The sequence below is a fragment of the Hemicordylus capensis genome, chromosome 1, assembly GCF_027244095.1.
Source record: "Hemicordylus capensis ecotype Gifberg chromosome 1, rHemCap1.1.pri, whole genome shotgun sequence".
Taxonomy (NCBI): domain Eukaryota; kingdom Metazoa; phylum Chordata; class Lepidosauria; order Squamata; family Cordylidae; genus Hemicordylus; species Hemicordylus capensis.
The window spans coordinates 208,682,683-208,826,861 of record NC_069657.1 but is presented as its reverse complement, the minus strand read 5'-3'; the positions used below and the strand labels follow the sequence as shown (position 1 = coordinate 208,826,861).

General features: G+C 43.4%; 1 protein-coding gene and 2 long non-coding RNA genes across 4 annotated transcripts; 1 reads left to right on the top strand and 2 right to left on the bottom strand.

Annotated features, from left to right (window-relative positions):
• Positions 1-43,723: 43,723 nt before the first annotated feature.
• Positions 43,724-48,383, bottom strand: LOC128331758 (uncharacterized). Its single transcript, XM_053265624.1, has 5 exons — positions 48,096-48,383; positions 47,666-47,714; positions 47,498-47,552; positions 45,045-45,086; positions 43,724-44,681 (listed from the first exon to the last, which is right to left on the bottom strand). The coding sequence occupies exons 1-5, from the start codon at positions 48,381-48,383 to the stop codon at positions 43,841-43,843; spliced, it is 1,275 nt and encodes a 424-aa protein (XP_053121599.1). The 3' UTR covers positions 43,724-43,840.
• Positions 48,384-59,534: 11,151 nt separating this feature from the next.
• Positions 59,535-87,049, bottom strand: LOC128334892 (uncharacterized). 2 transcript variants are annotated; one of them, XR_008311444.1, is made up of 3 exons: positions 86,698-87,049; positions 80,546-80,644; positions 59,535-59,803 (listed from the first exon to the last, which is right to left on the bottom strand). It is a non-coding gene; the product is annotated as an uncharacterized LOC128334892 (long non-coding RNA). The 2 variants fall into 2 exon arrangements; XR_008311443.1 differs by having other exon boundaries at positions 86,705-87,049.
• On the top strand, positions 87,016-110,669 carry LOC128334896 (uncharacterized). The gene is made up of 4 exons (XR_008311445.1): positions 87,016-87,119; positions 102,416-102,537; positions 102,800-102,935; positions 109,443-110,669. It is a non-coding gene; the product is annotated as an uncharacterized LOC128334896 (long non-coding RNA).
• The last annotated feature ends 33,510 nt before the right edge of the window (positions 110,670-144,179 follow it).

The window sequence follows — 144,179 nt, the reverse complement described above, 5'->3', positions numbered from 1 at the left end:
AATTATTTTTACTGTATTAGGTTAGTCTGCATCAAAGCTCCAGGAGGGACCAGCAATTTAACTCTAGAAGTCTGTTTCTGATTAAACATTTGATAGTTTTCCACTAATGATATTTCCTTCAACTTCAAATAATGATACCTTAATTGCTGGATACTGGCTTTGGGCACTTGTCAGTTTCAATGAAGTTCACACTTACCATATTTCTCTGAAGAAAATATTGGATCTCAAACTAAGCTTATAGGGATGCTGATCTCTTCGAATATATTTTGCTAACATTATATCTACAGCTCTTTAATCAAACATCTATCTGGAAAAAAGAATTTATATTCTCTTTGGCTTTACAACACTATTTGATGTGTGCATTTAAGACATAGTTTGCAAGACCAGCTTGAAATCATGATTAACAGCAATGCAATTTTGCACAAACCCAAAGGGCTGTTCTGTTTTGGGTGCATGGAATTGCTGTTCTCATCAATCAGTAAGTACCATTATAAGCTCCTGAGAGCAACTTCACTTTCTGAAAATCACATGAAAAGTCCTACCACTTATACATATGTGAATGCACTTGTATTGTTGCCGCTGCATATTTCAGTCCTGCTCTTATGAGTGGGTACATTTTAGCGGATCTGAAGTTGAATGGACTCATCCTCCTGTGGATTTTTCCTGGCTGCACAGGGGCTAACTATGTATTACCACAAACCTATGTATTAGAGCCCCACTACATTTTTCCCTATAGAAAAGCAGAATATGAAAGTGGTAGGGAGTGGGTAGCAAGTGGTAGCAGTACTACTGCTACTGCGACAAACATTGATATACCACTTCCCAACAAAAGTGCTTAGAGCAGTTTACATAGATAGATAGATAGATAGGTAGATAGGTAGATAGGTAGATAGGTAGATAGACAGATAGATGATAGGGGTTCTCTCTGGCCCCAAAGGGCTTACGGTATAAAAAGAAATGTAAAGTAGACACCATCAACAGCTACTGGAGGGGTTGGGGTTGAGGTTGGGTTACTCTCCCCCTGCTAAATATAAAAGAGTCACCAATTTGAAAGCTGCCTCTTTGCTCACTTAGCAGAGCTACTTAACCTTCCCTACCTGCCACTTGTCCATGCTCAGTCACTGCCTCTGCAGTAGGGATGTGCGGACCGGTCTGGAGGTTCGGCGGTCCGGTCTGGGGGTTTGGGGGCAAACTGAACCACCACCCCCAGTTCCGTCAGGTCCGGTCCGGCCAGTCCGCGCATTTTTTAAAATTAAAGTAGATGATAAGTACCGTTAGCCCCTTCGGGGGGGCTTGCTGAAGCTGCAGAGGGGTGGCCACATGGGTTCCCTCTCCCTCCGCCAGCCTTCCTCATCACTGCTGCGGCCTTCCGCAACTGGGTAACTGGAGCATTTTCTGCCCTTTTGGGCCTCCGTAAGAGTGTGTGGCCACCATTTTGGTGGCCACCACACATGCGCCAATGCCCTCTGTGAGGCCGCCTCACAGAGGGCATTGGTGCATGCGTGGTGGCCACACGCTCTTACGGAGGCCTGAAAGGGCTGAAAATGCTCCAGTTACCCGGATGCAGCGGGCCATGGGCGGTGGTGATAAGGAAGTCCGGCGGGGGGAGAGGAAACCTGCGCATACCCCCACCACACAGCTTCAGCAAGCCCCTGAAGGGGCTAAAGGTACTTATTATCTACTTTAATTTTAAAAACAAAACACAAAAGATTCACAGACCGGTCTGGGGCCGGAATGGGGGGGGGTTCGATGGGGGGCCGGACCAAACTGGCCCAGTTCCATTCAAGGCTGGTCAGGCCTTGAACCAAACCAGGCCAGACGGTTCCGTGCACACCCCTACTCTGCAGCTCTTTTCCTTTTCCTTTTGAAAAAGCCTCGTGACTCCAATATGTGCTTGCAGGTGCCCCTCAGAACTCTGTGCCTGGTTAGATCTCCGCACCACTTTGTTGGAAGTGAAGGACTTTGTGCTGTCTCTTGTCTCAAAGATAGTGGAGGACAGACTAGTGAGTCAGAGGGCTAGAGGGATCAAGACATTGGTTATCCCTTCTCTACTGCTCTGACACTATCCCTTTGGAATGTAGATTGCTAATCTCAGGGACACTTCCTCCTTCCTCTTCTCCCTTCTCTTCCTGTTCCTTTCTTCTACCTTGCAACATGCAAGCTCCTCTCTCTGCACCATGTGTGCAGAGATGCAGAATCCATCTGCATCCAGCTAGCTAGCTAGAGATCCTAACTCCTCACTTTCCTGTCTAGAATGGAGTTCTCTAATAAATACCATATATATTGATTTGAAACTATGAACTGGCTCCAAGTTACTTTACTCTCAGCATACACGCATGCCTAACTAAATCTGCTGTGTTGTGCCTCTGTGCATTCTGCTATAATGAAAAAGGGATCCTCTTACCAGAGAGAATTCCCAACACACTTGTTGCATTCTCTTTCACAACAACAAAGTTTACCTGGGGAAGAACTAGCAGCCAATGGCTTTCAGATCACCATTGGTCAGTGGGTGAAACTACACATGATGTTAAATGTACCTTTACATTTCTAGTAGTTATATTTCCTTTAATAGATAGTCCTTTGGGACAACAAAATTCAGGGAGGTGGTGATTTTCACTGGGTCCATCACACACACACACACACACACACACACACACACACACACACACACACGCTTTCTTGTGCCATAGTTTAGGTCTGGAGTGAGGCCCCCATAGCGTCTATTTTCGACTTTATAAGAAATGATGGAAAAGTGAAATACCATTAATATCAATTGTAGTATGACCTTAGGAAGAATTATTTTGCTAAACTTTACTCTGTGCCTCAGAAGGATTCTCTGTGTAGCCCAATCCTATGCATCCCTACTTGGAAGTATTCCTATTGAGTCCAATATTGCTTACTCACAAGTAAGTGTGCATAGGATGGCAACCATAAGCACATTTTGATAGTTTGATTTTTCTTCTTGTTACATATTCTTTTTACCAAATATTTACAAGCATTAACAAAGTTTTTGAAGTGAAATTCCATCAGGTTGGGATGCGGGGAATTTGTTTTTATCAACAGAAAAAACTTTTGTCTTGAAATATTTCAGGTATGTCTAACTTGGAGAGGAGCACAGAAAAAGGATTTTAAATAAAGTGGAGAAATATCCACATTTACTAGAAACCAACTCAGATGGCAAATTTCATGGGCTTTACTTAGCTTTTAATTTGCTTATTTTGCTTTTAAATAATAATTAAGTTCACAAGAAAAGCAAATTGCCCTTTTAGCTGAGGATTCATATAGGATATCGGGCCGGCATCACTCAGTTGTGTTATAGACTTTAACTATGCCCTTTGAAGTAATGCTGGTTATTCAAATTTAACGGAAAATCTATTCAGAGATCAGAACAGAATCCTTCCTTTAAAATGAACACATCTTAGTTCCTGAGAAAAAGGAAATTCCTCAGCTCTGGAGAAAAGGAGAAGAATACATGAACAGAGAGCATATAGTGTGTGTGTGCGTGTGTGTGTGTGTGCGTGTGCGTGTGCGTCTGTGTGTGTGTGCTTGCATGCAGCATCTCCCCCACTCACACATGTGCATTCAGTAGGAGCATCCCAGATGGCTGCTCTGGGCTTTTGCCTCTTTTATTTTTCTGGAGTATAATTACTAAAAGAATCTCAGTTGGGTTTGGCAGTTGAAGTGGAAGGAGAATTAAGGTCCCTGGTAACTGGCAGCCACAAGAAAGTGACACCTAGTAAGGGCTATTAGAAAAGTATTTGCCTTACATTAATTTGATAATGTTTAACTTATTCTTTGCCCTCCTCTGAGAGAAGTAATTAGTGAGCCTTCATCTCTACCACTGTGGGACACTCTCTTCTTTGTCATCTGTCTGATTGGGCTGCCTAGAATTAAGGGTTTAATTAAGAACAGCCCTACTGGATCAGGCCCAAGGCCTATCTAGTCCAACATCCTGTTTCACAAAGTGGCCCATCTCTCCTCTGGAGAGCCCACAGGAAAGAGGTGAGGGCATTCCCTCTCTCTTGCTGTTGCTCCCCTGCAACTAGTATTGAGAGGCATCATGCCTCTGAGGCTGGAGCTGGCCCACAGCCACCAGACTAGTAGCCATTGATAGACCTGTCTACCATGAATTTGTCTAAGCCCCTTCTAAAGCAATCCATCACCACATCCCATGGGAAAGAATTCTATAGATTAATTATGCACTGTGTGAAAAAGTACTTCCTCTTGTCAGTCCTAAATTTCCCAACCTTCAGTTTCATGGGGTGGCCCTTGGTCCAAGTGTTGTGAGAGAGGGAGAAAAATTTCTCCCTGTCCACTCTCCACTCCATGCATAATTTTATAGAACTCTATCATGTCTCCCCTTAGTTGCCTCTTTTCCAAAGTAAAGAAACCCAGATGCTGTAGTCTAGCCTCATAAGGAAAGTGCTCCAGGCTTTCTGGTGACCAGAACTGCATGCAGTTCTCCATATATGGCCACACCATAGATTTGTATAAGGGCATTATGATATCACTATTTTTATTTCCAATCCCCTTCCTAATGATCCCTAGCATGAAACTGGTCTTTTTCAATGTGTCATATAACAATAATTGTTTCAAATATGTACCCACATGTTATGTTTGAAAGTGTCTTTAGTCATTTGGCAAATATATCTTGTGGCATATGGCAACATCAATAGCATTTGTATTATGGCCCTCTTTGCTTCTGACAATTCTGCAGGGGTCAACTCTTTGGCACATTATGATATGGAATTGTTTAATTTGAATTGTTTAATCCAGGCCAACAAATAAGTGTATAAGAGTTTGATTCAAAGTTTGGGCCGCTGAAGAGCAAAAAGAGCCACTAGGCTTGAAATGAAGAAAATCGTTTGAGTCAGGAAAAGTGTTAAGACCAGGAATGTGGGGCCCCTCTCAAGAATCTGATATAGGAGGCCAGAAATAACAAATGCCAGAACCGACTGGGAAATAGATAATATAGGTATGCACCAAGTCCATTAGACAAATTCCAAGATACTGATAGGAAGTAGGGTCAGTAGAAAGGTCAAGTATTAACTTATCTTCTGAAGACCCTAAGTGCACCACTGGAATGTTTATGTTTAATTATCTATGACATGTATTAATTGCTTTACTGATATGCCTGTTTGCTTGAAACCTATATAAACTGCCGAACTGCACAGCTTCAATGTGCAGTACCAGCCAGATTCTCTCTGACTGTACTCGTGCCTTTCATGACATGGAATAAAAGCTTATTTTGAGCATGCATCTTTGTTACATTTTGACCTAAATTCAGTCAGGCGACAAATCATATTGTGGGAATTTGGTCTAATCCTATTTGGTCCGGTAAGATGCCCCATTCTCTATTAAATGCGATAGAAGGATGAAAGCAAGGGGCTGGATCAAACAGGAAGGCTAGATTCCAGAGGATTTTCCCTGCAACAATTGTACATTTGTGGGCATCATTCCTTCTGCTCCTTCACAAGTGCTACTTCTTTTGCCTCCATCATCAGTCCTATTCAGACAGTCCAGTTTTGGCTGGTTGTGTGCTACTATGGAAGCTGTGCAGCTACTGGCGGCAAGCCTACTTAAACATCCCCCCCCCCCAAAAAATGAGGTTAGCAGAGTGTGCGCTCAGTTAACCTCATTTCTCTGGTTGGAGCTCCACCTCTTGGCTACAAGAAGTCTCCCTCTGTGGCTACAAGCCTCCCGGCATCAGGGAGGCTCCCCAAAATGCCCTGTGCACTCACATGAGGCATTCTGGAACTTCCGGGGGCCAGGAGGCCCCTGAACCCCACCGCCCCAACCAGCTCTGTGATGGAGCTGGTAATTGTGTGGGCGGCTGATCTGTCCATCCAGAGAGGGCTTCCTGCTCATGTACGGGAAAAGCGGGTCAAGCCCACTCTCCCCACAAACCCCCTTATGGCGCTTCACACTGCTCGTGTGAAGCACCTCATTATGTTGTATGTTCATTCAGGTGTCTGTGTACATGTACTTGTGTTTGTATAGGTGTTTGTGTGAATGTACATGTGTTTGTGTGAATGAATGTACATTCATTCATGTCAAAAGTGAACCTGTATACAGACCCTCTCAAATGCAGGTAAAAATAGGAAGTGTACTGCTGTGCATTCAATATAATGTGTGGATAATTGTACATGAGTGCAGATCTCTATGTGTATACACTGTACACAGATTGTATGTGTGCTGAACATAATGTGTGAATGGGGCTATCTTCTACACTTTATGACACCTGAAATAAAAGAAAATACATTAAAATGTCTTGTACAATTATGAAGCTACATTTCTCATTCTGCAATAAATATTAATTATTACCTATACAGGTCAATGGCTTTAATTTACACTTAGATGAAAATATGGGCACTTATGTATGTATATACTGTTTCAAAAATCTATACGATTTTATGACATCATTTTCTGCTAATTGGCCAAGGTTCCAGACATTTACCCAAGTTTTCTTCAAATTACCTTACCTTTCCTTGAAGACCATGCAGTGTTTTTCCCTGGACATTGACATGCATAGTACGGGAAGGTATTCATTCCCAGGACTGTGAGGCTTATCTCAATAAAAGTGAAAAATAGCAAGACCTGACATATATAATATAATAAAATCACTCAGTTTTATTTCTGTATTGGCTATAGGCTAATATATTGACCATCACAGACATACAAAAATGCCATAACTTACAGATTATTAGAATTGCCAAGGAGTAGGTAAATCATAATTAGTTGTCATTGCAACTGTATTGGTAACAGTTCACTACAACAGACAAGGTTTAGACTAGGGGTAGGCAACCTTGGTTCTCCTGCTGTTGTTGAACTACAGCTCCCATCATCCCCAGCCACAATTTTTTGTGCCTGGGAATGTTGGGAGTTGTAGTTCAACAGTTGGAGAGCCAAGGTCACTTACCCCGGTTTAGACAATGCCAAAGCATAAGCAACTGAGCTCAGTAACACCTCTTGATATCTGTTTTCTAACAAAAAGTCAATCTATTGAAGTTATGACCAATTTTCCTTACCTAACAGCTGCTGAAGAAGAAATTTGTTTCTAACAGACATGTGAATGAGGCATTTGTAAAAGTAATGTAAAAGAACCTCAGTTCCTTCTGAGCCACAAAGAAGCATTTGCCCAACTGAGTTGTATATAGAAGATGGGCAAGCCTCACTTACGAAACAGATGTGGGCATCAAATACTTACTCCAGTAAGAGATGTTCCTAATGGTTAGTAATTGGGCAAGGTAATTTTCTAAACAATGCTGATATTTTAACATGTGGCAGTGCAATTTTATTACTTCCTGCTGTAACCATGTCACATTGGATGGAAGTGTTATAGACCTATGTAATGATCTGACTCAAACCGGTCTTGGCCAGCTAGGTCATGAGGTAAGGATTTATCGCTAAGTCATCTCTCCCTCTGAGCTGAGTAGCTGCCTAGTGGTTTAAATCTTTAACTTTCAAACGCCCAGAAAGAAAAAGAATAAGATTCTGGTAAAACAGAAGTTCTGGTAGTTTTAATTCGCTGCCACCAAGCACTCTAAACTTTCAGAGATCGGACCACTGGACTAGAGTGCTTTAATCCAGGAACTCTCTTGTACTGAATATTGGGCAAATATAACAACCTGCTCCCCAAGGGTTTGCCTGTATGTGGAGCTAATGATAGCTGAACTGAGCTCTTAGAGATGCTGTGCATGAGTGGGTTTTCCCTCCTCTCCCTCTGTTTGAGTTAATAACCAACTCTGAGAGGCTTGTAAAAAGAAAGGAAAAAAATAATTTATTCAGTCCTACAGAATGGTCTGTCTGAGGCTCTAGATTTTTAGATGCACTTGAAAAATGCTTTACTTGGTTACAAGAATGTTTCAAAATGCCCAGATCTTTCTTAGGTGGCATGTATTGAAATCTTAGTTACTCATTTATAAGAAACAGATATTTAGAAATTACCAAGCACAACCAAAATAAATATAATTCCTAACACAAAGTCTGACTAAACATACTTTTCCCTATGCCAGATTCCAAAGTCCCCAAAGCCTGGGCTTCATTCTCCCTTGAAAACTCACCAAAAATCCTGATGTGATCAAGCCCTTGCAAAACCTCTGACCCTCAGAGATTGTCCTGCAGCCTCCACGATGCAAGAGCAGTCACCATGTTGGTCACTGTACCTCAGCACTCTCCTCACAGATTTCCTGCTTCTTCCCGGAAGCCCCAGCAGCTTTCATATCCCACCTACCTGGTGGACTGATTGGTCAGCCCTGGGGGTTACCAGCCTGTCAGTCAGGGATAGAGGTTAGCTTCCTGTTAACCCAATTAGAGCTGGGAGGCTGATTACTACAACCTAAATTACATTTTGGCCAAATCTGTCTTTATGATAGGGCTATTCATGGATTTGGTTTGCTATTTGGATATGAATCGAAGTGGCCCAATTTTATTTGAATTGAGTCACCAATCAATTTGGGTTGAAGCTGGCCAGATTGACCCTGGTTCAACCCATTGCACTGCCCTTTAATTTTATTTATATATATATATATATATATATATATATATATAATACCGGCACAGTTGTGCCACTATCCTCTCTAATAAAACGCTTGGTGTCCGTCCGTGGATGGACACCAAGCATGCGTTCGTGCCTCGCCTGTTCTTGGCATGAGCGAAGCGCATGCCCAGAACAGAGCAAGGGAGACACGAACAACAGGACCCGGCGGCCATCTTGGGCGGCCAGAAGTGGCCGCCCCAAAGAAGCCTGGTAAGTGGCGGCGGGGGACACTGGCCGAGGCGTGGCCAAGGCGGCGGCGGAGCCATGGCCGCGGCCTGGCCACACCACCGAAGCCGGGCGGGGGGAGGAGGCGGCGGGGGAAGCCGGCCGAGGTGGTGGCGGAGCCGCCGCCGAGGCCTGGCGCCGCCGCCAAAGCCGGGTGGCTGGGAGTCCTTGGGGCCCTTGCCCGGCCGGGGAGACCGGCTAGGAATGTGAGGCGGGGGCGGCCCGGACCGGACCGGCAGCGGCGCCCCCAGAGTCCGCCTGGCCGCTGATTTGCCCTTCCCTTCCTAGCGCCCGTTATTCAATGGGCTAAAATTTACTTGTACTTAAATAAGTAGTCTTTTAAACATTTAACCATTATAAGCCTTGAACATTCTATTGCTTATAAAGTCAAATGTATCTGTCTAATCCCTGTGATATCAATCACAGATCAACTAGGGGACAAGAGATAACCCTCCTCCAAATTTGGTGCAAATTTGTAGCAAAATGGCTGAGAGAAAGCAGTTTACGTTTTTAACTCCTAAGAAGAGGTTTCAAAGTGTTGGGCATGTTTGTTTTCACCACAGATAATGAGGCGATTCTCACGAGCAGCAGAAACTGGGCTAAGGAAGCCCAGCCCAGTTTCTACTGCTCATGTGCAGCAACAGGAGCCAAGCTGCTCCTGGTGGCAAGCCCGCCTAAATGCCCTCCATCGATGCCCTCCCTCTTAAACGAGGTTATCAGAGCGAGTGTTCCGTTAACCCAGTTTTTTTGGCTGTTTGTCTGCAGTGATCACACTCAAGGTGGGGGGAGGGGGAGAAGGGAAGGGGCACCCCAGGAATGCACAACGTACTCATGTGGTGCATTACTGGGGCTCTGGGGAGCAGGGCACCACGCGGCGGTGCTTCCCTTTGCCTGAGCCCCAGAGCACCTACCTGTAAGTGAGCTTTGGCTGGGTGCAGGAGTGCTGGAGCACAGCACAGCATACCACCCAGCAACGGGCTAGTGATCGTCCACAGGGAGAGTGGGTCAAGCCCCCTTTTGGCTCTTCACACTAATCATGTGAGAAGAGCCTCAATGTATATTTTTTGAATTTATTTATTTATTTATTTATTTATTTATTTATTTAACATATTTTTATACCACCCAAATCTTACATCTCTTGAAGTCTTGATGAATTTTTGATGGCTTTCTAGCATTCCCCCAAAATTCAGGTCCATACTGGACTGGTGCCTTTGGCTGGTTTGAAAAATAACAGCCTAGTGATTTTTGAGTAACTACTATGCAAAATCCTTATAATAACAGAGAAAATAACTAAGAGAAAGTTAGCTAAGGGCATTACTGAGTCTGCCCACTGAGGATTCTGAAGCCAAAGTTGGGAGGGGCAAGTCCTGGCAATTTCTAGCGAGTAACTTCCTAGTTCTGAGCCTAGGTGCCTGATAAGGACAGTCTATAAGCACTCTGGCACTTGTATAGTTAAACAACCATTCCTTCCCTGCCCTTTCCTTTCATGGGCATCTGTTTTCTCCCTCTGCCCCCTTTCTCTCACTCCCACCAAAGGGAGAAGCAGAGGCCCTCAGCAAAGCTCGGAATAAATTACTAGAAAGTAAACCCATTGATTCCACTGGAGCTTACTTCTGAGTAAACACACATAGGAATCAGGGACAGCAGAGATCCTAAGCAAGAATGTGGGTTCTCTTTTTCCTTGCCTTCCAGCCCCTCAGCAAAGCATAGAAGGGATGAACCCTTCTAAGGGAGAAACCCCATTTATTTCTTTGGGACTTACTTCTGAGTAAAAATATGTAGGATTGGGACTAAGGACCCCATATTAGGCAGTTCCAAAGAAGGAACCTCAACAAAAACCTAAAAACCATTTCTACCCAGTCTCAAGAAACCATCATTCTGGTGTAGACTGCTCTTGAACGTGGAGGTTCTACATCAGAGCCAAACTCCCAGTGACTATGGAAGCTTCACTTGGCCATACTTAAGAAATGAAGTCTCCATATTCAAAGGTGGTTTGGCTCTTATATAGAACCTCCATGTTCAAGAGCAGTCTATGTCCCAATAATAATTTGTTGGCACGGCATGGGGTGAGAATGGTTTCTGGGATTTCCTTGATGCACTTCTTTGGAGCTTTCTGGAAGCATGTAGCTGAGCACAGTGAGAGGATGCTGGGTTGGAGTACACATGCCTTGTCAAGCAGCATTTTGATAACTGAACCTATAATTTTGTGTGCACAACTAGAAGGAAGTAAACTCCATTAAAGGCAGTGGGACTTGCTTCCATATAATGATGAACAAACTGAAAAATGGTGTTGAGGAGGGGAGAATAATGGAAAGGTCCTTTTAAAAATGTGAGTGGAAAACAATGTAAAAATCCATGAAGTAAACTCACCAGCACCTCACCCCACATAGATTTATTTTTCAAAGTATCTGTCAGCCATAGCATCCCACGGGGCATAAGATCTGTTAGTATATTTAAAACAAAAATGCCAGTAATCTCTCCTCTCCTACTTTGTAGAGAATACAGCAAGAAATTGTGACTGACATAATGAGGAACATTACTCAGAGTTATCCTACTTAAATTAAAGGAACATGTGAAGGAATACCTAATGTCCTTTTAATTTCAATGACACTACTTTGAGTAAGCCTTTATCCTCTCAGCCATTAACCATTAAATGGAGGCCTGAGACTTAAAAGGGAGAAATCTATGCTCAGAGGCAATGTCACTTGTGTACAACTTTTAAAATATACTACTAGCCTACCCACACAGAGCATCTGTGTGCTTTTTGGGGCCGGCTGTTCCCTCCTGCCCCACTCTCTCTTGCCCTCCCTTCCCCTCCCTTCTGCCCCACTCTCTCTGCACCACTCTCTCTGCACCACACTCTCTTGCCCTCCCTCCCCCTCCTTCCTGCCCCACTCTCTTGCCCTTCCTTCCCCTCCCTCCTGCCCCCTCCCTCCTGCCACACACTTTCTTGCCTGCCCTCCCCCTCCACTCTCTCTTGCCCGTCCCCCTCCCCCTCCTGCCCCACACTCTCTTTCCCTCCTGCTCCCCTTCCCCCTCCCTCCCTCATGCCCCCTCCCTCCTGCTTCCCTCTCTCTTGCCCCTGCCCTCCCCTTCCATCCTTCTCCCCCTCCCTCCTACCCCTCTCCCCTCCCTCCTGCTTCCCTCTTGCCCCTCCCACCCCACATTCTCTTGCCCTCCCTCCTGCTCCCCTTTCTCTTGTCCTCCCTCCCCTTCCGTTCCTCTCCTCCTCTCCCCCCCTGCACTGTGCATCTTACCTCAGCAGGTGGCGAACAGGGAACCTCCTCTCGGGCAGCAAAGTCCAACCACCCATTTCCCTCCCACCCCGGCATCCAATGGGAGCCCACTCACACCTCTCGCTGGCGCCTCCTTCAGCTGTCCTGCCACCGCCACCACCGCCTTCTGCTCCCACTCCCAGCGGCCAGGCCAGGCAGTGCCGCTGCCTTGTCCTTTCCCGGGACAGCCTGACTTGGCCAGGCCGTCCCCCTGCCTCCCGGTGGCCAGCCGAGCCCGCCTCCTCAGGCTATTTTGCGGCCCGCTGATACCGCCTGCTGCCATTTTTTCTTGCCCGCAACTCTTGCCCTTCGGAAGCGGAACTCTCACAACGTGTCATGAGAATCCTGCTGCCAAATCCAGGACATGCATGCTGGATCCAAAATATTCGGATGTTTCGGACCTCCATATTGTGTCCTTCTCCCCCCCCTCCATTTTGAGCAATGACATCTATTTGAATTTCCCGCCTTTTTGCCTCCCATTGACTTCAATGCAAAAAGGTTTGATGTGAGGTCTGCTTGAATTTCAGGTCCCAGGGGCAAAATAGTGGGGTGGGGTGGTAGTGCCTAATGGGTGAAGGCTACCACCCCAATTGCAGAGGGATTGGGCAAAGGACTGATTTTTGATGAATTTTTGAAGTTTCCATGTCTTTGGGGCAGATCGGGGGCAGAAAGTGGGATCTGGGCCAAAAGAGTGAGGTGAGGTGGTAGTTTCTAATGGCTACTACCCCAATTGCAGAGTGATTGGGCAGAGGGCTGATTTTTGGTGAATTTCTGAAGTTTACGCATCTTTAAGGTTTTTCCTTATAATGGAGCTTTCAGCAGCCCCATAAGTGCACTTGGGGGGTGCTGGGGTGGCCCAGAGCGAGTGGTGGTGTAGTGCACATAGGGTGCCAACCACCCCCTTGGGTTGCTAACCCATGGGGTACAGGGTTCTGTTGTTTCTGAGGTATTCTGAGTGTAGATTCTATGATAGCAAATTAGAGTGGATTCATGGTGTCTCATTGAAAATCTCATTTGCTATCATAGAATCTACACTCAGAATACTTCAGAAACAACAGAACCCTGTACCCCATGGGTTAGCAACCTATGAGGGTGGTTGGCACCCTATGTGCACTACACCACCACTCACTCTGGGCCACCCCAGCACCCCCCAAGTGCACTTATGGGGCTGCTGAAAGCTCCATTATAACTTATGAGGAAAAACCTTAAAGACGCGTAAACTTCAACAATTCACCAAAAATCAGCCCTCTGCCCAAATCCTTTGAAAAAATTCAGGTAGCTTCCTTGCCCCTACCCGGCACTACCATCAACCCCACACCACTCTAGGCCACCCCTTTCCCCCCCGACGTGAAGCGATACACCCTCCATTTTACCTAATGGGGGGGAAACCTTAAAGATGGGTAAACTTCAGAAATTCACCAAATATCAGCCCTCTGCCCAATCACTCTGCAATTGGGGTGGTAGCCTCCACCCATTAGGCACTACCACCCCACCCCACTCTTTTGGCCAGATCACACTTTCTGCCCCCGATCTGCCCCAAAGACACTAAAACTTCAAAAATTCACCAAAAAGCAGCCCTTTGCCCAATCCCCCTGAAATTTGGGTGGTAGCCTCCACCTATTGGGCACTACCACCCCACCCCACTATTTTGCACCTGGGACCTGTTTTTTTGATCCAAATTGATTTGGATTCAGATTCAGATTAATTCGGATCTGAATCGAATCAGGGGTGATTCGGATGGGCCACATTCGGATACAAAACAGAACAGGGGTGTTTCGGTTTGGATCCGAATAGAAACACCAAAAATCCAAATTGCACACCCCAATCAGGACCATGGTGCAGTAGGAAAGGGCAATCCTGATTCCCTTCTCTGAGACTACTATCCATATAATAGTCTGTCATTTAAGTGGGTGGGGTGGGGTGGGGTGGGAGAGAAGCAAGACCAAATGACACATTTAGGGATATATAGAGAGTTTGGCCCTCACTCTCAAATGAACCCTTTTATAATGTCAGACTTGACTATTCCCTCAGGATCTGTCCCTTGCTGAGAATGCAGAACCTTAAGGGTCAATCTTCTGAACTAGGGTCTGACCATGATTTATCACTAGCCACATTGTCTGCCTTTGTGAGCAATCTCAGTGGCGCATGAGGCCTTTGGGGATAAGGATGCTGGTCCCTTGTAGGGATCTGGGCTCAAGGACTGCATTCCCAGTTTGAGGATCTCAGGCTTCTGAATGTCAGGCTCCACTTCAGTGCTGGGGCCTAGGCCCCAAAATACCACAGCAGGCCCTGGCTGGTTCCTCCTGCTCCTCTATGCTGGATTCCTGGCGGTTACTCAAGATTGGAGCCATGATGCTCATGCTCCAACACTACTTCTGTTGCTAGCATGAGATTGTCAGCTGGTTCTCTTTCTTTTGTTTTTTTAACTCACTGCTTTGATTCCCTAGCTTCTTTTTAAAAGGATTTCAGTCTGTTTGAAAATGGTACCTCCTTTGACCCTTTCAGGATGGAGTGGAATAGAAATTACATATTTGGGGAGCACATCACTAATAAGTGAACTGGAATTCTTCATGATGGAGAACCTCATATTTTAAGCGGCCAGGCATAATGTGCATTTTGAGCTTGGATTGCTTTGTGAAGCTTTGCTTCATGAAGAGCAGTTACTTTAAAAGATCTCAGCGACCTTAACAAGGGCAATTTCCGGATTAGCTCCTCAAAAGCAGCAAAATGCCTCTGTTCAGGCAAATCACATTTGAAATGTAAACAGCAAGGGGGAGCAGTCTCACAAAAACTAACAACCTGAAAAAACGGCAACCTTTTTACGCTGGATACACGATGTCATAGCACTATATCACAGCAATTAAATTCAAAACAAGGCATCGGAAATGTGAACAGTACCCTGCTGTCAGCGTAGGGACTGCGGTGTCACGACACAGGAAGTGTGGAAGGACACTTCCGAGATCTGCCGTGACCCCATTGCAGGGTGTAATATGGAAAGCACCATAATGAGTGTTCTCCGTTTCACTGCTTGATTCTAATACCTGTTGTGTTAATCCTGGAATCTGATCTTGAAGCTGATGAATGCAATGTTGCACCCCTCTTTTAATAAAGATATAACATCCTTGTGATCCTTTATACCATTTGACTCTTGAATGCACTCCTGATTATGATTTTATCTGTACTCTCAGGAGTGTAACCTTGGTTCAGACCTTCTGAGTTTCAAGATGTTCCAGCATCTGAGCTCCAACATGTTCCAGAGGTGGGGAAAATCAGACTGGAAGGAATAATAATGTGACTGGATAGAATCATAGTGCTCCTTTTCCTTTGTCCTGTTCACTTCATAGGACAACTTAATATACATCGGGGAAATCATACTGTGCAATAGTATTTTGAACTTTCCTTTGTAATATAGATGCTTACAGGAAAATTGGTTGCACCCAGCTGTGCAGCCTTGGCTTTTGTGTGAGTTTATCGAAAGAAATGGCAGAGTTGAGGGGAATCCCCACCCCCACCCCTGGTAAGTTAGGCAGCAGCAACCTTGTTGCTCGAAGAACAGTAAGAAACCAGAAGGTAAAAGAGAAGCATATGAATAATACATAGTGACACATTGCCTGACAGTAAAAGATTGTGAAATAGTACTTACTGAAGAGTTCAGGGTATGTCATGATTAAAGAGCCCAGAGTATGAAAGACAGTATCTGAAATATATGTTGTGCTGAATTTTAAATATATATTCTCCTTTCTATCTGGGCCATCCCCAGTGTTCATGGTTTTGTTCTTGGATTGCATCGTCCATGCTTAGGGTACCACCCTTGCCGTAGATTTCTCCTACTGCTGTTGGCAGTGTTGAGGCCAGGAGTGCCCAACGTTAGGCTCTCTAGCTGTTGCTGGACGACAACTGCCATCACCCCCTGTCACAATTTATTACAATGTTTTGTGGCTGGGGATGATGGGAGATGTAGTCCAGCAACAGCTGGAGAGTCTAACACCGGCCACCCCTGGTAGCATAAAGATGTGCCTGTGTGCTATTTTAAGGAGTTTTTGCAGCAGCCCGCTTCCACAGCAGCCCCGGGGCTGCTTTTGACAGGTGCAGCAGTTCCAGCAGCTTCTTAATGCCAAGGTTCGGCTGGGCAGAATGTTGGCCACTATTTTTATTCCCGAAATGCTGATTTCCAGCAAAATGTCAGCTCTGAGTGGGAGCAGAGCAAAATGTGATCTTGTGAAGAGGATGGGGCAGAGAGTTGGGAGAGGGAGAGGGTTGCATGGTGAGGGACAAGAAATGTGTTTGAGGTAAATAAGGGGTTTTTTGTGGGAGAAGAACAAAAGGTTACTTTTTGTGGTTACTGACTATGTTGGCAAAAGGAAGTGTGCACTGCACTTAATTTTTACAAAGAGATACGCTGGGGCTTAGGCCTATATGACAATAATATTATGTGCCCATGATTACTACATCTTAATTGCTAATTGTATGTGTAGAAGACAAGGCTACATAAGCTGAAGCTGTCCAGTAGTGAGACAAATGCACTTTCTGCGTACTCAGAGGGACTTCCCCTCATCCCTATAATTAGAACAAGAACCCATGAGTTTTTCCCCCCTTTGTTGAAAGTTTGGGGTTTTTTTTGTTTGTTTGTTTGTTTGTTTGTTTGTTTTTAAAGCGGAGTGGACACCCCTCTGTCAGGGATACTTTAGCTGGGAATATCCTCCTGCATTGAGCCAGGGGTTGGACTAGATGAACTTCACGATCCCTTCTAACTATCAATTTATGTAGGTGATATTGGTTGCCAGTGGATACTTGCACTGGGTAATGCTAGCTTCAGTTCCATAGACTCCATGTATATATTCCAGTGAAGAGACTAATCTAGGACTTGGGTCCACCATTCTGCCATTCAGCTCCAAGGTAGTGGTGAAGCTAGAACTAATCATACGATATAGGAAATCATATTGCTTAATCAATACATCTGTGAAGGCCGCAGGCTTAACACCCATAAATTCCTGACATTTTGGAGCATGAGTAAATGTGCTAAGCCCTTAATGTAACAAGGTAAACCAAAAGGGTTTTTGTCTATTTAATATAAATAAATATGTAATACATTTTTCCACAAATTGACTATGTTTGCAAATGCTGCCTATTTTTTTTTTAAGATGGCCAACATTAAGATTCAGAAAGGGACTTGTTCCATATTAAGCTTTTATATATTGCTAGATATGTCCTTGTGCTTTATGCTTTTGCTAGTGTTTAAAGATGGAGCTGAAGGTATCTAAAATTCCTAAAGTTAAACCTTCATTCTCTACAAAAAAAAGCACCTCAATATTGATTCTGATACAGATAGAATATTATTTGGCCTTCTGCTTCTGACTGTATTATGGAGTCAACTGTCCTCCTTAAAGGTCAACCTGCTTGGTATTGGAAAATGACCTTTATCTTTTGCCAACCCAATATCTAAACTGTCGAGGGTTCCTGTCAATCATCTTTAAACAGTATCCTAAATGTATACTTTATTTTCTTATCATCCAAGTGTGTGCTGATTTTCAAACAAAACACATTTGCTTTTGTTGTTCATTGATCAGCATGGGTACTCAGAAGCAAGCCTTATTTTGTTCAATGGAGCTTATGAGCTTATTCCTGGATACATATGTATAGAATTGCAGCCTAGGTTCTTTTCCAGAAGTATGTATTTTATTATATGTATTATATGTATTTTAATACTGTTTAAAATGAATTCATATGCTGATATTTAGACCTTGATTGTACAAAAAGTATTATGATGGGTACAACCGATTTGAGGCATATATAAAGTATATCTGAGCAGCATGGTATGCATAAATGTGGGAACAGATGGTCCTTCTGCAAAGAAAAGTGTACTAGTTTGAAAGACAACTTACCCCAGTGCAAAGATATGACTAGACATGTCCAAGCTTTTCTATCATTAAAGCATGATACAGGCTCTGCTTGCAGACTTACAATCTGACAGACGTGGTACAAAGTGGGGGTGGGTGGAGAATTGGGAAGGAAGAGGAAAACAAGCCAGTTTTTCAAAATTTATTTTGAGAGTATGCTTGTTTTAGGTTGCAGAAAGTTAGAAATGTTAGGGCAATTCTCACGATCAACAGGAGAGCCTAGCCCGATTTTTGTTGACCATAAGAACCACCGGGCTCGCAGCCGAGCCCGGTGGTTCTTGAGCGGGTAACCCGCTCGAGAACCCCTGCTTTTTAGGATCGTGAGTAGCCGTGGCGCGGCTTTGCGCCATGGCTACTTGCGAGTAGACCCCCGACCGGGAGGTGAAAAGCCACCTCCTGGCTCCAGGGATCTCCCCAATATGCCCTGAGCACTCATGCAGGGCATACTGGGGCTTGCGGGGGCCACACGGCCCCCGCTCCCCCCAGCCCCGCCGGCTTCGTCATGGAGCCAACCAGCGGGCTTAGCCCGCTCTTCCCGCTCACTGCCCCAAACTGGGTCTCACTGATCGTGAGACCCGGTTCCTTGTCTATGCCAAAATAACTTTATTTTGCTTAACAAGGTAATATAGAATAAGTGAGGCATATCAAGGTAGGCAGGAAGAAAGGTTGTTAGCCTCTGTTACAGGCTTCTAAATCCTAGCATTTTTTGTATTTTCCCCATATATAATTTTCTCTTTGATTGTGATGCTAAGGCACCTTGTTTATTCACTGCTTTTATTTTACCATCTTTTTTAGAATCAAATATATGATTGAAATAGTATTATCTATGAATGGTTGTGGTGAGATTTCTGTAAGAGAACGTGTGTTTTTCCGCCCATTTCTTTCCCCCTCCCTTGCTTTCTTCATGATAACATGGGTTCATTATTGCTTGTCACTCAGTCACTAAACTTAACTGGAAAGAAACTCAGATGCCATTCAGACGGCTGTAAATCTTTGATTGTGGTCCACCTCTGGGATTCTTTGGAATCCTATAAATGGAATTGAATACAAGTTCACCAGCAATCATTCCCCAAAGGACAAATACAGAGAGAATACTATGTGCAATTTAGTAGAGAAAATACAGGAAATAATATGGAAACACATCTCTGTATTTTCCAAGGATGATTTCCCATCAGTTTCAAAGGAGTCCTCTGACCCTATATAAACGTAATAACAGCTTCCCAAAAAGTATAATATATCACATTTTCTTGTGCATCACTTAAGTCCCTTAAATGATTAAGATCATGATAGGCCATGTGAATTATATCAGTGTGGTGATTATTTATTAAACATTATTGGTTCTTCTGGTGTTTTTTTCTATAGTTGTTCATATTTTGATATCACTTGCAAATTTTCTCCACTATACACTCAAACACATGCACGCACACTTTCACTGTCCACGCTGTACAGCTGGCAAAGTGGGCTCAAGCCCACAACAGCTTATGCCAAACTAAATGTCAGTTTTTTAAGGTACCACAGGAGCAATGTTCTCTGTTATTGTTGGTCTTTTATACCAATCACATCAAGTTTCATACTAATCACATTAAACGAATGTGTTCATAACTAATATGTAAGCCAAAGTGAAAAAGCAATGAGACTCAATTAGGTGCAAAGAAGTGTGATTAGGGGCGTTTTAAAGGATTCGTTTGGAAGTGACCTCCTGGGCCACTGGCAAATAAATTACTGTCATGGGCAAGGTGGAGTGTTTAACATGAGAAGAATGTAATGGAAAATGGTACACCTAGAGCTTCTGCTAGACTCATTTGGAACCAGGCTTTTGGATTTGAGTGGACAATACGTTCTTCTTTCTTTCAGGGGCTGGTTTATTTTGAAGGAGAAAGATAGTGTCAGAAGTGGCTGTTCCATGAGGTAAACAGAGACAATAGCCTCAGGTGGCAAGTGCACCATGGGGTAGTGAGTGCAGGCACTGAGCCCCACCCCCTGCCACAGGCATCAACCAACCTACCTGCTTCTTGTCTGCTACCTCCACCCTGCCTCCTCTCCACTGTCACAATGCCCTTCCTGCCTTCTCTCCTCCTCTTCCTGGGCACGCTCTGCCTGCACCAACCCCTAGGTCAGAGCCCACTGCCACTCCCCTTTGCCACCTTCTTTAGGGGACCGTTCTACCACTTGCCACCACTATCGCTGCTACTGCTGCAGTTCTGACTTCAGAGCAGCATTCAGCTTCTCCTTCCCGGGGTCTGTCCACTCTGTTGCCCATGAGCAGTGGCACCACTGCTGTTCAAGCACAAGCAATAGGCTCATTTGCTGCCGCCTGTCCATCACCACTGTTATCAACTCCCTCGCCCAACACATGTGACACTCTGGAGATGGCCAAAGACAAAGAAATCCCCCATGACAGACTAATGTAATAAAGTCTAACATAGTCTAATAGACTATGGACCGGGTCTCATGATCAGTGAGACCCAGTTTGGGGCAGTGAGCGGGAAGAGTGGGCTAAGCCTGCTCTCCCCGCTCATGGGCAGGGAGGGATCCCTGGGCAGCTGAATCAGCCGCCCACACGATGGCCGGCTCCGTGATGGAGTCAGAGGGGGGAGGGGGGGAGGGGGGCTCGCGCGGCCCCCGCAAGCCCCAGTATGCCCGGCGCGAGCCTCCCAGTCGGGGGGCTACTCATGATCCTAAAAAGCAGGTTTGCTGGAGCACTCACTCTGCAAACCTGCTTTTTAGCAGAGGTTCTCAAGTGGGTTACCTGCTCAAGAACTTCCGGGCTTGGCTGCGAGCCCAGTGGTTCTTACAGTCAACAAAAATCGGGCTAGGCTCTCCTAGCCCGATTTTTGTTGATCGTGAGAATCACCCCATGTGTATCTTATAGAACCTCTTTATAGGACTCTCTAGAGAGAATGCATGTATAAACCATTATAAAGAAAATTGCTTCCCCTGAAGATGCCAAAAGCATAATATATAAACTAAAAACATTGTAATACAAAAATCAAGACATCCATTGTAAAATGATCACAACACTAAAAACGGTAAAAATAAACAATTGAATGTGTGAAATCCCTAATACTAAATATGCAAACATAACTTATATATCACACAGCTTAAATAATATAACTCAACTATATATTCACATATATGCATACATCAGGGGATAGCAAATGAGATAAACACATAGAATAATAACCACCAATGTCCACAGAGGCGTAACTATAGGGGGGGCAGGGGGGCACGTGCCCCAGGCGCCATCTTTTTTGGTCACATGGGGGGCGCCACCATGAAAAATTTATTTTTATTTTTTAAATTTTTTTTGTTAATACAAATGTTTCCTGCTCAGTTCAGCAGCGCTGCAGCAGTCAAGGGAGCGCGTCGGTGCCCCCTCCCCCACGAGTGGTCCCTTCCGCGCCGCCCGCGACCCCCCCTTGCTTTACTGGCGCCTGGCGGCCAGTCAGTGGCCTGGCTTGGCGGCGGCGGGCGCTTGTGAGGAAAAACCTAAGTATAATGTAGTATGTTGGGGGCGTGGGGGGGCGCCATTTCAATGCTTGCCCCGGGCGCCGTTTTCCCTAGTTACGCCTCTGAATGTCCATGCTTACATATCTTAATAAATGCCAAATGGGTCATAAAGGAACCGAAGGTCCCTCTGATAAAAGACACCAAGGAATCTAGCTGATGTAAATAACTTTGGACTCTGGAGATGGCAGCAATGATGGGTGGGCAAGTGAGTGAGTTGCTTCTGCTTGAGAAGCAGGAATGCTGATTTAGGCTTTCTTTTCTTATTATTAGCACAATAGCATTCCTGTCCTGGAAAAGGCCAGGTCTCTGAAGGACTTTTATAGAACATCCCCTCTGACTTATCCTTGGCTTCTCCTTTCTGTGTAGAACCTCACTGGAAAAAAGGGATATTTAGAGCTGTGGGGATAAGTGACGAGGGAAAATATATCAAGCGTGTTTGGAGTTGGACCACCTGCAGATGAAAAGTAGCCAAGGGCTTTCTTCTTGTCCCCTTGATAAGACTGATCTTCCCAACTTATTTCAGCTACCCTTCAAAAGGAATGGGCATAGATCCAGCCTGACACACTCGTCCCCAAATCTTCCAAAGAACATCTTCTGTAATATACCAATAAGAACTAATTAGTGAGAACAGGACCAGGCTTAATTGTCTGGTCAAGCGTTCAGGTTTCATTGTCCAAGTGATAAAGGTATTTTATGCTGAATTGGCCTTTTGTGACTCATCTTTGTCGCAAATAAGTTTCTTCATCTCTGCTTCCACCAGAGCAAAATGTTTAAAGTTTTAATGCGTTGAACTGTACGACTGTTGAATTGCACATCTGGATTTACCTCAAGTCAAAACACCAATTAGCATAATCAAGACTCAAATAATCCCAGAGGTAAGAGATACCTGCTTCCCCTCTGGATCAGTGGTTGAGATTTGTAGAACAAAGCCCTGGAGACTGCCACAATCAGTTTTCTAATCCAATCTGCTCCTTGAGCCTTCAGCAGAAGCGGGACTTAATCCTATCCATCCAGGAGTCTCCAAGGGCCAAGATTTCATCATTAGATCTTGCAAAAATTGCACTGTATTCTCAACAATTCTAGTAATTGAAACTGTTGCTTCCAGCCTAGTGCAAAACATCAGCTGCAACATTTGACCCATCTTGTAGGTCAGGCTAGTCATGATTTACTTAGTGTTTGTGACAGTCATGGGTCCCAAGTCAGACTCAAAGAAATAGTAGAAGCAGGCTAGGGAGAGCTTGTGCCACTTCGGTGACCAACATGGCCACTTCAGGGCTGGTCTGTATGGTAGCTTTATCATGTGGAGATTACTCGGAGTGACTGATGCAGGTATGGGGAAGTTTTGCAAAAGAACAATGCTTTAGCATTATGGGGTCAGTAGGATAAGGCATTGCAAATGGTCTCCACATTATTTAGGCCTAGAAACTTACTAGTCAAAGAATAACACATTTACTAACAGAATTCCCATTCTCTGGCCTGGTTCATAAGACAGTCATTCAAATCAAGGTTTAATGTGAGTTACTGACATTAGTGTGATGGTGTGAACTCACACCAAGGTGGTTTGTGACCCAAAGTGAATCTAGGATTCCTGCCTTGGAGTGGATTCTCACAGAAGTAAATATTGGTAACCTACATTAAATCTAGATTCCTCTCTGAGCCTGCAGCAGTAGGAACACACATACATACACACACACACAATCCAATCTGTGCAGTTCATCAACTTCAGTCACACTTCAGCTATTACAAAGAGAGTATTTCCAACATTTATTTATTTAAGGATGTATCACCTTTTAAGCACAAAGTTCTCACAAGGTTATTCTGTAATGTTGGGAAAACCTGGTATCCCTAAATTTGGATCACAAGACTTGCTTAAGCAGTCCCCAGGAGAAAAGACAGCCGTAGATTGAGAGCGTGGGGGGAATAAAGATATATTTTTATTGATTATAATGAAGAGGCATGGCATTTAAGAATACACATGCGTATTCTCTCGATACATAGAACACACTAGATGGTAATGGTGTCTAGGCACTAAAACTTAACCTTTGTTGTAAATCTAGAGTGGATTCACTAATATGTATGTAATTAGCTAGGTAATGAATGATTAAAACAGTTAACTAAGCATTCAGCTAACAAACAGGTAAATGTTTCTAAATTACTAACCAAGACTAAGTCCTATATAAGACAGAGGAAGAAGGAAGCAAAGAAATATGATTAAAAGCAGTAACCAGGGCCCAGGGGAAAAGTAGGGGAAATCAGGGGGAAAGTGGGGGAGGTGAACCCTCACTTTGACACAGAAAGCAAGAGACCATCATAACTTTAATGACTGTAAAAGAAACAGTGACCAGGACTAGGTGGAAAACTGTAAGAGAAGAAGGGACAATGACAAAGATTAAGTGGAAAACCGAGTCAGAGGCTAATGAAATTTAGCAGGTTCCTATTTAGGGGATAGGTCTAGGCTTTGTAGATTATTCTGTGTCAGAGAAGAGTCAAGGGAAGTAAGGAGAGAGCTGAAGCTACAACCATGACAAAGGGAGCAGAACAAGCAAGAGAAGCAGATAGATTGGGCCAATTAATGAAGCTGTGAACTATTAGACAAACTAGGAGAGATTGGGGAGAAACTGAACTAGCGTGGAGGACTGGTGAGCTGTTCTAGGGTCAGGGAATTGGCTGAAGAGGTAGCAAAATCTGTGGAGGTGGCTGTCCCTGGGTTGTCAGAGGGTCACCAGCACAGAAATGGGTGACTGGAACAAAGTGACGGGGGTTTAAACTGCTGGGGTCCATTTTAGAGGGGTTCTATTGGGAATGAACCATGAGGTCAGCCTGGTTTTAATGGACCAGAGAGTCTCTATTGCCCTCCCCTGTGAGTGAAATGCATTTGACATGCTTCTTTGTCTTTTGGGCTTCCTACCTAATGGTGCAGCAGAAAAATGCTTGACTAATAAGCAGAAGGGGGACAGTTCGAGTCCTCACTGGTAATATATCAGGCAGCAGTGGTATAGGAAGATGTTGAAAGGCATCATCTCATACTGTGGAGGAGGAGGAAAAGGTAAACCCCTCCTGTAATCTACCAAAAGAAAGCCACAGGGCTGTGGGGGTGCCAGGAGTCGAAATGGACTTGGCTTTAGGTTATTCCAAACTCCAGTGCTAAAACACCGCTTATTCCTGGACTATTTCCTCATAGACACATGTCAACCATGTCAAACATTCCAGTAGGGGTTTAAACCAAATTAAAGGGGTGTGTGTGCATGTACTGTCAGATCCAGATCCTGAAACAATTCTCAAAACTGACAAAAATAAAAAGCTAAAAACACATCAGAACAATACTATAGTATTATTTATTATTTATTTAATTTTTACATCCCGCTCTTCCTCCAAGGAGCCCAGAGTGGTGTACTGCATACTTAGGTTTCTCCTCGCAACAACCCTGTGAAGTAGGTTAGGCTGAGAGAGGAGTGACTGGCCCAGAGTCACCCAGCAAGTATCATGGCTGAATGGGGATTTGAACTCGGGTCTCCCTGGTCCTAGTCCAGCACTCTATCCACTACACCATGCTAGCTCCAAGTAGAACCATAAAAATATAGGATTCAGAATAAATGAAGCAATTGAAACCTACAGTTGTTGTAAAAGGTCCCGTTATGCGTCATGGAAGAGGAGGGTCTTGACAGCCACCTTAACTACTGCCTGTGGGGCAGCCTGCTGAATATCCCCAGGGAGGACATTCCTACAAGTCCTGCCCAGTTACTGCCAATCAAATCTATGACAGCCGTCGTCCTGGAAGCAGTGCTCATGAAATTGGGAAATGTTTATATGAGCATAGAGCAGCTGCTCCTTCAGGTTCCAGATCTTGTAAGACTTTAAAGGTTAATACCAACGCTTTTGAATTTGGTGCAGAAGTGCACTAGTAACCCATGTAGTTTGCTCTCAAATAGGTGTCACATTAACACACAGTGGTGCTCCTATGAGCAGCTGCATTCTGTACCACTAGAAGCTTATGGACCATCTTCAAAGGCAGTCCCACACTGAGAGCGTCACACTAATTTAACCCGGATATATGGCATGTGCCAGTTGTAGCTTTGGAGGAGGATGGAAGTTTATAAAGGGAACCACTTTCTGAGATTTGCTGTACCACCGTAAGCCCTTTCATTAGGCTAGAAACTGCCTGTTATGAAGATGCCTCTTATATTGTACCTCTGCAACAATTCCCCACACAATATACAGCAAAGCTGGTCCGAAATTCAAACCCTTATTATGAGCACACTCCTCAAAGCACAGAAGCTGCAGCTTGTGAATTTGCCGCTGCTCATATGCTAGGCTTGGCTTCTGCCTAGTCTGTCTGCTCTCTCTCCCATTCTCGGCACTTATCTGATTGCTTCAACCGAGTGTGACAGAGCCTGCTGTTAACAACCGCTCTTTGCATCCTGGTCCTGTGTGGAAGCAGTCAGCTAAAACTGACGAAAGCAAAAGCCATTTGAAGACCCATGGGCAAGAGAGAGCTTGTCTCTGGGGGAAAAATAGCTTTGCTGCTGTTATAAATAAAAAAGGGTCAGCAACACACTTTTCATTTGAAACTGGGGAAGGGAAGGGACGGGAAACTGCCACCAGCCAAAGTTGGTCACGTGCTGTGCCTTGGTGTAAAATAAATAAATAATAATCACAAAATCTCCCTGGCACAAAGTATCTTTCTGGTTCCCCAGAGAAAGCGGGTGGTGTTCTGTGAAGCAACTGTGGCCAGCCATAGCTCTTGGACTTCAAGGGCAGATAATGTAGCTAGAACAGCCACAACTGCTTTTCTCAGTATTGCCAGATTATGAACACATTAAACAACACTGCCAATACTATGAAATAGTGAGGCTGTTCACACATGCATGCAAAACTGGGCTAAGGGAGCCCAGCCCTGTTTTGCACATGCATGGGAACCAGTGGGATTGGGCTGGCCTTTCCCCAAACCCCCATAGCATCCTATGGGTGTTTCGGGTTTCCCCATTGTTCCCTATGGCCGGAACACGTTGCAGAGTGCATGCGTGCATGTTGTTGTTTTTTTGCGTTGCAATTTGCAATGCATTTTGTAACCCTGCCCTGAGAAACATTGCAGAGGCATACTGTAAAAAGAAATTTGTCCCTCCCAGTACAGAACACACATTTGAAACACAGTCCAAAAATGGGCAAAAAAGAATCACTGACCCAGAATCCACTATCTGTCATAGTACCTGTGCTGCAGCAACATCACTGGCACAAGTGGCTCTCTCACACACAATTATGACTCCTTACGTTACTTTGCAACAGCTGCCACAGCAGCTCGACTAGAGCAAATTTAGCTGCCTTTTGACTGAGTATACCTTGCAATGCAGATTGCAGAGTGGACCAGAGCAGTGAGAGAAGGACAAGTTAGTCTCAAGGTGCGACATGGAGCTCATCAAAGCAATCATCAAGAAATATTACAGAGAGGGTGGGGGTAGGAGGGAGGGAAATGCACTGTCCATTTCTCGCCACAACGTTATCTCAAAAACATCACATTTCTCGCAACAACTCAAGGAAGGCAGGAACTCAAGTTCTGCCTTTATCAATCTGAGATCCAGCAAGACCAGTTAGTTATAACAGCGATAGCACAGCATTATACTCAGCGCTGAGAAAAGAAAACCACAAAATCAAGTCTTCCTTCCTCTTCTCCTAATGTAACCTCTTCTTCAAGAGAGGCATAATACAAAGGCTCTCTCTGCCTCCCAGTCCCTTGGAGTACATTTTGAAATCCCCTCCTTTTGTGCCCCCCTCCCCCCCAGCCAAAGGGGGCACGGTTGCCCATTACAACACTTGATTTGTATGTTAAAAAGTCAAGAAAGAAACAAAGAGATCACAAGCCAATTGAAAGCAAGTGCCAGAAAACCAACCTGCAAGGGGAAAACTGGCCTCCAAAATGGTGCTCAGAATGTCAAAAACATTTTGATTGAAACTGGGTTGTTTTGCTCCCAGTTTATTTAAAGAGCATTTTGTTTTGGGCTTGAAACAGTCATTTCAGGTCAAAATCTTTCAACGTCTTAAGAACATAAGGGCCTGCTGGATCAGGCCCAAGATCCACCTAGTCCAGCATCCTGTTTCACACAGTGGCAAACCAAATGCCTCTGGGAAGCCCACAGGCAGGAGCTGAGTCCATGCCCTCTCTCTTGCCGTTACTCCCCTGCAAATGGTATCCAGAGGCATCCTGACTCTGAGGAGGCCTATAGCCCTCAGCCTAGTAATTAATGATAGACATCTCCTCCATAAACTTATCCAAACCCCTCTTAAAGCCATTTAGATTGTTGTCTGTCACCACATCTTGTGGCAGATAATTCCACAAGTTGCTTTTCTCTCTGTCAGCTTTCTCCACACCATGCATGATTTTATAGACCTCTATCATGTCTCTCTGCAGTCCTTTTTTCCCCTAAACTAAAAGGCCCCAGGTGTTGTAGCCTTGCCTCATAAGGATGGTGCTCTAGGCCCCTGATCGTCTTGGTTGCCCTCTTCTGCACCTTTCCCAATGTCCTTCTTTAGGTGTGGTGACCAGAATTGTACACAGTACTCCAAGAAGCTCTTCCCATGATCAAGTGGGAAGGGCTACCCTGTTATGCAGGGAGGAAGCCCAAAAGTGCTTACCTCCCTCCAGATGATCGCCACATGGTGCCCCGCCTCTGGAGCACCAGGAATGCACTGCATGAGTGTGCAGTGTATTCCTGGGGTCCCCTCCCCCTTCCCCGAGTGTTTCTGCCATGGCTGTAAGCAGCTGCAGCAGACACATGACCAAATACATGGGGTTAACAAAGCACTCGCTCCATTAACCTCATTTAAGAGGGAGGGCATTTAGGCGGGCTTGCTGCCAAGAGCCACACAGATCCCATTGCTGCACATGAGCAGCAGAAACTGGGCTGGGCTCCATTAGCCCAGCTTATGCTACTTGTGAGAATTGCCTCCAAGTGTGGCTGCACCATGGTTTTGTATGAGGGCATTCTGTACATCTCTAGTCTGAAAGGCTAGATGGTTAAACATTGCATGTGAATTGGGCTTTTGATTCTTGGGAATGAGCAGACAACAGCATGAAACAACTTCTTGAATTCTAGTTTAACTAGGAAAATGTCTGAACATTCATTTCAGAAGTAGAGCATGCACAGTTTGCTGCAGACTTGTCCCCTTAGCTAAGCAGGTCCACCCTGGTTGCATATGAATGGGAGACTTGATGTGTGAGCACTCTAAGATATTCCCCTCAGGGGATGGAGCTACTCTGGGAAGAGCAGAAGGTCCCAAGTTCCCTCCCTGGCTTCTCCAAGATAGGACTGAGAGAGATTCCTGCCTGCAACCTTGGAGAAGCCACTACCAGTCTGTGTAGACAATACTGAGCTAGATGGACCTATGGTCTGACTCAGTGAGCCGGGTCTCACGATCAGTGAGACCTGGTTTGGAAGGGTGAGCGGGGAGAGTGGGCTAAGCCTGTTCTCCCCACACACGAGCAGAGCAAGAGCCTTGGGTGGCCGGATTGGCTGCCAACACGATTGCTGGCTCCGTGACGGATCCGGGAGGGGCTGGGGAGCTCCAGGGGGCACATGGCCCCCAGAAGCTCCAGTATGCCCTGTGCAAGCAAGGACATACTTGGGAGACCCCCGGAGCTGGGAGGCGGCTTTTCGCCTCCCTTCCTGGGGTCTACTCGTGAGTTGCCGTGGCACGGAGCCATGCCATGGCTACTCACGATCTTTAAAACCAGGTTTGTGGAGTGCTTGCTCCGCAAACCTGGTTTTAGGGCAGGGGTAGTTAGGTGGGTTACCCGCCTAGGAACCACTGGGCTCGCAGCAGAGCCTGGTGGTTCACTCGATGGGGCGAAATTGGGCTAGCCTCTGATAGCCCGATTTCACCCCATTGTGTGAATAGCCTTAGTATATGACAGCTTCCTATGTTCCAATTCATTCCCTTCAGTTAATTTGCAAGTTGATTTCTCCTCCCACCTCCCCACATTGCAGATAAGTATCTATGCCTTGATCAAAAGTGGGTGGCGGGGGCAGTCATGATGCGACTGTATGTATGATTGCATCAAGTTCAATTTTGTTCATTGTTTCATTGATACATGTGCGTGCGCACACACACACACACACTTCTGCACATTGGCACAAAGTATAAGAATCTCTTTTTTAAAAATGCAATTCCTCAGTTAACATTTTTGGACTGGAAATGGGCCAGGAATAAATGGGCCAAGAATGTGTTATGGACAGTACCCCAACCTTAGACTTAAAGGTACCAACTCAGAAGTATGTGGAATTGAGGCCTGTGTCTGATTTCATTTTATATTAAGAAATGAATTGATGCCTGGGCTCAGGGTCAACTGACACCCCAGATCTCAACTGGTCTGTGAAGGAAGAGGCGATCCAGCATTGTATTGTGAAATGGATACTCAAGGAAGCACAAAAGCCAGGCTCGAACAATGATAATATGTGACTCACTACCAGATAATGTCAGTGGAAGAGGCCAGAGGCTGATCTCCCCACTCCTGTTGCAAGAAGTCAGGGTTAATCCTTGTCAACGATTAACTCAATTGCTCTCTGTAGAAATTCAACATAGGTAGATGCATACAAAGAAAACACCTATAGACTATAATTCTTACCTTACTAACACTTTAACACCTTTTGGGGACAGGCTGGCAAATCTGGGAAGATGCCCATTTTCAGCACAGAGATGCAGATTCACTTTGGGCAATGTCCCCCCTCCCTTCCTAAGTGCACAGTTTACAGAAGATGAGATTCAGATCTCTCTGGACTGGCCAATATCCTGAATAATTTAAAGACATTGTCCAGAAGGTAACAGAATTGTCACCCCTTTTTGGGGACCCAGGAAAAGATGGGATTTGAATAGATCAAAGGAAAATACAACTATAAAGAATGAGGCTACTGGACAGAGAGTTAGCATCTTGTGCCTACATGCAAGATCTGCTCACAAGCAATCCCAGAGTTTGCTGCTAAGCCGCGGGGCAACAAGCAGGAAAATCTGTCCATGGACAGGAGCTGTCTGTGACTTCTACTGCGCAGTGAGAAGTCAAGACTTCCCCAGCCATGGTGCGCTGACTCTCAGCTGTGATCTGAGCAAACTGCAAAAGCTCCTGTCTCCAGCCAAGAGCCTCGCTCCTTCAGCTGAAGAGATCCACCGCTCTCAAGTCTCTGATCCTGGTAATATGCTGCCCTTACAAGCCTTGAATACCTTCCTCCCTTCCCCTTCTTCTGCTCCCTTCCCCTCGTCCCTCTATTAATTCCTGATCTCCCCAAAACATGCTAGTCCTCAGCCTTCCTTACCCCCCCCCCCTTTTTCTGTCTATATCTGAATTATATTAGGCTTTAGGAAGATTTAATACACAAACATATGTTAGTTAGGAACACAGGTTGAACATTGGTGCTGGCTAGGATGTTCTGTTTACATACTGTTAGTAATACTGATAGAGTGTTCTGCTTTCTGCTCAGCTAGAATTGATGTTGTTATTCTTTTATACTCAATAAAGCCCATTGAATACTTTTAGGAGTAGTTTGATCTCCTTTCTTCCTTGCACCCAGATCCTACATGGTCACTATATAAAAGAACTTGGTCACTTGGTGACACTATGGGACAGGCCTAATTTTGTATGCTAGCTAATGAGCATATTTGTTATATAAATCAGGCCTGGATGGTAACAAATGGCAAAGAAATAAAGTGAGAGAAGATCACTTTGAAAGATGATCTCATACGTATATACCTTTTCCTTTCCTATCAGTTGTGTTGCTATGTGAACGTGTTGAATTAAGGGCTTCCAGCTGTCAGCTGTTTCGAAAGCTACAAATGTCTTTCAGAAAAGGTGGGAGTCAGTAGAGAAGGGAAGCAGCTGAAGAAAGAGAGGCACAGGCAGTTCATTTAGAAAAGGAAGTTTGGGCTGGTGGGATTTATTTTATAAGATACTTGCCTGGAGGATTTTTCTGAGCTCTCCAAGTTCTAGCAGAAAGGCTTATGTCTAAGTTCACCTCAGATCATAAAGGTGACTCTCAAATACTTTATCTCCTCATATTGCCATTTCCTAGCTTGAAGTCTGATGAATAACACCCTCTTATTTTTTTTTTTCCATTGGGCCCACTTCACACTTTCTATCTTGCCAGTGTACAAAGATTATGATTTATCTGCAAAACATTTTAGAATGCCAAACCAATATCCTCAAATGAAAGGAAGGATATAGTTTAAAGAAACAACCTCATTTATTTCTCATTTTATAGATTTGCTTGGGTAGCGCACCTGGCGTATCATTATAAATCACAAGGTTGTATTTTGCCTTTTGGTCACACTGTGTTTTGCACAGTGATAGCATCCCCTGATACACTGTGCTCTAAAGGGCCTGCTTTGTGGCACAATCTTTTGTAATCTGGCATTAAAGTCATAACTTTCAACATGAAATGACTGACATATTTACATGGAACATCACACTACAAAAATCTCAGCACTGCTTTTGCTCTGTACCCTGTGAGTAATCTTGTTAACCTCATTGAGACTATTCATTGTGTGCAAATGTGTGTGTCTGTCTCTGTGTGTGTGTGTGTTGGGGGGCAGGGTACAGATGTATGTATGTACATTTTTCATGGTTTTATATTGAAATATGATTAATGTCATAAAGATACTATGTTCTTTAACAAATCAAGCCCCCGAAACTGAATAGAGAGAAATTTGAGATGATGGACGGGAACCTAAATTACAGCCTTTGTTCCTAAATTACAGCTGTGAAAGTGTTCATGGAAAAGTAAGTTTGGATCCAACCCAATGACAAAAGTGAAATTATTCAAACAAATTATTAAGGGATTTCAGTGATTTACAATATGTTGCAGAGTGTCGGGTGTTCCATTCTCACTCATTTTTGTTGTTGGACTGATGTAACTGCAGAGTCTGTTATCCCAGGTTTGTGAGCTCAGTATAGGGTTGCCAACCCGTGATTTTACAAAATGCCTGGTCAAGGAGCAGTGCCAGGTTAAATTTTGACTCATCAGGCATGAAGCCCGGTGACTTCTTGATAGGTAAGATAAAAGGATGTGGCAGATCGTGGCACAACAGGGGTGGGGCCTTATGAAACACAGTATAGACTAAAAAGAACAAAGTTAATCCTCCTCCAGTTCCAGATTGGTGACTTTTTCAACAAAATACCTGATACTGAACTCCAAGCAAGAAACAGTGTTCAATGTAATTGAGCCACACTTGCCCAAGCTGTGGGAAGTTCTGGGGAGCATCACTAGGTTTAATTTCCTCTGAATTAGACAGCACTGGAGGAGTATGATGTTCTATAATATTTGCTTTATTTGCAAATGTACCAGCAGAGTGTAAGTGAAAACAGACATGCACTCCTGCAGCACAACTGATTCGCTGCCTCACAACAGAACACCAGAGAGAGGCTCTGCACTCTAGGATGCTTCACAGTCAGCCCCTATGCCTTGCCTTTTCTCTCTTTCCCACTCTTCCTGTCTTCAGATCCAAAGTGACCAACTTGCTGTTTTCCACTTATAATCTGCCAAGCAATCATCTTGTCACAGACATCAGCCTTATAAGTGAAATGCTTATTCAGGAATTATCTGTTATTAAGAAAAATTAACATTATTTTGACAAATCCTGGGCTCTTATTGAGAATTAAGAGTGATGGATTTATTCACAGTAATCAGAGGACAGGCTGGCAGGAATGCAAAATGAACAGATTGTATCAATGGGGTTCCAACAACTTGAAAGTTCCAACAACTTGAAAGTTCCAACAACTTGAAACTCGATCTATTTCCTGTGGATCCATTTCCTGTGGATACAGAGGTTCAGAAGAAAGGGGTGGAAAGTGCCAAACAGGTGTACTAGGGCTAGGCCCAAATTAATAATAATAATAATAATCTTTATTACGGTCGTTGACCAGCACAAGTTGTAAAACAGTAATACTATACAGTAAATGCAATATAAGGAAAGTGTTGCAGTATTACGGAGATTAAAATTGATGTAGCATTAAGACTGAGGGGGAGGGAATCTAAAAATACAAAATTTTAAAACATGATATAAAACACAAACAGAATAGATAAAATGCATGTAAGCTAAAAAGGACTCAGCCAAACACTTTGTTTCAGTCAAAAAGCAGTATAAAATCAGAACAAATTTAAAAGAGGGGATGATCAGCATTCTATGGGGTCCTGCTCAGCACAGAGTCACTGAAAATGCTAGTAAAATACTAGTGAAATAGATTAAAAGGCCCAAATTACAGTTCCATAAAGTGTGTCTATTACATTGAATCAACTTGAAACTCCACCTTTTCCAAAGCAGTCCTAAACTCTACCAACAAGCAATCCCCCGCTCCCAGAGTCATAAGCAGTCTGCCATAAAACATGAGAAGCTGGGATGGGAAGGAAACAACCAGATAAATCTTAATGTGTCTATGCAGTCCGTTGGGTATGCTAGGCTTAAAGCAACTCTTTGGACTGCAGCCAGAATCTCCAAATATTATTTCGCTTCTTTCTCTCTCGCTCGCTCTCTCTCTCTCTCTCTCTCTCTCACACACACACACATACTTTGTTTGTCAGCCAGCCAGCCTATTCTGCTAATGCAATGTGGTCATCTCATACGTGCTTAGTTAAAGAAAGGTAATCTCATTCACTGAAGTTTAGCTTTTTAAAAAACCATGTTACCTTCCTCTCATCCAATGCATGTCATGGCTGCATTTCAAGGTCAGGAAAAAGTATGGAATTTAACTTTTGACTGAAATCTCCCCTTAATGTGAAATTACATAGGGCATCTGGCTTCCTTTTTGTATCAAGTGTATATTTTATTATGCTCAGATCTTTCACAAGTGGTTGTTTTCCTTATAGCAAATAGATTTGTAGATTTTTTTAAAAAATGCCTCTGCTTTATGTTTTCATGTGTTTTATTTCATCCCCGAGTGCACTTTTTAAAAAATAAGTTTTGCATTAATGTAAAAGCTGGTTACCTTAAAGGCCTCAAGAAACTAGGCTTTTAAGATAAGAGACTGCACAGTTCATTGAATGCTCTGCATTTCTGTAATTAGGCATTTGAATTTTGAAAGACTGCCTTGCACCTCTGTTTTGTGTCCATAATAATATGTTTCAGACAAATCAAACCTAAAAGTAGGGTTTGCTCAAACCATTTTGCTCATAATGGGCTATTTATTTCTTCAAATTAAGTTTGCCTCCATTCATCAGCCTGACTTGTGCTGAGAAGAATTTTAAAACAGAACATTTGTAGACCCTTCATCAAAATGAGATTGTGGTATTCGCTTCAAAAACTAGCAATTGCACCTGGATTCTAGTAGCTTAGGTATCCAGCTATTTCAGCAGTTGCCGATATCATTCAGAACACAAGAAAGAAGTTAAATCTTCATGGAGCCTTAATACAACAAAGATCTGATGGCCAGTGGCGTAACTATAGGGGGGCAGGGGGGCACGTGCCCCGGGCGCTACCCCGGCGGGTCACTGGGGGGAGCCAAAAAGTGGCCTCCCCGCCACCGCCCCCCCGGATCGCCCCGAGTGGCGGCGGGGCCGGGTGTGCGGTGATGTGGCGGTGGTGAGTGGTGGGCGGCGGCGGGTCGCTCGCCGAGTGCGGTGGTGGCTGGCTGCAGTGATGGGCCACTGTAGCGCTGCCCGAGCCGCGGCGGATCGCCCGCCGAGGAGGAGTTCAATCAGAGCGTGGAGGAGGAGTTCAATCAGAGCCGAGGAGGAGTTCAATCAGAGGAGGAGTTCAATCAGGGCGACGCCGAGCCTGCCTTATGGCCCGGCGTCGCTTCCCAACTGCGCAGGCGCGCCTGGCGTGCCTGTGCAGTTGGGAAGCGATGCCGGGCCAGAAGGCAGGCTTGGCGCCACTCTGATTGAACTCCTCCTCTGATTGAACTCCTCCTCGGCTCTGATTGAACTTCTTCTCGGCTCTGATTGAACTCCTCCTCCACGCTCTGATTGAACTCCTCCTTGGAGGGTGATCCGCCACTGCTTGGGCTGCCCTACAGCAGCCCTCGCTGCAGCCAGCCACCGCCACACTTGGCGGGCGACCCGCCGCAGCCCACACCACCGCCACATCGCCGCGGCGACACGCCAGGCGACCCGCCGCCACATCGCCGCGGCGACCCGCCGCCACCGCAATATGTCGCCTGGGGGGCGCCGCTGTGCCTTCACAGGTATGTGGGGGCCGCCGGGCGGGCGGGGGGGCGTCATTTCAGGGCCAGCCAGAGCTTGCCCTGGGCGCCGTTTCCCCCTGATACGCCTCTGCTGATGGCGGTAATACCAACAGGCTTTTGTTAAAAAAAAAAAATCTCAGATGCTGTTCTTGTTTGTACACCACCCTGAGTCTGTGAATTCGGCGGTATATTAAATATTTTAATAAATAAATGAGTGTATATCAAAATAAACAATAATGGTCAAGTTTCCCATGCTCACGTTGGAACAGCTTGGAAATAGAATTACTCCCCCCACACACCAAAAAAAAGAACAACAACAGGAAGTAACTCAGTTTATTTCTGAGCCAGTATGAATTTGGTCACCTAATGCATACATTCAGCCCCAAACTCTTTGCAGCAGGATCGTGGAGCCGTGCCAGACTTCATTATCCTGGCAGCAAATGACAATTACACAGCCAAGGAGGGACCTGCCAGTGGAACACTCCTCCTCCAGCCTGCTGAAGATCCTTGGGGTAAGAGGGTCTTTGGCAGGAAGTTGCTGTTTGCTTCCCACCAAATGTTTTCAGGACTGCAGCCTTTTACTATATTCCTGCTGAATTCAATGCAGACACCAGTCTTTCCATGGCATTCAACAGGGAAGTTTAATCCAAGCCATAGAATAATTTGGGAGTATTATAATGCTTGCATTAGGCAAGCATTAGCAGTTTATTTGAGGGGAGCATTACTGATCCCTCAAAGCTCATTTCTGGGCTCAAAACCCACAAACGTCTCTGGCATATTTAGTATTGAAACTGTTTGCAAACCAACTGGCTGGGCAAAATTCATTATTATTATTATTATTATTATTACATTTATATCCCGCTGTTCCTCCAAGGAGCCCAGAGCGGTGTACTACATACTTGAGTTTCTCTTTCACAACAACCCTGTGAAGTAGGTTAGGCTGAGAGAGAAGTGACTGGCCCAGAGTCGCCCAGCTAGTTTCATGGCTGAATGGGGATTTGAACTCGGGTCTCCCTGGTCCTAGTCCAGCACTCTAACCACTACACCACGCTGGCTCTCTTCATGGGAGAGCTTTTACACTGAAAGCATACATCCCGGCTTTTACATTGCTTCCACTGTTGTCGGCTCCGGATCTAACTGGAACGTGCAGAATAGAACCATGTGTGCAAGCTAAGCCTAGCTTGCTTTTTTGAAGTACAGTCATCTCTCACCAACCATGAGGGTTCTGTTCTTGGAAAACCAAGTTGGCGAATTTGCAGTTGACAAGGCATTAAAACCAATGGGAAAGGGGGTTAGGGGATTCACGGTCACAAAAAGACTGGGTAAAAAACCAGTTAAAACTATAAAAAGACTGCCCCCTGACCCCCAAAATCACCCACTGATGCCCACAAATGCCCCCCTGACCCCCATAAATCACCCAACCCCTCCACATTTCCAAAAAAATCTCGCCAAACTGCAGATACTTACGTCTCAGTTGGCGAGACATGCCACAATTTCCCAGTCGCGGATACTCAGATCTGTGATTGGGAAACCCGCAGTTGGCAAGGGATGACTGTATACCATCTCAATTTCCATTGCCATAGAAACAATCTGCTTTTAATCTGGACAGTGACTTATTTCCTTAAGGGTGGGGAAAGATGTGGCAAAAATAGCAGCAAAACGCTGGGTTGCAGGGGTGTCACTATAATTGAGTGGATGGGTTCAAAGAACCCGGGGGCCCTGCAGCTCCTGAGGGTCACCCAGCTGCACCCCTCCCTATTTTCTTCATTATCTCCTTCACTCTAAGGGGCCACCAGGCAAAGGAGCAAACACAGGCCCCATCTTCCCTAGGTACACCCCTGCTGGGTTGGCATACTGTTCTCTCCTGGAAAGTAAGGTCCACAAAGGAGGGATGGGAAATCGGGTCTAGTCAAGCCAGGGTCAGAAGCCAGGAGATCAGGTCAACGCAAAAGCAGGGCAAGGAACAGGCTACAAGCTTAGGCAATGATGTTGCTGAAGCAAGCACTGAGCCTTTTTCAAGGGAAGTGAATCCTGGCCATGACCCCTGGTCTGGAGTGTGGCAGTCTTAAAGCGGCCACACCTTATTCCTCTGTCGCTGGCTGCGGCATGGCTGATGCATGGTTGCAGCTTCTCCCTCTGAGCTGGAGGAAGAGGGCAAGAGTGCATCCTCAGGACGCAGGGGAGGTTCCAGAGCTACAGGGTCCACCCCAGTTCTGGAGCAGAGTAGGGATGTGCACAAAACCACGGCGGGGGTCTCCCTTTAAGAGTGGGGGGAGGTTGCACTTACTCCTCCCACCGTTTCCCCCTCCACCAGCATCGTTTTTTCAAGCAGCCCATCAGGGCGGCAGCGTATCTCCCTGCTGCCCCGTTGCCCTCCTTTCCCGGATATGACTGGAAGTTGCTGAAGTGCCTGTGCAGGCGCATGAGCAACTTTTGGTCATATCTGGGAAAGGAGGGCAACAGCACAGCAAGGAGGTATGCTGCCACCCTGATGGGCTGCTTGAAAAACCGACACCGGTGGGGGGAAAGTGGTGGGAGGGGTAAGTGCAACTCCCCTTGCTCTTAAAGGGAGACCCCTGCCGCCTTCAAACCAGCAGAACCACTGGTTCTTTGAACCGGTTTGGAGGCCCATAAAGAGCCTCAGAACCTGTTCCGTGCATATCCCTTGAGCAGAGTACTCCCATGTCCTGCTTCTTCAGCCAGGTCTTCGGAATCTATGTAAGGCTCGAGGTCTGTCTTGGCTGAAGCAGGGTCAAGCTTGGGGTCTGTGTCAGATAAGGTGTGGTCAGGTTCAGGGTCCATCAGGCTCGTGGATCATGACACACAGCTATTGGGAGGATGTGCAAGCATCAGGAGATGGTAGTTCCACTCAGGGTTTCTCCCATGGGTCTTAGTGGAACTACCATCCCCAGACACCCACACATCCTCCCAGGCTGCCCTGCTGCATTACTCTCTGCCCACCCTTCGAAGCTCCCAAGAATCGCTGCACTGCCCATCCACCCCTATGCCACTGCTGGGTGGACAGTTAAAAGGCCCCTACCACCATCACACTACCCGGGGCACTTGCCCTCATTCTGCTGCCTGCTGGCAATGGGGGCAGGGATCTCTGATGTCAGAAATCCGATTTTACTGACATGCACAATCCTAGGTGGGAGCCACACATGACATGACTGTGTAACTCATTTCCATTTATTCCTAGAAGGTAAGATGGACAATTCATCAACTTTACTATGAGGGAAACAGGATTTTGCTGAAGCAAAATAGACCTGGTCAATGATCACTGCCAGCCATGTGATATTTTATTATTTATTTGGATTTTACATCACAATTCAATGACTCAAGGCATGGTTATTTTCTATGGACAATAAATTGTATCCAAGACCAAATGCTCAACAAATAATAAACACTCCTTTTTTAGTATGGCGGATAAATCTGTCATGCCTTGCTAAAAAAAAACCACCAGCCAGTGTCATGCTTCTAGTAGAGATGTATGCCCAGTTAGCTGTAGCTGGTGTATGTGTGGTGGGGAAGCATTTGTGCCTGAAGTCATATTTTATATCAAATGTTATACCTACACTAATTGAGAGTGTTAACCACCCTGACTATAATTCTCTCCTCCTGCTTTTCTGAACATTTTCTGTGCAAGATATTAACTGCCGCTAAGTAGTATTAGCACATCTATTTCGAAGAAGAATGTTCAAAGAGCATGCCTCCAAACATTTCCTCAGTCATTAAAAGGGGTGGATTGATATTTGCTGCTGTAAATTTCCTTCTGGAAAGCCCCCACCCCACCCCATTTCACGATGCAGTGCTGCTTTAGGATGTCTGATAAATCTGTCAAGCCTACCTTTAAAATGTCACCCACTGAGGTGAATCTCACAATCTGTGAGACTCACCGGAGGGGGTTCTGTGGGGAGAGCGGGCTTGGCTTGATCCAGGCTGCAGCCCTGGATGCCCCGCACAAGCACACAGGGCATCCTGGAGAGACCCCCAGGGCCAGGAGGCTTTTTTCAACCCCATAGCCTTAATAAAACAAGATTATAGCTGGTGCATAGGGGAATACACATGTAGACGCTTGTGAATATGGGGATTTGAAGGCATGGCGATGTAGCCAGCAGGCAAGATTGCAGTTCTCCCCGCCACAGGTTCCTTTTTAAACTTCTTAGACAGGGTTCTTCAATGGGACACATTACTGCAGGGCAATTCCATTGTTTAAATAATCTACACCATTTACAGCTGGTGACATTCCATACAAGGAAGTAGTTCGTGCAACATATATGTTTAATTAACTTTGCTGTGCTGTCAGTCACTGTGCTGTCAGTCACTATGCCAGGTCGAACACCATTGAAATATATGTCCAACTTGTGAATAATATAAAACATAAAGTTTACCCTTTGATGTGTGCTTTGTTTAGTTTAAATACCTGCAATGGGGGTGGAGGGGAGGGAATAGGAATCAACATTGCAGGAAGATGTGTGAATAAATCATCTTTTCTTTGCTGCCTCCAATGAAAACCACGAGCTAGAACTCCTTCAAATATAAAACTTCTCTTTCCAATGGTTGGTTTGGGCTTTGTGCATGGGTTGGAACCATAAAAGATTATAAGGCTGACATTATACTGGCACCATACATACCTATTTCTTAGCTGCCCAATTTAGTCTGTTGCTTCTTTTTCTGATCACAGGAAGCTGGTCTGTTACTTCCTATACTGATGCCTTATCAGTAGGATCAGGTTCTCACCTCAGAGACTTTGCCCTGGGAATCATCCCTCCCCCTTCAGCATTTCTCTGGGTTTCACTCTTGGCGACCTCAACCTTTTTTCTCTTTTCAGTTTTTTCTTTCTTCCATGCACCAGCTCTCCCTGGTGAATCCCTAATCCCCAGGCAACCTCCAGCTGTTAACTCCCAACTGTCCCCTTTTTCTTTCTCTTTAACAGTAACTTCACTGGCCTAGTTGAAGCCTCACCTTTAGCAACCCTCTATGGGGGTTTGGGGGAAAGGTAAAAAAAATTGTTAAGTGTTAAAATTAAAAATTGCTGGCTTGCCCATTTCTTTTGTGGGTTGAGTGATAGGTAGCACCCATCATGCCCTACCACCCAACCCACTTTGATGTCCTTTGGAGCTGCTCATGGGGAACAATGGGGTGTTTCAAGTTTCCCCATTGTTCCCTATGGCCATAACACACTCGAAACGTTTCAAGTTTGTTTAGTTGAAACAGCCAGTTTGGCTGCTGTTTCAATGAAACATTTCAGCCCTTTGCGTTTCATTTCAAGCTCAAAACAGAACATAAAACCTGTTTTGTGCACAGCCCTACTAAAAAGCACAACATCCTTATCCCTGCAGATAGTGTGAGGAGCTTTTAAACTGAAGATGGACTGTCCATTACTAAAGCATAATTCACATCTCTCTTCTATGTAATAAAATTACATTTTATTCTCTTTATTCTCTCTTCTATGCAATAAAATTTTGTTTTACCAGGATATGCTCCACTTTAAAAGTACATTCCTGATACCTTCCATGACCACCTCTCCAATATAGTATTTGAATTACACTTTAGGTTTTTCTTTTCAATTAATTGATATGCAGTTAGGAATTACTGTAATTGCACTGATCCAGACTCCCTCTGGATCAGCAAGGCATGCAACTCCTTTGAGGTTTACCCTGCCACTAAAATGTTTCTTTCCTGTATACAAAGCCTTTTCCCCGATGTTTAATTTTTTTCCATTTCCCTCAGTTCTTACAAGAACTACTCCACATTAATGTTTCTCCCGTACTTCCAAAATAGTTCTTTCAAAAACAACCTCCTGGCTCATCCAGATGTTGCCACCATAAGGTGATTAACCCTTTGTCTCCACATTGTGGACCTGATGAAGATATCTCCCTACCCCTGAAGCTGTTGTGTGTCCCAGGAAGGAGGATTTCACTAGTGCCAAGGGCAGGAAGACATCTTCCCTTTCTGAGAAAATAAAAAGATGGGTCTTTAAAGCTCTCCTTCCCTGGAGGTGTTCAGGAGGGTCTCAAAGGCCATCTTTTTAGCCAGGCTTTTAATTATATCTAGTTTTTAATTTTAATTTTAATCTGGTTAATTTCTTATAATTCTTTGTGATTTTAATTGTTCTATTATGTGTTTTTTATTTTGATGTGAACCGCCCTGGGCCATTTTGAGAACACACACATGGACACACAGAGAGAATGCTGGGTGATCTCATAAGCTTACTTTCCTTAAGGAGAGTAGGCTAATACAGTCATCCCTTGAAAACCGCTAGGGTCCCGTTCTGGCAAAATCTCGCCGTTGGCAAATTTGTGGTTGATAGGGCATTGCATTCTATAGGAAACAGGGGGTTAGGGGAACCATGACTGCAAAAAGACCTAAAAATAAAGGGGGGAAATACCAAAAAAATGCTATAAATCACCAAAAAAAATAATAATCCTGTAATATCACTGAGTCACCAAGAAGAATGAGCAGACTGAAACTCTTGAAATTTTTGAATCCCCCCAAATTACTCGCAGGCATTTTAAATTGGCAAGTTTGGTTCGTGGTCATGATGTTATCCTCAACCAACAGCAATAAGAGGGACAAGTAAAAAGAGTTTGATATAGGCATCGGCATAAGTTTAAGCATGTTTCCCTTTTGTGACTTTTTAAAATAATTAGGTTTTTGCTAGGGAAGAGTGGATTGCTCACACAACTGGAATTAAGATGTGAGAAACAAATATATGAATATACAAATAACACAAATATATGGAAGATGGCCATGACTTTACTACTTATGAAAACTGACCTGCAATTGAATTAGCTGTTAACCCTCAGCATCCCTTCCAGTCCTCAGTAAGGATATTCTCTCTAAAGATTTTTGTTACACAATCAAGTTTTGTTGCAATTTTTGTTGCAATAACAGTTCCTTGTTTTCATTACACTTTGAATGAGAGGGGTTTTTGTGGTTTTTTTACTACCCCTCAGGGGCTGAAATGTTCCACAGCAATGTGGAAATAAGCCTGATTAATAGCAGTGATGGTGAAACAAATCAGCTCCCCAAAATTAGAGGGAGGGAGGGTATTACTTTTGTTGCATAATCGTAAAAGCTGTTAATGTTTTGTTTCAACACTTAAGGAAAAGACAAAAGAGAGGCCTGCACAAACTGAGGATGGCCTACAAAGAGCTACAAGGTAAAACCAAGAGAGCCTTCAAGTACCTCCAGGGGCACAAAAGTCGCAGCTTGGAAATATACATTATTTGAGGGTTGGTTTGTTTTTTAATGGATTAAGATAATTAATGCTCTTACAAATTAGCTTTAAAAGCATGGACATCGTAGTTCAGCCAGGACTTAACTTGTGTGCCGTGTAAGCAGCGGAGAAGTTTCAATTCCCACCAATTATGCTCAGATAGATGTTTAGGTCCAGGCACTCACATTTTGCCCGGATCTTTCACTCTAGTCCGCTTGCTCTGCAGGTAAGAGGGGTCATACTGACCATGTGGGATCAAAAATGTTTAATTAGAATTTGATTACATATAATTGACATACATCCGTTCCTTCCATGGGCATTTAACATAAGCCTTCTGAAGAGCAAGCCTCTAGCATCTTCCAAACTATTCTAATTAGAAAAAAAAAGCAAACATTGCAATTAAAACAAAACATGAAGCTTAACTGAAGGAACTAGAAATAAAACGTAGCAACTCAGCTGTTTAGGGTCGATAAATATGAAAAACAAACACAAACAAACATCAGATCCTCATGATGTATCTCCAGTGCAAGGCTATTTGACCCCGAGAGGCACATACACTGTCCTGGCCTCACCACATAGAGCTTTAAGAGGGTCAGAGGCAGCTGCTCATTAAAACTCTCTTAGCCTTGTAGGTCATGACTAAAAAACCCCACCACCTTCCCAACATCCCCCCACTTCCTCTTCCCACCCACACACCCAACCTGACTTTCTTAGGCTACAAGTATTTCTTCCAGCTTCCTCCGCACAGCCAGGCCTCATACTCCCTCTTCTCATCCACCACAGCTTCCAGCTGACAGAAAGAAGGAATGGAAAGATGAAGTGCCGCTTACATGACCAGATATTCCTCCATTGTGGGTCTTTTGGGAAGACGAGGCAAAGGCTGACTGATAGCAAAGCCTCAAGCACAACAAATTTATTTTCATAATATAAACAACACAACCACTACTCTTAAATCTATATTCTAGGCTTAGTCCCAGCAAAGGGATAAACTGGGAGAGGATTTGCACTGCTTCATTAGTTCCAATATTCCCACTCAGGAATATTAATTTCTGATTCTTGCTCATTCAAAGCCTTCAGCATTTTCTTCTGGATGGAAGTTCCATATAGTGTCACCTGGTCCCTTGTTTTGTAGCTATCTACCTCATTGGAGACATAGGACTCCTGGATCTCCCCTGACAATGGCTTGTCTGCCAATCCTAAACATATGCCACACTGTGCCCTGGATTTTGGACCAGCTTTGGGCAGCAGGGGTAGGAATGATATCTCTGCTCTCTTTTTCTGATCATGCCTTGGAGACCACTTCTTTCCACAGCTGCTGTTTTTGAGGAAGACAGTGTTAGCCACAATGTCAGATGGTGTCTGGAGACTGGGCACACTGGAGTTCAGTTTGGCCAGAGACTCAGCATGGGGTGTGGGACTTCCATACAGTCCTTGAAATCGCTTTTTCTGGATGTGCCTTGGAGACAACATCTTCTCATAGTTGTTGTTTTTGAGGGAGACAGTGTTAGCCACAATGTCAGATGGTGTGTGGAGACGAGGCACACTGGAGATCATTTTGGCCAAAGACTCAGAGTGGGGTGTGGGGCCCCCACACAATCCTTGCAACTTCTTTTTAAGCAAGTTGAATTTTACATTTTTGTGGGATGTAGATTCCCTGCGAAGCTCCTTGAGTCCAGCTCCGGGAGGTCTGGGAAGAGGCTGAAAGTGGTTGGCATCTCCCCATGGGGTGGCAGAAGATGGGGAGAGGCATGTCTCCAGCAGATTTAATGTTTTGTCTTCTGCTGAGGAAGAGGACCAAGTGCTGTTCAAGGATGACAGGGAATCCAAGGAAGTGCTTGACAGACTGGGCAGGATTCTGTTGGGTAGAAGAATCATAGGTCAGAGGTGGAAGGAAGGAGCTTTACTTTCCAATGGATGCAAATTTCTATACTCCAGCTTTGGGAGAGCGTAGCAGAGGCTGGAGGGAATAACTCCATGGGACTTCCTTGCCACTTCACAAGGACAGGCAGACTCGGGAAATCTGGTGAGAACTGCCCTCGCCTCCATCATCTGACAAACAAGAAAACAGAATTCTGCTTCTGCCTCATTAGTTCTGTGGCCAGTCCCATGATAAATTTTAGATGGTAATCTCTTTGGGAATGGGGTTTGTTTTTTTGTGTTGTGTAAATGTGTACATGAATAGTGCTGTACAAATAATATATAATTAAATAATACTTGCTTTTCATCCTTGAGACCCCACACAGAGCTTAATGTGTTTAGTCTTAAAACAAAGAGAAAAACACCTTTAAATGATGCTGATGTCAACAATGACCCCACTCTATTATGATGAAACCTTTCACGGAGGCTTGCAAAACAACTACAGTACTTTCCTGGTTGCCTGTGATGAATCTGGATTAACCCTCAGGTAGGGATGTGCGAATTGGTTTGAATTTGAACCAGGGTGGTTCGATGGTTTGAATTCAAACCAAACCAGCCATCAGGTTCAAGCTGCAGGTTCTAATTCGAACCAAACTGGGGGTGGTTTGATTCAAAACAGTTCTAACCGGTTTGAACCTCCGAAAGTGGGTGGGGTGGTAGCTGGCACCCATGGGTACCGTCCACCCAAACCCCAAAGCAATCGGACACTCGTACAATTTTTTAAATGAATTTTTGAAATTTATTTTTATTTTTCTCTCATAGGGTATAATGGGACTTGAACCAGCCCATTATTCCCTATTGTGGAGGACCCTTGGGTGCCAACAACCACCCAAACCCTGAAGCAATCGGACACTCCTACGATTTTTTATGAATATTTGAAATATTTTCAATTATTTTTCTCATAGGGTATAATGGGATCCAAACCAGCCAATTATCCCCTATTATGGAGCACCTAGGGGCACAAAAGTTGGGTAGTTAGTAGACTCCCAGGGGTGCTTACCACCCACAAAACCACAAGGCAATCAGACACTCATCCGATTATTGGTGAATTTTAAAGTTATTTTGGAATTCCTCATAGGGAATAATGAGGATTGCAGCAAATGTATAGCTTCGTGTCAGGTAGAAAGGGGTGTCCAAGACTGGAGTGTGGTGGGTGGTAGTGCCCAAGGGGCGGGGGGCAGGAAGATATCAGAATTATTTGAAAGGAATTGGGCAAAGGGCTGATTTTTAAGTGATTGTGGAAGTTTACGCGACTTTAAGGTTTTTCTCCATAAAGAAGCATGGAGGTGTCAGCAAATGTATAGCTTCACGTCGGGGGCAAAGGGGTGGCCTAGAGTAGAGTGTGGTGGGTGGTAGTGCCCAAGGGGGGCAAGGAAGCTATCAGAATTATTTGAAAGGAATTGGGCAAAGGGCTGATTTTTAAGTGATTGTTGAAGTTTATGTGTCTTTAAGGTTAGCAATGAGAATGGATTCATGGTTTGTCATTGAAAATCTTACATGCTACCCAAGAATTTACAGTCAGAACACTTCAGAAACAACAAAACCCAGTACCCCATGGGTTAGCAACCCTCTGTGCACTACACCACCACTTACTCTGGGCCACCCCAGCACCCCACAAGTGGCTTTAAAATTTTTCTCCATAGGGAAGAATGGAGGTTTCAGCAGCTCCATAATTGCACTTGGGGGGTGCTGGGGTGGCCCAGAGTGAGGGTGCCGACCATCCCCATGGGTTGCTAACCCATGGGGTACTGGGTTTTGTTGTTTCTGAAGTGTTCTGAGTGTACATTCTTTGGTAGCATATAAGATTTTCAATGACAAACCATGAATCCACTCCCATTGCTAACCTTAAAGACACATAAACTTCAAAAATCACTTAAAAATCAGCCCTTTGCCCAATTCCTTTCAAATAACTCTGATAACTTTCTTGCCCCCCTTGGGCACTACCACCCACGTGAAGCTATACATTTGCTGCAATCCTCATTATTCCCTATGAGGAATTCCAAAATAATTTTAAAATTCACCAATAATCGGAGGAGTGTCCGATTGCTTTGGGGTTTGGGTAGCAGGTACCCATGGGTGCCAGATACCACCCCACCCACTTTTGGAGGTTTGAACTGGTCCAAACCAGTTCAAACCGGTCTGAAATGGTTCATATTTGAACCAAACCAGGGGAGGTTCAAGCAAAACCAAAACCTAACCACCCCCTCCTGGTTCAAACCCAGTTTGAATTCGAACCGAACCAGGCAAGCCGGTTTTGTGCACATCCCTACCCTCAGGCAATCAGGCTGGGGAGTATCACACAAGTCTACCCCTGGGGAGGTGGGTTGACTGTGGTCTTCTTTGATTCAGGTGCCCTCTCCACTGGTGTACACTGCCTAGGGACATACATATCAGGTGGCATATAAATAAATCATCACCCAATTTGGGGTTTGTATTTCTGATGCTGGATTGCTGGGACAGAATCAAGATACTGTTGATGGACTGTCCGCCTCGCAGCCCACCAACTGGAGTTTTCTCAAGCATGACGTTGGAGCCCCCCGTCACACCCTGCTTTTTTAATGTGGGAAGCATGCCTTGCTTTTGTCTCTGGGACAGCCAAAAGGCGGACCAAACAATGGCAGACAAAATGCATATGTGGTGTCATCTCCCCCTCCCCCCCCCACACATCCATGGGGAACAGAGAGTCTAAGACTGGAGCTACTGGACAGTGGCTCCCTGTGGGTGCAATGGAAGATGGCAGTGGGTATGACTTACTTCCTCCTCCATTGGTATCTGGCATTCTCTTTTTTCCCAAAGAATCTCAAGATTGCTGCAAATAAGAGACAAGAAGCCATGTGAGCTGACTTAGGAAAGCTGAGACCCCAAGTGTCCTCCATACACCCCACTGCCAGGGCCTCTAATATTAAACAAATGGCTGCTCACCAGTCCATATCTCCTGGATCTTCATCCAGCTGTTCCTGGAGCCATGAGCCTGTTGCACCAAAGAAAAAAGGAGAAGGCATTGAGCCGGTGAGGCTCCAATGCAGGGGCAGCAGGTACAGAGCCAGCCTCTTTTTCTTCGTGGTCAGATGTCAGCCTCTGCCCCCAACCGGGCAGCAGGCTCTCCCACCTCCACATTCTTCCAAGCACCACCCTTTAACTCCCAGACTCCACTCCTCATTCTGAAAATCTGTGTCTCAGGGGACCTGGCAACCCTAGTAAATGGGTCTGTGGTCTAATCCAGAAAGGCTGCTCTTAGATTCACAACACGGCACTAATGGATGGACTCAATTCACCCTACTTGGAGGTGGAAGTTACAAGCCAACCATGGTGGGGCCAAAATGGGGGTCATCTGCTGAAACCTGCCTCTTACCCATAAGGCTTTAGCAGTCCAGAAGAAGACCCAGAAATTAATGGAATGTGCCAAGAGCTGCAGCAGCTCCAATGCACTGTCACTCCAGACTATGTCCTCTAGGAACATGATGCTGCCTGTGGCCGAATGAGCAAGAGCTTCTCTGGCAGTTTCTGGGCTCAGCCTGGACTCCCCTCCTGAAGTCACTCCTGCATCATAAATGCCTTTTGTGACCCAGCCTTGTTTAGCCCTTGAGAGGGAGGGGTCCTCTGTGAACACAGGTAAGACCTCACAATGATGGAGGTACATCACCCGCAAATAAACATCTCCACATGGGGGATGGAAACGAAACAGACACACCCACACACACCTCTAAAAAAAATCATGCCTTTCCTGAAGCTGAGGCATAACCCAGGCAGAATGGGAACATTACACCACAGATTAGAAGTAGCATTCTCCTGTGGTTGGAATAAATTGTGCAGATTAAGCAAATTCACCTGCACTTGTGTATCTTTGATCTTATTTATTCATTATATTTCCAGGTGCAGTGTGGAAATTGGGGATAAAAGTCCATGTCTTGATCCTTGAAGTGCTTCTCTAGCAGGTCTGGAGCCAGACAAAGCCTCAGTATAAACTCACTCTGCTTTCATGGGCTGTACTATGGGATCTGACCTGATAGAATACTGCTTCATACAAAACAAAACTGTGATTATGTATTTGAAGAGATGGTAGAGAGAGAATGGGAAACATCCAGGCAGTGGGAGACATCCTCTTTCTAGCAGTGAGATACCCCACTCCAACAATGACAGTGGGAGACATCCAGGCCCTTCCAGTGGAAGAGGGTCTCACCAGGTTTTGGTGGTTCTTCTTCTGACCCATAGTTCAACCAATCAATAGATTCCTGATGGCACTGGTGAGAAATCCCCAGGATTGAAGATTATTCTGTTGAATGCCAAGTTGGTTAAGCGGCAACCACTGCTCTCCAAGATTTAGGATGCTGAAAGATTTAAGACATGCTGAAGGGGCATGTGGCTACTGGAATGTGTTAGAAACCTGGCCAACCAGTACTGGGAGAATGCATGTCTCCCAGATCTGCCCACTAGAGTTCTCTCTACAGCAGCAAACTAGACTTGGGGTGGGTGGGGGGGTCACAGTGCTCTGAACTGTGATTCAGTGATTCTGAACCCCCTAGCAAGTGTCCCATCCAGTAATTGTCCATTTCGAGTTTTCTGATTATGGGTGGCTGGGAGAGAATCAAGTTACTGTTGATGTACCATCCACTTTGCTGCCCCCTTCATTTATTCTTCAACGAGGGGAAGAAGAGCATCCATTGTGACTTGTCTGCAAGGCACTTTGTGGATAAAATACTGTTGCCTTGCTTGACCTTGCAAGGATCGCCCAACTTCACCAGCATCTCAGTGGAGGGGGGAAAGTAACAATGCCTATAAAAGAAAGGGGAAGGAAATGCTTGTTTAAGTAAAGAAGTACCAGAATGCTCATTTTCTCACTTTCCTTATCAAGCAGTTAAATTCAGAATTCATGAGTCACTCTACAGAACTTGCCAGGATTTGCCCCTCCCTACTCTGGCTTCAGAACCTTCCAAGGGCAAAATCCTCATGTTAGTTAATCTTATTTTGTGATTATGGGGACTTCAGAGCCCAACAAATTGGGAAATACTGGATGGATTTTTTTCCAAAATCACATACCATTATGCTTCAGTGTATACTTGAATTTCTTAAAAAATTGAAAGTTAAATTTAAAAGTATATGATGGTTATCCAATAGCAAATAACCCTATAATGGTAGAATGTTGAAATGACTTCTTATCTTTACCATATTGGAGCTATCATGCCAGTATAATCTGGAGTGAGCAGCATATGCCTCTTCATTTACAAGGTTGTAATTTCATGTGTCTGGCCTGTCAACAAAATAGTTCAATTTTACCATGCATAATATATGAACTTTTTCAAGCTGTAAAAAGGTTTCATAAATATATCATTCCCGATTCTGGTGCCTGGCAACAAAACCTGAGTGATGTATCCTCTTTTTTCATTTTGGATGCTGCAGCTACTTCTATACCTATCATTAAAGCAGAGAGTTTTTAACTTCCTGTCTGTGTAATTCTCTGCTTTTCACCACAGCATCAGAAATCCTGATGGCTTTCCTACAACTTGACTAAAGCAGATGTCTTTGAACTCTGGAATAAAAGAGATGGGCAAGCTCCCTAAGCTCGCCCTGTTTTAAGTCAGAAAAGATCTTGAGTTGTTGTTTTTTAAAAAAGAGCCAGAAAAGCATGTATCATTTTATCCAAGCTACAATGGGTTGCTAAGAAATATCTTTTCCCCATTTTTGCCAACCTACGCATCCCCACAAGCCCTCTCCCCACTGGACTCTGACTCCCCCAAACAACCCCTGTGCAACAAAGAGGGGGAGGAAAAGGGAAACATTTTAAAACCTCTATCATCAGAACTATGAAAGAATACAAGTCCCAAGGGCCCCCTTTCCCTCTGCATGCTGCACATCAGGGCAATCGGGGAGAGAGAAAACAGGTTTTTTTTTCTTTTTTACTCATTGAATCAACATTGAATCCACTCTCATTTGCTACCAGAGGATCTACTCTCAGAACACCTCAGAAACAACAAAAACCAGCGCCCCATGGGCTTGTGGGTTTGGGGGTGGTTAGCACCCTATGTGCACTACAACACCACTCACTCTGGGCCACCCTCATGCCCCTCAAGTGGAGTTATGTGGCTGCTGAAGTTCCCCATTATTCCCTATGGTGGGGGGAAAGGTTCAAGATACGCAAACTTCAGAAAGCCACAAAGACGTGCCAATTTCAAGAATTCTTTAAAAATCACCCCTTTGCCCAATTCCTTTTGAAATCTGGGTGGTAGCTTCCTTGCACCCATTGGGCACTACCACACACCACAACCCACTCTGGGCCACCCTGGTTCCACTCCCCTGGGGAGTTATAACTAAGGCTGCTGAAATCCCCATTATTCCCTATGGGGAAAAGTTTAAGGATGCACCAACTTCAAAAATTCTTTTAAAATCACCCCTTTGTCCGATTTCTTTGAAATTTGGGTAGTAGCTTCCACCCATTGTGCACTACCAGACACCCCAGGCTTTTGGCCCTGGGACCCTTTTTTGATCTGAATCAATTCAGATTTGGATTTGGAAAATCTGGAAAATCAGGGGTGATTTGGGGCAGCCAGATTTGTACCCAAAACAAGTCGGGGGTGTTTCAATTTAGATACAAATCAAAACAAAATGATCAATTTGTGCACACCCCTACTTCGTACCACTACTGCTATTAATTCTCTCTCCACCAGACTAGTAAGTCAAGGGAAAGAGGGAATATGCTTGGGCAGGAGGCAGGGGAGGGCTTTTGGGAATTGGGAAGCTGGCAGGGATGGGGGGAGAAATGCTGGTGAACATTTCTGAGCTAAGGTTCATGTAAGAGCTTCAGAGACTTAAGAAGCTTGCATCTCTTTTGAAGTGAATGTGAAGAGTCCCAGAGCCTGAGCTTAGAGATGTTTCTTGGCATCTCTACTAAATACTGGGAACAATATCAATTGTTCAAGACTACTGATGGCTAGCAGTCATCAAGACTGTTACCTCCAGGTTCAGGGGCAGTACACTTCTGAATTCCAGTTACAAAGAAGCAATGGCAGGAGAGTGGGCATGCCCATCTCCTGCTTCTGGTCTTCTCAAGGTGTCTACAGTGGGAAACAAAATGGTGTACTAGGTAGGCCTTGTGGCTGATCCAGTAAGACTCTTCATATGTTCATATGTTGTTCTTGTTGTCTGTCTTGATCCAGTTGCTGAATATACTCTTGTCTTGTTTTGATTCCGTTGACATGAAAATCCAATGTCTTCTGATCCCTTAAAAATATTTATTTTTATTTATTTATTTATTTATTAGATATCTAATATTTATGAGAGTGAGAGAGAGGGGGGGGACTTGGTTTCATTGACTAACTCATTTAATGATGGGGTTATTGAAGTTGCTAGGGTAATAATTTCTGTTGAGCTAGATTCTTGCAATTTGAAAGTATAATCCAAGACACCCCCAATTATTAAAAATAAATTAAAACCTGATAGCTATACAAATCTCCAAAATGAGACCTGTGCTTTACCCCCAAATAGTAAGGTACTTTCCAGCCCACCCAAAACTGAAAGTGAGCACACATCTAGCTGGTCACAGTGGTTACTAGTCTGAATGAGATAAATTTGTGCATATCTCCATCAAAATGTGCGCTTCCCAAATAACTAACATACTTTCAGGACACCCAGAATTCTGAAATGTAGTCCTCATTTTCACTATGACATAGATGACTAGAAAAAGCTGGAAATAGGACTTCTATGCACTTAAAAGTCAACATGTGGGCCATGAAGTTTACCTCACAATAGAAGCCAACATTCCAGCCAGAGCAAACCACGCCACACATCAGATAGCATCTTGGGTTCTGGGAGTTCCATTGTTCTCCAGGATTGGATTTGGAGAGGGGACACTTCCAGTAGCTGCTAGGGGTGTGCACAAAACTGGAGCTTCCAGTTTGGATCAAATTCGGACTGGATTCAAGCCAACCCAGCCTGGCTTGGTTTTGGCCCAGTCAAGCCGGACCCAGTTTGAGTTTAAACCGAGCCGGCTAAACCAGCTCCAAGCTATACTGGTAAAGGGGAATTCAGTGAGGATTATCAGTATGGGGCAGGGGTCTTTCCTACATAAAGAGGGGTGGGAAGGGAGGAAAAATGTACATACAAGTATGAGCCGCAATGGGGGGCAGCAGCTCGTCCCCACCCTGTCAGCCTCCCCCTGAGTAGCCTGGGCCGGTTCAGGCCTGGTTTGGTTCCAGTTTGGGCCTCTGTGCATGCACGGAGGCCATTTTAGTGACTTCCAGACCTGCCTGAGGCCTGAACCAGGTCCAAACCAGGCCCCGGCTACTCAGAGGGAGGCTGGCGGGGGTAGGGGGAAACCCCACCAGCCCCTGCTGCCACAGTTCATACTTGGTAAGTACATTTTTATTCTCCTCCCATGCCCTCTATATGTAGGAAAGCCCCCCTGCCCCTGCCTGTGCTGGTATGGGGGAATCCTCACAAGATTCCCCTTTACCTATATAGCTCTGAGCTGGTTGAGTTCGAACCAGGCCCAGTTCGATTCGAACTCACACTGGTCAAGGATGTTCTGGTTCGACCCCAAACCTACAGTATCAAGCCTGGCTCAAACCAAGCTGGCTCACACACCCCTAGTAGCAGCCAGGGACATGCACCATTGCTTGCAGAATGCACACTTTATTTACTAGTATACAAATAATGCTAATAACCCAGCGTTTGGACTGTGCAAGGAAAAAACTGTTTAATCATACCATTTTCAATATTAAGCCCTGCATTCATTTTCTAACTCTTTTGTTGCTTCATTTATTTTTTCATTTGTTTTAATAACACATTCCTTGTCACATGCCGTATTTCTGTTTGAATCTCTTCGGGGAGCGAGTTCCCCATTCTGGGGGCAAGAGTTAGGACTTGCACAGAACTGTTTAAGTTAGTTAGTTAGTTAGTTATAAGTTTATTCGGTCATTGACCAGCAAACATTTACAATAAACCAATAAACCTGTTTAATGCACCATTCTAGGAGAGCCAAACCAGTTCCATCAACTGGCGTTTGAGCTGGTTCAGAGGGTGTGGGGTTGCTTTAAGGGGCAGGAGAGGCGCTGCCTACCTGTCAGCCCTGCCCCGCTGCTTCCCCCCACCAGCACTCTCACAAAAAGCAGACATGTGGTGTTGCAGTGTGCCTCCCTACAGGCCCAGTCAGCATCACCATTCAAATGGCCGATGCACAAGTGCCGGCCATTTGTATGGCCACACTGACTGGGACTGCAGAGAGGCATGCTGCAGCCCCACATGTCTGCTTTTTGTGAGAGCGCAGGTGGGGAGAAGCTGCGGGGCAGGGCTGACAGGTAGGCAGCGCCTCTCCTGCCCCTTAAAGAAACCCCCCCACCCACCCTCCTGGAAATGCACAGAACCGGTTCCATGCACATCCCTAGCAAGAGTAGAGAAAGCCCTGTCTTGTGTGTCCAACACCTGGGATTCTAAAGCCATTGGCATGAGGAACAGGGTATTCTCAACAGACCTCGACAGGTAGGTAGATTCATTCAGGAGAAGGCAGTCTTTTGGAGAGAAGATTCACCCCAGAGGGAATTGTTCTTCAAACTTCTTTGACATGGAAGGCAAAATGTCATCAAGAGGAATTTGAAACTAACCCTGTCTCTGAAATCTAGTTTTCTGTATGTGGAGAATTTTTATTTTTTTTTAATGGAAGAGTGTTTAGTCATGAAAGCCCACATTTGCAGCCTGAAGCCCAGACACAGAATTACCATGTCCTTGTGCCAGAAGGTTGATTTCTGCATATTGCAGCTCGACTGTTTTACCCTCTAAAGGAAAGGAAAGATTGTGCTGTCATCATACTTTATGGATGTTACTGCCATTTATAGCCAGAACCATTATAATGTAGTGCGGTGGTTAGAGTGTTGGACTAGAAACAGGCTGGGGTGTGCACAAAACCGGTTCGCCTGTTTCGGTTTGAGTCCAAACCAGACTCAAACCGAACTGGGCATGTTCGGTTTCATGGCACCAAACTCCCCACCCCAGCACAGCTGGAATTTGAGATGGTTCAGGGGTTCAAAACTTTTTAAAAAATTAACTCACCATCACGGGTCCAGCAGCCTCAGGGGGTGCTGGCGAAATGGCCCTTGCAGGACTAGGGGGAGGCTGGTGGGGGGAGAGGAAGACTTAGTAGTTCCCCCCGGTGCCCCTCAAGGCTGCCAGACCCCCAGCGGTGAGTTAATTTTTTTTAAAAAAAAGTTTAGAACCCAGGAACTGGCCCTGAGCCGGCCGGAGGGTTTGGCTTGAGACAAACTGGGCCAAGACCAGTTCGATGGTGAACTGGCTCAATTCAAGGTGGTTCGCACATCCCTAGGACCAGGGAGACCCAAGTTCAAATCCCCATTCATCCATGAAACTCATTGGGTGATTCTGGGCCAGTTGCTTATCTCTCAGCCTAACCTTTCTCGCAGGGTTTTTTGTGAAGATAAACATAACCATGTACTCCTCTCTGGTCTCCTCAGAAGAAAAACAGGATATTAATTAATTAATTAATTAATTAATTAAAATAAACTATCCACATATGAGCCCCTGGTGGCGCAGTGGTACCCAGAATGTTGGGGGCAATATGCTAAAATCATTGTAAACCGCTTAGAGAGCTCCAGCTATAAAGCGGTATATAAATGTAAGTGCTATTGCTATTGCTATTGCTATATCTTATTTTATCCCAATCCGTGCAATCCTGCATTCCAATCCATGCTTAGCTATTCTGTGCTTGAATGTCATTCTTTGGATTGTCAAAGAACTTTATTTATATTTATTGTTAAATTTATATACCCCCTTTCATTAAAAACAATCCCAAGGTGGTTTACAAAAGTTAAAAAACATACAATAAAAATGGCAATTAAAAATTAAGCTAAAAATATGAAACAAATCTGATTTAAAATATATAAAATACAAACATAAAAACTATGCGTGGGTTAAATACACAGAAGCAGCAATAAAAACAATTATGTAAAGGCCTGGATAAAAAGCCAAGATTTAACAAGCTTTCTAAAATCTGTGATGGAGTCCAAGGAGAGAATAGCCTCTGGGAGAGCATCCCAGAGTCTGGGGGCAGCAACAGAGAAAGCCCTGTCCCATGTGCATGACAACCGAGCCTCCCTCATTGTCGGCACCCAGAGCAGATCCCCCTCAGATGACCTCATCAAGCAGGCAGCAACCCTTGGGAGCAGGTGGTCCCTCGGGTATCCCAGGCCCAAACCGTTTAGGGCTTTAAAGGTCAAAAACAGCACCTTGAATTGGACCCGGAACAAACTGGTAGCCAGTGCAGCGCTTTCAAAATGGGTGTGATGTGCTCCCAACAGGCAGCTCCAGATAAAACCCTAGCTGCCACATTTTGCACTAGCTGCAGTTTCCAGATATTCTTCAAGGGCAGCCCCACGTAAAGCATGGTACAGTAATCCAGCCATGACATGACTAAGGCATGGGTAACTGTGGCCAGATCTCCCTTCTCGAGAAAGGGATGCAGCTGGCGCACTAGCTGAATAATGCCCTTATACAAAACTATGGTGCGACCACACTTGGAGTACTGCGTACAATTCTGGACACCACATCTTAAAAAGGACATTGTTGAACTGGAGAAGGTACAGAAGAGGGCAACCAAGATGATCAGGGGCCTAGAGCACCTTTCTTATGAGGCAAGACTACAACACCTGGGGCTTTTTAGTTTAGAAAAAAGACGACTGCGGGGAGACATGATTGAGGTCTATAAAATCATGCCTGGTGTGGAGAAAGTGGAGAGAGAGAGATTCTTTTTCCTCTCACACAACACTAGAACCAGGGGTCACACCATGAAATTGATTGCCAGGAGGTCTAGGACCAACAAACGGAAGTACTTTTTCACACAACGCATGATCCACTTGTGGAACTCTCTGCCACAGGATGTGGTGACAGCCAACAACCTGGATGGCTTTAAGAGGGGTTTGGATGACTTCATGGAGGAGAGGTCTATCAATGGCTACTAGTCGGAGGGCTGTGGGCCACCTTCAGCCTCAAGGGCAGGGTGCCTGAGTACTAGTTGCAGGGGAGTAATGGCAGGAGAGAGGGCACACCCTCAACTCCTGTCTGTGGCTTCCAGCGGCATCTGGTGGGCCACTGTGCGAAACAGGATGCTGGACTAGATGGGCCTTGGGCCTGATCCAGCAGGGCGGTTCTTATGTTCTTATGTTCTTAAAGGCACCCCTAGCCACCGCCTCCACCTGAGCTTCCAAAAGCAGAACCAGGTCCAGTGATACCCCCAAGCTGCATAATTCGGGTCCAGTAATACCCCCAAGAACTTGTAGTTCTTGTAGTTCTTTGGACTGGCAAAGGAAGTCCAGATATGGTATACTCTCCCTTGTTCTGTAGGTCACTTCTAACTTCTTGAGTCAAGGTCAAAATGTCCTGGATCTCTTGATGTATTTCAGATGAATTTATGGGTAGTTATCAGGCAGTTATGGTGCATACTTCTGTGATTATAGCAGTATTTCATCTCTCATTGCATTAGTTTGCTTGGCAGAGGAACATTTTTTAAATCATTTGTTGTTGACCTTGAGCCTACAGCTTTGTCTTTAGAACATTATGTACTTGTTTCTAAAGATCAAGATGTCATCCAGCTTCAATAGCATATTCTTTTTCTTATACACAATCACTTTGGAAATATTAAATCTTGTGGAATTTCAATGGCAAAATAACGGAACTATCTGACAGTGCCAGTTTCTGCTTGCTGTGTTCTTTTCTGCCAAGCTAAACTGCAAAACTCAATACAGCCATGCATGCACAAATAACACTGAAATTAATGTGATTTGACATATCATTACACGGGTGCACTGCAGTGGGCAAGCTTATCGGTGAGCAACAATTTCTCAAGAACCTGATGATACAATGCTATAAAATAGCCTGCAGCTGGAATCATCTAAAATCTTTCAACTATCAGACAATTTTGAGAAGTATTTGGATTTTCTTATCTTTCTATATACATTAACTTGTGGATGCATAATGACCTCTTGAATATTAGGGAAATTTAGAATGACCTCAGATGATGATGATGATGATGATTTATTTGGTTTCTATACCGCCCTTCCAAAAATGGCTCAGGGCAGTTTACACAGAGAAATAACAAACAAATAAGATGGAACCCTGTCCCCAAAGGCTCACAATCTAAAAAGAAACATAAGACAGACACTAGCAACAGTCACTGGAGGTACTGTGCTGGGGGTGGATAGGGCCAGTTACTCTCCCCCTGCTAAATAAAGAGAATCACCACATTAAAAGGTGCCCTTTTGCCAAGTTAGCAGGGGTTATAAGAGAAATTCAGAGAATATGTTTTTAAAATATATTTTCTTTATAATATGAATGTAGGAAGGTTAAAAGAATAACGAGTAATCAGGATCTGCAAAGTTCTCAACATGTGCTTATGTGCCTTTGGCAAAGTTATAGTCCATCTTCTTTGAGATTTTAAGTCAAGTGGTCAGTGACAGTTCAGTTGCTTATATTCTCCTCACATGCACCTGATAGTGTTTTAAATGTAAGGTTAGTGCCTTGGGCCTGAAACCCGGCTTTTTAGCTGCTTTTGGCTTTTGAGGTAGCTGTGAATGTCAATGTATAGGAAGGAAAAGGTATAGGAGACAGGGAAACATTCTAGCTGCAGAAACAGTATAAAATAGCACTATTGATCTTACTCTTGATTTATAATGCGCTACAAAAACTCCTCTGACCTTCATTAGATCTAATCATCAAAATTTGTATGAAAATCATAAGTGCACAGTTTATTACTGCACAACTTGCCATCTTCATTTGATTGTGGCTTACTAGAGTTTTCCTTTAAAAACCTGCACACGAAAAATTAACCTGTTATTTGTCAAACCTTTTAATTTTGCCTTCAATATTACAGATACAGTCCAGCATGTGTAACATCTAAACACTCCAATGAAAGGGCCTAAGGTTTCACCTAAGCTTGAGTTGAACTGTAGCCAAAATATACTGAGTGGTAATAAGCAATGTCCCATCAAAAGGTCATATTTGTGAATAGCATTGGCTGGGTCTCATATATTGGAGATGCTGGTCCTGCATGGCATCAACTCTTAGCACCAGCAAACCCTATTGACCACTAGGGGTCCAGCCAGCCAGTAGGGCATTCCCCCTCTGATCATGCTCTCTCTACTCTGATTGCTGCCAGCTCATCTGGTGGTGACTCAGGGCTGGGCCTTCTCTGTGGCAGCCCCAGGAATGGAATGCACTCCCTGTCAAAATAAGAGCTTCTCCATTTCTGATTGCTTTAAAAAAGCCCCGTAAGATACACCTGTTTTCTCAGGCTTTAAATTAATATTAATTTTAAATTTTTTTTTTATCCTTTGAAATTATTTTAATTGTTTCACTCTGTGAATTGTTTTTAATTGTTTTTTGTGTGTGTGAAAGTGTTTTAATTGTTTTTATTTTTATATTGTAATTTGGATTGTTTATACTACCTAGAGATGTATATATCAGGTGGTATATAAATACAATATAAACAAACAAACAGGCAAACAAACCTCCATCCCCACTTTCCAAGAGCAAATTTTCGAGAAATGTTTTGGGGGTCCCCCAAGAAATTTCTCTGCCCTGTTGGACCCTTGAGAACAGCCAAAATATTGATGAGGTCAACTCAGGTGTAGGTAGTTGGTTTCTGCCCCCCCCCCCAAAGTTTTTTACCTAGCCATAGGGGGGGAAATGATAGTGATCTGTGGCTTTTAAAGATATCAGGTAGTGAATAAAGAATAGAAAACACTGCAGCACAAAAAATAAAGAATAGGATGGAGTGTGTTTAAATGGGTTTTATTGTTGACTGACAAACTCTACATTTGCTAGGCAGATGATGTAGCAGAGTTTTCCAAAAGTGCTTTTAAATAGAGTTTTTGCTCTCTGGGATCCCACCTCCAAGGCCTCTTGATATAGAGGTCCTTGTTCTCCTCAAATCCCCACAACTTCATCCACTTCGAGTTCTGCTGACAGGATGAGGCAGGTGGATGGGATGGATGTCTTGCCTTCCTTACCTAAACCTGCTCTTCAGCTCCTCCTCAGATCAATCTATGTAACAGGTTTCTTGTGCTGTAGAGACATTAGCATGATATCACAACCATTAAGATCACTGAGAGCCAGCGTAGTGGAGTGCTGGACTAGGACCGGGGAGACCAGAGTTCAAGTCCCCATTCAGCCATGAGACTTGCTGGGTGACTTTGGGCCAGTCACTTCTCTCTCAGCCTAACCTACTTCACAGGGTTGTTGTGAGGAGAAACTCAAGTATGTAGTACACCGCTCTGGGCTCCTTGGAGGAAGAGCGGGATATAAAATGTTAATAATAATAATAATAATAATAATAATAATAATAATAATAATAATTGTGAGCAGCCAAAATCAGTTAAGGCAACCATTAGAACTTAAACTGATTGGCAGGCAATGCTTTATTTTCAGCATTGACTTGCATAAGCAGGACTGATTCATTTACACAAGCAGGACAAAGTCACGGGGCAGCAAGCTTAAAGCCCAGTTCAAATCCTATTTACTTAGGAGACGTGATTCAATATTTCAGACATAATTGGTATAGTGCTACATAAAACTGCACCCTGCCAAATTGCATGTGGCAGATTGCTTGTCTGAACACTAATGTCAAAATGGCTGTCTGCAAGTTGCTTCTCACTCCGATCAGTAGCTGAGGACCTGTGGTGTCATGGACTATGAGGCCCATACAGTTTGCCAAACTAAATGGTTGTCTGTATCCACCTGCATTCTAATACGCAAGGATTATTTCCAACTAGCTGACCTGGCACAGAGCATCTGTGCCCCTAGTTCTCTCTTTCTCCCCCACATCTCCTCAGCCATTCTCCCCTCTTCCTTCAGCCCCATTTTTTCTCCTCCCTCCTCCTTTCTACCCCAGTTCATTCTCCCCCCTCACCCCTTCTGCCCCAGTTCGTTCTCCTCCCCTCAACCCCAGTTCAATCTCCCCCCTCCCTTCTGCTCCAGTTTGTTCTTCTCGCTTCAGCCCCAGTTCGTTCTCACCTGGTGGCCAGGCCGCCTGGTGCTTGCTCTCCCCACCTGCCTGGCGGACAGGCTGTCTGTCACTTGCTCGCCCCACACACCTGGCAGCCAGGCCAGCCGGCACTTGCTCTCACTGGCCGCTCGCCTTCCTAGCCCCCTCCCCTCGCTCATGAACCCTTGGGAGAGCCGCCACACATGGGGATAGCCACGGGTACATTTTAGCGAATTATAGAGAGAGATGTTTGGATATTTGTCAGTCATCCCTAACTTTTTGCTAACTTGACAAACAAGCACATTTTTAACATGGTGATTCTCTTTATTTAGCAGGGGGAGAGTAACTGGCCCTATCCACCCCCAGCACAGCATCCCTCCAGTGACTGTTGCTGGTGTCTGTCTTATGTTTCTTTTTAGATTGTGAGCCCTTTGGGGACAGGGTTCCATCTTATTTGTTTGTTATTTCTCTGTGTAAACTGCCCTGAGCCATTTTTGGAAGGGCAATATAATATAATAATAAATAAATAATAATAATCCCAAACATCACTATAAGCTCCTCTTTTGAGATGTTGAGCTTTCTCCTGAATAAACAACCAATCAAATTGCTTCTCAAGAGGATAACCAGTGGTCTAAAATCTGCTGTCCCACTAGCATTATATTGTGTTGTTGTTGTTGTTGTTAAATTACTGTTATTGTTATTATTGTTATTTTATTAACTATTTGGAAGTTGATTCATCACACAAGTGATAATGTATTAGCCTCTAAATGATTGTTAGATTTATTTGTCTTAGAGCAAACCAAAAGGTTGAAGGTGGTTAGTTCCCTACCTCAGTTTATGTTAATGCATGATTATGTTTGGTTCAATCGATTTCAGATGCTAAATAGTTCATACTTCATTTTCTTTGTATGTGGGATCAATAATGCATTCAAGCACGTCTAATAGATGTATCCTTGGAAAATTCCCTTCATTTGAAATTTGAGCACTCCATTTTTAGAGCATGAAAAATAAATGCGTAATTTTCAGCTTCATTTAAGAATATGAGATAGGTCTATGATGCACGATGCTGAACAACATGACAAATAGAGGTAATCAGAGCCTCATTTTATTGATAGGTACCTGAAATAAGCTTTTGTGACAAATTCTGGTAGAAAGACATTAAATCTGTGAACTTAATATTTTGACCCACAAAATATAAACCTGCATTAATATTGTCCTAGAAACTAATTACAAAGTTCTCCTGAAAGCTGATTTGACCTCCTTGAATTAGAATATTCTGCACTTAACTCTTTGAGGTCAGGTGAATGCTGCTACCTTATTTGCATAACTAAAAGGAATAAAGTAAGGCTCACATTAGATGTGAAGAGGGGAGTCCATGTTTTGAACTCCAGATATCTTCTGTTTTGTCCAAAGACAGCCATGGGGAGAAGTAATTAGAATCAAAGACATTGGCTGTATTCACACGTAATGTGAAACTGCAGTTAAACAGCACAGAGGTTGGAACTCTGTTATATCCAAATGTGTGCAAACAGTTTTGTGGCAAAAATGACCTGAAGTTTGCCTCACCAAACTCTAGTCTGAGCCTTTGATTTGAGTTTCACTGCCATAACCTGAGGTTTTTTGTTGGCAGCATTACATCTGAATGTGGACATCACCCTCACCATGGTTTTGTTATGTTTCTGGAACCGTAATCATAGAGACGGCAGTGCAGACCTGCCCAGGATTGTGCCCACTCCATGCCTGCAGTGCTTCTTTCTGGCCACCTTTCTGAGCACTTGCTCCATCCCCATCTCTGACCCACCACAGCAGTTGCCTGGTAACAGGCATGCAGCCACATCCCATCCCAAGCTTGTCAGCCTGCCAAACAGCAAAATCACACAGAGAAATGCCCTCTTCCCACTGTCCCCTTTGTTCCCTCCTCCCAGCAAACAGGAGAGAAAGGGGATGGGATGGAAAGATGGACACTACATGATTTGCTCTCCAAAAATGAAGCAGCAAAGATCTATGTTCACAAGCACATGCACTCGATATGGCAACATAAGCAAGGCCACCACTTTAGAGAATGTTGATGACAACATATGGAAGGGCCAGCAATACCTGGGGTCAGGTTTAGAAGGCAGCCCCACCCAGGAATTCTTGACCGGCTCAGGTCTAATTTTTGTACAATGACGTTGGGGGCCAGCCCTTCTCCTTGAGGAAATGAGTGCAGTCCCTAGGCTTACTCATGAGAAGGTCTAGGCACCAGGTTCAGCACTGCCACAGTGAAAGGAGCGATTCCTTAAATATGATGGTGATGATACTGTTCCTGAGTGCACCGTTTACTCATAAGAGTGAAAGGTCATGGGGATACCAATTTGCACCTCATGAGTAGAACCATCTGTGGGGACAGGGGTGTTGGGCAGAATTGCTAATAATATGCGATGACATCCCCTTCTCCCATGGACCACTTGCTCATGAGAGTATCAGGCCATGGAGACATGCATGAGAACCGGACAGTAGATGCCACCCAGCCAGGTTACAGTATACAAGCAAGCCATGGGGACGGATACCCTGGCAACAGCTCTCCCTGTCTTGGCAGCTGCTGTAAACCAGCTGCCAAAGCATGCCCTCTGACAGTTCATCTGCCCATTTGAACACGTCCACCTTTAATTTTTGCCCAAAACAGCAACCCTGCTCTCCAGGAAATTGGGGCTCTCACCACCCCCTGCATCTGCAGTTCTCTGCAGCAAGAGATCTACATATGGCACAATGCCAGTCCAAACCTGGGAAATTTGAATGTCCCCAGTCCCGGTGTTTTCCCAGTCTACCCACCCGGCTATGCCCAGACTCACAGAATGTCAAAATCTCCTTTGGGTGCAGGAAAGGCTTCCCTGGAGAGGAGGGGGGTCACTGTGCACGTTCTATCATTAACCAGAGAGAATGGTGGGCCCATGCAAACAGTCCCCTCCCTCATCAACACTATGGAAGACGGAAGGCTGGTAAGCCTAAGGTCCTCCACAGTAGACTGCCATATACTGAGTCAGACCATAGGTCCATCTAGCTCAGTATTGTCTACACAGACTGGCAGCGGCTTCTCCAAGGTTGCAGGCAGGAATCTCTCTCAGCCCTATCTTGGAGATGCTGCCAGGGAGGGAACTTGGAACCTTCTGCTCTTCCCAGAGTGGCTCCATCCCCTGAGGAGAATATCTTACAGTGCTCACAAACCAAGGGGCTATTCAGACAATAGGCAAAAATCAGGCTAGGAGAGCCTAGCCCGATTTTTGCAGATCGTAAAAACCACCGGGCTCACAGCTGAGCCCGGTGGTGATAGAGCAGGTAACCCACTCGAGAACCCCTGCCTTAAAACCAGGTTTGCAGAGCAAGCGCTCCACAAACCTGGTTTTAATTATCGTGAGTAGCCTACTCACGAGTAGACCCCCGGAGGGGAGGCAAAAAGCCACCTCCCAGCTCTGGAGGTCTCCCCAGTATGCCCTGCATGCTCGCGCAGGGCATACTGGGGCTTCCGGGGGCTGCATGGCCCCCGAGCTCCCCAGCCCCCGCCGGCTCCGTCTCAGAGCTGGCAATCATGTGGGCGGCCAATCTGGCTGCCCAGGGCTCCGTTCCCGCTCACCGCCCCAAACCAGGTCTCACGGATCATGAGACCCAGTCCAGAGTCTCTCATTCATATGGGCAACCAGGGTAGACCCTGCTTAGCTAAAGGGACAAGTCATACTTGCTACCACAAGACCAGCTCTCCTCTCTCGAGAGCTCTCTCAACATCTGTGATGTGATTGCATATTATTTGCAAATGCAGCCATTGTGTGTCTGTATCTGGATGTAACCCTTTGTCCCCACACTGTGACCCTTACTTAAATCATTCTCATGCTTTGAAGCTGTTATTACCACAAATGAAAGAATTCCAGGCACAATTGTGTCTGTAAGGTTTCCCTCCAAGGTTAATACTGGCTGATTAAAGTTAAGAAGGGGGGATGTAGGAGCAAATGTTCCACTGTACTGGGGGTTTCCTGGCAAATTGGGCCTCCCCCTTTGGCTGATTTTGGAGAAGGAAAAACATTGGGGTTCCCACATTACATCTAGTCTGACTCTGAGGTGGCTAGGAAAATAAAGAAGAAATGTGTAAATGATCCAGCCCCTTCTATGCACAATCAGTGTGCAGCACCAGGAGCCATGCGGCCCCTGTCCCTGGTTAATTTAATTGATCGTGAGTTGCGATGGCGTGGCTTCGCACCACGGCGACTCGCAAAGACTTCTGGGACTTCAAGGGGCCAGGCAGCCCCCAATCCCCACCACCCCTACCAGCTCTGTAACTGAGCTGGTAATAATGGCTAAGCAGGGATCGTCTACAAGCCCGGTCTCCCTGCAGAACCCTCCTTGGCTCTCCACACTGCTTGTGAGGAGATCCTCATAATCTTTATCATTATTTTTGTGAACTTGTGAACCCTCTAACTGATTTGAACCAAATATGGTACAGTTGTAGTGATACGTAGGGACATCTCAACGCCATAGTTTGTGATGATTTCATACACCAAGATGGTGGATGCTTGAATGTTCAAGGCAGAAGTGGACTAACTTGTGAAGATGGTAATTATCAATGAAGATTATAGTGAAAGGAAAGTAGGCAGATTAGTTCTTGCCAGAACTTGTTATTTTTTTTCTACAGGGATCAAACCTGAGAATCCCTGTTCTGGTTCTATTTCTCTCTTGCAAACAACAAAGAGAGTGAATGACTGGTCCTTGTATGTTTTCAGGTATGTCTTGATTAAGACTTCTTTTATTTCAACAAGTTTTTAATGATCTTCTGTTTTTAGAACCTGCTCTGCTTTTAAATAATTTGCAGGTTTATTATTTTTGATTTGCTTTGTAGTTCAATTTTGTGTTGTATTTTTCTGTAAGTTGCTGTTAGTTTAACAAAGCATAGAGAGCTGATAAATAAAACAATAATAACAATGCATAACAAAGTATATTCTGGTAATCGACAAAAATATCTTGCTTTGAAAGAAATTCAGATAGGATTTCTCTCTCTCCAGAACTGAAGCCTGCCAACAGTATATATAAGTGAAAGCAGAAGGTATTGTCTGATGATGTGCTGCCAACATACGTATTGTTTTTGTTTCCTTATGTGTGTTGGTCTGACAGAAACGTCACATGCTGCTGTCTTGCCACTCTTACGCATTTCAAGCTTCTTGACAGGCAACTGCATAATTTTGTAAGTGACACAGTTATTTATCATTTCAGTAAAATGATAGCATGTTCTACAGTTCTGTAGTTGTCAAACAAAACTACTCCAAAGAGAAAAGGGGGGGAGGGGGCGTTGAAGTGCAACAGGAATCCAGGAGTACTCTGAAATCATATGGGCTTGAATTTCCTGCCAGGAGGGTTCACCATTGGCATAGCCCAGATGTGTTTCAGCTGGGATGCTCTAGAAATGTCTCTGCCACTTCGCTGGTAGTTTTGTACTAACATTGCATTTCCCAATGCACTGCCATTTCAGATAGTTCGGACATAATTGCCATACTTGCAACTTGCAAAGGTTCAAAATCACTTATTTAGAGATCACGTATCTTATTGAACTGGTCCTTTCTAGTGCTATAAAGAGATACAATTTCCTGTCAACTCCTCCTCACATGTTTAAACACATGCAGAGAATTGTAACATTGGATGTTATCCTGACAAAGGCTAAGAAACCTCTCCCATCAGGTTCTCCAGTTCCTACTCTTCTTCCTCTGGTAATGCTGCTATTTATTTATAAATGACAGAAAGGAGGGTAACATTAGCCCGATTCAGACATTATGATGTATGAGCGTACAGATGTCTGTACACTCACTCGTACATGTGTGAATGTCTGCACCTAAGTTTATTTTAGAAGTGAACCTGCATACAGGCCCTTCAAATGGTACAGATAAGAAGTATACTTCTTTACCTGTGTTCAGCATAACATGAGAATGAATGTACCTGTGTACAGATGTATACCTGTGTACACTGTACACTTGTTATATGAGTGCTGAACATGATGTGTGATTGGGCCAACTGAATCATTAATTTGTTGAAGGCACTTGTTTAACCTTGAGGTTTACTGGTAAATGTCCAAAATGAATGTATCACAGATCTTATTTCAGACATTTCTCAACCTGCTGATACATGTTACCTACAGGTAAATTACAGAAAGTTCCACTTGATGTTTAGTGGCAAATGTCCAATATTTCTGACATTTCCCAATGGTCTCCTAAATTCCAGAAACTTCTGATAGGGGGGAAAGGTTGTGATTCATTGGTCTCCGTGGACTGGAACTCTCCAGTAGGTGCCTTGACTTTGATAAGAGCTTTTTCAATGCAAGTAATCTTTGAATTGCTGTATGCTTGCCCTATATGTCAAGGTGGTGGTTTTGAAAGGGGAAAGCACTGGTGCACACTGCACATTTACACCCTGCTATCTACATGCAACTGGCAAGTCCGCCCTGTATTGGTCTTCTGTTTAAACTGAGAGAAGAGTGATCATGGTAGGACAGGTGTGACTTCTGCAGTCTGTGTTGTGCAGAAACATTTTGAGAAATTTCACATGTATTTGGTTTTTCATGAGAATTCTCAAGTGTTTTTCCCTGGTAGAAACCCTGACATTCACTGTAAATTTCACTTTTTCCAAATATTGGTGCCAAATCTAGAGCACAGAAGGACTTGTATTTGGAAGGACTGGCATTTGCCAGTGTAGGGCAAGGAAGCACACCATATGCAGATTTTTCAACCTCATATTCCAGAACATGATCAGTTAGTAAAAACAAACAAACATTGAAGCTATTACCTATCTGTGCTCTGATTCAGTATCAGAATGTGAAGCCCAATGGTAAAAGATATTTAAAATGGGGAAAGGCACAATATGGGGAAAGGCACAAAGGGAAAGGCACAAAGGGAAAGGCACAAAACAAAAATGGCACAATATTTTAAGAAATTTTATTTGCTTGTTTATTTCATATATACCCCACTTTCTTCCATCATGGAGTTCAAGAAGATGAACTGAAGCTCCTAGGTGGTCTCCCAAACAGAGCAGGAGCTCCTGGGAATCTGAAGGTGTTCCTAGGAATCAGAAGTAGCTAACTGGTCTCCCATCTAGACCAGTTTAGTTTCAACAAAGTGGGGTATACTTCACAGTTTTGTTAAGCATCTACTATCCTATGCAAAGTAGCAGCAACAACAAAGTATATTCAAGGCAATTAATTTTTTAAAAATCAGGAAAAAGAAAGATGGTAGGAGATTTTGGAATAACAAAACCCAATAATGCAGAGAAAACCTGTCCGTTTTATGCTACCTCTTCAGATTAAAAAGGACATGAACTGTGGTGAGGGCAGACATAGAGAGAGAAAGATTCAACCTTTTGCTTCTATCCTTTCCTGGCCTGGGGGTTGCAAAATCCAGCAGGGACAGGCATTTGAATGGAATTTGCAACCTTTCACCTCACCATACTCTTATGACTTTCAATTTTATGAGCATTTGTAGCTTGTGGGACTAATGTGAAATCATTCACTAGAGATCTGATGTTTCGGGAAATAGAAATTTGGCAGTGCTACCAGCTTATACTGGTTAAGTCAAATTATCTTTCTCTCATTCTGGATGAAATCCAGCCGAGGACTTCAATGCATTTATTACTTCAATCCTTTCTTAACCTAGGTTTAGCAAGTTCTTTTTTTCCACAGGGGAAAAAAAACCCCAAATGGCCAATAGCAGCTCTCACCTCAATCATAGGAATTGCTCTGTAACTTCCACTGCTAGTGGGATCTATTTCAATTTCAGCATGCAGTTTACAATTGCATGCTGAGTTCCCAAGGGTCATTTTGAAAATGCGAACTAGGTAGTCCTTAGTGGTCCAGAGCCATGGCAGCTGCATGACCTCAAAGTCACGGCACAAACTGGAACGAAATGGTTTTACTCTTGTGAGTTTATCATTTCCGCACTGCACCATCTGCCTGACAATTAGAGAACCCTCATGAGATGGAAGAACTGGCCTTTGACAAAAGAATAAGATGTTGTATCGGCAGACAGAGTTTGAGAGAAATGGAATAATTAAATAGATAGATACCACTGTAAGGCAGAAATATCTGCAATTAGCATTTGCTTGATTGCTTAATAGCGGGCACAGTCTCAGTTGCTTCAGCAGAATTGGCCTGAACAGATAGATAAATATCAAAATCATTGAATAAAATGGGGTTCTTTATGGGACATATTGTATTTTTACAAAGTGATTTAATATCTATGAGCTTCCATTTTTATTGTTATGAAAGTTACCATGCAATTACTACAGAGATTGAGAGAGAGAGAGAGAGAGAGAGAGAGAGAGAGAGGAATGTTATATCACTGCTGATCAAAGGAATAAGAACTAAGATCAGTAGCAAGCCAGCTATAAGTCAATGTCCAAACCAGTAAAAATGAATGGAAATGCATAACATTTTCAGGCAGAAATCCTGCCTGTGAAGAGGCAGTCTAGAGTAAGGCCAATGAGGCTATTCTCACATACACCTTAACCCAAGGGAATCCCAGCCTGGGTTAGGCTTCACATGAGAACTGCCGGGATTGTGCCTAAACCCAGTGGGACAGCACTACCTAGCCCCGCTTTTAAACCCAGCTCTTAGCCAGGGTTAAGTGCTTGAGTGAGCCCTGAACCTGGGCTCCAGTATCGTGTGTTCACTGGGGCTATGTTTAGCTCCAGCGGACACAGAGAAGGGTGCCTAAAGTGCCTGCCTCCTTGGGGAATCCCCCAATGCATCACACATGTTGCACGGTTCATTGTGGGATATATGGAGGCCAGAACGCATCATGGCACAAGGTGTGGATCATCTGGGAGCACAGTCTGTGCTCCCAGCAACAGGTCAGCAGTTGTCTGGAGGGAAGGCGAGTTGAACCAGCCTTCCCTCCTGCCCGCCTCCTGCCTCACCCTCCTGGTTGTGTGAACCACCTTAATGTGAAGCATTTGTGTTCCAGAAGTATTCATTCTTAATAACCTGATTCACTTATATTATTATTCTTAATTCATTACGTTTCTATACCGCCCTATGCAAAGGCTTTGGGCAGTGTAAGGTAAAGGAAAAGTGTGCTGTCAAGTCAATTTCAAGTCAAAACCTACAGAGCCCTGTGGTTTTCTTTGGTAGAATACAGGAGGGGTTTACCATTGCTGCCTCCTGTGCAGTATGAGATGATGCCTTTCGGCATCTTCCTACATTGCTGCTGCCCGATAGAGTACTAGCAGGGATTTGAACCAGCAACCTTCTGCTTGTTAGTCAAGCATTTCCCCACTGCAACATTTAAGGTGACAAAACAAAAAACAAAAACACAAAAAACTCCAGCCAGTTAAAATGGTTAAAAGCCATATTAAAACAATTTTAGGAACAGTTTAAAACCGGTTTAAAACATTTAAAAACAATTAATGAACCTATATGACACATTCACCACAATTCAGTTTGGATTTAAGCATGCTTAAATCTATTTATTTAAAATATGCTTATTTAAAAAATAAGTCCATTATGAATGGTTTTTCTTCTCCACACATTTGTTCAGTTGTGGCTATTGGTCGGGGCATTGCAGAGCCACCATTTCCCCACAAATCCAATAATTTGTGTTTCTACAGTTTCTCCTGCTGTAACATGCCTTGAAGGAAGTGCATCCCAGAAGGATGTATTACTTCACCCAGCACATAATTAACCTATAGAATCTGCTGCCTCAAGATGTAATGGCCAGTCGCATAGCTGGCTTTAGAAGGGGATTAAACAAACTCATGGAGGACCGGTTTATAGACTCTATTAATGGCTCCAAGTCATGGTAGCTATATACTACCTCCTGTTGCTGAGGAACAATGCTGAGGAACAATGGAGGCATACTTTCATCTCCTGCTTGTGGACTTCCCAAAGGCATCTGCGTTAGACACTGTGAGAAACAAGAGGCTGGACTGGATAGGCCTTGGACTGATCCAGCAGGGCTCTTCCTATGATCTTATGCCTTCTAACAAGGTAAATGAGGAGAGAGGAAGATATTTTCAGATGATGCATTTACACAAACAGAAGACGAATCTGAATTCAAGACGGCCCCCTTAACATTTTCACCTCTACAAGAGGTGAAAAACAGGTTATATCTGTATCTACCTCAAAGGAAGAGGACTCTGAATTTAAGATGACCCCCCTATTTCTAACATCAAATAGCTTCGGAAAAAACTAGTCTTGTATTCAGGTAATTATGTAACTGTAGCTTACCTACCCACTCAGCACATACACTGCTGCTGACATTAAAGGCTGTATGCAGGGGAGGGGAGGGCACATGATGCTAAAGTTTGTTCCTGCATGTGTCTGTTCCCACAATAGAGCACATGTTGGCTTGTGTGCTCCAGCGGATACATGCCCATATCAAATAGGAACCTGCCCTCAGTCTTCCTTCTGTGGGGCAACATGTTATAATTGCTTCCTTCTCTCATAGGAGTGCAGATGCAAGGAGGCCATGGAAGTATAGCTGTGCAACCAATAAGTCAATTCTCTGAATCCTGCGAGTACATTGCTATGCAGCTATAAGGTGATTTCCCTAAATTATGGTTGCCTCTCAGGGTCCATGTCTTGGCTATTCTGGAACTCGAATTCCTGCGAACAGGAGCTAGAACTTTGCTCGAGCTTTATGTCCTTCATGAAGGGCTGGCAGCTTTGTAGAAATCAATCCATTCCATATATCCCCTGTACTGCAACTGCGCTTCTCTCTTAGCCAGATCCTTAGCTTGATAATAGATGGGGGCCTAACAGTGGGTCATAGATACCTTGTAATTGGCTTGTCAACCCATAAGCTGTAGCAGATGTTGCAGACTGTGCTGTATAAACAGTTAGATGGCAGGACTGATAGCGGGATACTGGCAAACAAGCTGTTGGGCCTCCAAAGGAAATAATTTGGACAGGAACCACTCATTTTGAACAAGCAGATCTATTGATTTAAGGCTGCTTCATATATTTTGCTTTATGTATGAATACACACAAGATGTCTGATGTGCCTATAAAATTGTACTGTACGGTATATGTAACAACTGCATGTTTCCAGCCATTTGTGTCATATGCGCATCAGAAATGCTAGTGGCTCCTTTGCAGAGGTAAATTTCATTCAAATATTTTTTTAGGGGGGAAACTAAGCCCAGTTCAGACTCCACCCTTTCATTTTTCTCTGCCTCCTTCCCGGGCAGTGTAAATGGGATGAACCATTTCAAGAATTTTTTCAGGGTTGCTGAAAAATTTCTCATGCCTGCAGCTGCCAGTGACTCCCCATAAGCCCTCACATAATGGCACTGTATAGTGTCATTCATTCACAGGGCGTTCTCAGGGGAAATTCATGGCAGCCAGCAATAGCTGGCAGAAAGCGGCTGCTAAGAGATCCACAGCACCGTTTCTGCTTCAGTTGCTGCCATGAAAAAGAACAGAAGTGGAAAAGGACAACTGCCTGCCACCAAGCAGTGGTAAGCTGCCCCTGAAACTTCCTTGGAGTATCTCTAGAGCCTCCTCAAAATCATCCCCATTCTGGACATCTTGAATTTTGACCTCCACCCCAAATTCTAGGCCAAATATTCTACAACTAGCTGGCCTGGGCGCAGAGCATCTGTGCCTCTTGTTTGCCCCTCGTTCTCCCCCCCCCCATTCTTGGCCATCCCCCTCTCCTCTTCCCTCCCCCTCAGCTCTTCCCCCCATTCTTGGCCCATTTTGGGCCGCCTTCTTTCTTCCCCCCCCCACCGCTTTTCTTCTTTTTTTAATAGAATTTTAATTTTCAAAATAAAAAGTAGATAAAGGAGAGATACAACAATAGTGTTCAAAAGTATCAAGCAATACAAATTTTTAAAAAGGAAAGGAAACAGCAACCTCTTCCCACACTTTTCACCGTCCATAGTTTGATAACTAAATAAATAAACAACCTAACATTTCATAATTACAGATATGATAAAAAGCCAATTCTATTGAGTAAAAAAGAATCATTTCTATAAAAATCATTTTTATTTTAAAAATCATTTCTTTAAAAATGCCAAGTTAATGAGCAGAATAACATCCTTTTCTGCAATGTTTTATGCCATTTTTTTGCCTTGTGTACACAAAAGAACATAAACTGAATAAAAAGCAACCACCACCACCCCGCCGCTTTCTTTCCCTGCTACTTCCCCCACCCGCCACTGCTTTCCCCACACACAGCACTTTCCCCACTGCCTCTTTCTCCCACCTATCCATCCTTGGAGCTTTCCCTGGCATTACTTTCCCTGCCGCCTCTTTCTCTCACCTGTCCATCCTCAGCACTTTCCTGGGTGCCTCTTTCTCTCACCTGTTTCTCTCACCTGTTCGCTTTTTCTCGGCAGCTCAGTCCTGAACTCTGATGAGAGCTGCCACACATGGGATTAGCAACGGGTACGTCTTAGAGAAATATACAGAGAGCTGGAAATTGTTTGCTCAGCCCTGGGGGTGGGGGTGGGGAAAGGCTCCCTTCTTTTCCTAGTATAAGGAAGACAATATAGATTCTGCTTCTGATTACTAGCCCAACCCACAGAGAGTGTTTGATTCTCTAAGAAATAATTCATAGTGGCAATGGCCATAAAAGCACATTTGGCATCATGTAATATGTAACATATCCATTTCAAATGCTAAACTAGATGCATATAAAAATGATAGCCAATTAAAATAGGCATTCATTTTTGAGTTGACACTTGTGACATAACATATATTTTTAACAAATAAAAAGAAGTTATAAGAATAGTCTCAAACATCTGTGACAAGTATGCAGTAAGTTTCTAGAAGAAAAGTTCATCTTAAAGAAACAGTCTCAGTATATGAGGATATAGGATGACCTTCCTTTCACACAGTACCGTACATGAGTGGCAACAATAAAATATATTCTCATAGGGATGCATGTAAAGATGTTGGTTAATGTCTTTTAGTTAATGAGTAGGGAGAATCACAGAAGTATCATTTGGGTGTACTTACTGAGAACTTTCCCCAATCCAAACACAATACACTTGCCTATAAGGATCCAACTGATTCAGCTGAATACATCCCCCAAGGCACATTTCATTCAACTGGCTTGTGTGTGCTATTGCCATCGTATAACTGTTGCTCAGAGAAAATGCTCCTAGTAAAGTAGTCTTTTCTGCTCTCTCAACAGATGTAACAGTGGCCATTTTATGCTTTGTCTTTTTTTCTCTGGGTTTCTTTCATAAGGCATGAGAAACAATGGGAATGCGGCTTTTTTCTATCCAGTTCATTAGTAAGAATTAGAAGGAAATAATCCCTGAGTTCAGTGGCTGACATCCTGACTAACAAAATACCAGTGCTTCTGAAAGAATCAGCTAACTCAGCAGTGGAGGTAGAGTTTTAATGACATTCCCTTTCCAGGAAGCACTCTGTGCCACCCCAAAATATGCAGCCCTTGGGGCATCTCGGGAAGCGGAGGTCATTGAAATCCACCCCCCACACACATGTACAGTAGCACTGATGCAGCATTAGTCTGAAGCTCTTCAGAAGCACTGGTGCTTCTCCTGTTGCACTGGTGCTTCATTAGGGTGTCAGCTACTTTTTAATAGCTGCAAAAAGGTCCATCTTCTCTTTACAATTCTGCTGCCACTCTAGACCTATGCACACTATGTTCAATGCATGTTCATGTCTATGTACCTATACATGTGTACACATGTATGGTTATTTGCATGTGTTGTTGAATGTACATACAGCAAAGTCAGCGCACATACAGTCAATCACTCAAAGCCATGTTCATGTGTATGGACATGTGTATGCATGTACAACAGAATGGCCTCTGTCTTTAGTCATTTTGTTAGAAACCATCTGCTTGGAACTACAATTTCCTTAACACTTTGAGCATGAAAGAATTTAACGTAAATAATTTTCTTATAGAAAACATTGGGAACTAGCATGATTTCTGTAACATTTCCCCCCTTCTGCATAAACAGTGAAATGTTCCGAAGGGAATTCACTTCTTTCATTTGAGCTACTGTTGCTCAATTCCTGGCTTATAATGAAGCCACTATGAGTAATAAAAGAGAGAGCCTTCTGGTTGGAAAGCCATATATAAATAAAGCAAGCATTTCCATGCAGTTGGAGCATCTAAGGCTGCGATCCAAAACCCACTTCCTCCAAGCAGGTAGGACCCATTGATCTTTATGGGACTTACTTCTAACTATACATTCTTAGGATTGTACTGTCATTAGTTTGCTTATTTTCTCTGGTAATATTTGAGCAGCAGTACTTGGGGAAACTAATTCAAAGGATTCCCTAAACAAGGTTTGCAAGTAAGTAAGTAAGTAAGTTTATTGTTGTAACCACAGCTCATAACACACATATTAAAGCATAATAAAACAACATAAAACATAATAGCTAATGCATCATGCTTAAAGAAAAAAGAGATGGCATAATAAGACATTAAAAAACATAACTAGCTAAACAACATGCATGGAAATAAAAAGAGATATAATCCTAAATACCTAACTGTAGTTACAACTCTGATGGGTACAACTTATATAAGAGAGCTAGTCCTGGAACTACAACTTAGCCAGATGTGTAGCAGGGCTAGCAGATACAGTTCTCTGCCTAATTTTTAAAGGACAATAAGGCAAAAATGGACTCTTGATAACTAACATAAGGAAACACATCTGCCAGTAATTAACACATTACCGGTTAGAACTCAGAACTCGTGAATTTATCAATAATCTGACCCAGTATTTTTTATCTTATTGTTCCATAAAAGGAGCAGTGCAGGACCCAGTGTTTAATGTCCTCCACTTGCCCCTGGTGACAGGGGCAGAGATGCTGTGGAGACGCTGTTCGAGGGAACTTTGTGAAACCTACCCTCAAGATATGCCGAGGGCATGGTTTGAAAACATGAACTGGTAAAAACCTTCCTTAGTGGTGCGCTGGTGAGGTTGAGTAGGTACTGCAAAGTGGATCTGGTTGTGGTTTTTTTGAAGCGAGGATACCATAGGGAGAATGTTGAACCAAACCTGCGTCTTGGCTGGCATCCTGCTCAAGGAGCCAAGCACGGATTTTCCCTACCCCATGACTTAAGTTCCACTAGTGAAGGCAGAGAGCACATTTGTAGAATATGAGGTGGGGGTTGTTAATTTTACCCCCAGTAGGTAAACAGCAGAGCACTAGGGAAGAATACACACTCCAGTACAGAGTAGTTAGCACAGAGTTTAGTTGTTGCAGCTTGACTATTGTAATGCGCTCTACATGGGGCTGCCTTTGTACACAGTTTGGAAACTTCAGTTAGTTCAGAATGCAGCAGCCAGATTGGTCTCTGGGGCAATCCGGAGAGACCATATTATGCCTGTTTTGAAACAGTTACACTGGCTGCCAATATGTTTCCGGGCAACATACAAAGTGCTGGTCATTACCTTTAAAGCCCTGAAAGGCTTAGATCCGAGTTATCTTAGAGATTGCCTTTTTCTGCATGATCCCCACCGCACATTAAGGTCATCTGAGGAGGTCCGTCTCCAGTTACCACCGGTTTGTCTGGTGGCGACTCAGAGGCGGACCTTCTCTGTAGCTGCTCCTTGGCTGTGGAACGCACTCCCAGTAGAAATCCACAATTTGAATTCTTTACTGGCCTTCAGGAGATCCCTTAAAACCTATCTGTTTGGCCTGGCCTTCCAGGCTTTTTAAATAGTTGTAATTGGTTTCAATGTTGTACTCTGGTTTTCAGTGTTTTTTCATTGTTGTGATAGTTTAATTGCTGTTTTATGATGTTTTAATTGTTAATCGTTGTTTTATACTGTTTTATCATTTTTGTTTTAATTGTTAACTGATTTTAATGGTTTTGTTTTAACTATAAACCGCCCTGAGCCATTTTGGGTGATATAAAAATTGAATAAATAAATAAAAATAAATAAAATAAATAATAAATAAATATTTAGAGAAAACACATGGAGATTCTTGTAGAACTTAATACTAAGTATTTATTGGTTAAGTACACTTTGGATAGGAAAGACCTAAACCTAATCTAAAGAAATACATAATGAATAGGTAAGGAGAGAGAGAGATGTTTCCATCTGCTCTCTAAGGAGAAAGGAAAAATTGTGAGGCTCAACAGGAAGTACCTGAAGAATCACATCAGGGGTCATAGAGTAGAGATAGGTAGAACAGTTAGGAAGACCCTTACTCACTATCTCTACTCCCAATGCCCCTAGTGGTCATTAGGATAGTTGGTGCAAAAGGTTAATGCACCGGAACACCATCTCCAACATATTTGCCCACTGTTGGTAGTGCCAGTAGCATGATTTAACTAGATGGTCTTCTGGAAGGTTGTCAAGTTTCTTTTAAAAAACTTGAATTTTTTAGGCTTGTGCATTTCGATTCGGGCACAAATGGATTTGTGCCCGAAAATGGCAATATCGGAGGATTTGTCTACAAATCGAAACCAGAATTAGACCTCTGATAATTTTCGTTTACAAACCGAAATGACCTCCTCTCTGATTCGAATTGTGTTTACTTCGGAAAATGCTTTGGGGCTCCATTTCTGCATTGCATTGCAAATTGTCCTTTTTGTCTCTCCAGCAGCAACTGACTGAGTGTTTGTCAGAAGGATTAGCATAGCAGAAGATAAGATATGCAAAAAGGGACAAAGCTTTTCTGAAGACAATGACATTCCCTTGGGCGATTTAGTTAATAGAAATGCACTGTATTGTGATGCAATTGTGTGCTGAGAATTAAATGATTATTTATTATTATTATTGTTGTTGTTGTTGTTACATTTCTATCCCGCTCTTCCTCCAAGGAGCCCAGAGCAGTGTAATACATACAGTTGAGAGTACTACATCTTAAGTTGAGAGCAGCCAATCCATTGGCAACTCTGTCTGGGCTGCTGAGATTGAAAGAGTTCCTCTCCCCCCCCCACTTTTCTCCCTCTTTATTATTTTGTATGTGATGATTAAGATTCCACATGCCCTGTCCTGTTTGCATTTAAAATATCTAAGCCCTTGCAGAAAACAAAACAAATTAACAAAATGCCAGAAAGGACACTACTCTTCAAGTCTCTTTCAAGGTATATGGGAGGCACAAGCTATTATGTTGGTTAAAGCAAAAAGCATACACTTGCTGCTAGGTTATTATTAACACACTGGGAAGTAGCTCTTCTTTTACAATTGGACCAGCTCAGAGTGCACCCAGTAATATTTTAATTTCTGAGCTCTGATGAGCTTAATTCCAAGCAGGTATTCAGTTTCTACACTTACAAGTGGGGCTACCAGATGTTCGAGGCCAATGGACTCAAAGGGGCAGCCCTACAAATATAATATTTAATATGCAATGTCAGTTTGGGTGTTCCATTCAATTTCCTGGAGAGATCTTGCAAAACCTTCTTATTTAGGTTGAAGACCCAATCAGTTCTATACTTCGGCTCCTGCCCAGTTGCTATGTAATTCCACAAGTTCTCTAATTGCCTGCCACCACCCAGACTCCCATGGAATTGGCCTAAGGGCTGCTTTCTTAGGAATTGTGGAAGTTGGAGTGTCGTTGGGGCAGATTTGGGGCAGAACAGTGGGTTGGGTGGAAGTGCCCCAAGGGGTGCCTGCCACCACCCAGACTCCCATGGAATTGGCTGCTTTCTTAGGAAAAAAACATTTTATATCCCGCTCTTCCTCCAAGGAGCCCAGAGCAGTGTACTACATACTTAAGTTTCTCCTCACAACAACCCTGTGAAGTAGGCTAGGCCGAGAGAGAAGTTTCTGGCCCAGAGTCACCCAGCTAGTATCATGGCTGAATGGGGATTTGAACTCACGTCTCCCCAGTCCTAGTCCAGCATTCTAACCACTACATCATGCTGAGTAGTGTGGAGAGTCTTTGGGGCAGAAAGGGGTCTGCTGGGGCAGAACAGTGGGTTGGGTGGAAGTGCCCCAAGGGGTGCCTGCCACAACCCAGACTCCCATGGAATTGGCCTAAGGCTGTTTTCTTAGGAATTGTCAATGTTGGAGTGTCTTTGGGGCAGATTTGGGGCAGAAAGGGGTCTGCTGGGGCAGAACAGTGGGTTGGGTGGAAGTGCCCCAAGGGTGCCTGCCACAACCCAGATTCCAAAGGAATAGGGCAAAGGGCTGATTTTTTGTGATTTGGGGAAGTTTGAGTGTCTTTAAGCTTTTCCTGCAGAGGGAATAATGGTGGTTTCAGCAGCCCCATAACTGCACTTGGGAGGGCACTGGTGTGGCGCTGAGTGAGTGGTGGTGTAGTGCACAGAGGGTGCCAACCAACCCCCTGGATTCCTAACCCATTGGGGTATAGGGCTTTGTTGTTTCTGAGGTGTCGAGTTTAGATTCTCTGGTAGCAAATGAGATTTTTAATGAAAAACCACGAATCCACTCTCATATGCTACTAGAGAATCTACACCCAGAACACCTCTAGAATAACAAGACCCTGTACTTCATGGGTTGGCAACCCATGTGGGTGGTTGCCACCCTATGTGCACTACACCGCCACTTGCTCTGGGCCACCCCAGTGCCCCCCAAGTGGAGTTACGGGACTGCTGAAACCTCCGTTATACCCTATGAGGAAAATCTGAAAGACGCGTAACTTCATTAATTCTTTAAAAATCAGCCCTTTGCCAAATTCCTATGAAAAATTTGTGGTAGCTTCCTTGCACCAACTGGGCACTACTACCAACCCCACTCCACTCTGGGCCACCCTTTCCCCCCACCCCACATGAAGCTATAGTTTTCCTGAAACCTCCATTATACCCTATGAGGAAAACCTGAAAGACGTGCAAACTTCAAATATTCACCAAAAATCAGCAGTTTGCCCAATTCCTTTGAAATGTTTGTGGTAGCTTCCACTCATTGGGCACTACAACCCCCACCCACTCATTTGGCCTTGTGACCCATTTTTAATCCGAATTAATTTGGATTCGGATTAATCCGGATACAAAACAAAACTGGGGTGATTTGGAAGGCTTAATTTTGGACAAAATACAAAAAATGGGGTTGATTCGGATTTGGTACAAATTGAAACAGAAAAAATACAAAATGCACAACCCTAGAATTTTTAAGTTGGAATATGGTGTAATAACCTTGCTGAAATTAAGCAGGGTGAGAATTTTGTCAGTGTCTGGGTGGGAGACTGCCAAGAAGCCCCATGTAAACCACCTTGATTTCCATGATGGAAGAAAAGCAGGATATAAGTGTAATTAATAAGAACAGCCCTGCTAACTGACAGAGGCACCTTTTAAAGTGGTGATTCACTGATATTTAGCGGTGGGGGGAGCAACTGTCCCTTTCCAACCCCAGCACAGCATTTTTTGTTTGTTACTGGTGTCTACCTCCACCCCCCCCACCGAGTGTGAGACCTTTTGGGGCAGCGAACAAAATTCACTGAGGCTGTTCACACGAGCAGCTGTGCCAAGGCTTGGGCAGCCCTACCTGAGTAGGGCTGCTTATGTGAAGTGCTGGGATTGAGGCCAATCCTGGCATTGCTTCCCCACATAGCTTGGGATTTCCCCCCAACATTTTACCTGAGTAAAAGGGCACAAGTGCACCTGACTCATGGCAGAATCCCTCAATGCACCACACTCATTGTGTGGTGCATTGTGGGATATCTGGAGGCCAGGACACATTTCACAGAACACGCTTTCCAGAACACCAGACACTCTCCCACCACTCAAGCAATATGCTAAGGTAGTGTTAATCCAATTTAGTCACTGTTCCCTGCTGATAATTAATACCTGTCTTTCCCCACAACAGTGGAAACTCCAGCTTTGTATCATATGGGCTGAACTGGAAATTTATGCTTTAATGCTAGTCTGGGTCCTGATGATTATACCCTTTATACAAAACATCAGTGCCGCCCCCCTCACCTTGAGACTGATGGAGTCCTCTTCAACCAAATCTCAAAGGAGTCAAACTTCATGGGACTTTGCTTGGCACAAACAGCCACCAGGCTCAACCATTTCATCCTAAATGGAGCAGTTGTAGATGATCAGCCAGGCGAAATCACCTTTTTGTCAGTCTCTAGAATGAGCACCATCGACTACAAAATCACCTCCTTTGATCTGTTCCCTTTTCTGGGAGAGCCTAGAGGTTGTTCCTAAATTTGACAGTGATCACTTTCCAATCTTCCTTCAATTAACGTCCTTCACTCAACAAACCCATACTGAAGACTGCTATCAGCCCCCCATATCCCCGGTAGGGAGAGTCCTTTGCTGTGCCAAATGGATCCCCAACTAGTAACAGTTTGACCCATCTAGACTGCCACATCCCTCCAGGGATCTGGGGAAAGCACTTCTATGAACTACATGAGGATTCTTTCATGGAAAGTGGACGCCCTGGGGAAGCTATAGAGGACATGACCATGTGAACACCAGTGACAACATCTGAGATTAAGAGCCTTGTCGCCCAACTGAGACCGGGGAAGGCCCCAGGGGAGGACCTGATTCCACCTGAGGCCATTAAAACAATTTGGACTGGTGTGCCCCCATTCTGGCTTCACTATTTGCCTTCATTGATACACACAGCCATATCCCCAAGGACTGGGGGACAGTGATTATTGTCCCCATTTTCAAAAAGGGCAGAAAGAACAACCCTGCAAACTATAGACCCATTAGCCTGTTCAATACAATTTTAGCAAGCTTTATGTGAGACATCTGCATTGGGATTTATGGGATTGGCTGGAGCAGGAAAATTTGCTGGCAGAGGAACAGGTTGGCTTCAGGGAAGGCCAATGCACAATCGACCACTGCCTAGTACTCCAGCACCTTATTGAAAAATACTCTTCCTGCAACACAACATCACTTTAAGTAGCCTTCATAGACTTGAAAGTGGCTTTTGAGTCTATCTTGCAAGTCAAATTATGGGAGAAGCTGGAAGCCTCCTTGATTGACTGACAATTGTTATATTTAATATGCATGTGTGCGACATACCCGGACTTTGCTTGGCACAAGCAGCCACCAGGCTCAACCTTTTCATCCTAAATGGTGCAGTTGTAGGCGATCAGCCAGGCAAATTCACCTTTTTGTCAGACAGGCACCTCAAGGCATGTCGCAGACAGGCATGTCGCTCAAGGTAAGGTGAAACCCGCAGGGACATCTCAAAAGTGCCATCGAAATATGGAAGGGTGTAAAGCAAGGCTGCATACTGGCCCCACTTTTATTTAACTCTTACATTAACACCATGGTGGGCCAGCTCAACAACCTAGATTTCCACCCCACAAAACTTGCAGGAGCCCATATTTGCACCATACTATAATCAGATATATCAGTTACAGATAGTAACTGATTTAGAGAAGTTCAAACAGAGCTGGAAGGAGTATACTGAAAATCTGTACAGCAGGGATGTCAACATCCAAGATATTCTAGAAGATATTTCCTACTTGCAAGAACCTCTAGTATGGGAAGATGACGTTAGATCAGCACTCCAGTCATTACCCAGTCAGAAGGCTACAGGAATCAGTGGAATAGCTACAGAAATATGGAAGGCAACAGAAGAAGAATCAGTCAAGGTTCTAACCAAACTATGCCAGCAAATTTGGAGAATGACACAGTGGCCAGCAGATTGGAAGAGGTCAGTCTACCTACCCATACCAAAGAAAGGAGACTTAATAGATGGCACAAACCATTGCGCAATATCCTTAATTTCACATGCTAGCAAAATAATGCTCAGGATCATCCAATGCAGATTAGAGCCCTACATGGAAAGGGAAATGCTGGATGTTCAAGCTGTTTTTAGAAAAGGCTGAGGAACAAGAGACATCATTGCTGAAGCTCGCTGGATAACTGAGAAAGCCAAAGAATACCAAAAAGAAGTCAATAAGTGCTTTATTGATTACAGAAAAGCCTTCGGTTTCATCACCCATGTCAAGTTGTGGAATATCCTTAGGAAAATGGGCATCCCAGAAAATCTTATTGTTCTCATGAGAAACTATACACAGGACAAGAAGCCACAGTCCAAATGGAACATGGTGAAACAGACTGGTTCCAGATCGGCAAAGGAGCAAGACAAGGCTGTCTAATTTCTCTTTCTTTATTCAATTTACATGCTGAACATATACTGATTGGAAGAAGATGAGCGTGGTTTTAAAGTTGTAGGAAGAAACATCAATAACCTGCAATATGCTGATGACACCACTATGATAGCTTAGAATGTGGGTGATCTGTAAGCTCTAGTAATAAAAGTCAAGGCACACAGTAAAAAGAATGGGACTATGACTGAATGTAAAGAAGACTAAACTAATGACAACGGGTACAGCAACCAGCCTCAGATTTGACAATGAAGACATTGAAGTGGTGGATAGCTTCTGCCTTTTAGGATCGACTATCAACAGTAAAGGATCCAACAGTCAAGAAATACACTAAGACTAGCACTTGGTAGGGTTGCAATGAAGGCCTTGGAAAGGATATTTAGATGCCATGACGTGTCTATACCTACAAATATTAGAATTGTTCAGACATGTGAAAGCTGAACTTTGAAGAAGCAAAATAGAAGAAGTATTGACGCTTTTGAACTTTGGTGCTGAAGAAGACTTTTGAGGATACCATGGACAGCCAGGAAAACAATCAAATGTTTCATAGAACAAATCAATCCAGAATTTTCACTTGAGGCACAAATGACCAGGCTCAAACTATTATACTTTGAACACATTATGCTAAGATCTAGCTCCCTTGAGAAGTCCATAATGTTGGGAAAAGTTGAAGGAAACAGAAGAAAAGGACAACCAGCAGCAAGGTGGATGGACTTGATTATGACAGCAATGAATGCACCACTGAGAGACCGTAAAGGCCAAATTGAAGACAGATCATCCTGGAGAGAAGACACCTAAGAGTCGACACCAACTTGACAGCACCTAATCAACCAATCGATTAAAATCCAGCAGATGATGACTTCATGCTCATGCCCAGCACCCAACTCTATGAACTAACTCCAGACACCCTTTGCCAGCTGCCTCAGAGTGCTTCATGGCAGCTCCTACAGATTTACAGTCCCACAGCTTCTTGGCTTTTTACCTTGCCTTAAATGGATAAAACTCTTACTATGCCAATAGCTGCCTTTGTATGATTTTATGTCTTTTTATGCCTCCCCGCTTTTCATATAACTTTTAAACGCATTTTTCTTTTTTCTTTTATGCCTTTATGTTTTTTTAATGATGCTTTTTATAAACCTTTTATAAATACTTGTACCTATTTTTTACCATTATTAACTACTGTTAGCTGCAATCTTCAGATCTTGGCCATTAAGGATCATTTAGTTTGTGATCTTGCTTTTGTCTTAGAGAGCCATAGTTTTATTTTAAATTTTACTTCTATTTCTGATTTTTATAGTCTTTTATCATGGGCTTGTATTATGTTACTCACCCCCAGGCTTCTAATATCTGCCTTTATCCTTAATATGTAATATGTAATCACCCTTTATACATTATGCTGGTCTATGGCCATCATAAAGACTGATTTGATTTGAACACCACACAGCTCACGGGAGCGCCGGTCATGTGGGTGCACAAGCCATGGGACTGTTATCACCGCTGGATTGTGTGGGAGGAAGGTAGGTGCTAGCCTGCCTCCCCCCCCCACTAGCCCTCCCCGGCCAAGCAAAAGGTCATGTGAATGACCTTTTCCATCCATCCATCCTTCCATTCCTTCTATGTAAACCACTTGGAGAATTTTTGTTGAAAAGCAGCATATACAGTAAATATTCATAGTAGTAGTAGCAGCAGCAGTATTAATAGACATGAATGATTATATTGTAGATGTATTAGATATAATTGCTTCCGCCATTTTAAAAAATGAGGATCTCTTTAGCTATTAGAAATCGATACAAGTGTTACTTGGTCTCCAAATAATATCTGCATTTTATGATTACCTGTCACTAATCCCATGTGTGGCAACTCTCGTGAGAGTTCACAAGCGAGCTGCCAGGGAAAAAGTGAAGAGGCAGAAATGGACGGAGGGGGAAAGGGAGCAGTGCCAGGGAAAGCGAGAAGGTGGCAGGGGTATGTGTGAAGAAAGAAGTGCTGGAGAAAGTGGTGCGGGGGAAAGTGGGGGAAGGGGGAAGGAAGCGGCGGTGGTGGCCAGCAGGGGAAGAAAGCTGGGGGGTGGGGGTGGGGCAGCCAGTGGCCAGAAAAAGCATTTGGCCAGGTGGCTGGCCAGAGAGAAAAAACATTGGAGGGAGGAGGGCTGAGAATGAGGTCCAAGAACTAGAGGCACAGATGCTCTGTGCTCGGCCCAGCTAGTATGAAATTAATTTAGTAGCTTGCCAGCTGCCTCTCTTCCATCAACTAACTTAGTTGGTTTTCTTTTCAAAAGTTGTCCTGTCCATGTAAGTGCAGCAGGCCTGTGGGAGTATAGTAAGCAGTGGCATAGGAGTGAGGACCGCTTGATTCTTAGATTAGGAGGACATTGGCTTGAACCTCCTATACTTCCCTCCTCCAACCAGTGGCCCTGGTGAAGCAGGCAGAAAGAATTTAGTCCAGGGCTAATTTAGGCTCCACAGTGCTGGGCACTTGCCTTATTTCTGTAAACATAGTACGTAAGGGCTCAACTAGATCTTTTGCTAAACATATCTTTTGTGCTTGTGTTTTTTCTTCATTAAAAGAGCAGCTGCAAGGGCACACAATCAGGACTGGGAGCGTAGTGCCCTGGGAGGGGGCATTTAACCATCCCCCCTCAGGCTGCAGCTCTGACAAAAACAGCCCCTCAGCGCTGCTGCAAACTCTGATAGGGAAAGTTTCATTGACACCAAGGGGAGATTCTCTTCTGGAGCTTATAGCAGTGTCAGCAGCTTCCACAACTAGTTTGATCCTTACTCTCCGCAAGGAAGCAAAATCATCCATTCTTATTCCCCAATGTGATAATTCACGCGTAATCTGCATGACTGCTCTTGTAGCTGTACCCATTCTAGCATGTCTAACATTCCAGGCTATTGTTCCACATGTGCTTATTCAGCCCAAATAAGAAATATAAAAACACTCTGAGGGCATCCAATGCAACAGTGGCTCTCTCGCTCTAATACTTCCTCAAACAGTCCCATCGAATCCATTTTAGACAAAGCTGTCACCCTTTCTGGGGGCAGGGATTTTCTTTCTTTCACAATTTAGCAGATTTCAACATTCCGGATATTTAGCTCAAATATTTCCTTTGTTCTCTTTCATGCCTTTGCTTCTGCTAATATCCCCTCTGGATGCCTCTAAGCAACTCCCTCTCCTTCTGTTGGATTTTCACATTGCCTCTGTCAATACATATTGAAGGTGGTACATTCTGCTTCTGCTGAACTTTTAAAATCCACCCACCCATACCTTGCCATCTTAATGTTCCATGAAGTAATGATTTCTTGCTCTCATTCTGCCCCCAAACATGCTCTCATATGCAAAATATTAGGCCTCATTTTTTATCTGAAAGCTATATGGAACTCTTTAGTAAAGGGCTTCCTTCAGTTAAGCTCCACTTCCTTTGTGGACAAAAGGTTCTAATAGTTCTGGCCTGTGCTAAAAGCAATCTATGAAGGCAAGCCATCTTCTATTATCCATGCTTGTAATTACTGAAATGATAATGATTGAGATATTGAACTCTGCTGTATGCAAGCGCTGGTTTATCCCTTGAACTTCTTATTGCCTGCAATTAAAGTAAAATTTGAAATTACTCGACCTGGACTGATGGGACCCATCACAAGCGAACTTTCAGGTATGGCACTTGAAGCTGAAATAAGTTATCTCTCTAATTGCAAAATTCTTCATAAATCTTGTACTCCTTTACAAAAGGCATCATACTTTGTTGGATGTATGAAGCTGAAGGGTCCACCTTAAGTGGTAAAGCAGGGAAATGCTTGACTAACAAACAGAAGGTTGCCAGTTTGAATCCCCACGGGTACTATATTGGGCAGCAGCAAAATAGGAAGATGCTGAAAGGCATCATCTCATTCTGCACAGGAGGAGGCAATGGTAAACCCCTCCTGTATTCTACCAAAGACAACCACAGCCTCTGTGGTTGCCAGGAGTCAAAACCAACTTAATGCCACACTTTACCTTTTACCTTTATTGAAGAGGTGGGTGCTCAATGCAAAGGCCCAGGGGCATAGGCGGAACTGGGGGGGGAGGCAGGCAGGGCACGTGCCCTACGTGCCACTGAGGTGGGGGCGCCATGCCACCCCCACCCCAACCCCACTGCCCACCTGCCCAGCCCCAGGGCTCCTCAGCCACTTGCCTCCAGCTCCGGCCTAGGATCGGCAACGAGGCCTAGGATCGGAGCAGCCTACAAACTGCAGAGCTCTTCTCTCCCCGCCTCTCAGCTGATTGGCGGGTGGGCAGGACTTCCAGAGAGGACTCCCTATGGGCCTCCCTGAAGCCTGAACTCGGCAGGCCCCAGCAAGCCAGGAAGGAGGCTGGCAGAGCTCCCTGCAGCAGACCCTCCTTGCAGCAGAGTAGACCATCCAGCACAGCTTTTGCAGGTAGGCTGTGAATTCCTTTTTGTGGTTACCCCCGTATATAGGGATCTGCTTGCCATAGGGCTTTGATATGGGGGGTGGGGCGAGACTGAGAAGTCTCTGAATATTTAATTTAAAACAGACTGAAAAATGTGCTGGCTTTAAAAACAAAAACTATCTAAAAAGGCCTATAAGTGGCTTGTTTCATGTCAGAAAATTACAAAAACTTCTGGAACAAATATTTATTTATTCATTCTTTCTTTCATTCATTTATAAATGCACTTATGTTCAAGTTGTTTTGCAACCCAGAAGGTCTGAGTGAGAACTGTGAAGCATGTGTTGTGCTTTTATTTTATTTTATTTTTCTTGTTTGTGAACTGCTCTCCAATAACTTGCAGGGACTTCAGGGTAAATCTGGCCAACATGTGAATGCAGCACCTCCATTCCAGAGGAGATGTGTGTTAAAGGGCTTTAAAAGCCTCGTGTGAAAAACCTCCTGGAATCAAACTTTACTGAATTTGTTCAGAATTCTGAGAAAACAAACATAGGCTCACACTCCATGGTTGAAAGTCTCCTTTGCTAATCTGCAGCGAGGGGGCCATTTTAATAATTAGCGTTGCTAGTATGTCCTAGGCATTAAAAGTAGCATAAATATATAGTACTCAATGTATATCACTATATATTGTGAAGTGTCCGTGTGTGTATTCAGTGAAATGTATTTCCAGGCAGCATACTTATTTTGAAATATCAGACTTAAATCCTTGAGGGCCTGGGGTGCGTGGAGGCCCTGGACTTTGAGGGGCTGGGGGCCCATTTTAAAATCTCATCTTGGCCCATTCCAACCTTGCTGTGCTCCTGGCGGTCACCACACATGCGTTTCTGCACAACACCTGCACAAAAGAAACTGCCAGGTAGAAAATGTGTCTCTTGTAAATTGACCCTGAATTTTCGATCCATGACTGGGATATTTGAGAGTTAGAGTCAATAATAAAAGAACAGCACACTGCTTGTGACAGGAAGGGGCACATTACAATGATTTCTTAGTCTGGCAGGGGCTGGTTTTGGTCCTGGCAGAACTTGGCTGTCTGCTCCTTTTGCAAATGCCTCTGTCTAGTGTGGCAAACTAATGTATCCTCCTCCCTCTTGGTGTCAAAGTAAGCACTGGTGTGGTGAATGCACATATACCCCATCATGAGCCAACAGTCATCATAAGACAAAGGCTGGCAGGAATCATTCACTGGTTTATAGACACCCCCCCCCCTTCTTCCCCTGTTTTTCTAGTGGCTATTTGGGCAGGTGATCCTCTAGGACAAAGTCATGTTTTTTAAAAAGCATGAGATGAGACAGAGAAAATGACACTTGGAATCCTCGCATAACTCCTAACTGTTGTTCTAAGTCTTTTACAGAGATGGCTCATGTTTTCAGGTGTTGATCAACAACTATGTCTAGGTGGTACAGTGTTCCTTTTAACAAGGATTTCCAGACATTGTTGACTACAAGTCCCATCATTCCTGTTTGGACAGGGGCGCAATTTCAGTGCTTGCCCTAGGCGCTATTTTCCCTAGTTATGCCTCTGCCCAGGTGTACAATGACTTGATTCATAAAATATCCCCCCTTTATTTAGTGAAGGGATATTGAATTGTCTGAATCAAGGCTATTACGCAGATGTAAAGTACTCTACTTTAAACATACTGCATTATGTGCATAGGATGTTACCACCACCCACAAAGGATTATTGCCTATTAAGTGTCTGAATATGAACAAAACATAGGAACATAGGAAGCTGCCTTATACTGAGTTAGACCATTTTTATTCAGCATTGTCTACACTGAACTATACAACACTGGCAGTGGCTCTCCAAGGTTTCAGGCAGGAATCTCTCCCACCCCCACTTGGAGATGCCAGGCAATGAGCCTGGGACAGATGCTCTTCCACTGAGCTATGACCCCATCCCATAATGGGAATATCTTAGTACTCACATGTAGTCACCCATCCATGTGCAAACCAAGGCAGATGGGACAATTCATGCTCACTACCACAAGATGGCTTCTTGTAAGTTCCCCAATTGTAAGTTCCCTAAGAACTTCTCTGGCTCAAAATACAAAGTGAAGATTCTGGATATGTGTGGTTGGCACACTTTTTTACCTTATGAAACTGAAAGCCAGCAACTGCAGGCATTCTCCACTCAGCCCCTGTGCATTTATTAGGGATGGGCAACTCCCCTTGACTTGAATCAGAATTGGGTCACTAATTACAAGTTTTCGTGGCAAGAATTTTTTTTAAAAAGCACATTTCTGAGAGTTGTCTCTTGGCTCATTTGTTTGCAACGGCACCTAAGGCAGGCATGGCGCCGCCATCTTGCCTCCCCCTGCATGTGGCCAGGATCAGCCAATCAGAGAAGGTGCCGGGCCAGTTACAGCATCGGCCGGCCTCTATTTGGCCCAGTTGCTCTGCAGTGTGGCACCACCCACCCACCGTGTACTCAGTGACGGATAGTCAGTCGCCAGTGCGGCAAAGTAGGAATTTTTGGGGTTGCACTGAATTGGTGCTAAGTGTGGCCTTTTTTCACCTACTTCTCACCGAGTCCTTCAGGGTTGAGTCATGGTTATGCTTTAAGGGTATAATTGGTCACTTGGCAGGAGAGTGTGGGTGTGGGGTAGGTAGATTGATTAACGATGTCCGGCTGGTGGCCATTTGAGGTGTGGGGGGGGGCATGGGACAGCCCATCAGGGTTTTTGCAGCCCAGAGGGTTGGGAATGGTCCCTTCTTGGATGGTGGCTTAGCTCACCACACAGATTTCTGTGGCTTGGGTTGGGGTGGGCCATGTCTCCCTCCCCTTGGTGGGGTAAAGTCTCATGGTGAGAGGGCACCCAGCCCTTAGCCCTGGTGTGAGATTGCCCTCCCTAGGAGGCTGTCTCACACAGGTGGAGTACCCACACTCTAGTTAGTTAGGTACCTCATTGCAAGTCTTATTTCTGCTGTACATCAATAAAGTGGGCCTATTTTAATCCATTTAAGCATGCTCTGTCTTCATTGGGGCCTGAGGGTGCAAATGTTTATACAACTGACTATCAATCCTATTTTAGCATAAGTAATTATAATGATGCAAACTATCTTAATTACTGTTTGTGTTTGTGAACCATCATTGTAAAAGTTGGACAGGAGAGCCTATATCAACACCTGCTAGAGAACTGGTATAAGAATGTAAACAATGAAGAGTAAAATGGAAAATACTTCAGGATATGCGTTAAAACAATACAATACAAAATGGGATCTCTTGTGAGACAGACAGAAAACAAACAAGCAAACAAAAGATAAGGAGCATTCCATAGCGAGAGCAAAAGTAAAACAAATTGGAAATAGGAAATGTACAGGAAGCAGTTAAATGTTATAGCTGAAAATATATTTATTTTTGCATTTATCGCTCTCCTTAAAAACCTAATTAAAGGAAATCTACATTGTGACAAAGCCTGCAAAGTAAATAAATAGGAAATAGGAAATGTACAGGAAGCAGTTAAATGCTGTAGCTAAAAATATGTTTATTTTTGCATTTATTGCTCTTCTTAAAAAACCTACTTCAAGGAAATATACATTGTGACAAAACCTGCAAATATAATGTAATATTGCCCATGCACATAATATTCACTTCTTCTGCTAAAAAGGATTCTAGGCCTGATATGTTATACTCCATAGAAGTGAATTGGCCCTCAGAGTATCTTTTGAACTTTGAATGTAACAAGCTGAAGTACCCAGTGAAATAAATAAGAATAAGTGGTTGGTGGTTGTTTTTTTAACATCAAGTTCTTGTTGGGTAGAGAGGTAGCCACAATCTGATAATAAAGCATTCAAGTAATTTGAAGAAAGTAGGTTACAACTGGAAAGAATGATGTTAGTACATGATGTCACAGAACACTTTAGTTATGTGTCATTGAGGGCAGAGTTTTACTTTGCCAATCTTTAGATTAACTGGACAACATTCAGATTATTTAAGTGTTTTAACTCTACAACACTACACCCTCTTCTTCCCTGCTTAGCAGTTTGTCCTCAAAAAAAACAAGGCAGAGAAAGGCCCATCTGTGCAAAAATGGGATTATATTCCTTCCCCAACACAACTTTCTCAATTTCCCTTCACAAAGAGAGAAGACACAGGTCTTGAAATTTTATAATCCATAAAATATATAATCCATAGAACTGAATTGGCCCTCGGAATGTCTTTTGACACAGAAAAATCATTCACACAACCTCAGCTTACCTGGCCTGGGGAGGGCTGGTGGAGAGGCAGAAGGTGTCCTGTCTTCCCACATCCAATGTAAGCTTCTCTTAAGCTTACCAGCACTGCACACCCATATGACTTGTAGTGGTGGCTCTGAGCATGGTGAGGGAGCAGGAGGAAAGCAAGCTGCAGCCTCCCACATCCCACAATGCACTACGTGAGGAGCGTGGTGCATTGGAGGATGTCCCCTCAAGTTGGGCGCTCCGGGCACCACACAACCAGGATCCCACCCTTGTGCCCTTCTACCTGGGGAATCGCCTAGGGAAAACCTTTGAGCTACCCGGTGGGGCAGCTCTGGGATTGGGTTCTTTCCTGGCGCTCCACATGAGCAGTCCTATCCAGTTAGGGCTGTACAAGCCCAGGTAGGGCTGCTTGTGTGAACAGCCTCAGAGTGTCTTTTGACAAGACACAGGTTTTCCCACCTCATTGTCATCTTTTCTCCTGCTGGGAGTCAAATTGGATAGAAAGATTAATGCTGCAGCTACTCGAGTTGCAATAAATTCACATAGGCACTCCCCAGAAGCATGGCATTGGACCACACTGAATGGTATTACTGTGTGTCTGTATACATGGAGGGAAAGAGGGGGAGAGAGAGGAGAAGAGGGAGGCAGGGCCTCAGTATCAGGCAGGATTGATCAAACGTTTCATATAAATATAGATGTTGTCATTGCCCAGTAACCAGAACGAAGTTTACAAGAGCATACAAAGCTGGTGGTGTTGCACCTATTGTTTCTAAAAGGATATAGTGTTACAGCTAGGGGTGTGCAAGCCAGCTCAATGAAGGGATTACCCTTTACCAGCATGTGTGTGTGTTGGGGGGAACGACTAAGGGGCTCAGCTAAAATGAGTTGGGGTGGGAGGGAAGTTAAATTTTAGCTTAAAATTGCAGCTGCTGGTGACCGTGGTGATGGCTGCGGGCAGCAGGTGCAGTGGTGGTGGTGGGGCCCTCGGAGTGCTGCACCCCGCCCCGCCAAAGCAGGCAGGCCCATTTTTGGCCTCTGCACATGTGTGGAGGTCACTAAAATGGCCTCCATGCACGCACAGAGGCCATTTGCATGACCACAAGTGTGCACAAAACCGGACCGGACTTGGTTTGTCTCGAGTCTGGTTCAATTCGAGCCCGGTTTTGTGCACACCCCTAGTTACAGCAAATGATAACAGTTTTATTTGTGCTTTTTCTGTCTGCTGTCTTCTAAGAATTCTGCAAAACCTGAATACAACTGGATATAAACCCTATTCAGTGATGTGGTCAAAAGAATTGCTATCTAGGAACAGTGTATCCTGGTGTAGAGGGTCCATGAGCATGCTGACTAGCCCTGCACCAGCACACTCTGTATCTATCCTTCCTGCTCTTTCCAAATACAGCATTTGTCTGCAGAAGCAAACACTGTACCTGCAGGGGGTTCCTCCTCATGATCAAGACTGCTAGGGATCCAAGCACATGTTGTATGTGAGAAGGAGAGAAGGAATGTGCATGCCTGAGTTGGAAAGTTGGCACAGGAAACCAAGCGCTAATGTTGGCTCCACATGACATTTGAATTGACCCCGTGGTTCAAGATCTGCAGCTTTACAGCCCAATCTACTAGAATACAATAGTCAGTATAGAAATGTGTGTGTGTGTGTGTGTTTAGATATGGATAGATACAGACCATGATGCCTTTAGTGAACAGAAACAGAGGAAAATCAAGTATGGACTTGCAACAAAATGTCGCAGTATATCCCTGGTGTGCATGCGTTATCTGAGACTGTGTCTGAGCATGGTGAGGGGTTTAGGTACCTTTCCTCTCCGGAAGCAGACGGGGTTGTGACGGTCTTGAGAGAGTATTCTTCAACCTGGGAAATGTCTCATTTGTTTTATTCATGCTCTTCTCCTCCTCCACTCCTTGCCACTGAGTTCCATTAGCTGTCTCCACCCCACCCCGGTTGTCTATTAACTGCCCTCTGAGTCTATGAACATTCTGCTCCGTTTAGTTACAATGGGGCAGTTGTAGGGGTTGGCCCCTTGATTTTTAATTCAGATTTTGTGAAACTGACATATCTGCAGGTTACTTTGAGCTTGCTGGTACCTCCGTCTCATCTGCAGATGTTTTGGTTATGCATCCATAAGGATCATAGCATTTCCAGCTCTTTCAGAAATAGATATAAGATCTTATATGGCCTTATTTGTCCTGCTTATGCTCTAACAAACAAAAAAACCTTTGTTTGTCCTGTTCATGCTCTATTTATTTTTAAGTCCTCATGATGTTCTTTAACGTTTTTCATACTGTGGCTATCATTCTGTTAATAATGTATCTTCCCTTAAGATAAACTATTTAGTATTTTTCTATACTAATGGCCTCTACCTTTACTCTGAACATTCTCTAAAAGAAGTTTACTCTTTAAACAAACTATTTCTTCCTCAATGATTCTTCGCTGATCTGATGAAATCCATTTGCAGGAACCCAGTCGACTAGCTGAATACACTGCAATTCTTGAATTTAAGCATGTTATAGTCCCATGGAAGTCAAAAACAAAGCATGCTGTCATTTGAGTAATCTTGTTTCACTTAGACTGAGGACTGAGCTATGAAATATTGCCAACCATTAACCATGAGTTACCTACAGCCTTTATGTTCCTGGAATTTTTCTGGAGTATGGAAGAAAGTGCTCTTCTAGATCATATTAATCTGATGTAACACAGTGGGATGCAGCTTGAGAGTTTTATGTGTGACCATAGGGCTCTGTGGATCTCAGGCATATATTTGACATCTAAACTTATTGGATGTATAAATTTCGATATTAACCCATTTGGAGTAGGCATGTGCCAAATGTTTCAAGCACAAAACATTTGGTGCTCAAAATGGGCCATTTCAATCATTTTGAGCTCAAGATAATATACTCTTTAAATAAAAGGCCTGTTTTGAGTTTAGAACAAAATGATCCCGTTTTGAGCTCGAAATGTTTCAAGTTTCATACTCCATTTTGACTTGGCTGTTTTTCTCTTGCTGGTTGGTTTTCTGGCACTGGCTTCCAATTGGCTTGAGATCTCCTTAGGGCAGCGGGGTGGGTGGATTATTATCATACAGATCAACTGTTGCCCTGGGCAACTGTGCCATTGGCTGGGGGGGTGGGGTGGGAGGGGAATACAAATGGAGGGAGTTTCAAAATGTATTCAAAGGGACTGGGGTGGCAGAGAAAGCCCTTATGCTTCTCTTGAAGAGGTTACATCAGGAGAGGAGAAAGGGATCAAGGAGGTTTTAATTTTTCCCCCTCAGCACTGAGTATAATATGCTGATATAACTATATAGTTTTGCTGGATCTCAGATTGACAAAGGCAGAACTTGGGTGCCTGCCTACATTGAGTTGTGGTTTGTTTTGTTTGTGAGATAGTGTTGTGGCAAGAAATGGAGAGTGACAGTTCTCTGTGTGTTGTTTCTTGGTGATTGCTGTGATGAGCTCCATGTCTGACCGTGAAACTATGGAGGTTTGGGGGAAAGGTTGTTTAAAAACAAACAAACAAACAAAAAACGAAAAACACCTCTCCTGTTTGCCCCTTTCTTTTGTGGGTTGGGTGGTAGGTCACCCATCATGCTCTACCACCCAACCCACTTTGGTGACCCTAGGAGCTACACATGGGGAACAATGTGGTGTTTTGTGTTCCCCATTGTTCCCATGGCCAAAACAAACACTTGATATGGTTTAAGTTTGTCTTGTCAAAATGTTTTGAGCACTTTGTCTTTCATTTCGAACTTGAAATGAGATGCACAATCCGTCTCATATACATCCTCAGTTTGGAGCCAATCAGTAATCAGTTCGCAGGGGCAGAAGTGGACCAGACCCCTTTCCTTTTGTGATGCCTCCTTAGCTCTTTTTAAAAGAAGATTATGAGACTGTGATTTGGCTAAACCTGGGGAGAGCCAGGAGTGTGGCTTATAGATTTCATTAAGTGCTCCCTATCTTCCTCCCTGCCCTATAATCCAAGTATGGGTCCAATGAAAAAAATGAGAACTACATCCCATAATCCAGTTAAACTGAAGTATCTGGACCTAAGTTGGTTTTTCCCAATGATTTAAAACTTAGCATGTCCAGTTTTGTTGTGAATTAGGATGTGAGTGATTTAAAATGGTTTCTGTGCTAAATAAAAGCTACAAAAGAACTCACTGGAATAAAAGGCTATTTCAGTCGATCTTAAAGTAGAACAGGAAAATTTTTAAAATTTGTACTAATAAATAGTCAAAAGCAGTATAGTTTCTCTCTGTAATTATTATGCTGTTTAAATAATTATATACTTCGAGTGGAATGCTTCCACTTTAATCAGGACTAGATGAAAGAGAAGAACAAAGAGAAGAAACACAGTTCCTTGAATAGAAGAGCTGGAAAACAGATTCCCCCCCCTTGTGCCTGATCCCTGAAGATGGATTTGTGCAATATTCACAACATTTGCTCTTTGTGCCACTTGTGGGGCATCGTAACTATGTTTTGTTTTTACAGCATCCAGATTAGATTTCTAGGAATCAAAGGCACAAACTCAAGTGAATTTGTTTAGTATCTAACCCCTGAAGGTGGGATAAGGCATATCCCTTTGATACAGGCTGGAGACACTTTGATGCATTGTTATTGCTAATTAAACAAGCTTAGTGATGATAGTAAAGTTTACTGCTTTCATAAAAACACAAAGGGGCATGCCAAGGTGGAAACAAACCTATTAATGAAAAATCAAACTGAATAAAATGAAAGAAAACAAAACATAGCTATCTTTCTTGTGCATGATAGGAATGTGTTTTTCTTCTCCAAAAGCCTAAAAAATGTCTTTTGTGCCAGACTGAAGAGGTATGCCAAATTGATTTTACTCATCTAACCCTCTCACCTGCTCTGTAAGAAATCATCATGATGAGCCAGGTTACACTCACCTTTGGAAGCTTGCCAATTTGTGGTGAAAAAAGTGCTCATTTATTAGTCTCCTCCTCAGGTCATGGATAAAGTGGTGTATGTACTGCTTGCGCCACATGAAAGCGTATTGTGCATCACATTTGGGCACTCCTGGGCCTAACACTTCTACGAAGTCAAACACATACAAATACAGCACAGTGTCCCGTGAACTGTTTTCCACTGCCCACGCTACTGTTGGGATTTAAAATCAACTTGCCATAATCACACAAGAGCAACTGCATGAACCTAGCTATGTAACACTACAGCCATTGGGAATAATGGCCACTATGTTGCGTAACTATGTTTTTTGCAATTTGGGGTATTTGCAGGCAGTGCTGTTGTGCTGCTCTGGTGATTTTTGCATTACATGCCATAGCAGCACAGGTGGTATTGAAACTGTACATGGGACACTGATGGGTATGTGTGCCGGTGAGCCTAGCTTATACCATGTCTCTTTCTTTAGAGGTAGGAAAGAGCATACATGTCTCTGTTCCCTATATCAGAAAGATCAGAAAGGACACTCCTCAGCTGACCCTCTGCATGTGTGAAACTGGCCCTATGATTGTCAGTAATATATGTTCTGTCACACCAGGTCTATGAACCATGTCATCAGCTGCAAAGAAAGCTTTAGCTTGTTGGTACATTGGCTTAGAACAGTAAAAGGTAAAGGTGAAGTGTGCCATCAAGTTGATTTCGACTCCTGGAGACCGCAGAGCCCTGTGGTTTTCTTTGGTAGAATACAGGAGGGGTTTACCATTGCCTGCTCCCGCACAGTATGAGATTAGGCTGAAGCAAATAAAAAAATGACCTAGTGTTCTTCTGTGAACTCTTTCACAAGCACTAATGGAAGACTCCTCAGTGCAGAGCCACAGTGTCTGGCGGGGTGGGGAGAGGGGAAGAGAGAAGTGGGTAGTTAAAGTATGAGAAGCATGGTAAATAAGGAAGATGTAGGTTATAGCATAGAAACTTTAGGTTGTAGCAGAGGAACGTTCATGAACCATGAAGTGCTTTTGAAAAGAGCTTGTGCAAAAAGTTCCTCTGAATATGGGGTCACTTTGTTCATGCAGTATTCTTCTGTTAAGTTGGAAACAACCCTTTTGTGAGAGGAAAATGACTTCTACTAGCAAGAGTGCACCACGCTTGGATCCAAGCCACTATTTTTAAGAGGTTTTAAACAACCTCTGGATTACATGAGAATGTCACTCCCCATCCACTACTGCACAAGAGAGTGGGTTTTTTCCACCCCAGTTTTGAAAAAGGCACAAGGCCAGGGGTGGGATTTGGTGTGCAATGAGATATCGAGGAAGGAGTTGGACATTTGTGTGGCAGTGAGCAGTATTCCAGCCTGCTGCAGAACAGTGATGGCTTTGCCAGTCATCTTATTAGGGGCTAAGTAGGATTTTTCCCCCCTTTATGTCAAAAGGGTCTCCAACTATCTTCATACTGTTCTACATTCCGGTTCCTAGCCAAAGTTAGTGCCCTCACTGTCTGGGGTAGAGGTTTTTGATCCACTCCAATTAAGAATTCTTCTTTTGAAATGGATGCCTTTTATCCAAAGTAATCCTTGTGTCTTTTTTTGGTGTGGGTGTGATACAAAATTGGTCAAATGGTGGTACAATATGCTAAAGTTTGATTTCTGCTTAACAAATTAAAGTTTGTTTTTTAGAAAGTCAAAGGTGGAATGATAAAGACATTGCTGCATATGGTGTGCACATTTCCAAGGCAATGATTGATTTATTGATTAAGTGCTGTCAAATCGGTGTCGACTCTTAGCGACCACATAGATTCTCTCCAGGATGATCTGTATTGAACTTGGCCTTTAAGGTCTCTCAGTGGTGCATCCATTGCTGTCGTAATCGAGTCCCTCCACCTTGCTACTGGTCATCCTCTTCTTCACTTTCCTTCAACTTTTCCCAGCATTATGGACTTTTCAAGGGAGCTGGGTCTTTGGATAATGTATCTGAAGTATGATAGTCTGAGCCTGGTCATTTGTGCCTCAAGTGAAAATTCTGGATTGATTTGTTCCAGGATCCATTCATTTGTTTTCCTGGCTGTCCATGGTATCCTCAAAAGTCTTCTCCAGCACCAAAGTTCAAAAGCGTCACTATTTCTTCTGTCTTGCTTCTTCAAAGACCAGCTTTCGCATCCATAGAGTGTCACGGGGAAAACGATTCTAATCTTTGTAGGTGTAGACACGTCATAGCATCTAAATATCCAAGGCAATAGTCAAACAGAAAAAATGAGCATGTATGCAATGGTCAACAATACCTTTATCATACCACCACATTTACTTTCTTAAGAATTATTGCCTCCAGTCTAAGTAGAAAGGCTAAGATGTATTATGCAGTTGGATTTCTTCTATTGAAGTATGGAACTGCTAAAGAGGGGAAAATGTGATGCTTAATTTACTTTATCCAGGACAAATTTGTCAGGGCTCAGATAGTAGGAGATAAGAGTTAATGAATACATTAGCATTCTAAATATAATTCTCAGCTACCAATAACTGCTTTCATGAGAATTCCCTAGAGTATCTTTTTCCTCTATCAGTGAAGTCAATTGCACAGCAATTCCACTTCTATAGATGGTTTATGTCCATTATGAAACAGTAATTAGGCTATTTAAGTAGCATAGTAACTTAGGTAGATATGGTGCTTGGAAATGCAAACAAAAGTGGACACAAATTCAAATTAAGATTTTAAATATGTTCTCTAACACATTTCTTTACCATCACTATTGTCCCTATAACTTCTGACAAGCTGCCTTTATCTTGCACTCATATCTCAAATTTTCATAACTAACAACAGTCAGCCAATGCAGTATGGGCTGTTCTGAAGCATTAATGCTTAAATGATTAAGCAATCGGTTTTAAAACTGCCAGTGGCATATATTACTTGCTTTATTTGTCCCTTATGTATTTCAATTTTATCTTCAGTTAATCTCCCAAAGAAGAGAGGAAGTATTTCCACAAAATGACTCGTTTCCTCATATTGTGAGGGTGGTCACAAACAAGCTCTTCATTTAAGCCTTGTCAGAGATGAGAAAAACTATTTCAATCATCTATATCTATATTTAATTATCTAAATGGTATACTAGTTAACACATTAAAGATGTTCACAAGACTGCTGTTGGTGGGGCAGGGGAAGGCTAGGGAAGGCAGGACCAGTCCCAACTTCCCCTCACACAAGCACAGTGGTCCAAGGAGGGTCTTCAGTTTCAAAGGTTTTTGTAAAGTTCTGGCTTGAAACAAGCCAGATTTTACCATTTTAAGTCATTTTTACAAAAGTTTCAAAAATTCATCAAAAATCACAAGATTGACCAATTATCCTCAAATTTCCTGCAGGGGACCCTGACCTCCTTTCCCACATGTGTGGCAGTTTTTAAGGCTACAGGGCCAACCAGTGATTTTTAGTTATTTTTTCCATTTCTCCATTCACTTGTATGGAAGAAAATCATATTCCATTTTGTCAATTCTGAAATTCTGAAGTATTTCTGAAATTAATTTTGATATTTTGGAATTAATTCCAACTTTACTAATCTGATTTTTAAAAGGATTCAGATTTTACCAATTTTTACCTATTTGGGGCAATTTGGATAAAATCTGAATTTGCATAGGCCTACAAGATAGACACCAGCCACAGAAACTGGAGGGAAGCTTCATTATGGTTTGCTAGAGACAGTTGCTCTGCCCCTGCTAAATATAAGGGAACTACCCATTTAAAAGGTGCCCCTTGCCCAGTTATCAGGGAAATAGATGTTGCATTGCAGAAAAGTGAGTGTTTGTGGGCCCCACCACTTTAAAAAAACACCATGGAATGCACAGGGACCAACCCCGACATGATGTATGTTACCAAGAGAGCCTGATTGGGGGCTCCCCTAAGGAGCACCCCTCTATATTTGGAATTACAAGCCTATAGTTACCACTGTAGCACTTTGGATCTTATGGGACCATGAGATCCCAACTTTATTTTGCCTGTAGCTAACTCAAAGTGCATGTCACTTTGCCCTGCCTTGATGCTTGCTCCTGCCTTACCTTTCACCTCCAAACTGGCCCTTTTCCTAACCTGGTCTGTGCAGCATTCCTGACTTTGAGATTTGGGCTTATTTTGGATTTTGCCTGGCTGCCAGACCTCTGCCTGGTCCCTGGGTTCCCACTCCCACCTGCCTGCCTTTTTGTCTGCCTCGTAGGAAAGAAACCTCTTGGCCATGACCCTAGCTGCAAGTGTTCACACATTCCTCTGGGAAGGAGCAAGGTAGTATATAACCTCTGTTCTCAGAACTCTACTTTCCCTTCTCCTCATTTCTCCTAAAATCCAAAACTGTCCATTTCTCTCATCAGCCTTGAGTGAACTTAATTCAGAAACCCAAGCCAAATTGCCTCCTTGTGAGCTGTAACATAGTCTGTTGTAACTTTTTCATGCTAGTCTTGCTAGTTAAATATTGTTGCTCTTAACCATTATTTTCTCTTCCTGTACCCCCAAACCCTTCAATAAACCTCATTTTATTTTGAATTTTAACCTCTCCATTCTGTTCTTTCCATGACCAAAACTTGGAACAAATCCATTCTGAAGGTTCTTTTTCCTCCGTCTCTCTCCATTCAGTTCTTTCCGTGACTGAAACTTGGAACAAATTTATTCTGAAGTTGGGACTGTTCCATTCCAAATGATCTAATTATTCCCCACACAAGCCTAAAACATAGCTCGGGGTTCTTGCCAATTTCCCAGGAGCAGGTCCATTAACATGGAACATTGGTCCACAAGGACTGTTACATATGTAAAAAAAGAAGTAAGCTGGGGTGTACAATTACATCCCTGTCTACAATGTATAAGAGCCAGTCAGGGGTGTATCTAGGGCAGGGCAGGCAGGGCACGTGCCCCGGGCACCACTTGAAGGGGGGGCGCCATTCTCTTAAAATTTCTAAAAAATTAAAAATGGTCACCAAAAACAAAATGGCCACTGCACATGCTCAAATGGCCTCTGTTTTTAGTGGCCATTAAAAAAAAATTAAACAATGGCCACAACACATGCTCAAATGGTCCCTGCGAGGCCCTAGAGGCCAGCGCAGGGAGGGGGGACCTTTGCAAAAAAAAAACCCCAGCCTTTAGAAAGCACCCCAAAGGGGCTACAGATAAAAAATAATAATATAATATGTCACTGTACACATATTTAGTTTGGAACTAGGTACAGAGAATCAGGGCTTGTGAATACTGAGCTGAAGCTTATGAGCTAGGATTGTATTCATTTGCTCTTACTTTGCTTCTTGTGATAAGTGAGTTAAATGTGATGTCTTAATAATATGGCTATTAATGGTGAGTTTGTCTTTGAATCAGTGTGAAATCCTTAGTATTAAGGACCACTGGGAGTTCCTTGCTCTCTTTCTTGGCTTCTCCAAGATAGGGCTGAGAGAGATTCCTGCCTGCAACCTTGGAGAAGCTGCTGCCAGTCTGTGAAGACAATACTGAGCAAGATAGACCAATAGTCTGACTCACTATATGGCAGTTTCCTATGTTCCTGTGTTCCTATGTTTCTCTCATTTTAACTGTCTTTCTGAAATACTAGAATATATTACAAGCTGTGACACGGTTTACTCTGCATATCCTTTAATTCTTTTCAGAGAAGCTGGGAAAAGCCAAATTTTCCATTTATTTTTAAAATTTACATAATAGTGATGCTACAATGCATGGTAGAGAATTAGAACAGGTACTTCTGTTTAGTTTTCCAAGTATACCTCCACATAGTATTTGGGTATTTCATGAGCCCCAGCATACTGAATTTTGTAGTTTTCCAGCATTTTTTGGTCTGGCTACATCCATTGCTAAATAGTTTTTGAAATATTAACAGATTAACAAGCTTGACTTGCATTTTTCAGCTGATATTATGGTAAAGTTATTTGAAAGATGTGTGTCAGATGTTTGGACAGGGGGTGCAATTTCAGTGCTTGCCCTAGGCGCTATTTTCCCTAGATATGCCTCTGGAGCCAGTTATCCAGTTCCTTGGCTAGGACACTGCTCAAGAACATAAAATAAGTTAGGGAAATGAGTTAAGAAGTAGGTGTGAATGTCTCTGCTATTCCTTCAGCATTTGTTAGCATTCCCTCCTTTGCTAATGTAAGAATCTCAGAGGATAATGTACCTGTTTTTCAGTAAGGCATCTGATAATTCCACTCATATGGTCTATTGCTTTGCTGCTGGCTGTGAGAAGCATGTTGGAAGCATCACTTTCAGTAAGCAGTTGGCCAAAATGCCAAAAAAAGAAAAGAAAAAAGGTAGGTGTGTGTGTGTGTGTTGCCACTAGCTAACTGAGCTACTGCTCTGGCTGCCCTTTCTATTTCTCTCTCTGGCAAAGTCACTGAAGCCTCAAGGTCCTTCAAATGTTGCCAGGAAAGGAAAAAGGAAGAGAGCATCCACTGACTAATGAGCAGTGAAAATAAAATAAAGCAATGGAGCTCTTGAAGCTGCACTCTGCTCTCTGCTTAGACATGTGTAATCTCTTCCTCTCTTTTTTAATATGTTGGTGTATTATTGAAGACTGAGGCTGCGACAAGATGCAGCAAATTTCCCACTGCAATCCTGTGGACAGCTGAGGCCTTCTGAATTATGGAGGCAATGCTCCTGAAAAATGCACTTGAAGCTTGATGTGGATTACAGTCTTATAAGGAGTGGGGTAATATATTTTACTTATGACCATGGAATATGATTGTAAACAAATTCTAGTTATATATGTGTTCTCTTGTCGGGAAACATGTACCACTTCCATGGTATAGGGTGGTATTGATCAAGTTCTGCCAGAAGCGGGAAGTCTCAGGTGTGTGAAAATAGGAAAAGATAAATGGAGAGCACACTACACTCCTGAATTACAGCCACCAAGATCTGATTGAACTGACTTTTCTTAATGCTGAAACTGCTGCTATTAAAGTTGATAGTTCTACGTGACCAGAAGCTCGGGGCTCTTTTATGGATTACTGGAAGCAGAAGAGACCTGAGCTTTCTCTATAATATATGGATGTATCTCTCCATGGGAGGGATGCATTATTTTCTCCCCATTACAACATAAAAGAGAAATGAGGAAGCATTAATCACCTGTGCTTCCTTTTTCACTACCTCCTATTTCTGCATGCTTATGAAGGCTTCTTTCAAATATGTAGTTTTCACAATGCATAACACACTTTTATACGGCTGGGTGGGTGCCTAACTGGAATTCTCCAAAATGCATCCCAGAGTTCCCAGTACACCTTACCTTACTGCCACAAGTGTCACTCTTGAGAACCTGCACAAGCCCCATGAGTGCTATAGGCATCAGATAGATGGGGACTATATATTAGCAGTGCTAACATATAGCAATGGACCTTGTGCTTTCTATAGCTGCCATCCCCACAAATGCAACATGAAAAGGCAGGGTTTTTCCAGTGATGACAGGAAAATTGCGAGGAATACATATCCTTAAATAATGGTCTGGAAGCCACTGGTAGCGATTACAATCTACAAATACATGTAATTGGGCAATTTAATATTGGTCCCCTTAATTTTTCCATCGTATTAAAGTGTCACAACACCCACCATTCCATCTTAACTGGTTTGTACATATTGCTCAGAGATGGAAGTGGCAAAAAAGCTACTTCTAATGTGTCTTACATTGTGTATAGACTGGATGCAGGAAATACAAGTTACACGTCTATTCCCTAGACAAGTCTACTCAGCTTCAGTAGAGCTCCTGAAATGAAAAAGTAAAAATGTAGTCGGAAGAGAATATGTGTTTCCCCCAGAAACAACTGTATTATGTATGTTCTTCTGGTGTGATGCCACAAACATATTTTCCCATTTGTTACTGTTCATAAAGAAACAAAAAACCCTCTGTATTTGTAAAGATAATCATGCAAATCAGAAAAACTGATAAATGCAATACTTGGAAGTAATTAAAGCAAAACAAAAGCACACATTTTGTTTTGATAATATAATTTACCACAATTTTCAGTTCTGTACCTATTGTACCTATCAGGCCAATATTCTTTGGGGGGTATTTTAATAAAAACATACATTTTAAAAAGACAGATAAATTCTGGTTTCATAACTCGTTTTAATCTTGTTTATCCCTTTCTTACTTTCCTGATATCTTATTAAATTGATGAGCCATTACATCGTTCTACTACATACAAAACATTCCAGATTCTATCCAATCAATCTGATACGCCTCATCCCTCATCTTTCTTTCATCTGCTGACTACCATTCATTCATTTCATTCATTCATTTATTAGATTTCTATACCACCCTTCCAAAAATGGCTCAGGGCGGTTTACACAGAGAAATAATAAACAAACAAACAAATAAATAAAATGGACCCCTGTCCCCAAAGGGCTCACAATCTAAAAAGAAACATAAGACAGACACCAGCAACAGTCACTGGAGGTCCTGTGCTGGGGGGTGGATAGGGCCAGTTACTCTTCCACTGCTAAATAAAGAGAATCACCACGTTAAAAGATGCCTCTTTGCCAAGTTAGCAGGGCATTGACCACAAACTCTTAATAATCTCTTCAGACTATATCAGGCATCCCCAAACTGTGGCCCTCCAGATGTTGCTGAACTACAACTCCCAGCATCCCTAGACACAATTTTTTGTGGCTGGGTATGCTGGAAGTTGTAGTTCTGCAACATCTGGAGGGACGAAATTTGGCGATGCCTGGACTATATCATCATAATATAATCCAAATAGAATCATACCGGTTTTAATGTGAATGATGCTATACATTACTGTATACTTCAGAATCTTCTCTGCCACATGTACATATAGGCTCATAGAAGGGGATTGAAAATAAAACTGCTAATGCACTTATTCAAAACTATGGCGCAGTCACATTTGGAGTACTGTGTGCCTACAGTTCTGGTCACCATATCTTAAGAAGGACATTGTAGAACTGGAAAAGGTGTAGGAGAGGGCAACCAAGATGATCAGGGGCCTGGAGCACCTTCCTTATAAGGCAAGGCTACAGCGTCTGGAGCATTTTAGCCGAGGTGCACCTAGATAACTTTGGAGCCTGGGCCTAAAGGCTTTTGAAGGCCACACCCACCCAGTATTTTTCATACATTTTTAATGCAACCACACCACTCAGGGTAGACAAAAATGGATTTGGGGGCCCCCAGGGGGTGTGGAGGTCCTGGACTTCGGCCCCAAAGTCCAGGGATAAGAGCACCTCTGCTTTTTAGTTTAGAGAAAAGACAACGGAGGGGAGACATGATAGAGGTTATAAAATCTTGCATGGTGTGGAGAAAGGTGATAGAAATTCTTCTCCCTCTCACATAACACTAGAAGCAGGAGTCATCTGATTGCTAAGAAATTTAGAACCAACAAAAGGAAGTACTTTTTAACACAGTGCATAATCAACCTATGAAATTCTCTGCCACAAAATGTGGTGACAGCCAAAAGTCTGGATGGCTTTAAGAGGGGTTTAGATATATTCATGGAGGACAGGTCTATCAATGGCTACTAATTTGAGTGAGGGCTATAGGCCACCTCCAGCCTCAGAGGCAAGATGCCTTTAAATACCAGTTGCAGAGGAGTAACAGCAGGAGAGAGGGCATGCCCTCAGCTCTTGCCTGTGGGCTTCCCAGAGGCATATAGTAGTATGACTTGAAGGATTGAGGCAAGAGGTGAGAAGCACAGAGCTTCCTGTGTCTATAGGTATTTCACTTATACACATGTGTAAACTAACTACGTTGGCCATGAGACATGGTCAACATGTTCCTAGAATATATCTGTTAAATTTATTCTGTCTAGCCAGTATTAGATATCAATTATGAAAGGCTTTGTAGTGATTTTCTATTAAATTGATTATGAGGAGTACTGACATCATAGCATATCACTCTGAAATATGCTTTCCCACTTCTCCTCTGATATATCTTAAATACTTATGGGTCCAGTTGCCCTTAAGTCCTGGCAATCCCTCCTTCCCTTCCAACTTATGTGATATTGGCATATTGTATTATACCTTGGATGGGAGACCCATAGTAGATTCGAGATCTACTAGCAGTTTCAAACTAATTCAGTTATTTACTGACACTATTGTTGTTGTTGTTGTTGTTGTTGTTGTTGTTTTTGTTGTTGTTAATTCGATTTCTATACCGCCCTTCCAAAAATGGCTCAGGGCAGTTTACACAGAGAAATAATAAATACAATAAGATGGATCCCTGTCCCCAAAGGGCTCACATTCTAAAAAACCAAAAACAAGATAGACACCAGCAACAGTCACTGGAGGTACTGTGCCGGGGGTGGATAGGGCCAGTTACTCTCCCCCTGCTAAAAAAGAGAATCACCACGTTAAAAGGTGCCTCTTTGCCAAGTTAGCAGGGGTCACTAAACAGTAGTACTACTAAACAGTAGTATGAGATATTGTAACAGAATGCCCAATTCGAAACAGTGTTGAACAGAACTCATTACCCATGAGTTGACAGATGGTTTCATATTCTAAGATTCTGCCCTTAAAAGTCCATAAGCTGCCTAAATCTGTGTCAATCAATCAATATCTTTATTGCTGTCACTGACTAGAACAAAAGTAACATATACAAACAGAAGCTCACAAAATAAACAAAAATTATAGTATATAAGTTAATAAACACCACAAACAGAAAACTAGATTATATCAAATTATATTAAACTCCTAATGTGCTCCTGATGAAGTTAATATACTTTCAAGCAGAACTTAGCCACATTATAAGATGTTGTATAATTCTGGTCAGCTAAAAGGTAACTAAGATAAAAGAAACCAGTGTGTCTCGGATAGCAACTTATAAAAGGTGTTATATATTTGGACCGCTAGTCACGATAAAATTGTCAATGAAGAAGTACATGTGTTCCATGGTTTCAACAACACCTGATTCACCATAACAAAGATGGTCGTTATAAGGGATCTTTTGATATCTGTGTCTGTCTGTACTATAATTGTAAATTGCCCATTAATGGTTTTACCTTAAACTCATCAATACAGAAAATGAGATTATAGTAAATATATAAAGTATAAGCAGATAATTTGAATCACAGCTTCCATTATATGAGATACTGAGGTCATGCACATGACCTCACACAGCTGCTCAGCAGGGCTGGGGCGGGGGGAAGGCAGGAGACAAGCAGTGGCTGTCTTTGACTCCACTGTGCCATGCGCACATGAGCGGCAGCACAATGGAAGCGAACGCTGGGATCGGGAGGAGAAAGTCCTCCCACATCCCAGAGAGACCCGCACCAGCCATGCAGTGACTGCTCTCATTAGAGCAGCCACTGTGCTCAGTATGGTCACTTCTTCACCCCCAGCTCACTGCCCATGATGGTGGCAGGCCAGGGGAAGCCTTCTACCTGGTGGCAATTGCCCAGATGATCACCTGCCAAGGTAGAATGAACTCAGGGTTTGTTCTACCTGGGTAAAACACTGGGTAGAAGAATAGGGCTACCTTGGCTGGAGCAGCCGGGAGAGGAGGGCTCCTGGGGCTCCAGATGACACAAGCTGCTTGGGTTACCCCAGGCAGCATGTATTGTGAGAATAGCCTCACTGTATCTTAGTAATGGGGTAAAAGCTAAAGCTTTCTTCTTTCTAAACTATAAACCGTTGCCATAATGGTTGTAGTAGAATTTCCCTCTCCCATTGTCCCTGCCATTTTCCGTATGCTGTTCTGTGAACCATCCTCTATCACTGCTTGTGAAGCTCAATACTATAACTATATATTAAATAATATAGCTATAGTAGCCCCTGATAACTGGGCAAAGTGCTGGAGCTCTCTCATATCTAGCAGAGGAGAGCAACTGTCCTATCCAGCCCAGTATAATGTGCCACACGGTGGCTGTTGCTGGTGACTCTTTTTTTTTTTTTTAAGATGGCAATCCCTTTTGGGACAGTGAATTATGTTCTCATTCTTTTTGCTTTATAAACCACTTGGAAAACTTTTTTGTTGAAAAGCAGTATATAAATGTAGTAGTAGTAACAACAACAACAACAACAACAAGAAGAAGACCAAAATAATCCCAATAGTAATTGGCACGCTAGGTGCAATTCCAAAAACGAAGAGCACCTTAACACCATAGGGGCCACAGAAATCATGATCAGCCAATTATAAAAAGGAACTTTACTGGGAACAGCCTATATTTTGCAGTGATATCTATAAAAATAACAGCAATATTGATAATAAAATTCAGCCATCCCAGGTCCTTGGGAAGGACTCAATATCTGGATAAAACAAACCAGTCAATAACACCTGACTGACTGTGTAAACAAGAAATAATAATGCTATCTTGTAATGCCCTTAAATGAGACCCTGGATCTTCTTTTGTCCTAATTAATTTCCTGACCATATTTTTCAAGGACCTCAATTTATTCATTCAGATATAGATATAGATATAGATATAGATATAGATATAGATATAGGAAAAGGTAAAGTTCAGTTCAACAATGGAACAGTCTAGGCATTTTAACTGACAGCTTCCAACCTTGCCATCCAAGATAATATAAGTTTCCTCTCTGTTTCCACATTAGCTTTTGTTTTTTGGATCACTGGTGTATAATTTAAATAAAAAGCTTGTCAGTTTTATGAGTGAATTATTTTCCATGGTGTGCCACAAAAACCAGATATTAAATTATGTGATCATCAATATTAAATCCCTGTGACACTGATTTATTCTCATTTATATCCTGAAACTTTCCACATAAGCTTCAGCATTTCTTTTAGAGAATGTACAGGTTCTACCAATTCAAGTGCTAAGAGAGAGTGCTTGAAGCACTGCAGCGGCCACTCCCTGTAGAGGAATGGCATTTTCTGTGAAAAATGAGACAAATCAGTGAGCTCCCCTCTGTCTCCGTTTGATAGTTTCCTGGGACCCTTCATGAAAAGCAATGCTCATCTTCATCACCTGCAAAAGACACAGTGAAAATTGGAGGGTCTGGTTGGATCAGCACTAATCAAATTGGTTACTTGAGAGCAAACTTAACTGAAGTCCAATAAATTATGGTTAGAACAAACTTGTAGATTTGAATATTTCAAGATGCCCATGCCATTTAAATTATGGAAGAATCTAGAAATTGATGTTTGCAGACACTTTACTGAATAGGAGAATTAAGGGTTGAAAGGATTTTTGAAAAGCATTAAGCCTGGAGTCTTTACCAATTATTCATTTAATGCCAGTCCTTTTTTCTGCAGGGAAAGGTACCGGAACTGATGTTTGACAACTCCTTGCGGGAGAGGGGTGCAATTGTAATGAAAATCATTGATTCCATTATTTCATCGTTAATGAAAATGAAAATTATTAATATATTCCTGATGACCTGCAGATATCACATTTTGCATGGACAATCTGCCCCTTATATTATATGAAAGCAGTACTTTTTACACCAGAATATGCTCAGGGAAAGGTAGATATAGATATAGATATCTTGCATTTTGAGCAAATATTCTGAATATAATGATATTTTTAACTGTTATTTTTCTCAGCAGATTTTTCTCAATAATCAGATCAATTCCAGAACATGCCCAAGAAAAGCAAAACCTCTCTTCCCCTCTCCCTTTTCCTCCCTCCCCACTCCTCCTCCCTCCTCTTTCACTCTTCCTTTTTCCCTCTTCCTCCCCTCTTTCCCTCCCTTGCCCTCCACTCACTTATGCCCGGAGAAGATGCCCCATGAGGCCTTCAGTCTCTCCCCTCTTTCTCTCCTGGGCAAGTGCTTTGTGTGCTGAAGAGCCAGCCGTGTTGCAGCGGGAAGGAGTGTGTCAGTGGTGGGAGGAAGGAAGCAAGAAGCTGCACACAGTAAGAAATGCTTCTGCTTCAGTGTGTGGTGTGGGAGGGACAGAAATACTAGTGCTGGGAGGAAGGGAGGAACCAACTAAGTTTGAGAGAAATATGTCTGGTGGGGAAGGGAAGAAATGTGGTGGTGGCTTGTCGCAGCAGAAAAAAAGTGCCAGAATTTTGTTCCAGTCTGTTTCCACAGGAAAATAAAGCCCTGACCAATGGATTGCTAAGTTCTAAAAAGTTCCAGATTGTTGTTCCAGGAACCAGAGGTAATGGCAGAAGTCTGAGAGTCCAGATTACAGCTCATCTTCATTCATAAAAAAACACAAGGCTACATGAGGAGGGGAGTGAGAGATGTAAAGGGCAAGGTTATCAGGAAAGTAGGGATGTGCAAATGGATTAGAATTTAAACTGGTTTGAATTCAAACCGGTTTGGTTTGAAGGTTTGAACTCGAACCAAACGGGGCATTGAACTGGCAATGCCGGTCTGAGTTAGAACCAAACAGAGCCTGTTTCTATTTGAACTGGTTTGAACCAGTTTGAGCCTCCAAAACTGGGTTGGGTGGTAGGCACCCATGGGTTCCAACTACCACCCAAACCGCAAAGCAATCGGAGACTCCTGTGATTTTTTGTGAATTCTTGAATTTTTAAAATTATTTTTCTCATAGGGTATAATGAGGACTTGAACTGGCCCATTATACCCTATGTAGAGCACCTTGGGGCACAAAGGTGGGGTGGGTGGTAGGCACCCAGGGTTTCCCACCACCCACCAAACCCCAAGGCAATCAGAGACCAGTTCTAAAAGTTCTATATAGGGTATAGTGGGGACTCAAACTGGCCCATAGTACCCTATGTAGAGCACCTAGGGGCACAAAGGTGGGGTGGGTGGTAGGTACCCAGGAGTGCCTACCACCCACCAAACCCCAAGGCAATCAGAGACTTTTGCAATTATTTGTGAATTTTTAAAGTTTTTTTTCCATTTTTGTGTTTCTCCCATAGGGAATAATGGGGACTTGAGGCATCTCCATCTCCCCATTTGGGTCTGGGGGCATGGCAGGTATGGCCTCAACTCCCCCCAGGCACCTCCAAATTGATAGGAATTGATAGTTGATAGGAATTATTGTTCTTTAATTCAGAATTTTTAAAGAATTAATTTTGGGCTCCATAGGAAAGCATTGATAGACCTTTCGCCTACTGACCTTAATTGCTGTATTCCTGAACTCTGAGTTTGGTTAACAGTAATTAAGGTCATAGTACAGTGGGTTCTTCTGAATGAAAGCCTCACCAATGCTTTCAATAGAGGCAAAAAATAATCTTTAAAAATCCATAAATAAATAACAATGAATAATATCAACTTGTGGGGGGGGTGCCTGGGGGGAGTTGAGGCTGACCCTGCCATACCCCCAGACCCACTTTGGGGTGTCCTGATACCATGCCTCAAGTCCCCATTATTCCCTATGGGAGGAATACAGAAATTGGAAAAAAATCTTCAAAAATTCACAAATAATCACGGGAGTCTCTGATTGCCTTGGGGTTTGGTGGGTGGTAGGCACCCCGGGTGCCTACCACCCACCCCACCTTTGTGCCCCTAGGTGCTCTACATAGGGTATTATGGGCCAGTTTGAGTCCCCACTATACCCTATATAGAACTTTTAGAACCGGTTCAAACTGGGTTTGAATTCAATCTGAACCAAAGGGGGGGGGGGTCGAGCAAAACCAAACCTACTCACCCCAGTTCAAACCCAGTTTGAATTCAAACCGATCCGGGCAAACAGGTTTTGTGCACATCCCTACAGGAGAGGAGCTATAGCTTAGAAGCAGAGCACCTGCTTTGCACAAAAAAGGTCCTGAGTTCAATCCACAGCATCTCCAATACAAAAAAAATATTGGGAAGCTGTACTGGGAAAGGAATCTGCCTGAGACCTTGGAAAGGTGTTGCCAATTAGAACAGGCAAAACTGGCCCAGATGGCTGAATGATCTGACTTGAATAAGACAGCTTGATGTGTTCCATTATGTTCTTCTAAGAATGCTGGCAACTGGTATTACTGGAGAACCTTTCTGTTGTTTTTTGAATTCTTTTTCATGGCCACAAACTGGGACAAAAAACTAAATGAAAGTTAATTCAGTCACCATAATACTTATGCAAAGAGTCATGTTCTGAAAAAGTAAGAAAGTTATTTTGGACTTTCTGTCATAGAGGTTCTTGTAGGATAAAGCTCAAAGCAAATGTGTTCAGCAGCAGATGAAATATAGAAAGGGAAGAATGCTTGCAAAATTTATACGTTTGGGACAAAAATAACTGCCTGCTTTGCTTTCAAGCTATATTGGGTTGCGGTGAATTTAAGATAGTGCTTTAATTTAATAAAAAAATATCAGCATCCATATTTTGTGTGTGTGTGGGGGGGGGAAGCTTACTTGAACCTGTGTGGAAATATTATGGGGTATGGAGTTTGAGTAGTTTGGTTTGATAAAGGCAAAAGTATCTAATTGATAACTGGACAGTATTTCACAAGGAGCCTAACCATGGGGTTTTTATCTGTTATGGTTTTTATCATTCTATGAATTTTAAGTGTATTATATTATATTATGTTTTAATTCTGTACACCGCCTAGAGATATTGATGTTAGGTTCTATATAAATTCAATAAACAAACAAACAAACAAACAACAAACAAACAAATGGGGTCTAAGTAACTGTCGGAGCTGTACTGTACTGTTGGCCTAAGTTCTTTTCAATGATTTCCATAACGTTTTAATTGACAGCCATTTGCTTTCTGTGTATTGGCTTTCATAACGGATGTTAACACAGTTGCATTTCATTTATTTTGCAAGGGCAGGGACAACAACTTCAGTTGGTCAGTGCAAAATTACCAAGCTGCTGCTTGAGGTGGAGCACAACTTGGATAATCATTTGCAGCTTGACTGAAAGGTGGGCAATTCTTTAGAACATGTGTAAATCGCCCGGGGCCATTTTTGGAAGAGCGGTATAGAAAGCGAATAACAACAACAACAGTAATGTTTGTTGATTAACATAACATGATCTATAAAGATGTTTTAGTGTCCACCTGCTTCAGCTTTTCCAGTGATAATGTATAACAACATTATTAATGTGTCAATGTATAAACACTAGAACATCATTATAGTGCTATTGTTATATATGCTAAAGCATAATACGGCAATTTGAATACATATATCTTTTTTTTTAAGAACAGCTGTAGACGCCAATGCACATGTTAATTCTTACATTGAATATATATTTCCAGACATGGGTATGACCTGGACTTTATTAATCTCTAGGTCAGCTTTCTTCCATGAAATCTTACTGTCACTTTTATAGTCAACCAGAAGTGTAGCCTCTTGATGATGCCTTGTTTAAATCAAATACCTCTAGTAATGAAAGGATGCAGAGAAGAAGCATTCTCAGTGGTCACTTTCAATTGCTTTCCTTCAGAGATCCAAAACAACTTGAATCTCAGTATTGTTCATGAAGATATAAAGCCCTATTTAGCCCAATGTTTTGGATAGTTAGTATGATTATGTTACAAAAAGAACACAATCTAAGCTGTACAAAAATATTATCAATAATTGATTATGAACAAATCAATATTTAAAACTTGTCAAAAGCATAACGCCCTGAGCCATTTTTGGAAGGGCGGCATATAGATAGATAGATAGATAGATAGATAGATAGATAGATAGATAGATTTATTCGAATTCCAAAAATGGCTCAGGGCGGTTTACACAAAGATATAACAAACAAATAAGATGGAACCCTGTCCCCGAAGGGCTCACAGTCTAAAAAGAAACATAAGATAGACACCAGCAACAGTCACTGGAGGCACTGTGCTGGGGGTGGACAGGGCCAGTTACTTCCCCCCTGCTAAATAAAGAGAATCACCACGTTAAAAGGTGCCTCTTTGCCAAGTTAGCAGGGGTTAAATAAATAAATAAAATAACATAGCCTATCTCAGATTATGCCACTTGTAACTCAGAAACCTATTTGCTACTTTCTCTAAAAAGAAATTGAGGTTTAATGAATACATATTTGGCTTAGAATTTATTGATTAGTCATGTCATTATCTACCAAAATTGTTTCTCCATATCAACCCAAAATTGTTTCCCTTATGTATATTTTGATTACATGTTATTTACTGTCTCTCATCCTGCACCTTCAAGAAGAGAGTAGCCTCACAAATCAAAGATATAAAGGCTGTTCTCCAAGACTGAGCTAAGGCTGCCAAGCCCAGGCTTGGCTGCCCGTGAGAACTGCTGGGAGCACATGGCTCCCGGTGGCACCTGTACAACAAACCTGCCAAAGAAGCCCACCAGTTAGCCAAGCCCAAGGGTGTGCTCATGCCCTTAACCCTATCTAACTTTGTGTGTCAACATCAGCTGCTTGCAGCCAGTGCTGAGACACTGCGGGGCTGAGACACTCCGGGGGAATCCCCACAATGCACTGTACACTCACATGGTGCATTGTGGGATTTCCGGGGGCCGGGATGACATGTCCCAACCCCTGCACCTCCGTGCTTCCTGTGACAGCCACGGACCGTCTGGGAGCGCAATTCACATGCCCAGCAACTCTACAGGGATTGTCTCCAGGGAAGGTGAGCTTCTGCTGCCTTCCCTGCCGCCCGCCCTGAAGTCCACTCACTTGATCGTGAGAAAGGGCTCATATTTTTTTAAAAAAACTTACTTTATAAAGAATCTGAGAAACAGCTCAATCATATTGCTGGAGAAGTGTAATATTCCATAGCATTCATTTAGTTACAAATGTAATAAACACATGGATGACAATGAGACAAAGCATGCTTCTCAGTTCAGATAAAACGTGTTGGGACTTTGTGTTGACTCAGAGTGCCATAAATACAAACATGATAGTTTTTGGTCTTTCAGGAGTGCATGGCATCTGACCTATTTCAGTCCAGCCTTGTAATGTTGATGTGTAATATAATTGGTGGTTCTTGCATACCATAGCTTTTTGGAGAATGAGATACAATGAATTTGCAAGGCTAGGCGGCTACTGAAATAATTGCACATGCTCTATGACATCACTTTTGGAAACTTGCAAATGTAACCTAATCCACCCTTAAGCATCGCAGTTAAAGGTTAGTATTTATCTTGTTCTTCTATGTTCTGCAAATAATTACTTAATGCTAGCTGTTACCATGTGAGACTTGCTTGAGAAGAGCATTATAGAGCTCATTTATCACTCCAGTTAATAGCACAAATATTTTCTTAGCAGACCATAAAACAGAAGTATATGGCTTGTAGTGCAGGTAGTGGTTTATGTGAATAATTTAAAGAATGCCTTTCGAGCCACTGAGATCAATCATTCTGAATGGGAGACATTTTTATGATTTTAATAATCTTCATTTGGTAACATCCTATAAAAAACCAGAGGCTGACAAACACAGATTTTCATTGCAAAGTCTTCTTACGAATTTTAAAATACTCAAGCCCTGCGCTCAGTATTTTTTTTAAGGTACTGACAACCAATGCATGGATATGCACATTGCTCCCTTAAGTACAGAGGCAGCTGGGATGGCAGGATAATCCTGTGCACCTGGGTTGTACATACAATGAAGAGCATCAAATAACCAAGCACAGAGAGATTATCAGCACAGCAATGACCTCTTAGGTGAGAAGAGGAAGACATAGACATCACATGCATTCAATGCTGTTTATTACTATGACTGAGCTTTGGAGGGGCTCATCAAGCACATCGTCCAATTTTCTTTATCAAGTTAGGAGAAATGAAAAGACTTTAATTTCATTGTGCTCTTTTGGCCAGACTTCCAGATCTCGTAGCTCAGCAGCTCCAGTGTTGTAGAGTGCACTCGGTCTAAATTAATCACTTAAATTACCATGACTGCCATTTTTTAAACTACAAATGTGGTCAGAACATGGAATTGCAAGTATTTCACATTATTACTTCCAATTTAACTTCTGTCAGCAAAACCTCGTACTGGAGGTGTCTATCCATCTTGCAGCTGCTCCCTACCACTTTCCTTCATAACATTTGGCCTCAGTGGATGCAGCCTTAGTCCAGCTAATCATCTCAGATATCTAAGGCATATTTCTCCTTAATAAAGGCCTCCTGTATTCTAGGGATGTGCGAACTGGTTCAAAGGTTCGAATTCGAACCGAACCAGACATCAGGTTCGAGCTGCAGGTTTGAATTCGAACCGAACCAGGAGGTGGTTCGATTTGAACCGGTTTGAACCAGTTTGGACATCCAAAAATCGATAGGATGGTAGCTGGCACCCAGGGGTACCTGCCACCCAAACCCCAAAGCAATCGGACACTCGTACGAATTTTTAATGAATTTTTGAAAATTATTTTTATTTTTTCTCATAGGGTATAATGGGACTTGAACTAGGCCATCATACCTTATTGTGGAGCACCCATGGGTGCCAACAACCACCCAAATCCTGAAGCAATCGGACAGTACTATGATTTTTTTATGAATATTTGAAATATTTTCAATTATTTTTCTCATAGAGTATAATGGGACCAGAACCAGTCCATATCCCCTATTGTGAAGCACCTAGGGGGCACAAAAGCAGGATGGGTGGTAGACAGACTGGGGTTCCTACCACCCACAAAAAAAGGCAATTGGACACTCCTCTGATTATTGGTGAATTGTTAAATTATTTTTGAATTCCTCATAGGGAATAATTAGGATTGCAGCAAATGTATAGCTTCAGGGGGAAAGGGGTGTCGTAGAGTGGAGTGTGGTGGGTGGTAGTTCCCAAGGTGGGCAAGGAAGCTATCAGAATTATTTGAAAGGAATTGGGCAAAGGGATGATTTTTAAGTGATTTTTGAAGTTTATGCGTCTTTAAGTTTTGCTCCATAAAGAAGCATGGAGGTGTCAGCAAATGTATAGCTTCACGTCGGGGGCAAAGGGGTGGCCTAGAGCAGAGTGTGGTGGGTGGTAGTGCCCAAGGGGGGCCAGGAAGCTATCAGAATTATTTGAAAGGAATTGGGCAAAGAGCTGATTTTTAAGTGATTTTTGAAGTTTATGTGTCTTTAAGGTTAGCAGTGAGAGTGGATTCATGGTTTGTCATTGAAAATCTTATATGCTACCAAAGTATCTACACTCAGAACACTTCCAAAACAACAAAACCCAGTACCCCATGGGTTAGCAACCCATGGGGATGGTTGGCACCCTCTTTGCACTAGACCACCACTCACTCTGGGCCACCCCAGCATCCCACAAGTGGCTTTAAAATTTTTCTCCATAGGGAAGAATGGAGGTTTCAGCAGCCCCATAACTGCACTTGGGGGCGTGCTGGGGTGGCCCAGAGCAAGGGTGCCAACCACCTCCATGGGTTGCTAACCCATGGGGTACTGGGTTTTGTTGTTTCTGAAGTGTTCTGTGTGTAGATTCTTTGGTAGCATATCCTCATTATTCTCTATGAGGAATTCCAAAATAATTTTAAAATTTACCAATAATCAGAGGAGTGTCCGATTGCCTTGGTACTTTGTAGATAGTAGGCACCCCTGGTTGGCTACCACCTAACCCACTTTTGTGCCCCTTGGTGCTCCACAATAGGGATATGGGCTGGTTTGGATCCTATTATACCCTATGAGAAAAATTAAAAATATTTCAAATATTCATAAAAAATCATAGGGGTGTCTGATTGCTTTGGGGTTTGCATCGTTGTTGGCACCCATGGGTGCTCCACAATAAGTAATAATGGGCTGGTTGGAGTCCCATTATATCCTATGAGAAAAAATAGAAATATTTTCAAAAATTCATTTTAAAAAATCGTACGAGTGTCCAATTGCTTTGGGGTTTGGGTGGCAGGTACCCCTGGGTGCCAGCTACCTTCCTACCAATTTTTGGGTGTCCAAACCGGTTCAAACCAGTTCGAATCGGTTCAAATTCGAACCAAACCAGGGGGAGGTTCGAGCAAAACCAAAACCGAACCACCCCCTCCTGGTTTGAACCTGGTTCGAATTCGAACCGAACCAGGCAAACCGGTTTTGTGCACATCCCTACTGTATTCTTGACTGCTCTGTATGGTTAATCAGGACTACCTTAAGAGATATAAGGGTAATGCCCGACCTTAAATATGTGACTCTGCTGGTTCTTTTGGATCTCTCAGCAGCTTTTGATACCATTGACCATGGTATCCTTCTAGATCGCCGAGGTGGACTGGGGATAGGAGGCACTGCTTTGCAGTGGTTCCACTCCTATCTCTTGGGAAGATTCCAGATGGTGGAGCTTACTGACAGTTGCTCTTCCAAACAGGAGCTATTATATGGAGAGCCTCAGGGCTCCATTCTGTCACCAATGCTTTTTAATATCTACATGAAACTGCTGGGTGAGGTCATCAGGGGATCTTGTGCAGGGTGTAACCAGTATGCTGATGACACCCAAATCTATTTCTCCTTATCAATCATCATCATCATCATCTAATGGTAATCATTCCCTAAACACCTGCCTACAGGCTGTAATGGGCTAGATGAGGGATAACAAATTGAAGCTGAATCCAAGCAAGATGGTGGTGCTCATTGTGGGGGATCAGAATTTATGAGACAGATCTTTCTGTTCTGGATGGGGTTACAGTCCTCCAGGAGGAACAGGTACACAGTTTGGGGATGCAACCAGATCCAGGCCTCCCAGTGGTATCTCAGGTGGAGGCTTAGGCTAGGAGTGCCTTTTATCAGCTTCAGCTGATTTGACAGCTGTGTCCATTCTTTGAAGAGAAGAATCTCAAAATAGTGATGCACCAGCTGGTAATTTCCAGGCTTGACAATTGCAATGCACTCCACATAGAGTTGCCTTTGTACATAGTTCAGAAACTCCAGTTAGTTCAAAATGCGGCAGCCAGATTGATCTCCGGGGTAACCCAGAAAGACCATATCATGCCTTTAAACAGCTGTACTGGCTGCTGATACATTTCCAGGCAAAATAGAAAATCTTGGTTATTATCTTTAAAGCCCTGAATGGCTTAGGTCCAGCTTACCTTGGAGAATGCCTTCTTCTGTATGATTCCCACTGCATGTTGAGGTCATCTGGAGAGGTAAGTCTCCAGCTTACTCGAGTCGCCACTTGAGCATCTGGTGGCGACTCAAGACTGAGCTGTCTCTGTAGCTGCTCCTGGGTTGTGGAATGCACTCCCGGCAGAAATTTGTGGTTTAGAAACATGACTGGCCTTTAAGAGAGAGGGCCCTTAAAACCTTTTGTTGTTGTCGTCGTTTTGGTCTGGCCTTCCAGATCAAACAATTTTAAAATTGTTTTAACTGTTTTAAACTGTGTTTGAATTGTTTAGGTTTGATATGGTTATAAGTTTGGTTTTAAATGATTATAGTTTGTTTTGGTTTTGTAAACTGCCCAGATCTGTTTGGATGGGGTAGTATAGAAATAAAATGAAAATAAAAAATAAAATAAAATAGCTGTGCCTTCAAGAAGAAAGAATGGAGATGGTCTGGTTAGGTGTGCTCAGGATGTTGTCATGATACCTGCATTCACTGAAAGAAGAGCTGCTTTGTCAGAGGCTCCTGCTAGGGATGGTTTCATGCTGTTGCTACCAGTTCTGCAGTGCACTCATATTTGTGCAATGTGCCACTGCCAGATTTGGAGCCAGTTGCAGAATCAGTCATTCTTGCTGCAGCAAAAAGCATCTCCTCCTCTGCTTTGTGCAAGCTCCCCTTCTCTATCAGCTTGAACCAATTTCTAGGGATATGCAAGCCGGCTAGCTTGGAGCCGGGCTCGACACTGAGCCGGCCCAGTTTGAGTGGTTTGATTTCAAGCTGGCCCAGCCCCTAAAGGGGGGGTGCCAGTCTGAGTTTGAACTGGGTCGCTTCCCCCTCACCCCGATTTGAAGAACCGGCTCGCAGGCCAGCTCAGGGGGTATATTTCTAAAGGGGAATCCAGCTAGGCTCCCCTTTTACAAGTAAAGTGGAATTTCCTAGTCTAAAGGGGGACAAGCGAAAGAGGAATTCTTTACCTTTTAAAATGAGGGCCCAGGGGGCAGCGGGGGCATCAGCAGTGGAGGGGATGGACACATTGGAGGTGGTGGTGGGGCTCTTTCAATGTCCCCACCAGCCTCCCAAATGACAGTCTGGGCTAGCTGTGGCCCACTTCAGGCCTCTGCACACACGCAGATGCCCGAACCAGGGCACAGATGGCCAAGACTGTCATTTGGAAGGCTGTTGGGAGAGGGGTTTGGAGGAGCCCCCACCACTGCCTCCGTTGTCTCCACTGCCATGGCCACAGCCACCACCGCCCCACCCCCCCTGGGGCCTTCATTTCAAAGGTAAAGGATTCCCCATTTGCTCCCCCACCCCTTAGGTTAGGGAACCCTGCTTTACTTTTAAAGGAGAATACTAGCCGGATTCCATACCCCCTGAATTGGCCCATGACCCAGCTTGGCTGGCTCGATGGCCAGACCAGACTGGACCTAGTTTGGCTGATCCCCATCCCAAACCACCAAAACTGGTTCTGTGCACATCCCTGCCCATTTCTGTGGCTGGAACGAAGTGTGAAAACTGCCAGCATCTCCATCCCCTCCCCCACAACTATGCTCACTTCCACTTCCTGCTGTGTTTAGTGGGCTATGTGACTTAATGGCTGTGGCACCCCACATTTGGCAGTCATAATCTTCTTTAAAGCCATAATAGTTCTGCCTCCCCCCAAAACATTGCTTTGACGATCAAGAACATTATAGGAGCCTCATGCCGCATTTGTTAATTTGCAAGTTTAATCTTGGCAATTGTGTCTCAAGGCTTCGCAAATGATACTTTCAAAAAAATGTAATTTTGAAATAAGAGATATGCCATTGTTATCATGAGGAATAGATGTGTTTGGAAGAAATGCACTGAAATGTGACCAAATGAGGAGAATAAAATATTATATTAAATGTAATACTGTTGCACATACTTTTTATGCAATCAGAAGATTATACTACATAATCAGAAAATTGCCATGCAAGTTTATAACCACCTTAGTGCTGTGAAATGAAAACATTTTCCAGGGAAGGGAAATTCAGGTAGTGAAATTCAGAGAACCAAAATGGTAGACTCAAATGCTAATATCCTCCAATGTCTGAATTCCAAATGTAGCCTGTGAAGTAAAATGATAGCTTCTTTATTTAACGGGAAAAGCTATTTGTTGACTAAAATGTGAAACATACCCTTTGAGGGGTAACCACGGCCTGCTAGTCAATTTACAACCACATGAGCTCCAGTTAACAGAAGGATGTAGGTCAGGTAAGTTGTCATTGTTTGTTCTATTATCCACAATTGCTAAATGGAGCCCCCATGTTCAGAGGCAATATTCCTCTGGACATTGAATGTTGGGGTCATATAAGAGGGCTATTGTCTTCAGGCCCCACTTGCAGGCTTTTAAATAAATAAATTGTTGTTGTTGTTTTCAAAGGTATATGGCTGGCCAATGTTGCAGAAAGAATGAGGGACTAGCTAGACCTTTGGTAGGATCCAGTTCCTTTCATTTATTTACTTTTAACATTTACTTTTAAACTCAATTTATATACCACCCTTCCTAAAGTGGCTCAGGGCAGTTTACATTAAAATCAAAAGCACATAAAACAATTTTAATTTTTTTTAAAAATGAACCAATCTAAAACTAAAACTAGATATCATTAAAAGCCAGGCTTAAAAGATGGATCTTTAAGGCTCTCCTGAAGGCCTCCAAGGAAGATAATCCTCTCATATCCATGGGGAGCACATTCCACAACCTAGGGGCAACAAGGCCTGGTCCCTTGGATGAACTGGTGGCACCCAAAGACAGACCCCTCCTGAATATTTTAATGAGCAGTGGGAATCTTGTAGAGAAAGGCACCCTCTTAGGTAACTCTGATCTAAGCCTTTTAGGACTTTTATGTTGACATTGATCCTAAAGACATACATAATGTTAATGGAGCAGCAGTGCATGCTGATGTCATAATGTCACATGCACACATGGCAATGGAGGCCTGGGGCAGGTCTACTTTACTACGTTGTGTGACAATATGAATGCTATTGAGACATTGACTTTTGGCTTGTCTTTCACTCCTGGCTTTCTTTGTCTGCTCGACTTTGACGTACAGCTTGTCTCCTGATCTTGGTTTCTGGTTTATCTGTTCAGCTTTGACTTTTGGCTCTAGAGGTATTGACTCCTGGCTTGCTTCCTAATCCCAGTTCCTGGTCTATTCCCTCACTTCTCTGCTGGGCCCTTCCAATTATGACCCCAAGCTCTGACATATCTTTCAATGGCTGCCCATGATCCAAAGCTGACAGCAGTATTCTGACTGAGAATTTTAACCTAAGTGAAACATTCTGGATTGGAACCTAAAGCACTCATGGAGGAAAGCTTCTGCAAAGACCGTTCCTACACTTCCTCCCCTCCATGTTTCCCTGCACTCTCCAAAAAATATCTTTGGAGGGTTGGGAGATCCTGAGCAATGGTTTGGAATGGAGCATGGTGTGGGGCTGATTTTCAGAAACTGGGTGGTGACACCTTCTTTCCCCAGCTTTCTCCACTTCTCTTCTGTGTCTTTTTCTCACATGCTCTTACCATTTCTTTCCCTTGTTTATACCTTCACTTTAGTTTTTAGTACTCCTTGCTCTGACAACTGTGATTCTACACATAACCCAAGCTTTTCCTAAAGTCATTTGAATGAGCTTATATCTTTAAAATATTGAAAGGAAAGTTCATATTAATTAATATGATTAATTAATCATATTAATGTTCTTCCTACCAAGAACATGACTAACACTCACACTGCCTAAATCACTTTCGCATCCTCATAAATTATTAAATTTCATAGACATTCTTTCACACTACTTGCCTGCCTGTATTAAAAATGCCATGCCAAGGGATGGCAAAGGGTTAGACTTCATCATGATTTTTTCTGAAGGTAGCAGTGTTGTCAGGTGGTGTGAAGTCTTTCTCACAATGAAGAGCTAATCAGAATGACTGCCCAACACCCTTCAAAAACCTTACTGACAATATATAGGCAAAGTTATTTGTCCACATAATGAGCACTAGAGCACTGGATGCATTTCAAGCCTCAGTAACCATTTGCTGCAGTATTTTGCTTTACCTCCCTAATTCATTAGGAGATGGGTCCCTCAGCATCCACTGTGTCTGACCTTGATGCCACAATTATTTCTTTCTTCAGCAATCAGATTGGGGAAAGGCATACAATACAAGCAAACTAAGAGATGAACATTCAGTGTTAGCCCTCCTCTGGAGATTCTTGCTGTTCCAAATAGGAAAGCTTGTCATGTGGTAATACCTATGGGATCATTCTCCATGCAGGCAAACTCTCATATTATGCGCGGAATGAAAGCTGGGGCTAATGTTCATGACATGCTTATGTAAGGAAAGAGTTAATGGTGCTTTATACTTGCTGTTATTATTAAATAATGATGATAACTATGCTTTCACTTTAATGCACTTAAAAAGATTTGTTATTGGGGAAAGGCAATTCGGTTATAGAAAGAGGAAACCACATGGAAAAAGGCTGGTGTGAAATTCAGAGTTGTAACTGTTCTCTCTCTCTCTCTCTCTCTCTCTCTCTCTCTCTATATATATATATATATATATATATAATTCTCTAAGGTGTACCCGTGGCTAATCCCATGCGTGGCAGCTCTCGCGAGAGTTCACAAGCAGAAGCACCATGGTGATTGGGCAGTGGAGATTCCATATGCAGATAGGGAGGAGGAGCTGGTGAGAGCAGAAGCACCATGCTGATTGGGCAGTGGGGATTCCATATGCAGGTAGGGAAGAGGAGCCTGTGATGGTTAAGGTCAGTTGGAATGCAATTGTTACTGGTTGGAAAATGTTCTTGATTGTAGAGGAGAGGAATATATATATATATATATATATATATATATATATATATATATATATATGATAGTGGGTAGGGGTCTGTGAAGAGAGGGGTTGTGAGGGAACAAAGAGCCCCTTCAGAAGAGAGAGGCTGCCGTTGTGTCAATTAGATGAGGAAACAAGATGAACAAGATCTTTTAACTCAGGAAGGGGGAGAGAGAGGGGGGAGGGGAAGAAAGACAGAGGGGAAGAGCAAGTGGAGGAGAGAGAAAGAGGGGAAAAGAAGGGAGGGAAAGAGAGAAAGAAGGAAGGGTGAGGGACGGACCCAAGCCTGTCAGTGGCCTGAGGGGAACAAGCAGCCATGGTGGTGCCTATTGGCAGCAAGGAAGCGCCCAGTCAACCACTGCTACTGCTTGGGGCTACAGAGGCCATTGGTGGAGGCAAACAGGCAGGCAAGGGACGAGCCCGGGCCTGTCAGTGGCCAGAGGGGAACTAGCGGCCATGGCGGTGGCAGCAGGGAGAAAGGGCCCGGTAATCCACTGCTGCAGCTGCCCCTGTGGGGAGGAGCAGGAGTGGGGTGAGGGTGAGGAGGTCTCTGGGGATAGGAGGCTGAATCTTGGCCAATAGGCGCCAGCAACACTGCAGCCGTGAGCAAGAGAGGTGAGGGGGATGGAGTAAAGGGATGGAGGAGTGACCAAGAGGGATGAGGTCGATGGAAGCAATGGGATGGAGGAGCAGGAGCAGGAGTGCAGCTCAGATGAGGGTGGAGATATCTCTGAGGTGAGGGGGCTGTGGCAGGAGGTGAGGGGAGCAATCAAGTACTAGTGTGCAGGCAAGTTAAGCTATATATATATATATATATATATATATATATATATATATATATATATATATATATATTCCTCCTAGGCATACCCGTCACTAATCCCATGCGTGGCAGCTCTCGTGAGAGCAGCTGCCTGGGGGATAGCAATAGGGACAGGGAGATAATGGTGGCGGCTGCAGCGGGAATACAAGACTGGGAATAGGAGGCTATGGTGGGCTGGCCGCCGGGAGCAGGAGGCAGCAACAGGCCAGCCGCCAGGAGCAGGAGGCAGTGGTGGGCCAGGAGCAGGAGGTAGCGGCGGGCCAGGAGAAGGAGGTGGCAGGCTAGCCTGGCCCAGCTGCTGGGAAGAAGAGGTGGTGGGCAGGCCTGGCCCAAACACCAAGAGCAAGAGGCCTGGCTGCTGGGAATTGGCGGGCAGGCAGGAGGAGGTGGCGGGCTGGTGGGCTTGCCAGCCAGAAAGCACTGGGCGGGGAGGGGGGCGGGGAGAAGCGGGCCGGGCCGGGGGAAGAAGCAGACTACAAGCCACTTAACATGAGAAGCAAGTCAGAGATTTCAGATGTCTTTTTTTTCTTAGTCATTCTTTGTTTCTCGTAACAATTATTTTTAGGGGGAAATAGAAATATTTGTATAATTATTTATTTATTTATTTATTTATTTATTTGATTTATATACCGCCCTTCCAAAATGGCTCAGTATAATGAAGTTTGTATACATTTAACAGAGTCTACCTTGTTTTTAGTGTGTTCACAGTCACTTAAAAACTTGAATAGGGGAAGGAAGGAAGGAAGGAAGGAAGGAAGGAAGGAAGGAAGGAAGGAAGGAAGGAAGGAAGGATCTTTAAAATGTACAGACCTTATCCAGAGGCAGTACTGATTTTTTGAAGAGTTATCTGTCTCAAGTACTATTTTTCAAACTTTCTCTGTGACATATTAAATCCTACAGTTTTTATGAAAAGGAAGTTCCATGACTTTAGACAAACATCACATCACCATAACAATGACAGTTATACAATCCTCATGAGAAGATGGCCGCTTCTCATAAAGTCCTCATGTGAATAAGCTTAGACAGTGTTAAATGAATTGATATGGTCAATGATTATTCAGTGGTACTCACTCGTGCATAACTCAGGTGCAACCCTGTGTAATGTTAAGCAGGCATTGTGTGTACAACATCTAAAAGGTGTGCTGTAGATGCTGCTGGGAATCAGTGGGTCTATCCAGGGTTAACCAGGGTTTTATGTTACTTAACATTCTGCATGCAAATGTATCCCTGGAGAGAGTCAGGGTTTTTTCACATGAAAAAAACAATGTAATGCCCAAATTGGTCCTTCATGGACGCATGACACATGTTGCTCGTTCTTCTTTTATACTTGCCCATTTTTCTATCTGGGTTTCTTATATTGCACAGGTAGCTCTCCTTCTGAAGCCATACTGATGAAGGAATTGCCTGATGTTTTTTAACTATGGGTTATATCCCAAGGAAACAAGGTCATTCCGTTACTGCAAATCATCTCCTATCTTTACGCACTACAGCCCTGATAACAGTAAGGATGGTGAGCTTTGACAGAACCGTCAGTTGTAATGAATGCTACTGATGTGCTCTTCTAAGTGCCAAGAAAGCACAGAGACCCCACAACAAGGTGCTTTCAGTTCACAACTCCCCTTAGGAAATAGGTGACTTGTAAACAGTTCTCTACCTCTCTCTCTTTTTAGTAGAAATAAAGCAGGATAGCTAACAACATGAGAAGTGCAGAATGAGGAAGAGCCGACTATGATCAGTATTTCATTTCCTTTCAGATCACTTTTCCTCTAATGTGGTGACCTTGCCACATTTATTTATTTGTGCTGAGCACAGAACTGAGCCTCTAGAAACATACCTTGTTTACAAAAGTTCTGAACAGCAATGTAATGTCACTGAAAATGAGGTTGAAGAAGGCATGCAAAGAGGAAATGCTCACCATGTCTCGTGAAATATTTTTTTACAATATGCAGTCAAGCAAATTAAGTGCTATACCTACTATATGCACTTGATTCTTCGAATTTTAATGAAGAGAGGGCTAAACACTTGACCGCCAACTGAAAAATTGTCACAAGCTTGAAAAGTCCTGCAGAATGCAAAATGGAACCTCCAGAACAGCTTCACCAAGCTTTTATACCTGTACCCCCTCTAGAGTTGCCAACATTGTTTGGTGGCTACACAGAGATGGGCCTTCTCGGTCACTGCCCCAAGATTATGGAATGTACTCCCTGCTGAGATACTGTCTTCCCCATCTCTGGCAATTTTCAAACACCTGAAAACCCATCTTTTTGCCTAAGCTTTCTCAGCTTTCTAAACAAAAAAAAAGGGGGGGGTTAATCTCTGGTTTATTTTTAAATCATTAAATTGTTTTAAGTTTTTTGTATATGTTTTAAACTGGTTTTATGCTATTGTAAAACCACCCAGAGATGAAAGTTTGGGGTGGTGTACAGATTTGATAAATAAATAAATTTGATAAATAAACAAACATTGCATTGGCTGTATTCAGGATGGGGACTGAAGGGGGCCGGGGGGGCATGGCCACCTAGGGATGGGGCTTGTGTTTGTTTGTTGTTTGTATCATACTTTTAAAGCTGACTGTGAGCAGCAGCAGAGCAGGGACACAATGGTGAGAGTTCTCCTGGCTGCTTCCCAAACTATATATGGCTCTGGATGGGGCAGGGCTTGCAGAGATGGCATGCTGGTGACAGGAGTGCCACTGTGGCCACTTAAATTCACTGAAAAGCACTCACCAACACCTACTGCAGGAGGGAGAGGAGGAGATGGGAGGGAGGGAGGGCGAAAGACTCCCTTCCTTGGCCCTGCTTGCCTCCAAATGGGGCAGACAGGCCGATTTCAGGCTGGTTACTTGATTTTAGGCTGGAACAGGTATGTAGTAAAATACAAAAGCACCTTTAAAAGTTTACAGAGTCTTTTGCAACACCCTGGCTGGATGGGTGAAGGCTAGTGTTTCTTAGTTTAGTTACATTACAGGTAAACAATCATAGGACAGTTTCAGGGATATACAAAGCATGCACCAAAGAAACAGAAAGTCTAACGCAAAATCTGACTAAACAAACTTGCCCTAGGCCTAGACTAAACTTCCTGAAGGCAAAGCCCTGGCATCCTTTGTCTCTAACTCACCAAATCCTGGATTAGAATTCAAGCCCTTGCAGTTCCATCTTCCAAGAACTGCAGTCATCCTCCAGCAGCCATCATCTCTGGCCACATGTGTTCTTCTCTGCTCCCCCAGCCAGCTTCTTCTAATGAAGAGTCTCTCCTTCCTCCCAATGGCTCTCCAAGTCCCACCTACCTGGCATGCTGATTGGCTGACCCCTGGAGTTCACCAGCCTGTCAGCCAGGACAGGGTTCACTTCCAGTTAACTCTTTAGGGGGAGGTGGCTGATCACTACATCTTCAGTGTTGATTTCCATGGGGAATGCTGCTGCCTATATTAATGCCATTCATGCCATTCACACTTTTCTACCATCAATAGCCCTCAAACCTGTGGAAAAGGTAGAATAAAACACATACCCTTTTTGCTGTATTGAATGCAGGAGGGGTTTTTGTACATGTTAGATTGCAGCATGTAGACAATGTCAATGGGTTTCCATATGAGGCATAGATGGGGCCATTACCTTCTCTGGGCTGCGAGGGGTGGATTCTTTGTTCATTAGAATCCACTATCATTTTTCACCAAAGAATCCATTCTCAAAACACCTCAAAAATGGAAAATAACAGCAAAACCCAGTACCCCATGGGCTTGTGGTTTGGGGGGTGGTTGGCACCCCATGTGCACTATCACAACTCACCCTGGTCCACTCTGGCACCACCCACGTGATTTTGCAGTTCTGAGGCCCCATTGGCCTAATGTTCTCCTAGTTTGGTCTAATTTGGTATAAAATATTTTTATACTAAATAAATAATTTGGTATAAAATATTGCTTCCTAGGAGACAATGGCCAGATGAGGGGGATCCCAGGAATTTAGACAGGACTCACAAGAAGGTTAACAGAGAAATTGACCAGGTCATGATTGCCATGGGAGGCAGGGTGATCCCTCATTCACCATTACTTCTCTCATCTGTACTGGAAGGACGGCATCCATCTGTTGGATTCTAGAAATGATTTGTTTCTGGCCAATCAGTAACAAGGCCTGAAGGAAATCGTAGCTAGTTTGGGGAAGGGGAGCTAAACAGAGGTTTGCCCCCTTTTGTGGGAAGTGAGTGTGGGCTGGGGTAGGTGTTCAGCTGGAGGCACCTAGTTGTGAAGGGGGGCTCCATGTAACAGCCCCTCAGGGTTTTGTGGCTTGGGGCGGCTGGGAATGCTTCTTTTTTTGGGACTTGCTCACCTCATCCACTCAGAGCTTTGTGGCTCAGGGGGTGGTGACTCGGCAATCCTTGCTCAACACAGGAATTCTGTGGTAAGGGGTGAACCAGCTTTTGGATAGCAGCTGGCAACCCCCCAAACTGGCTGCTTTACCCTTTTGTGAGATTACAGCTGTCACTAGGAAGCTTGATCTCACAGGAGGAGTTGCTCACACATTCCAGCTAATCTGGGATCATATAGGAAACACAGTGATGTGTTTGTTTGTTTGTTTGTTTGTTTATTTATTTATTTGATTTATATACCGCCCTTCCAAAAATGGCTCAGTTTGCACCATTGAGCTAGTAAGATAAGAAATTTGCCCTTCCATTGTCCCTCAAAGGGGAGAGAATGTATACTCATTGCCCAGATAACTGGATAATGCTTCCTGTTTTGCCACAATGTATGGCGATTTCATAGTCTGCCACTGCTGTAGAACAATACTTTAACCTCAGCCTAGTTCTAGATTTCTTTATTTAGTTTAACATGTATACCCTGCTTTATCAAATTTAATGTTTATATCTCACTTTTTGTATGAAATCCCAGAGTGGCTAATAAAATTAAATTACAATGTAATACCCCAACAAAAATAATAAGAATCAAAACAAAACAAAACAACAACAATGAAACACCATATCGCAAACCAGAAAGGTGATGAAAGCACACATCAGATTAGCACAGCAGTCAGAACCGAGAGGCATAAGAGAACAGTACTGCTTTTGCCTGCTGCTGAAAAGCAGACAAGATTGGGAGGGTGCGAACAGCCATGGGGCAGATGTGTAAAGTTATGCATGGCTCCTTCTTTTGAAGGAGAGGAGAGCTGGTCTTGTGGTAGCAAGCATGACTTGTCTCCATAGCTAAGCAGGGTCTGCCCTGGTTGCATATGAATGGGAGACTTGATGTGTGAGCACTGCAAGATATTCCCCTCAGGGGATGAAGCCGCTCTGGGAAGAGCAGAAGGTTTCAAGTTCCCTCCCTGGCAGCGTCTCCAAGATAGGGCTGGGAGAGATTCCTGCTTGCAACATTGGAGAAGCCGCTGCCAGTCTATGAAGACAATACTGAGCTAGATGGACCAATGGTCTGACTCAGTATATGGCAGTTTCCTATGTCCCTAGTGGGGAATGCGGCTGCATATTTGGAAATGCATCTTAGTATGGATCTTATTAAATACAATGTCATGAAGATGAACAGCAAGTGCAAGATGCACATGCAGATGTTCATGTTTCTGTGTACTGAATTATTTTCAATGAGGTGTGTATTTGCTCATGCATCCAAATGTGCACCCTTTTCCATATTCTGCCCCAGCTCATCAATACAACTGGACTGAGGAGGTAACAGCACCAATAGTATAATATTCCATCTTCTTCCAAACTCCTGCTCCTTTGAAATACTTTCACACCTTTTACAAAGGGGTGCAAAAATGGCCAGAAAGGGATGTGTGTGGAAATGTTTGGGGAACTTGCTCCTTCTATGTTGACTCAGCACTAATTATGACAAAGCTTGCAAAGCCTTTTTTGACTGCACTCTTCGCAAGCCTTCTGTCTCTCACAGTGTATTTTATAATTGTCATACGTATGACAAAACCCTTGACAAAATCTCAGTGGACAGCATTCAGACTAAGTTAGTCATGACTAAGTACCATTGCCTGATAGGATGAGAACAATTACTCAGAATAGTCCCAATGAAATTAAAAGGACCTTTTAATTTCAGTGAGACTGCTTTGAGTATTTTACTTCATCGGGTCATCCACTGAAATTAATGGGACTTAAGTTATTCACAGCTAACTTGTCTCATTGATTTAAGTGCTGCTTAGTCTTGATTAACTAGTCCAGATACCACACAGATACAGCTCCAGCGCCTGTCTAGAGTTAATTTGTATTATGTCTGTGAAAAAAATTATTGACTTGAGGTGGCTTTGGGTTTCCTTTAAAAATTATTGGAATGGGAAAATTAAAGTCGATCAAGCTTATTTATGCTATCTGTTCTGCTCTAGGAAGCAAACGTATGCCAGCTGGGTCAGTCTGCCATTAAGCTAAAATATTCAGAAATAGAAAATGTTGGTGAAAACAATTTCAATAATTAATTCTGAAGAGTCGGAAATATTGTGAATGACATTATTTTATCCTAAAATGTTTCTGGGGAATGAGATGCATTTTCTACCATATTAATCAGTTTGCTACAGGCATCTCCTCTCCAAAATGCCTCTCTTGTAGATGTCATCTGACCTGCAAGGAAAATCAAAGATTTCCTTGTGCATGTGCAGCACAATCCTGAGCACGTTAAGCCAGAAATAAGTTAGGGCTGTGCCTCAGGTTGGATCCAACAGGCATGTCAAACCTGATATGCTTTTTCTGTGGTTCTGGTTTAAAACATCTCCCCGACCCCCTTTAAGCTTTGTGTAGGTCCCCACAAGTGCAGGGTGTTGTCGGTGTATAAGTGCTACATCCCTTAAAACAACTACAATTCCCACAACTCCCTGTGCCTTAAGGCTCTTAGATAAACTTGAAAGGAAAAAAAGTCACCTCTTAAACCTGAAGCTGCAGCTGGCTCCAGTGCTCCAGAGAAGGTGAACAGGACATCATGCCTGCTGTTTCCTGCAGCCACCTGGGACCTTTGCACACAGCAGGCTTTACCGCAGGTTTACAGAGAGGCTTTACTGCAAACTCGAAGTTATCTTGAAAAACCGGCACAAATAGTGTTTTTCCGCCCCTGCCCTGGATATAAATCGGGCTACACTCTAACATGCAGCAAAGAACCCAAATTTGTGTGAACTGCTCCCCAATAACTCACAGGAACTTCAGAGTAAATCTGGCTGATATATGAATGCACCCCCTCCATTAAGGAGCAGATACAAGTTAAAGGGTTTTATAAGCCCCATGTGAAAAACTTCCTGGGACCCAGAAGGAAGCGAGGTGGGGAGAGGGCAGGGGAAGAAAGGGAAAGGATGGAGGGGGTTGCAACTAAATGTCCAAAAATGTTCAGATTTCTGACACAATCCTGACAGTTTTGAGGGGTCATCCTGATCCCTCTGACAATTTCTCTGTCAGGTGGGATTGGATCAGATCCTACAATTTTGAGTGTACACCGGCCTAACATGAATTCATTCCTACTCATTTCAGTGAAACCTTCGCTCCATTCATTTGTTTTCCTCATGAATATAAATGAACACATAAAGAGGAATTGGCCTCACAAAAACTGGCTGTATGTGTGTAGACTCCCCATTCACACATCCTACGGAATGCCTAGATGTTGAAGGATGGGGTCATGGCATGAGGTTGATTCCTCAATCCTGCACATGCATTCACTATACTTATGGAACAAGTGAACAGGACTTTACTTTCTGCTAAGCATGGTTAGCACTGTCGCCTAAATCAGTGACAAATTATTTATTTATTTATTATTATTATTATTATTATTATTATTATTATTTACATTTTATATCCTGTTCTTCCTTCAAGGAGCCCAGAGCAGTGTACTACATACTTGAGTTTCTCCTCACAACAACCCTGTGAAGTAGGTTAGGCTGAGAGAGAAGTGACTGGCCCAGAGTCACCCAGCTAGCATCATGGCTGAATGGGGATTTGAACTCGGGTCTCCCCAGTCCTAGTCCAGCACTCTAACCACTACATCATGCTGGCTCCAAATGCAAATGCAGCTAATGCATATGAATATAACTTCATTCGTGTCAGACAGCCACTGCTGAAGATGCATAAATATTGATATACATACAGTGTCTAGGAGGTAGATCTCTCTCATCCCTGTGTTTTACAACGACATTACCTTGGGCGCTTTTTGTTGCTCTAACCAGTCTTTCTTTCTTTCTTTATAATATTTATACCCCGCCCCTCCAGTGCACTACTGCACTGGAGGCACTGTGGCACTCAAGTTCAATTCTAGTAGGAGGTTATACTTTTTTACCTTGGAAGCAGTTTGCTCCAGTCTGATGTCTGAGTGCAGGATAGTATGTACACAAAGAAGCTCCCAGTTTAAATCTTCATATATTCCATAGCTGAGCCTTGGAAGTAAATATGGGCTTCAAGGCTCAGATCACAGCACTGTGATAACCAAAGACAGAGACTGACAAGATACAGTTCATTAGGCAATGCGAGCTCTTCACAAGCTTAGGACACAGTCTTGATAATCCTTCATGTTTTAAATGAGTAAATTTCTGACACCATGGTAGTGCTTGGAAATACTACCACTACTACGAATTATTATTATTTAAAGGGTTTGCATTCTGTATTTCAAACCAAATGACCACAGAAAGCAACTCACAAAAGTCATAAAGACAATAAAAGCATAAAACACTACAAAACACAAAATAAAAGACAAAAATCAGCAGTATAGAAAGGTCCAGCATAATAGTGTAGAAGCTGATCAGTATCACAAGGGACTAGCTAAACACAAGTCAAAGGCTTCATGGAGCAGTAGGATCTTGACATTTTCATGGATCTTGACATTTTCATGCACCACTTTCATGGCACCAGGATAACCTGGCAGGATAACCAGGATAATCCGAGATATCCTTGGGAGGTGGATCTTGGATCTTGACATTTTCATGGAACAGTAAGATCTTGACTTCAAAACCAAAAACCTTGGTTACAAGCAGCAAAACTCATTACAACCCAATGTTTCAAACTGGAGTTTGGTAAGGGAAACCTTTGGTCACTTTTCTGATGGGACCAGGGTTTCATGCATTTGCACGTACAGAATCTCAGGCTGGCACCTTCACTGCAGCTCATGCATTTCAGATTGGCATTCAGATATGACAGAACACAGTGCATGTAGCACCCATTTTTAATGACTTCTTCCACATGTGTTTTTTCAAAAAGTCCTATATTATGACACTGCTCCTGCAAAACTGAGAGCAACATATTTAACAAAAGTTGATAAAGTAGTAACTAGGGATGTGCACGAATTGATTTCTTTTATTTGTGCCTGAATCGAATCACCCCTGATTTGTTTTGTGTCTGAATCTGTCCCCTTGAATCACCCCATATTCTATTTGGATTAGATTCAATTTGATTTGGATCGATTTGGACCACTGATAAAGGTCCTAGGAGCACCAAATTTGGGAGGTGGGTAGGCCCTCATGGGTGCCACCTGCCACCCAAATTTCAAAGCAGTGGGGCACTTGGTTGATTTTTACTGGTTTGTGTTTTTTTTAGTTTTTACTAATTCTGTATATTTCTGCCATAGGAAATAATAGGGATTCAAAGTCACCCTATCCTAACCCTAACATGGATCCCCAGCTTTAATTTTTTTTTAAAGCTAAGCTCTAGTCCTTGTAGAAGTGGAGTTATGGTGCAAAATGTGGGGACACTATTTTTCAAATGTTTGGATTGTTTGGTGTATAATAAAGTTTCCTTATAATGAATCCCTATGAGGATTCATTGCACACCTTCATTTCTTCTGTTCATTTTGACTGTCATTGGACATTGCCAACTGTCAACTGCCATGTGTCAACTACACCACCCACCCACCCCGCCACACACACACACACACTGGGATACTCCATTTATTTTTTTAGGTATTTTTGAAGTGTTTAGATTCTTTGGTGTCTTCATTACACACCTTCATTTCTTCTGTTCATTTTGACCCCACTGCTTTGCAGGTGGGGGTGGAGAATTAGTGGCGTCCCATGCGCCAACTACCCCCCCCCCCCCCAACCAGCAAGCCACTGGGTACTCAGTTTATATTTTAGGAATTTTTTAGGAATTTAGACCCGTTAGTGTGTAATGAATCCTCATAGGGATTCATTATGAAAAAGGTTATTAGATACTGATTTTGTAAATTATAATTGAATTCTTTTAAATGTTAAGCTGGTCTAAGGACCGTAATAAATTTACTTACTTCCTAAAGGGTCTAAACATGTGAAAAAATTCCTAGAACATAAACTGAGTAGTACCCCACTGCCTTGCGGGTGGGAGGGGGGTGTAGCTGGCACATAGCTGTTGACAGTTGGCATTCAAAGACAGTTAAAATGAACAGAAGAAATGAAGGTGTGTAATGAATCTTCATAGGGATTCGTTGGGGAAAAGTTATTATACACCAAAGAATACAAACACTTGAAAAATAGTGACCACACATTTTGTTCCATAACCCTACTTCTACAAGGGCTAGAGCTTAGATTTTTTTTTAATGAAATCATTTTTCATTTTTCAAAACAAAGAAAGAAAGAAAGAAAGAAAGAAATCTGAGAATCTAGGGAAATTAATAGGAGGAATCTGACACTTGAATCGATTCAAATCAAATCTTTTTTTTTAAATTAAATTTTTATTAATTTTAACAATAATCATTCACAACATATTAAACAAATATGGACTTCCCGCTCACACCTCCTCGTGAATCACCAACTATAGAATTAACCCTTGCTATAATAATAATTCAAAACATAGATTTAAACTTTACAAACACAATTTTGATCTACTCAGCCTGCTAATATTACTAAATTTCAAACCCTGTTGTAAAATCAGTATTAGGAAAATAGTTCTTTAAATACAATAAAAATGGTTTCCAATCTTCTTTAAAACATTCGATTCAAATCAAATCTGGTGCGATTCGACTTGGACCAGAATCTAGCCAATGGACCACAGGGGTGATTTGTTCTGTCTCCAAATCACCAGAATCAGCTAGATTTGGATACAAATCAATTTGTACCTGAATCGATTTGCACAACCCTAGTAGTAACAGCTTTTGTAACTGGCGTCCTCCTACATTACATTCCTACAAGTGAGATCTATTGTACTCATTCTCTGAGCATTACAGATTCCTAAGGTTGCTTGGAGCTAATGAACACAGTTCTGCTACGTCAGTTCTCCATCATATCAGACTGTAATTTGACTTCTGATTAACATTTTACCTGCCCTTTCAAGCACTGCAAAATGAGATCAGGGCTGTGAAATTTAATTGACGTTCCCCCCACCCCCATTTCGTTGTTTTTCTGGAACAGTTTGGACTGTGGGAAAGCTAGCACACTTTTATAAAACATAGCTGCATTCTGATGATGATGCTGTCATTTGGTTCTATAATCAAATGTTCATGCAAGGTGATTTTGTAAAGCCAGGGGTGTCTTGTGTTCAGGAAAATCTTAGGAATGATACCTTTTGTGTATATTAACCTATCTTCATTAAAAGTAGGGAGGATTTTGGCTGTAACAGCCAGGGGTGAGTGAGGAGAAGGGAATTATAAAGCCATTATACAATTCAATGGCATTGCTTTCACCTTGACTGCAGTCTCCATGTCAGTTCTTTACAGACGAAGGATAAAGTTCAGATAAAATAGACAAGAGCAGGAGATACGATTAGAGACATGAAAAGGTTTCCACTGAGGTGAGATTAAAAAGATACGACTGTTTAGCCTAGAGTGGAGATGAATAAGAGATAACCTGACAGAAGTATATGAAATAACAAATGGTAGAGAGAAGGTCATTCGGGAGTACTTATCCTTTTCTGTGGCACAAGAGAATACCAAGTATATCATAATGAAACATAGTACAAACTGACAAGAAATATGTTGTTTTAATGACCCCAAAGACTGTCTGATCCATCTGCAGAGGTGGCAACCACAAGTGGGGTTTCCCCCCACCAGGCCAACAATAAAGTGCATGACCTTATCTTTTGTGGTGGAAAGGTCAACTAGAGGATATGTTCTTCTTTTTTTTAATTTCAAGAATTGGCAACCCTCAGCATCTGGTAAATGGGATGGTGGCAGAGAGGACCGAGTAGTCAGTTCACCTAATCTCCAGTTCTCCCACCCCTTGCCGTTGGGTGATTGTTGCACATGTGTACATGGGGAGCTCTAACAATCATGCCTCAGGCTACGTGTGGCATAGCACTGTCCAGTTGTCATTCTGGAATCAAAGTCTCAAAATGGTGGATTTTCAGAATTTTTCATATGGAGTTGGGAGCGAGACTTTAATTGTAGTCCCCTTCTACATCCTGTTTCTTTCACAGCACCACTAGAAGCCACTTGACCTCAGAAAAGTGCCTTAGGCACTTAGCCTGCTCAACTTAGGACCCCCAAGCCACAGTGGCCAATATCCAGGGACTGTGGGACTTGTAGGCCAACATCTTCAGGAGGGCCAAAGTTGAGCAGCCCTGGTGTTGGGGAAGCATGGCCGGCATGCTCCTCAATGATCTCACCTCATTCAGAGGCAGACTCAAACTCATCTGCCACCAGGGGTGGCCCTTTAATGATGCAAGGTAAGATGTTTGCCTCAGGCAGCCGATTATTGGGGCATCAGTGAGGTGGCACGATGCCCACCGACACTGCCAGCAGAGCCAGAGCCCACCGACACTGCCAGCAGATAGACCATTGGTCTATCTAGCTCAGTATTGTCTTCACAGACTGGCAGCAGCTTCTCCAAGGCTGCCGGCAGGAATCTCTCTCAGGCTTATCTTGGAGAAGCCAGGGAGGGAACTTGAAACCTTCTGCTCTTCCCAGAGTGGCTCCATCCCCTGAGGGGTATCTCCTACAGTGCTCACACTTCTGTTCTCCCTTTCATATGCAACCAGGGTGGACCCTGCTTAGCTAAGAGGACAAGTCATGCTTGCTACCACAAGACCAGATCTCCTCCTTTTGAATTTGATTTTGAAAGGGCCCTGGCACCCACCAGGGGTGCCCCATGGGGCAAGAAAGCTTTTGGCATCTTGCCTCAGACACTTCAGTACCTTGGGCCAACTCAGTCTGCTGTTTCCCATGCCTAATGTAGTTTTAAAGGGACATGAGCTTTGTTCCCTTACTTGTTATAAACACTCCCTTTCCTCTTTTGCAAAAAAGAAGAAGAAGAAAAACAAACATTTCTACTCCCCTCTACTTCCTGAAAGGCACTATGGAAGCAGCCTGCAATGCACCTAGACCAGGGCTGCTCAACTTCAGCCTGCAGAAGTTGGCCTACAAATTCCATAATCCCTTACAATTGGTCATTGTGGCTGGGGATTATGGGAGCTGTAGTCCAAAAACAGCTGGAGGGCCAAAGCTGAGCAGCCCTGAACTAGACAAACTGAGAAGGACAAGAGAGGGAAGGAAATCCCCTTCACTGCTATAGATACCTCTATAGGGCGGGGCTTTCTTATGGACAGCAAAACACTGGGGAAAGAGTAGCAGTAAAGCAGAAACAAACTGTCCTTTCCTCCAGTCATCCATTAGACTCTCCCACTTGTGGTCTTATTTTAGGCTTGTTGCGAACACTAGGAAGTGTTACCATGATGTCCTCTTAGCTCTTTAAAAGGTATATACTAAATCCTTTTATATTAACATGGTAATCAAGGCAGTGTACAATGCAGTGGCAGGCATTCTCACTAACAGTATGAAGGCACAGCATGAAAAATGCCTCTACAGCATTTAGTACTCCAGAGTCATGTTGCACACAGGGTGGGGAATTTTCACTGAGCCCCTCTCCCTGCAGAAGCAGTCCCTGCCACCCAGAAATAGATTCCTGAGGGTCGCACAGCTCTCAGGGACCTACTCCCATTACAGCGAATTCTTCTGGTGAGACAGAGGATAGGTAAAAACCACCCCCTCTGCACCACTGGTGAGTATGTCAGCCCATGAAGCAGTGGCTGATATCCAAGCTAGCACTGTGCTGTTGCAGTAGTGCCTAATGTCGCCATTAATACACCATCATTCAAGAGGCCATTTTCAACAATCTCCCCTTCCCTCTGAAGCCCAGTGTGCCTACCAAAATAAGTCCCTGAGGATCATGCACCCATCATGAACATATTTTCAGGAAGCACAGTGAGCTTCAGAGGAAAGGGTGGATTGTGGAAAAATGCCCCTCTTCCTCATATGACAGCACAGAATTAGTGTGGATGTCAGGCACTGCTATACCAGGGAAATTTCTTAGTGGGGTAATGCACATCCCTAAATTGGTGGAGAGCAGTGCCTTTCACCATCACTTCAGCTGCGCTTACCCTCTCAGACAAGGGTTTAGCCTTAGATATCCATACTTCAGTAGGCTCACAGATCTGACTACAGGAAATAGGTGTGGGCTCAAAGTGTTTGACCCCAGCAGTTTGCTGGAATTCTTTTTTTTTAATAACTTGTCTAGTTTCCCTTGAAAATCTTAAGACATTACTCGTTGGTAGGAACCCTGACATTCAATTGGCAATTTTTGAAGTGTGGGTTCCAACGCTGCACTGCTGCCACCCAAGAATCAAGCAGCAATGGCCCAGGAGAACCTCCAAGCTATCCATCCAAAACTGGCATTCCTCAACCCTTAGGGTGGCCTATCATCATTACCTCTTCCTTGTATTATTGACCCTCATCCAGCTCACATCTGTGTTCAGGCATTCGCTCAGGAACTGAATCACTGCTTCTGGATGCGATGAAAATGAAAAATAGAGCCAGGTGTCATCAGTATATTGATTTGAGCAGTAAATCACCTTTTTAGGATTGTGAAAGGTTGACTACTATAAAAATTGGACAGTTATCTTAATCGTATCACTATTATCCATCCACTACCATCCATCAATGAGAAATGCAAGCATATTATTTTGCGTGTAATCAAATAGCCACACATCCATTTTCATTGGTTTTGTCTGTTAGTCTGGCAATTCCCAAGTTTCCCTCATGTGTACCTTTTCTTAATGTATTGAAAAATGAGACCACCACACATTTATTGAGCCTTTTGATTAACCTCCAGGAGAGCTGATATTTTAATGATAATAAATTTGCCTGCAAAAAAATTAGATGAAGTTTGCTATGCAGCTCCTGAATTATTAATAAGCTACTGAATGAGGGCCTATTTACCCATTACAAGGTCTCAACATTCCTGAGACAATGGGAAATCTATTTGATGTAACTAAGAATTTTAACTCAGCCAGAAAGCCCACTAGCAACGTGTGTGTGTGTGTGTGTGTGTATGTGTGTGTGTGTTTTTGTGTTTTTGTGTTGACAGTGTAATCAGCAAAGATTCCATATCTTTAAATCATATTAAAAACACAATGAGAACCTTTTGGTTTAGTGAACCCTCAGGCACTCTTGCTTCTGAAGGCAGCTGTTCATGCTTCATTTTATACTTGACTACTGATATACAGATACCACTTCAGCTATTTAAAGAAAAAAAAAGAGGGGGGTGTACACTGCTAAGTTTTTGTTTTGTTTTTGCATAAATGGAAATTAGAGTCTGTTCCTTTTCTGGTTGCCCCTTGTGTGCATTTTACAATGGTAGCACTGGGGGGGGGGGATGAGGGAGGGGGACAGATGAGGCAAAGTGTATTTATGGGTGAGCAAGCTCTGTCCCACATGTTAGATATCTGAAACAGAAACTGGGTGGGGGGTGGGGGGTGGAAGTCTAACTACTTGTTTGAAGAGGTGCTTGCCGACCCTTGTCCCCCACTGAAGCCACCCTTGGCATTTTAAAGGGAAACATTGGGATTTACACAGATAAGCATTCTATACAACAGGGGGGCTGTTCTCACAGTCAGAACTTGAGTATGGCAAGCATCCAACCCAAGATCAGGAGCTGTGTGCACTCCTGATTTCTGATTGGGAGTGTCAAACAAGGTAAGTGTCCTAAGGTGGTTCACATAGTGATTACTAGGGTAGGAGATGCCTCTCCTACCCTAGTTCAGGAGCTGCGCACATTCCCAAGTTCTGAACATCTCTGAGTGTAAAAGAAGGTTGGAGGCGGGGATCCTGCTCATGTTCAAGATCCCTGCTGACCTCAGCTGGGTAGGACAAACATGCCCTACCCAGATTCCATCTCCAGCTTCAGAACGAGGTAGAAGGGGAAACCCTCCTTCCCAGCTGGGGCTTAGCATACAATCAAGTTTCCTGCCTCTGACCTTGTTTTACAAGTGTAGGCTTTTAACCTTTCTTTTCTCTTTGATAGCCTTCTCACATGTATATATCACATACATCATAACCTTCCATTTCTTTGCTCACCCTGTGGCATGAGTTTTTCTAAGTCCTCAATGTATTTGTTTGTTCACTCACCTCTTCTTTACCTACCCAGCTGTAATGCTATTTCCTGATTCTTATTTACTCTTCTTGCTTTACTCTTATTACTCTCCAACTATCTGAATTTTAGCACTTCCGTGGGAAGGAAATGATGGGACAGACATTGAAAACTGGGATTTAGCGGGCATATTATTATAGGAGCATGGCCTAACACACTAGCTATTAAGATCAATACTGAGGGGTTGGTTGTTATTATTGTTATTTGATTTATTGTATCAGTTAGAACCCTCGGTTACCTTTAAGTTTCGCCACCAAAACCTCAGTTCAAAAAGTGACATCATGTTGTCCAGATTTGGGCGCAATATCCAACTGAAGTTGAGGGTAAGAAGCTCCTCTCTCCTACTTGATTGGTTGCCACGCTTTCCTTCATGCTTCGAAGGAAGTCTGCACAGTCAGTGCATCCCCCTTTGCAGTATCCCAGCCTGCAGATCAGGATCGTCTGGAAGCACACAGAGGGAAAGGAAGAAACTGTGGGTCCTTTGGACCTACAGTTTGCCATTATATGTGAAGGCAGCCATTGTTATCCCCACTGACTGACAGCAGCTCCTTAGGATTTCAGTCCTATTGGAAAGACTCTCTCTTTCCTATATGGAGATGCCAGGGATTAAATCTGGAATTCTGCATGTAAAGCATGAGCTTTATGGTTCACCTGCAGAGGTGTAACTAGGGAAAATAGCGCCTAGGGCAAGCACTGAAATTGAGCCCCTGTCCAAACAGGAATGATGGGACTTGTAGTCATCAATATCTGGAAATCCTTGTTAAAAGGAACACTGTACCATCTAGACATGGTTGTTGATCAAAACCTGAAAGCATGAGCCACCTCTGTAAAAGACTTAGAACAACAGTCTGGAGTTATGCGAGGATTCCAAGTGTCATTTTCTCTGTCTCATCTCATTCTTTTTTAAAAAACATGACTTTGTCCTAGAGGATCACCTGCCCAAATAGCCACTAGCAAAATAGGGGAAGAAGAAGGTGGTGGTGGTGGGTCTATAAACCAGTGAATTATTCCTGCCAGCCTTTGTCTTATGATGACTGTTGGCTCATGATAGGGTATATGTGCATTCACCACATCAGTGCTTACTTTGACACCAAGAGGGAGGAGGATACATTAGTTTGCCACACTAGACAGAGGCATTTGCAACAGGAGCAGACAGCCAAGTTCTGCCAGGGTCAAAACCAGCCCCTGCCAGACTACTACTACTAGTAGTAGTAGTACTTTATTATAGCCAATGGCCACTCAATACAACAAAACCACACACAAAACTACATGACACTTCAGAAACATCAAAAGAAACTGCAATAGAAACAGTACAGTAAGAGTACATGAAGAACTGCCAGACTAAGAAATCATTGTAATTTGCCCCTTCCTGTCACAAGCAGTGTGCTGTTCTTTTATTGTTGACTCTAACTCTCAAATATCCCAGTCATGGATGGAAAATTCAGGGTCAATTTACAAGAGACACATTTTCTACTTGGAAGTTTCTTCCGTGCAGGTGTTGTGCAGAAACGCATGTGTGGTGACCGCCAGGGGCATAGCAAGGTTGGAATGGGCCAAGATGAGATTTTAAAATGGGCCCCCAGCCCCTCAAAGTCCAGGGCCTCCACACATCCCAGGGCCCCAAGGATTTAAGTCTGATATTTCAAAATAAGTATGCTGCCTGGAAATACATTTCACTGAATACACACATGCACACTTCACAGTATATAGTGATATACATTGAGTACTATATATTTGTGCTACTTGTAATGCCTAGAACACACTAGCAACGCTAATTATTAAAATGGGCCCCTCGCTGCAGATTAGCAAAGGAGACTTTCAACCATGCAGGGTGAGCCTATGTTTGTTTTCTCAGAATTCTGAACAAATTCAGTAAAGTTTGATTCCAGGAGGTTTTTCACACGAGGCTCCTAAAGGACTTTAACACACATCTCCTCTGGAATGGAGGTGCCGCATTCACATGTTGGCCAGATTTACCCTGAAGTCCCTGCAAGTTATTGGAGAGCAGTTCACACACAAGAAAAATAAAATAAAATAAAATAAAATAAAAGCACAACACATGCTTCACAGTTCTCATTCAGACCTTCTGGGTTGCAAAACAACTTGAACATAGTGCATTTATAAATGAATGAAAGAAAGAATGAATAAATAAATATTTGTTCCAGAAGTTTTTGTAATTTTCTGACATGAAACAAGCCACTTATAGGCCTTTTTAGATAGTTTTTGTTTTTAAAGCCAGCTCATTTTTCAGTCTGTTTTAAATTAAATATTCAGAGACTTCTCAGTCTCGCCCCACCCCCCATATCAAAGCCCTATGGCAAGCAGATCCCTATATATGGGGGATAACCACAAAAAGGAATTCACAGCCTACCAGCTGTACTGGATGGTCGGGTCTGCTGCAGGGAGCTCTGCCAGCCTCCTTCCTGCCTTTCTTGGGGCCTGCTGAGTTCAGGCTTCAGGGAGGCCTACTCCGAGGCCTCTCTGGAAGCCCCGCCCACCCGCCGATCAGCTGAGAGGCGGGGAGAGAAGAGCTCTGCAGTTTGCAGGCTGCTCCGATCTAGGCCTTGCCGATCCTAGGCCGGAGCTGGAGGCAAGTGGCTGAGGGGCCCTGGGGCTGGGCAGGTGGGCAGTGGGGTTGGGGTGGCAGGAACTGGCGTGGTGCCCCCACCTCAGTGCCGCCTAGGGCACATGCCCTGCCTGCCCCCCCCCCCCAGTTCCGCCTATGTTCACCTGGGAGCTGCATCCAATGAACAACCTAATCTCTAGTAGAAAGAAGTAGGTTTCCCACTGGCACTGCCTGCCACCTCTGTTGGTCATAAAGCATTTTCACCATACAGAAATCCAACTAGTGGACTGCTTAGACTTCAGAATGTCTTGCCATCCTCCATCTTATCTTTCCATGCTCCCCATATTGCTGGCATCTTCCCACAATCACACTGGTCTTTCTGTGAAAAGGAAGCCCTTCCCCAAACTTTTCAATACACTTCAGAATCTTAAATGCCATGTTTCTTAAGCCAGTCTCTCACTCCTCCCCTGAGAAATGAAACCACCACTGCTTTATAACACTGTCCACCTGTGAAATTAGTTTTCACCATTTCCACACAAATCATCTTAGGAAAATAACAGCCTTAGAAATGCCAACTCCCTTAAAAAGATTCTAATCAATTCAAGACCAGATACATCTGTCATTCCCAC

Excerpts from the sequence above, each read along its gene's own strand:
- LOC128331758 (XM_053265624.1), bottom strand. The coding sequence starts at position 48,383 with ATGTACCTCCATCATTGTGAGGTCTTACCTGTGTTCACAGAGGACCCC. Across the intron at positions 47,553-47,665 it reads GATCCAGGAGATATGGACTG|CAATCTTGAGATTCTTTGGG; the intron begins GTGAGCAGCCAT and ends TCTTATTTGCAG. Across the intron at positions 45,087-47,497 it reads AGATACCAATGGAGGAGGAA|ACTAAACACATTAAGCTCTG; the intron begins GTAAGTCATACC and ends CTTTGTTTTAAG.